At 45.4% G+C, this 106,883-nt stretch overlaps 14 protein-coding genes, 2 non-coding genes and 3 pseudogenes across 20 annotated transcripts in view; 10 read left to right on the top strand and 9 right to left on the bottom strand.

Annotated features, from left to right (window-relative positions):
• LOC112890741 (histone-lysine N-methyltransferase EZ1) overlaps positions 1 to 5,347 on the top strand; it is a 9,876-nt gene extending 4,529 nt beyond the window's left edge. The window contains exons 5-16 of the mRNA XM_025957591.1: positions 280 to 364; positions 481 to 630; positions 713 to 760; positions 834 to 902; positions 1,032 to 1,720; positions 1,972 to 2,107; positions 2,189 to 2,409; positions 3,182 to 3,313; positions 4,174 to 4,264; positions 4,638 to 4,685; positions 4,761 to 4,889; positions 5,066 to 5,347. Coding sequence (XP_025813376.1) covers positions 280 to 364; positions 481 to 630; positions 713 to 760; positions 834 to 902; positions 1,032 to 1,720; positions 1,972 to 2,107; positions 2,189 to 2,409; positions 3,182 to 3,313; positions 4,174 to 4,264; positions 4,638 to 4,685; positions 4,761 to 4,889; positions 5,066 to 5,347 — 2,080 coding nt within the window. The remainder of the gene's footprint in view (positions 1 to 279; positions 365 to 480; positions 631 to 712; positions 761 to 833; positions 903 to 1,031; positions 1,721 to 1,971; positions 2,108 to 2,188; positions 2,410 to 3,181; positions 3,314 to 4,173; positions 4,265 to 4,637; positions 4,686 to 4,760; positions 4,890 to 5,065) is intronic.
• A 1,604-nt stretch (positions 5,348 to 6,951) lies between these two features.
• On the top strand, positions 6,952 to 10,710 carry LOC112890744 (F-box protein At5g67140). Of its 2 annotated transcripts, none has more exons than XM_025957593.1 (5): positions 6,952 to 7,223; positions 7,342 to 7,488; positions 7,583 to 7,718; positions 8,457 to 8,555; positions 10,217 to 10,710. In XM_025957593.1, the coding sequence occupies exons 1-5, from the start codon at positions 7,105 to 7,107 to the stop codon at positions 10,415 to 10,417; spliced, it is 702 nt and encodes a 233-aa protein (XP_025813378.1). In that variant the 5' UTR covers positions 6,952 to 7,104; the 3' UTR covers positions 10,418 to 10,710. The 2 variants fall into 2 exon arrangements, with proteins under 2 accessions (XP_025813378.1, XP_025813379.1); XM_025957594.1 differs by having other exon boundaries at positions 7,592 to 7,718.
• A 1,047-nt stretch (positions 10,711 to 11,757) lies between these two features.
• On the bottom strand, positions 11,758 to 13,350 carry LOC112890743 (caffeoyl-CoA O-methyltransferase 1). The gene is made up of 5 exons (XM_025957592.1): positions 13,097 to 13,350; positions 12,912 to 12,991; positions 12,667 to 12,811; positions 12,433 to 12,564; positions 11,758 to 12,319 (listed from the first exon to the last, which is right to left on the bottom strand). Exons 1-5 carry the CDS (start codon positions 13,241 to 13,243, stop codon positions 12,026 to 12,028), a joined length of 798 nt encoding a protein of 265 aa, XP_025813377.1. The 5' UTR covers positions 13,244 to 13,350; the 3' UTR covers positions 11,758 to 12,025.
• A 2,588-nt stretch (positions 13,351 to 15,938) lies between these two features.
• On the top strand, positions 15,939 to 24,961 carry LOC112890619 (annotated as a pseudogene).
• Positions 24,962 to 27,152: 2,191 nt separating this feature from the next.
• LOC112889476 (glycine-rich protein 2-like) lies at positions 27,153 to 28,201 on the bottom strand. Its single transcript, XM_025956146.1, has one exon. It carries the CDS (start codon positions 28,090 to 28,092, stop codon positions 27,481 to 27,483), a length of 612 nt encoding a protein of 203 aa, XP_025811931.1. The 5' UTR covers positions 28,093 to 28,201; the 3' UTR covers positions 27,153 to 27,480.
• A 4,220-nt stretch (positions 28,202 to 32,421) lies between these two features.
• LOC112890620 lies at positions 32,422 to 34,071 on the top strand (annotated as a pseudogene).
• A 306-nt stretch (positions 34,072 to 34,377) lies between these two features.
• LOC112889232 (protein ANTAGONIST OF LIKE HETEROCHROMATIN PROTEIN 1-like) lies at positions 34,378 to 35,832 on the bottom strand. The gene has a single exon (XM_025955751.1). The coding sequence runs from the start codon at positions 35,676 to 35,678 to the stop codon at positions 34,524 to 34,526; it is 1,155 nt and encodes a 384-aa protein (XP_025811536.1). The 5' UTR covers positions 35,679 to 35,832; the 3' UTR covers positions 34,378 to 34,523.
• A 3,257-nt stretch (positions 35,833 to 39,089) lies between these two features.
• On the bottom strand, positions 39,090 to 42,653 carry LOC112889235 (transcription factor SPATULA-like). 2 transcript variants are annotated; one of them, XM_025955756.1, is made up of 8 exons: positions 42,072 to 42,653; positions 41,895 to 41,960; positions 41,688 to 41,753; positions 40,676 to 40,826; positions 40,512 to 40,579; positions 40,332 to 40,401; positions 40,117 to 40,240; positions 39,090 to 39,513 (listed from the first exon to the last, which is right to left on the bottom strand). In XM_025955756.1, the coding sequence occupies exons 1-7, from the start codon at positions 42,444 to 42,446 to the stop codon at positions 40,158 to 40,160; spliced, it is 879 nt and encodes a 292-aa protein (XP_025811541.1). In that variant the 5' UTR covers positions 42,447 to 42,653; the 3' UTR covers positions 39,090 to 39,513; positions 40,117 to 40,157. The 2 variants fall into 2 exon arrangements, with proteins under 2 accessions (XP_025811541.1, XP_025811540.1); XM_025955755.1 differs by having other exon boundaries at positions 40,512 to 40,826; positions 42,072 to 42,648.
• A 1,379-nt stretch (positions 42,654 to 44,032) lies between these two features.
• Positions 44,033 to 47,510, top strand: LOC112889234 (serine/threonine-protein phosphatase PP1). The gene is made up of 3 exons (XM_025955754.1): positions 44,033 to 44,422; positions 45,650 to 46,209; positions 46,955 to 47,510. The coding sequence occupies exons 1-3, from the start codon at positions 44,245 to 44,247 to the stop codon at positions 47,189 to 47,191; spliced, it is 975 nt and encodes a 324-aa protein (XP_025811539.1). The 5' UTR covers positions 44,033 to 44,244; the 3' UTR covers positions 47,192 to 47,510.
• Positions 47,511 to 49,596: 2,086 nt separating this feature from the next.
• LOC112889227 (E4 SUMO-protein ligase PIAL2) lies at positions 49,597 to 59,736 on the top strand. The gene is made up of 16 exons (XM_025955744.1): positions 49,597 to 49,900; positions 50,068 to 50,140; positions 51,043 to 51,108; positions 52,278 to 52,343; positions 52,473 to 52,555; positions 53,179 to 53,230; positions 53,415 to 53,480; positions 54,189 to 54,256; positions 54,343 to 54,391; positions 54,492 to 54,576; positions 54,683 to 54,781; positions 56,117 to 56,168; positions 56,685 to 56,736; positions 56,814 to 56,930; positions 57,011 to 57,871; positions 58,788 to 59,736. Exons 1-16 carry the CDS (start codon positions 49,689 to 49,691, stop codon positions 59,355 to 59,357), a joined length of 2,571 nt encoding a protein of 856 aa, XP_025811529.1. The 5' UTR covers positions 49,597 to 49,688; the 3' UTR covers positions 59,358 to 59,736.
• Positions 59,737 to 60,070: 334 nt separating this feature from the next.
• Positions 60,071 to 64,172, top strand: LOC112889230 (proline iminopeptidase). Its single transcript, XM_025955749.1, has 10 exons — positions 60,071 to 60,462; positions 60,962 to 61,098; positions 61,197 to 61,370; positions 61,756 to 61,992; positions 62,065 to 62,165; positions 62,257 to 62,329; positions 62,440 to 62,508; positions 62,587 to 62,694; positions 63,031 to 63,156; positions 63,735 to 64,172. Exons 1-10 carry the CDS (start codon positions 60,108 to 60,110, stop codon positions 63,927 to 63,929), a joined length of 1,575 nt encoding a protein of 524 aa, XP_025811534.1. The 5' UTR covers positions 60,071 to 60,107; the 3' UTR covers positions 63,930 to 64,172.
• A 542-nt stretch (positions 64,173 to 64,714) lies between these two features.
• Positions 64,715 to 72,835, bottom strand: LOC112889226 (subtilisin-like protease SBT6.1). Its single transcript, XM_025955743.1, has 10 exons — positions 72,208 to 72,835; positions 70,968 to 71,096; positions 70,395 to 70,547; positions 70,002 to 70,118; positions 69,500 to 69,684; positions 68,706 to 68,969; positions 67,332 to 68,415; positions 66,246 to 66,743; positions 65,415 to 65,475; positions 64,715 to 65,328 (listed from the first exon to the last, which is right to left on the bottom strand). The coding sequence occupies exons 1-10, from the start codon at positions 72,727 to 72,729 to the stop codon at positions 65,237 to 65,239; spliced, it is 3,105 nt and encodes a 1,034-aa protein (XP_025811528.1). The 5' UTR covers positions 72,730 to 72,835; the 3' UTR covers positions 64,715 to 65,236.
• Positions 72,836 to 73,214: 379 nt separating this feature from the next.
• LOC112891258 lies at positions 73,215 to 73,363 on the top strand. The gene has a single exon (XR_003228483.1). It is a non-coding gene; the product is annotated as a U4 spliceosomal RNA (small nuclear RNA).
• Positions 73,364 to 73,509: 146 nt separating this feature from the next.
• LOC112889229 (protein disulfide isomerase-like 1-5) lies at positions 73,510 to 77,967 on the bottom strand. The gene is made up of 12 exons (XM_025955748.1): positions 77,322 to 77,967; positions 77,093 to 77,222; positions 76,799 to 76,964; positions 76,357 to 76,475; positions 76,080 to 76,160; positions 75,894 to 75,983; positions 75,580 to 75,651; positions 75,427 to 75,495; positions 74,981 to 75,058; positions 74,724 to 74,858; positions 73,991 to 74,044; positions 73,510 to 73,895 (listed from the first exon to the last, which is right to left on the bottom strand). The coding sequence occupies exons 1-12, from the start codon at positions 77,810 to 77,812 to the stop codon at positions 73,761 to 73,763; spliced, it is 1,620 nt and encodes a 539-aa protein (XP_025811533.1). The 5' UTR covers positions 77,813 to 77,967; the 3' UTR covers positions 73,510 to 73,760.
• A 595-nt stretch (positions 77,968 to 78,562) lies between these two features.
• LOC112889233 lies at positions 78,563 to 81,574 on the bottom strand. 2 transcript variants are annotated; one of them, XM_025955753.1, is made up of 4 exons: positions 81,405 to 81,574; positions 80,776 to 81,298; positions 79,681 to 79,866; positions 78,563 to 79,122 (listed from the first exon to the last, which is right to left on the bottom strand). In XM_025955753.1, exons 2-4 carry the CDS (start codon positions 81,277 to 81,279, stop codon positions 78,838 to 78,840), a joined length of 975 nt encoding a protein of 324 aa, XP_025811538.1. In that variant the 5' UTR covers positions 81,280 to 81,298; positions 81,405 to 81,574; the 3' UTR covers positions 78,563 to 78,837. The 2 variants fall into 2 exon arrangements, with proteins under 2 accessions (XP_025811538.1, XP_025811537.1); XM_025955752.1 differs by having other exon boundaries at positions 80,776 to 81,302; positions 81,405 to 81,573.
• A 2,794-nt stretch (positions 81,575 to 84,368) lies between these two features.
• Positions 84,369 to 89,601, bottom strand: LOC112889231 (putative esterase YitV). Its single transcript, XM_025955750.1, has 13 exons — positions 89,191 to 89,601; positions 88,394 to 88,464; positions 88,225 to 88,311; positions 87,693 to 87,821; positions 87,511 to 87,597; positions 87,339 to 87,392; positions 86,600 to 86,690; positions 86,454 to 86,524; positions 86,292 to 86,361; positions 86,096 to 86,148; positions 85,921 to 86,014; positions 85,566 to 85,663; positions 84,369 to 84,703 (listed from the first exon to the last, which is right to left on the bottom strand). Exons 1-13 carry the CDS (start codon positions 89,534 to 89,536, stop codon positions 84,617 to 84,619), a joined length of 1,338 nt encoding a protein of 445 aa, XP_025811535.1. The 5' UTR covers positions 89,537 to 89,601; the 3' UTR covers positions 84,369 to 84,616.
• Positions 89,602 to 92,106: 2,505 nt separating this feature from the next.
• LOC112889228 (U-box domain-containing protein 70-like) lies at positions 92,107 to 96,852 on the top strand. 2 transcript variants are annotated; one of them, XM_025955746.1, is made up of 10 exons: positions 92,107 to 92,428; positions 92,515 to 92,803; positions 93,116 to 93,201; positions 93,439 to 93,662; positions 93,741 to 93,807; positions 93,877 to 93,918; positions 94,347 to 94,463; positions 94,809 to 95,243; positions 95,420 to 96,181; positions 96,384 to 96,852. In XM_025955746.1, the coding sequence occupies exons 1-10, from the start codon at positions 92,252 to 92,254 to the stop codon at positions 96,576 to 96,578; spliced, it is 2,394 nt and encodes a 797-aa protein (XP_025811531.1). In that variant the 5' UTR covers positions 92,107 to 92,251; the 3' UTR covers positions 96,579 to 96,852. The 2 variants fall into 2 exon arrangements, with proteins under 2 accessions (XP_025811531.1, XP_025811532.1); XM_025955747.1 differs by lacking the exon at positions 93,877 to 93,918 and having other exon boundaries at positions 92,108 to 92,428.
• Positions 96,853 to 97,308: 456 nt separating this feature from the next.
• Positions 97,309 to 102,136, top strand: LOC112890109 (annotated as a pseudogene).
• Positions 100,111 to 100,184, bottom strand: TRNAR-ACG. Its single transcript has one exon. It is a non-coding gene; the product is annotated as a tRNA-Arg (tRNA).
• Positions 102,137 to 106,883: the final 4,747 nt, after the last annotated feature.

Genomic DNA, 106,883 nt, shown 5'->3' on the forward strand with positions numbered 1-106,883 from the left:
CCGGGAGTCGTTGGAACTCCTGGATTCGAATACCTTCTTAGAACAAAGCCAGGCGGAAGTCTCAGCAGACTTCAAAGCGTGCGTATACCAAACAAGAATCAATTCATCAAGTTTGATTTTGTCATCAGACTTTGTTCTAGCATATTGTTCTGTTATACAAAATATGCTTTTTTATCTTCTTCAGAAGGATTGATCAACAATAGATTACAGATTCTGCTATAGGCTTCTTTTCCACATGCTTAATGATATCTAATAAACTGCTCTTTTGCTCTTTGTTAGGATGACTGTTCAAGAGTGTGGTATGTCAGATTCTGTTTGGCAAACGCTGGCACAATATCTTGAGAGGGCTACTGATGACATAAAGGCTAGTTTTATCTTCATATGACTATGAATCTCGTGTCTGCTTAAGGTTTATTTGGCCCTTCCTTTTCCATTTTCTCTATCATATCTGACATATAAAGCACATGCTCTATTTTACAGGCCAGGTATGAGATCCTGCATGGTGAGAAAACTCAGGATTCTTATAAGAAAGTGACTGAGCAAAATGCCAAAGTGGAAGATTTGTACGGTGACAAAGATTTGGACGCAGCATTGGATTCCTTTGACAATCTCTTCTGTCGACGATGTCTAGTATGCTCAACTATTATCTTTCACATCTTGTTTTCTTGAACCTGTACTGATGAACACTGCTGCTCTTTGGTGATGCTGACAGGTTTTTGATTGTAAGCTACACGGGTGTTCTCAAGATTTAGTATTTCCTGTAAGTTTCCTCAAATTGAAAGAGTTAATTTCCAAAATTTTATCTTTACCTGACCTCTATCTTCTTTATACAGACAGAAAAACAGCCAGCTTGGAATGGCATTGCTGATGGTGTACCCTGTGGTCGTCATTGCCATAAACAGGTTCGTATTGTATTGCGAGTGATTTTCAAAAAGTGGCTTGTGTCGTGTAACAATTCAGCCTTCTGAATCCTGAAGCATAAGTGAACGATTTTGCTTTGATATTTATTTTGCTAACCATAGTTTTTGCAGGCCTCTGAACCGGATTCTGTAACTGCAATTGATCACATGCTTATTGATGGTGAGGAACCAACTCACTCATCAGGCAATGCAACGAATCAGCCAGGCACAAATAGGAAAAAGAATGGCTCCAGCGGAAGGAAGACTAAATCTCAGCAAAGTGAAACCTCTTCAACTGCAAGGGCTGTCTCAGAAAGCAGTGACTCAGAAGTACATCCAATAAGCAATAAATCTCCACAGCCCTCCCCTAGTCCCTCAAAAGTTAAAATTGGCCCAAAAGGTGGAATCAGAAAGATTACCAATAGAAGAATCGCTGAGAGAATTCTTATGAGTGTGAAAAAAGGTCAAAGAGAAATGGCATCGTCGGATTCTAATTCTGTTAGTGAATCCCCTTTGGCAGCAAGGGACACAAGGGTTCTGCTTAGATCTGATGCACGAAATGGAAATAAAGAATCAATTGTATCCTCTCAATACACTCCAAGCACAAGAAGTACTAGAAAGAAGAGTACACCTCAAGTTGGGAATAGCTCAGCTTCAGCTGAAGCTCAGAATGATTCAATGGAAGAAGATGGTTACGATAGTTCAAGGAAAGAAGAATTCGTTGATGAGAATATATGCAAACAAGAGGATAACTTTAGATCCTGGAAGCCAATTGAGCAGGGACTTTTGGTCAAAGGATTAGAGATTTTTGGAAGGAACAGGTTTGCTCTTTCTCCTAACATCCAGCTCCAGATAGCTTATTGTTGTATCAGAGTTGTGTTCCATCTGCAAGGAACTAAGGAAATTTGATGCTCCCTTAATCTCCAAATTTTCATGAAACTCATCTTTTCCTTCACCTTGGGACACGAGTCACCATATAAACATCTCAGATATATTTCTTATGTAATTGTAAAAGACAAATTTAATCTTGGTTAACCTAATCTCAAGTACCCATGGTTTGTCTTTCACACAGTTGTTTAATTGCTCGGAACCTTCTTGGGGGAATGAAGACATGCAGAGATGTTTTTCAGTATATGAATTATGTTGAAAACAGCAGTGCATCTGGAACTCTTAGTGGTGTTGATTCTCTTGTTAAAGGATATATAAAGGTTTGATTCATTGTGTCCCTCATCTATTACATGCACTCCAGTTACTAACTTAATTTGGCGTTGCCCATGTTGATATCCCAGGGTAATGAGTTGCGCTCGAGATCGAGGTTTTTCAGAAGGAGAGGTAAAGTGCGTCGTTTGAAGTACACCTGGAAATCTGCAGGTTACCATTCTATAAGGAAAAGGATTACAGAAAGGAAAGATCAGCCCTGTCGACAATATAATCCTTGTGGTTGTCAATCTGCATGTGGGAAGCAGTGTCCATGTCTCACAAATGCGACATGCTGTGAGAAATACTGCGGGTAATTACCAATTTTTCTTTGCATCAACTTATATATTAACAAGCATTCTTAATATGTTTTGTATGGATTTTGCTTAGTTATACTGACGATGCAGCATTAACTACTAGTATGGTTTTACCCACCTTTTGCTGGTACTGGAAATATTTTATCCGTTCTGCCAGATACTTGCCCTTTGTTTAGAATTCAAACATTTCTATGCTAGTCTTATAGCAGGCAGACTCTAAATCAAGAATGGTTGCCCTTCTGGTTATTGATGGTGTTCTTACAAAAAAAGAATCTGCAGTATGTCACTAGAGTAAATGAATAAATAATTCTTTTCTGATGCTGCCCTTTGAGTTTATCTTGTTACCCTTTTACTCTAGGAACATTTGAGTTCAAAGGTATTGCCAGGGACATTTGGATTGTTGCCTGGAGCCACGTTGCTAAGTTTTTTATGTTGATCATGCGTCCATGCCCAAGTTTGTCTGTTTGGATTGACGCCAATGCTTGGCTCACCCGTGCTCTTGTTGGCTCCCACAGTCGATTCATACCAATGTGCAGGAGATGCGTGTGGTGCTGTTTGCAGGGCAGGCACAGGCACAGGCACATTCCAAACGAACCCTACTGTTTCTACTGCGCTGACTGTATTTTTGTTTAGGTTTTTCTTTATAGTTTTGATTGGAAAGGAAATTAGCATGCGGTTTAACATGTCACCACCATCCTGTGTCTTTTGTACTTTATTGATCCACCTTGCCCCTTTTGTGAAACTTATTGCCTCCCTTATGCATTCCAGGTGTTCCAAAATTTGCAAGAACCGTTTTCGAGGCTGTCATTGCGCAAAGAGTCAGTGTCGCAGCCGCCAATGCCCGTGCTTTGCTGCTGATAGGGAATGTGATCCTGATGTTTGCAGAAATTGCTGGGTTGGGTATGTATTTGAAAATCTGAGAAATCCTTGGGGGATCTTGTTTGCTAGTCATGATTATCATCTGTTGTGATACCTCCAAATTATTTGTTCTCCAATCACACTTTGGTCGTTTACCACCTGTACCATAATGAATTTATACATTCCTTGTATTTCACAATCTGAGGTCTTGGGACTAGTGGTGTCGTGCATCTCAATCATCTACAAAGAAGTGAAGCTGTAATTGTAGTGCAAAATTTCCTTGTGTGGGTTTCTATACCTTGGATTAGGGGTTGGGCATATGCAATTTCATCTTTTCTTAGGAATATTGATCACCAAGAATTGCACTAAGATTCTTGATTGTTTAGATTGTAGTATCTCAATATACTAAATTCTGCATTTTTGAGTGCCTTTGCAATTTTAATGGGGCTGAAATAAACCTTGTTTCCCATTTTAAAATATTGAACTCGGAGTCAAACGCTACACATGCTTGGTTGTAATGTAAATATTACACATGCTAGACCCAAATCATACAGATTTGCAAAGTGGTAAGTATCAGCCTTCTGTTGGCTTGTATAGTAGATCATCTTGTTTAATTTGAATTTGCTGTGTCGACCAGAAATTGAAGTTTTTTAGATTTTGACATGCAGTTGAGAAGAATGCAAAGAAAGACCATACTAACTTATTAACTTCAAAAGCCACATGCAGTCACTTCTTGTTTTGCTCAATCGTTTTGTCAGTAGAGCCTTGCCTAATTGACTTGCTAGTTTGATGAAACTAGAATATCATCTAACCTCGTTCAAATCCATAATTCTTTTCTAAAATAAATTGTCAGTACACTGAAACTGAACTACTCCATTGCACTTATATTTTTTAACTTACAGGTGTGGTGACGGTACGTTGGGAGTTCCAAACCAGAGGGGAGATAATTATGAATGCCGGAACATGAAACTGCTTCTCAAACAACAACAAAGGGTAAAGAGTTTTGCTTTGATAATATACCCATGCTATTGGCATTTTGTTTGTAATTCCATTGAGACGATAATTGATTTGTATTTTTCTTTTATGGCCATTTTTTGAGAAAAAAGAACCACAATCCTTCTACAGGAGACTCTTTAACGTAGCTATGTTCGAACTTTATGTGGTACATTGTAAATGTGATGTACATGGGACTTGAGGGCAAAGGCCTAAATCTATCTGAGTTTCTGAATGGACATATATTGTGAGACAACACGTCTCAGTAAAATATTGTTATATTGTGACATGTCTTGTTACATTTTACATTATAATGTGATCTTTTCATTTCGATAGATATTTCATCAAAGGCATACATGTGTTATCTTCTCAGGTCTTACTTGGAAGATCCGACGTTTCTGGCTGGGGAGCGTTCCTGAAGGTAAAACAATTCATCTGGTCTTTTCCATTCCTTCTCCCTTCATCCTATCTAATTTGACTTTTCTTAAATCTTCAGAATAGTGTCAGCAAACATGAATATCTTGGTGAGTATACCGGAGAACTAATCTCCCACAAGGAGGCAGATAAGCGTGGAAAGATATATGATCGTGAGAATTCATCGTTTCTTTTCAACCTGAACAATGAGGTAGGTCTGCAAAATTATCCTCTGCAAGCATTCAGTTATTAAATACTTTGCTGATCACCTTTATGGACCAGCTCGGTATTGTGGCTTTGCGTTTCCGAGTTTTTCAACTTCATACATCTGATTTGTCTAGCATCCTGCCTGTCTGCCACATGCTGACTTGTACCATTTGAATGCAGTTTGTTCTTGATGCATACAGAATGGGTGACAAGCTGAAATTTGCCAACCATTCCCCTGATCCGAATTGCTATGCCAAGGTTATCATGGTAGCTGGTGATCATAGAGTGGGCATATTTGCCAAAGAAAGAATCCTCGCAGGCGAAGAGTTGTTTTATGATTACCGCTACGAGCCTGACCGAGCCCCTGCTTGGGCCCGAAAGCCGGAGGATTCCCGAGGAAAGGATGACGGGCAACCATCCAATGGGCGCGCAAAGAAGCTCGCCCAAAATACCAGAGGCTGATTCTGATTCTTCATTGGAGGGCCTAAATTTGGCAGCCCTTCAAACCTGGCGGGAACCTGTCATTCATAGGCCCCTGATTTATTTGAACCCATTGTCATTGTAACTCGAATGTTTCATGGTTTAGTCTGAATTCTCCATTCTCCACGGCAGCTGGTCCTGCCATCCGTAGAATTAGGTGGTCGGCGACTCATCAGCTGATTCTTGTGGAGTATGATTTAGAGTGCTTTTGAAGCAACAGAGTTCTACCGCAGTTCCTGTTTACTGTATCCACCAAAGTAAAGGTAGAGACCGACTAATTCATATTACCATGACTAGGTTTAGCACAATTTTTTTGGTTCGTTGGAAGTGCATGACTTGTCAGCTAATTGTTGATCAAGTTGCATTGATCGGCCCTACATGGAATACAAAATATCAAATTTTATACCCCACATATTAGCAATACATAATCTATACTCAAACCCAACAGAGAGATGTGAGTTCATGTTTGACTTTATAAAAAAAAATCGATTATATTAGACTTGTTATGGTTGGTGGATGCCTACAAGACCTTATCTAACAGGCTTACATGCAATTTTCTGGACTAAATATCTAGCATGCAGCATCTTGTCTGCTAAAGTTTTAAGTGAGCAATGGATTGATAAGCTCGAACATGCCATTGTGATCACATCCTCATACGGGCAGAGCAGGTTCTGTTCCCAATTCAGTCATGATGACCATACAAAAGCGTGGCCACGACGACTTGGGCCTCGTAAACAAAACGTATTCCGAAATGCCACTAGCACGCTACATATCCTTGTCGTATTTACGAAGAATCATTTATTTAGTTTAACTGTGCAAAGCAACAGTTCACTTTTCCTTATGTAGACATGCGTATCTGCCTTGCACCACAATTTCAGTAGCAACTGCATCTCCTTATTCACGAACAACCATCATTTTTCGGATTGCGCAAACAACAAGATGAGATTAATAAGACTCTCACCTCATTTTTTTTCTAAATCTATGTAATTGTATGCAAGCTAAAATAACAGCGGTCGGATTCATCTTAACTATAATCAAATCATTTTCCAAAGAGCTGCTTATGTAAATAGACTATGGTACTTTGTAACATCATGTGCTTATTGTTATTGCACACAATTTGCAACTTTTTTCTATACTAGTACTCCCTCCGTTCCATAAAAAATACAATTCTAGTTTTTTCAAATAGATTAGTTGCAGCATAAAAAGATTCTGATACCCTCATTTCTTTGCCACATGCGCTTAGTTTTGACATGCAAATCAAATCTGATCACTTAATTAGATATGTAGTTGAGATCTAATTTTTAAAAGTGCATTTTTATGAGATATTTTTTAAATGTAGGATTGCATTTTTTTTATGGAACGGAGGCCGGAGGGAGTAATGTCAGCTGCAGTTGAGTTATTTACACCTTACGATCGTTTTTTTATCTTCCCCGTTAGCACATCTCAACCGCAGGTTTGATCCAGGCAGGGCGCTTTTCGTAACAGTTAGACGTAGCATCTCGAGGCGTCCGGTCGAAGCCATTTAAAACGTCGCGGGATGGCGCGAGGGTGTCCACATGATCGGCTCATCCCCTCCCCCCGCGCGCCCGGACGCGGCCGAGCCGAGAATTCCACGCCGCGCCCGCGTCCACTCGTGTCGCGTCGCGTCGCGCTGCACGCATCAGCGTCACGTGACGGTGGCGGCGACGTCTGGCGCTACAAGAAGCCCCGCCCGGCTTTCCCAGCGTCGAGCGAGAGAGATGGAGCAGCAGCAGCGCGACGGCGATGGCGGCGCGGCGGAGGCGGACATCGAGCGGCTCCCCGCCGACCTCCTCGCGCACGTCCTCTCCCTCCTTCCCACCTTCCGCGACCTGTCCATGTACGGGAAAGCCCACTCGCTGCCTCTGAGCCACGGATTCCGCTCGGCTTCTTGGCTGATGCGCCATGTCGATCGCGACGCGATTTGCTCATGCTCTGCTTTCACCTGTGGCCGTTAGGGCGGGGGGAGTGAGCCGGAGGTGGCGCCGGGCGGTGGAGCGGTCGCTGGCGTCGCGGCGGCGGCTGAGCTTCGCGGGGCAGCGCACCGGCGACGACACCGCCGCGCGCCTCGTCCGCGCCGCCGTCAACCTCCGCGACCTCGACATGTGAGTTCTACGGCTCTCGCCGACGCTTCAACCTCTCTCGATCGACCGACCGGCCGAGCAATCCTTTCCTAACGCTGCCTTCCCGTTCTTGGAGTTCACGAAGCTGCTGGGGCTGCCAAATCACCGACGAAGGCTTGATCAAGATTTCTTCCGCGGATTGCGTCGGGAACCTCACGTCCATATCGTTGTGGGGATTGGCTGGAATTACAGACAAGGGCGTTGTTCAGCTGGTGAGAACGAGAAGCTTCTGATTAGCTTGTAGATGCTGTCTTGTCAGTATTCAGATTGAAATCAATAGCATTTTTTTTTCCAACAAAAACCTTGAACGAGATCGTCTCTGAAATTTTAATTAGCCTGATTTTTTCTCAAGTGTACGTAAATCAATTTTGTTGGCCATTGAAATTATCTAGAGATTGATATGTTATTTGATAGGATGTTGACCTCATGAAAAAGTTGAGTCGCTTTACAATTGCTAACTTGTCTGGCTTTGCTTTCTCATCATCTGTGCATAATTTTATATTCATTGTTTTCTGGGTCATGTACCCATGTTTAGTATAGACTATTAGGTTGTTACTTTCAGAGTGATCCATGTTTGGGTTGAATTCACCTCTCTCTATCTGCAAAAAAAAAAAGACATTGTTGACAATTTGCTTAACTCGGGTAAGCATGTCTTTGAGGTTTTAATGTCCACTATAACAAATGCGCATTTATCAAACTTCCCTGCAGATTTCTTGAGGTTCGTCCATCATTGCTTTCATTTTTTTCATAGGCCATGTACCTGTGTATTAGACTTTGCGACATGTTGAAGAAATCAGAGTGATCCATGTTTTTAATAATATTTAAGTAAATACAACTCTTATCTGCAACGCAAAGGTTTTCTGGCAGTTTGGTGATCCAGATCACTAAGAACTTCCTTAAGGTGCTATTTGCCTTCATAACAACTGCGCTTTTCTCAAACTCTCCTGTAGGTTTCAAGGGCTTATTCTCTTCAGCACCTGAATATTGGTGGGACATTTATCACAGACGAATCACTGAATGCAGTCGCAAATAGCTGCACAAATCTGAAGGTGCGCTCTCTTTTCTGAACTTCAGTCTTGCAAACTATGAACCTCACGAAGTACCTCATGAAAAATGGGTCTATGAACATTCCAATCTGTAGTTTGAACATACTTCTAGTAGAAGATATTTGAATTATGGCATTATTTTGGTACTTTGGAATCAACTAGTAAATGTGGAAAAGAAAAACGTGGAACAAATCGATGAATGGTTGGAACAAATTAACGAACTTGGTTTGTTGGGCCTATCACAGAACAGTGGTTCATTCAATTTTGGTCCATGGTACATCTGCTAGGAGCAGATTAAGCATAGCTGTGACTTATTATGTGTAATTAGGTGATAAATTATGCTAGGTAACAACTGAGCATTCCTTGTCTCATTGTTTATGTGATCAGAATACGCATACAGGAATTGCAATATCAGATGTGACTCTGCTGTTCTTTTTTTATGTTTCTTTTAACATTGTTTTTTCTCTATGGTAGCTTTCATAATCATAATTCAGATCACACTGCTTTATTACAAACAGGGGGATTCAGTATCAGAGTACTTAGGCCTCGTCAGTATACATGAATATATCATTGCTAAACTAGTGTTACCTTTTTTAAATTAAGGTCAATCTCTTTCATGAAGATAGATTCACATGCATACATGGTAAATTCATTCATAGAGGCTTGGACTATTTCGTTCTTGCTTGTCCAAGTTTGCAGTATAGTAGAGAAAGTGAGTTTAAGTAGACTCTATTTAGTGGTGTTTCATTAGCTTTCAGTTTGGCAGTTAATTAGAAGTGACTTCTTTAATGCAATGAAACACAATTCTCCTCTGTCTTCAAGAGGAAAAGGTTGATCCTAACATCTACGAGTTCCACTATGACATTCTTGTACTGTGAAATGGGCCAGTTAGTGAGTACTGAGGAAGGAAAATCGTGGAACAAATCAATGGACTTGGTTCCGTGGTCCTGTCCATAGAACAGCAATTCTTTAAACTTGGGTCTGGGGGGCATCAGTGGGCAGATACCTGTCGTGCAGCTTCAGGCGACCAATGGAGCTAGATATTGAGATTTTTCTCAGGGTTCAGGTCAGGATCTGGACTACAATAGTTGACAACGATGTTGCTGTTCATTCTGATTGGGCCTTCCAGACCATCCCTGGCTGCTTGGCTGCTGTAGCACATAAATGTAGGCTGCTAACAGTTTTTTTCTCTGGCTCCGTGGGGGTTCAGTTAGCTTTCAGTCGAACAGGGTGTTGAGTGGAGTTGCTGTAGCAGCTATAAGCCTAATCGGATTGCTATATCCTTAATAGAGCACTCCATGGAAAGAAATGGGTTTGATGGTTTCAGAACGTTCCACCCTCTAGTGATTACAGACGGCCTGTGCAGTTTGAGCTCTGCAGCAAAAGAAGGCACCCAAAGGAGTTCGAAAGTACCCCTGGCATCAATCAGTTTTACTGTTCTGATTGCTCGGAAATTTTTTTACTGTTCTGCACAGCATAAAACTGGTTTTGTCAACATAAAATTGCATTGCTGCCATGAATATGATGTAAACTTGGTCAGAACATATAAATTGCCACGTGTTAACCATCTGCAAGTTCAGATCGCTTGGAATGGAAGTGCAAGTGCTTGAAAGATGCAGTTGACTTTTATGCTGACAGTGGGGTGGCTTCCATTCCATGTGCAGAGCATCATCCTGTGGAGCTGCCGCCACGTGACGGAGGCCGGGCTGGTGGCGCTGGTGAACAAGTGCCGGCGGCTGGAGTGCATCAACGTGGGCGGCATGCGGGTGCCGCCGGAGAGCTTCGTGGGCCTGCTCTCCATCAGCCCCGCCCTGCGGATCAGGTCCATCCCCCAGATCCTCAACGCCGGGCTGCAGGTCTCTTGATGCCTGTCTGTCCACGGACAAGCTAGGATCACCAAGCCAGCCATGAGCCCATCACTGGATCATGGCAAGAATTGTCAGAAGGGATACATGAAAGGATCAATTGTTTGTTCACTTGTTTGTGTTGTCTTGATTGTTACTCCAAAAAAAATTGATTGTATCTTAAAATTGTACCATCATGACAGGCACAAAGTAAATGGTACCATCAGAACCACAGATTGTGCTAGTAAGGGCATACATGTGCTATGAACCATATATCATACATATAAAGTTTAGTAAGTTACAGTGCATTTATATCTCAAAGTGCTGGTTGCTGAACCGTCATGCATGGACGATCTGATGCAGTATCATATAGTTAATGCTCAGTTTGATTGGCGATCTGATAAAAAAATGGTTAAATAAGACCTATATTCCACCAAGATCTTGTCTAGCTTGTGGATAGAAACCTTTAGTGCACTCTTTTAGGATCTTGTCTAATTTTTTTTACAAAAAGGAAAATTGTTGCAAATAGATCGTCTGGAGTCTATGCTTGGAGACCTATATTCCACCAAGATGAGGTTCAACTGTTCAAGACGGCAGCGTCTCACCAACCATGCGCTGATTCAACCACCCTTGAGACAGGGACGCGAACCCAACTGCGGCAACCTGCTTAACTGTCCTGGAACCCACTCTCTGATGGGTTGATTTCATCGCACGCCACTTCCGGCATGTGATGATCAAGCTGCCACAACTGCTACCCCTGACATGAATGTCTGACTCACAAACTGGTTAGTTTCTGTTTCTGCCGGTTTCTTTGCCAATCTACAGGAGTAGGTTTGCTCTAGGATTTTTTTCAATTCATGACATTGGATCTTTGTGACTGAGTTTTTTTATTTGAAAAAAAATCGTTTTCCGCTCCTACTATATAACGTTAGAATCGGCATGCCAACTGCATTCTGATAATCGTTCAAAAAAAAACTGCATTCTGATTGATTTTTCTTTTGTTCTGATACATCAGCACATGGCCACAGGCCACATGGGCACTCAACTTCAACTAGTAGTCCTCTGACAGAGAAGGTTCTGTTCACAGGTCATTCGGCAAGCTACAGCCTAATATCTGCACGCAGCTGTCGCTGTCGATGAACTCCTCTAGCAAACTGGGTGCCATCTGCCATCTCCGTCAAAAGACGGAAGCATCGAACAGATGGAGTAAAATTTCAAAGCAAAGCATACACCAAACAGGAATCGAAGTCTACACTTCTAGATGAATGCAAAATGCGCCGGATTTGGCAGCTTCGATCCGACCAAGTTACCGACTTTACCCATTGTCTGAATAGCTGAATTTTTACTGAATTTCGGTTGGAGAGTATCAACATCGACTAATTCATCAGCAATTCAATTGTTGCCAAGCTAGTGCGAAGCATAAACAAGGGATCTTCATGGTACTGTGAAATTTATATTACGGTCTCGACATTTACGCATGAAAATGGTGACAATTTCCAAGATTACAGGGCCAAGGAAGAGCCAAAAAAAAGACGGTGAATAATTAATGCTGCGCGTCGTCTATGATTGGGGTCGGGCGGCGGCGGCGGCCGTCGGTGCGGTGGGGGTGGAAGCCGGGCCGGGCCACGCTCACTTGACGCGGCGGCAGAGGGTGACGCCGTCGCCGACGGGGAGCTGGCAGATCTCTACGCGCTCGTCGGCGGCGAGCGCCTTGTTGAGCACGAGCACGAAGTCGCGGTAGTAGCGAATGTACTTGCGCATGGGCGCGTCGTCGGGGAGCACGACGGAGCCGTTCCACAGCGTGTTGTCGTAGCCGATGAGGCCGCCCAGCTTCACCAGCTTGAGCAGCCGCTCGTGGTAGTTGAGGTAGTTGTCCTTATCGGCGTCCACGAAGACGAAGTCGAAGGTGCCGTGGTTCTTCTCCTGCACGCGCGGAGGGAGGATTCAGAGATCACTCGAGGCTCGATTCCAGGAAACCGGCCGCCATTTCTGGACGGGCAAGGTCAGGGAGAAGGGAGTCGGGCAGCATTCCGTACGTCTGCGATGAGGTCGTCGAGGACGGGGAGCGCGGGGCCCTCGCGGAAGTCGATCTTGTGGGCGACGCCGGCCTTCTCGATGCAGGGCAGGCCGAGCTCGTAGTTCTCGCGGTTGATGTCCATGGCCAAGATCTGCGGACGGAGCCAACCAAAAAAAAAGTCAGTTGACTGCTGCTGATGCTCAGGAACAGGGAACGCAGATCTGGGAGGTAAGGAAGGGAGGGAGGAACTGACCGTGCCGTCCTCGGGGAGGGCGAGTGCGGTGGCGAGTAGGGAGTAGCCGGTGTAGACGCCGATCTCCATGGTCTTCTTGGCGCCGATGAGCTTGATGAGCATGTTGAGGAACTGCCCCTCGTCCGCCGACGTCGTCATCAGGTTCCTGCAAGCGCACCACCAAAGGCACCATCTTTCAGATCTGATCGATCATCGAAGTTCGATTCGCAACGAACAGAGGCCCAGGAAGATCGGCCGGCGCATACCATGGGTGCTTGGCGGTGACCTCGCGGAGCTCCTTCATGCTCTCGGGCTCCCGCGGGTACACGCTCGTGTCCAGGATGTACTGCGGAATTTCCCAATCCCGAATCAGTCAGTCTCAGACCCAGCAAACGAGAAGGAAGAAGACGATCCAGAGCGCGAGCTCGGGAGTGGGTGAGTATTCAGGCACCTGGTAGAGGTCGTCGCTCTTGAGCAGGCTCTTGTGTCCCACCTCGGAGTGGCGCGTCTTCTGCTCGCCGTTGCCGTTTGCCTGCTGCTCCTGCGCCGCCGCCGGCTGCTCCGCCGCCTTCGCCGCCTCGGCCGCCGTGCTGGCCATTGCCGACGCTACAGTAGGTGCTGAACGGGTCCGGGAGATCTGGGTACGAGCGGGGCTGTGGCTGGGTTGAGGGATTGACCGACCTCGGGTTGGCTGCCGGGACAAGGCCGGCGGGTGGCGGCTTTATATAACCCGCGGCCGCGTGAGCGGGGCGGTTGGGCGAGGGCGGGGCATGTGAGCGAGCCCGCGCGCTGCCAGGTAGGCGACGCGATGACCAGTACGGCTAGCAGCTAGCCACAGGTCGGTAGAGGGGAGGAGAACGTGAAGCGGTCGTGGCCGCTATGCGACCGACGGGGTGGTGGGCCCGGCGCGTCAGCGGGCGGACGCGGTCGGTGTGGGTTGGCGGACGGGGAGGGGTGGCCGCGACCGCGACATGGGGGCGGCTCCGGCGGGGACGGCTCGGCGCGCCGTGCGCGGGGGTGGGGGGGTGGTTGGCGGGCGCTGGAACCGCGCGTTTGGTCAGAGCGTGGGGTGGGTCTCGCGCTCGCTCCCCCCGCCCCCGTTCTCCCCGGGTGGCCGTGGCGGTCGGCGCGCTGGTGCCCGGTGGTGCGGCGTGGGCCGTGTCCATCACCATCGCTGGTGGAGAGGGTTGGTGGGAAAAGGACGCGGCTGACTCTGCCGTGCCGGCCTCTGGGTTGGGTTGGGACACTCGCGAATTGCTTCACTTGCTTGCTCTCTTCTCCTCCGGACCGGGACCGCCTGGTTGCTCCACCGTTGGTCGTCGCGGTGGGGAGAGGGAGGACCGGGAAGCCCCCGATTGGTGGCTGCCGCCGGGGACGATGGGCCCCACCCACCAACCCGCACCCTCCTCCTCCGTGCGTCCATCATGCGTCGGATGGCTGGAGCCGGGAGGAACTCCACTTTCTGGCTGGAAGGATGAGAGAAGGGATCAGCGTGGAGCATCGCGTTCGCGTCCTCCCGGCACAGCTTACACCGGCCAACAGATTGGGCTGCGGCTGCGTCCCCGCCGATTTTATTTTATTTTATTTTAAAATATTATTACCTCAGTTAGTCGCAGGTGCTGCACATAATATTTCCGCGGTAAACGTCCGCCGGGCTGGTTTGGGATGGATGCCTTGCCAAAGATGTTAGTACTCGTGTCCAACTGTTGCTTGATGTGCGTGTGTGCACGTGCGCGCCTTGTCACGCTAGTTGTATGTTTGTGCCTGGGGAGGAAATGGACAAACCAGCCAGTGGCCGGTTGCGCACGACAAAGGGCGCCGGGGCGTCGTAGGCTGACGTGCTGGAGGCCAGAGGGTGGAGGCCTTCTAGATAGACGACGCCACGTAGGGAAAGTTATATTTATTTTAAATTATTGAATCGATTCTAAAATTTGATAAAATAAATTAGTAAGACATCATGTATAATTAATTTAGAAGAATAAATAAATTAAGATGGCATGCCATTAAAATTATTTAGGTAATCTATAAAATATTATTGGATACCACTTACATTCTTAACGCCATAACATGACGGCGGACGGCGAATCTTTTTTATTCTTTATATATTCTTTTACGAACTTGCAGAAATGTCTTCAGGCGGCCCGCCACACGCGCGTGCCTGGGGCACGGTTGCGTGCGAGACAGCCCACGAGCGGTGCAAACATGGGCCGCGCAGGACATCTAAAATAAATCTGAGTTGCACAAGTATCTTTCTTATGACAAGATCATCAAAACAAAACTATACTTGTCTATGTTTGCACGATATTTTTTGAAAAAATTAATATTAAATAATTAATTTGTGATTCAAGGAACAAATAATTTAACAATAAAAATAATTAATTTTATAAAAAATTAAACATAACGAACAAAACATTAAACATCGCAAACTTTGATAGTTCAAAATAAATAATGAAAAATGAATACTGCGAACAAAAGAGTCAGCATCACCGAACAATTCAATCTATAAAACGAATAAATAATTTAATATTACGAACAAATTAGTAACCTGCAGACGAATAATTGTACATGAAGAATAATACATCTACATCAAAAAAAGTAATCTTATAAGTATGTATACACGTGCTAAACAAGTTAGTAGATAGAAAAAAATTATAAAAGAAGTCTACACGAAACGTCCACACCTTACATAAATTCTAGTTAACAAGTTAGTTAAAAAAAGGTAAAACTAAAGAAAAGAAATACTTAGCATCCGACTATATAAGAAATAGAGATAGAGATGAAAATTAATTAAGAAAGATAAACTTTAATTCATTAAAAGAATGTCTACATGAGATTTAGAAATAAAAATACGAACAAGGAGATGAATAATTGAATATAGAGAAAGAATTAGAAGGGAAAAGAAAAATAAAAAATAGAAGAAAGAAAGAAACAAGAAGAACACAAATCATAATAGCGAAACTAGCTTGGAGCCTGCCTCGGCCAAGAAAAAATGAGAACGAATCAAAACGAGAAAATAATAAAGATACGGAAAACCTCCAGTAGATCTCGTCTGCACAGTTGCAAAACTTGATTGCTGGTTGCTGCTTTCTTCATTGTTTGGATCTCACAAGAGGTCAAGATAACGGGCTCGTGCAGTTTTATGATTGGCTGCTACAAAGCTTGGCCTGATCCACTCAATATACATGGCCATTGGCCTATGGGCTGTTCTTGGCCCATCTAGCTATTGCGCTACACATATCTGGGATTATATTGGGCCGATCGACAAAATTGGCCTGCCGGTGCGTCTTCAGGCGATGGATCATGGAATTGTAGCACGAGTGATGTACAGCTGCTCTGAGTCCGGTGGCCCGGCCAGCTTCGTGATGGCCTGCCTGCTGACCGGCCGGCCGCGCGCGGAGAAACGCGGCGCCGTGTGCCACTCCCGCGAGAGCTGCAAGCCCTCCCGTACTGTGTGATCGGATAACAGATATGCTCATAACTGTGTGATCGCAGCTGCCGTCACGGTTGTAAAAAATGAGGGCGTTTCGTGACAGCCACAGGCGACGGGTCAAGATGAGTGCCACATCGATCCAGGCTGAGGAAGGCAGGCCGGCGGTGACTGCCAGGCTGTTGGTGTCCCCGCGGGGGGGGGGGGGGGGGGGGGGGGGGGTGTGGCAGAGGCCAATGCTATCTGAAGACCTTGCTTTTCAGTGGCAAAGAATTCCCAGAACCCAACAATAACATCTTTCTAAAAGTTCCCAAGGTGGCATTTGTCATTCCCAAATTTGCCTTCTAGGCAAAGCCTCGTTTGCAATTTTACTGAAAAAATGGCACCTCCTTTAGAAATTTCTCAGAAAAAGTTCAACTTCCTTACTTCGGCATTGACACTGCTTGCCGTTGAAGTCACATTAATCCTATTGGGTTGTGGGTTCTTCACAAATGGAAAAGAAGACCAGAGACTACAGATGTAGGGAGTATGATAATTTACGGCCAGTTCTGCAGGTTCAGCTGCAGGGAGTTACAGAAAGTGACCAATTATTTCCATCAAGAGTTGGATAGAGGCGGATCAGGAGTGGTTTGCAAGGGACTCCTTGGTGATGAAAGGAAGGTTGCAGCGAAGAAGCTAAGTGATATGATCCAAGGAGAGCAAGAGTTCAGATCTGAACTTAGCGTCATTGGAAGAATATATCATACGGATGTGGTGTGAGAATTTGGGGGTTTTGTGCTGAGAAGACTCATCTACTTCTGATTTCCGAGTTTGTCGAGAAAGGTTCTTTAGACAGAGTTCTGTTTGATAATCTGAACTTATCTCCTGTGCTGCAATGGAGCCAAAGGTACCACATTGCATTTGGGGTAGCAAAAGGACTGGCCTATCTCCACCATGACTGTCTTGAATGGATTGTGCATTGTGATATCAAACCAGAGAACATACTGTTAGATGAAGAATTCGAGCCCAAGATTGCAGATTTTGGGTTAGTGAAACTATTAGGTCGGGGAGTCGGAGCACAAATGCTGTCAAGAGTGCATGGGACTAGAGGGTACATCGCACCAGAGTGGGCTCTAAATCTTCCAATCACTGGCAAGGCAGATGTTTACAGGTACAGCTACGGAGTAGTGCTTCTTGAGTTGGTGATGGGTACTCGGGTTTCCAGTCAGGTGGTTCAGGGGGAGGGCGAGGTGGAGGTGGAAATGGCTGTTGGACACTACGCTAAAATTCTTAAAGAGAAATTGGCAAGCAAAGATCAGCCATGGCTCCTGGAGTTTGGCGATTGCAGATTGAGTGGAGAATTTGACTATTTACAAGCGGCAATGATGCTCCTGACTCAGCATTTCTCCAGATCACTCTCCAGTGTCCATGCAGATCAATCCTACCTAGTCGCCACTCGCCAGTACATGATGAAGCATCACGCACGTCCCAATGCACGCCACGGCGGCAAGGGGAGTAGGCGGCTTTGCTTTGCGCAGAGCCGCGTGACGGTTCCTCGACCATCACCCATCAAACTTCGAAGTCCGCCGCCGCCGCCCTCCGGCGAGACGGGCATCGTCGAGCCTGGGAACGGCACCTACTACTGCCTGGAATCAAACGGAAGCCTCAGCACCGCGCGGTCTGTGCGGCCGTCGAGAAAGCCGAGACGGGGGCTACGAGCAGGATGCTGGAGCGGGTATCCGCAGCGAGCCGCGCGGCTGCCGGCGGGAGGGCAGCGGAGAAGAGGGGGAGGTGCTGCTCGGCTAGGAGAGGAAGGCGAGCCAGAACCGGAAGTCGATGAGGCAGCCACGGCGAGGAAGATCCGGCAGGCAGCGGACGAGAAGGGGAGGTGGGTAAGAATAGCGCAAGTTCGTCGCCGTCGCCGGGCGAGGAGAGGAAGAGATTAAAAGAGCGAAGAGGGACAATTTTGAAAAACTAGATCCCGTATAAGGGGTTTATTGTAAAGTATCGGACCGCGATTAATAGCCACGATACGATTTAGGGGGCTTTATGTAAAATATTGGATCCAATCACGATCCATTTCAGGGAGCAATGTGATAAACGTTGAGGGTCTTTATGCAAAAACAAATTGGAGCTCAAGTCCGCCGCGGAAACGACCACTTCATCTTCGTGGCCATGGCGGCTCCGTACACCCAGAGCCCGCCTCGGTGCTCATATCTCGACATGCCCCATAGGCAAGAGCACACCCAGACGCTCTGGTGTCTGCTCCCACGCTCGAACGAGAAGAAGGGAGGAGACGAGGGAGACGGATCGACGATGGTCGGCAACCATGGGCTTCCACCATTCCTCCATTGCTGACTGCAGAGAAAATGAGGAGTGCTTGGCCGAGCTGGCGGGCGAGGCTCAGACGCTCAGAGTTAAATACCATGCCACGCCGGCCTGTCGCGCGGCCGATCGGCCCCTCCGCGCGCGCGAGCACCGGTAAGAAGCGACGGCGGCGGAGGGCTGCAAGCGCGACGGGCAGACAGTTGCTGAGGCCGTCGTGGGGCGAATCAGACAGCGAATCCCGCAGAATTCGTCCGAACCTGCCTGGCTGCCTCGCCGGCCATGACGCCACGCTAGCTGATTCGTCAAGCAGCCAGGTCGCCCACGCGGTGTCCGCCGGCCATCATGGAGATATCGGCATTGATCGAAGAGGATGCCGGCGGATTTGGAGAGGGACCACGCTGCCAAGCCACAGCGCAGAAGCTCATGACGACCACGACCAGGCCCGAATCGGATCTTCTCCGGTTCCGGCGCCGACCACGGCGCACAAGACAGGCAGGGCAGTGGAGGGCGCAACCGCAGGCCTTAGCTCCATTCCATTGTTTCGCTCTTCCCTCTGCTGGGTGCCCGATTCACGAGGTACAGGATAGGCATGGGACGCCGAAGCGGGTAAATCAAGCCTGCATATCCTCATCTCTTTGTGTTGCTCGCAGTCTGCAAGGGACTATGCTGCATTGGCCGGTAAATCAAGCCTGCATCTCCTTACCTCCGTGTTGCTCTTCCAAAAATGATACCTCTACCTGAATGTGCTTTTGTGGTTGCTAGTGTAAATTGCACCCATTGAACTGCACTGTTGGAGACTCGGATTGCTTGTGTTCTCTTCAGTAAAGTACATACTGATCTCCCAAATGGCCTATTGATTTTTTAATCTCATCGACTCTGGTAGGTTTTCAGGCGATCCGAATTTTGCGTATCTGTGTTGGAAGGTGGAAGGTTTGCTTACAATCATGGTCACATGATCGTTTTCAAAGACTCCCAAATGGTAGAAGTATAACAAGTACCTGCACTGGTAACTGTTTCTTGAGCAAGGACCAAGCATCTTCATCGAGCAATGGTTTGACATGGTCAGTTATTCACCTGACGAACTTAATTGACATAATCTTGCTATGAATTGGAAAAAGTGATGAATTGTAAATGAGCTTACCAGGATGCAGTGCAGGATCTGAAGCTTATTGAGGGCGTACAATAGGGGAGAAACTGGGCTTTCCACCGGCAGCTGCGAACAACCGAGGACGAGGCAGCGGTGAGCTGGTGACCGTAGGCGGTGAAGGTTGAGATGAGGATATGCAGGCTTGATTTACCCGCTTCGGCATCAAGGACCTTCATGTGCAAAATCGCTGTCTTCTTCAAAGATTCCTTTCTAGCTCTTCTCCCTGGCAGTCTTGGTTTCACGACAAATATGGGTGGAACGGCAGCAGGGATCTCGGGGACTCCCATAGAACTGAAACACCGGTTTGGTGTGCCATCCTTCAAGGTTTACAGAATTTCCGCGATATTACTGCTGTCCAAGTTGGTAATGGTCACCTCACGGCTTTCTGGCTAGATCTCTGGTGCGGTGACTACACCTTGGCCGAACGCTTTCCTGCTCTCTTCTCTCACTCCCAGCGCATTAACATCTGCTGAGCTTACCCTCTTCTGCTCGAAGTAGTGAACTCTGTAAATCTCACTCCTGCTGATACTGATTCGCGACATCTTCGCGGCTCTACCAGCACACGGTTTTCTACGGCCGCTAGCTACTCTTTTGCCTTCTCCCATCTCGAAGACGACGCTTTTGCACCCTGCATCTGGAACCCCCTTCTCGCTGCAGATCTTTCCTCTGGCAAGTTCATCACCATAAACTCAACACTAACTTCCGTCTGCACTCTCGGCGTGCTAACAACTCGGGCCGTTGTCACTTCTGTGGGGCTTTGGAGGATGTTCCTCACCTCCTTTTGCACTGTCCTAGAGCCCAAAGCTTCTGGTCCCTCTTAAACGTTTCTTCTCTCACCTTGTCCCAGATTGAAATCCTTTGGAATTTTCCTCTCCCGGGTCCTACCCTACCTAACCAAAAAGCGCGCTCGACCATTATCACCTGTCTCTTGTGGAATTTGTGGAAATGCAGGAACTCCAAGGTGTTCAACCAGGTGGGTGACTCGAATCGGGACATTGCAAGACGATGCTCTGCAGACCTCACCCTTTGGGCCAATAGAACTTCTTCCGCTGTAACGAAATTGTGTATTATTAACTGGAGCTCCTTCCTCCTTCTTATGTAATTTCCATGCCCTGTGTTGTTGCTGTTTCAGGTTTCTTTCCTCCCCTCTACCCCCTGCTGTTGTTGTATCCGTTCTGTAAACGCTTTCCCTTTGCTTACGAGAAATTTGGATATTTGACACTCTCTTCGTGTGGCTTCGTGAGTTCGACACTTTCAACATTGACTTCGCAAAATTGACACTCTCCTTATGAACATCTTGATTTCCTTGACATTTTCATTGTTTTATTGATTTTTACTTCCTTTTTCCATTAAAAGGCTAAGGAAGTGACTAATTTACCCCTAGAATATATTGTTGGAATTGAGCTCTCAGATCACTCTCTCACCACACCAGACGGAGGAGGAAGATGAACAATGCACGAGCACAGACTTGGCGACGAACGCCCCGGCCGCCACACGGCCTGTATGTTGGCTTGCTATCAGATCAAAGGACTCGACTCAACCTTGCACACAAGGATTACACGGCCCTTTATAACCCCTCTGACGACGCAGCGCCCACACAACCCACTGCAGCAAACTTGGCGCGCCGCACGCGCACTCCCCTGGCGACCCGGCCTTCGCCACGTCTGAGCCACGAACTCTTCTGTGAGAGCCGGTCTTCCGTTCTGCCCGCGAGCCATGTCGCGCTCTCCTCCGCTACTTACGCCATGGCCAACGGCTTCACCATCCTTGCGACTGCAACTCCTACTGAACCACCAGCACGCGCCGCACGTCATGCTGGACTCAACTCCGGACACGAACGCGAGCATACACACACGCACCATCCGGCTGAGCCTTCTACCATACCCAGAACGTGGACACACCAGCGTTCTAGCCTGACACAGACTCCCCCTAAACAAGCTAATTGACTCAAACGCGACACACACAGCACACCAAGTACCGACCATGGCGTGGTTTATTCCTAACATATATTGCCTTACCTGGTTGGCTTGATTAGGCAAATGAACCGTAGATTGAATCGGTGCCATCGTCACCAGCAGTTCCCCGCGCCGCCGGCAGTCCGGCAGCTCGTCGTCTGCGCCGTCGATCCCGTCCGGCAGCCCGCCGTCTGCATCGTTGATCTCGTCCGGCAGCCCGTCGTCTGCAACGCTGCCGTCCACCGCTGCCGCCGTCCGGCAACGACGTCTCCCTCATCAGCTGGCCGCGGCTCTCGCGCGCTGCCTGTGAGGCCGTTAGTGTTCTGCATAGGAGGCTGCCACCGCCGCCGCGCGCCGCTCACAGCTCGTCCTCTCGTGGAGTTCATGTGCAAGCTCAAGTTGGAGTTCATGTGCAAGCTAAATTTGGAGAGAGCGTGGAGGAGAGTAAGACATGCCTGCAGCTCGGGAACATCTGATGATGTTCAGTAGAATTCGATGGAATGATGAGTTCAAAGCTAAAAATACTAATGACGAGTTCACATTATGAGTCCATAGGCTCACTGAAATGAGTTTACAAAGCACAAAACAAATGAGTTCACAGCCTTATTGAAAAAGATTCAAAACTCACAGAAATTGAGTTCACACTGAGCAAAACTACTTGTGACCTCACATCTCACATAACTGTCACATTAATGTTTAATAGTCCAGATACTTCAGCTTCGATACATCACATAGATCTTCTTTGCTGGAGCTGCAGTCATCTTCTTTGCTGGAACTGTAGTGACCATCATGTCGGGAGTAGTTGTAGTGGTCTGAGAAGAAGTGCCGCCCTCTCCCAACAAGAAAGCAAGACGGCTGCACATCTCTGTTACTCATTTGTACACTGCTGAATATAGAGCTATTGTCATTGCTGCTTACCTTCTAGTGCCATACCCGGACTATGCAGTATTATTTGTTCTCTATTTAGGGTGCGTTCGTTTTCTAGGGTCTAAAGTTTAGACCCGTCAAGAGAATCTTGTCATTTAGAAGTATTAAATAAAGTCTAATTACAAAACTAATTGCAGAACCCCAGGGGTAATTCGTGAGACGAATCTAATGAGGTATATTAGTCCATAATTAGCGGATGATTGCTGTAGCATCACTGTGGCAAATTATGGATTAATTAGGCTTATTAAATTTATCTCGCGAATTAGCACCCATCTGTGCAAAAAGTTTTATAATTAGACTTTATTTAATACTTCTAAATGACAAGATTCTCTTTGAGGTGACGGGTCTAAAGTTTAGAGGGTAGAAAACGAACACACCCTTGGCGTGTTCGTTTCCTGGGGTCTAAAATTTAGAGGGGTTACATCAAAGAGAATCTTGTCATTTAGAAGTATTAAATAAAGTCTAATTACAAAACTAATTGCAGAACCCCAGGGCTAATTCGCGAGACGAATCTAATGAGGTATATTAGTCCATGATTAGCGGATGATTACTGTAGCATCACTGTGGCAAATTATGGATTAACTAGGCTCGTTAAATTTGTCTCGCGAATTAGCATCCATCTAAATTTTAGGCCCATCATATCAAAGAGAATCTTATTATTTAGAAGTATTAAATAAAGTCTAAATACAAAACTTTTTGCACAGATGGATGCTAATTCGCGAGACAAATTTAACGAGCCTAGTTAATCCATAATTTGCCACAGTGATGCTACAGTAATCATCCGCTAATCATGGACTAATATACCTCATTAGATTCGTCTCGCGAATTAGCTCTGGGGTTCTGCAATTAGTTTTGTAATTAGACTTTATTTAATACTTCTAAATGACAAGATTATCTTTGATGTGACCCCTCTAAACTTTAAATCCCAGAAAACGAACACACCCTTAGTCTTTGTGGGGTGCTAGGTTCACCTGGTCTACCTTTAGTATTGTTCTTCCTACGCTTTCTTTTCCTGCAGTTAATCAAAAAAGTTATTTTTTGTTGCTATGTGATAATTTAAGCTGATTTGCCTTTCTTTTAAAGGTTGGGGCACCAGTGGCAGTCTGGCAAAGGGGCCAGCGGCGGCGAGTCCATGGCCGCTGCCGCCATTTCCTTGTACCGATGGCTTCCGTGCTCTGCTTTGTTTGCGCTGTTTCAGATCTCGGATCTCGAGTGCAGGCCTGAGCAGACCTTCTCCTCTGGTTCCGGCGGTGACCTCGGCGCACACGACAGGCAGGTGGCAGGATCCGCAGGGTGGCGGAGGGCACAGCCGCGGGCCTTGGCGGTGGCACCATGGTCGTGGAGAAGATCGCTACAATGCCTCTGCAGAGCTCCACTATTCTCTCCTCGGCCGCCGGGCGCCAGTTTCGTGGGATGGGGAATGGCGGCGCTCCATCAGCGAGAGCATTCCCAGTCATAGCGGCGAAGGCATTGTGGAAAGGGAAGCAGGAGAGGAACACGGAGAGCGTACGGTGAGTCCGTCCGCGACCTAGAGGTGGTGGAGTTAGGCCGCCGCCGGCGGCTGGGCTGGCCGGGCGGGCGCAGGGGCCGCCGGGGTAACGGAGGACTAACCTGTAAAAGCGATATGAAATAGGGTCTTAAATGTAAAATATTGGATCCGATCCAGACCAGGGTTGTATTTGCAAATATCGGATTGCAAATTTACATATACACCCCCTTATTGGATCGCGATTAATAGTTACGATCCAAATTAGGGAGTAAACTGTAAATTTTGAATTGCGATTTTTAGAATTAGGCCCCTCCTCACTTTCCGCCACCAACGCGGCGGCGCTCCGGCGAGCCCCGCCCGCGACGGCCACGGGATTGGAGCGGGACACGCGCTTCCGCGTCGGGACAGCTTCATGACCCACTTCCAGTAGGCGGCGGCGCCCGTCGGGGAAACCATCCGCTGGAGCCTGGAGGCGCTCTTTCGGTCTCAGGGTTTGTTGGACGGTGGTGGTCCAACTCAAGCACAAGCACCCAACCCTCCGCTCCGCAGACGCCGGGATCCGAGGCCATGGTCGTGGCGTGCTCGCATGGCCGGCAGTTGCGGCGGACGAGCACGCCGCTCCGCGGCCGATACGGACGGCGAGCCGCGGACGCGGACGCCCCGCGCCGTCGTTTTTCAGCTCCATGTCCACTCCCTCCAACTTCAAGCTTTCATCAGATCATCCATTCCATCCATTTATCTGACGAAAATCTCAACATTGCATTCTGGCAATCCTGCGCAACGGAGGTCCACGCTTTCTGGCACGAGACTGTGTTCCTAAGCTAGGACTCCGTTGATGGCATGTCAGGCTGCACGCTGATTCGATTCGAAATCTCGGACGAAATTCATCGCTGATTCATGGTCATCTCTTGTTTTATTAGCTGATGTGGATTGTCGCCTGGCATTACCTGTTGTCTGAATTGCAGTTATGCTTCGTCACACGGTTGGAGCTTGGAGGAAGTTTTTCTGAAGATGATGCCGCGGAGCTGCGCTACCCGGTTCAGAGAGACCCGCGAGGAGATTGAAATGTATCAAGGGACAGTCAATTGCAGAAGCAGCCTGTTAATGAACTCTGGGCATGTTCGTCTCGTCAGCGTCCGAAAAGATCACCTTCCTCTTCGTTTGGTTCAAACAAGAAAAAAAACACCTTCCTGTTCGGCCAGAGTTTCTGAATTTTGATCAACTTTGGTTGTAGAGCGACCGATGTACTAATGTTTTTCGCCGCTTGAAGTTTCGTTTGCAGTGATCCCTGCTCCGTATATGGGACGCAAGCGGAAGCAACCAGATAACCAGATAAGCGTGATCCCTGCTCCGCAGATGGATGCTTTTTCTTTCAAGATGTCCTTGCGCTGCGCTCGCGTGCTGTGCGGCCGGGCTGCGCGCGCCGGTCGAGCCGAGCCACCGGTGCGTTGCGTTACGTGCGCACGTGCACCGGCCAACACGGCAACACCCGGCGGCGCGCGCACCCGTCCTCCGCCGCTCGCCGCCGGGAGGCGGCGGCGAGCACCGGCAAGGTCGATAATACCTGCAGCAACACAACGACCTGGCCGTGAACCAAAAGTTGGTTCAGGCGCGGCAGTCGGTAGACATCCACAGCCCACACAAGGCTTTTTTTTTTAAAAAAAAGAATAGCCTTGTGTCTGCAGCTCGAATTGACAGCAATGGATCCCTGGCATGTATTTTTACACTCTCAAGTTCTCATTTCTGAACCATGAAAACACAACTCGGTTGCCGTGAACCTGGCATATAATTTTTACAGTTACTAGCAGATTTCGTTTATGTGGATTCTTTCGAGTGACGTTTGGTGAGCCAGAATAAATGAGCTGCTCTCATGCTTGTAAATAATATTCTCCCAGTCCACAAATACAACGGATCTTGGGGTTCTACTTTTTTTTTTATCAACAATCTATGTAGGAGTACTATACAAGGATGACACACATTAACTCTTTTTTTTAGACGATGACACGCATTAACTCACCAGGGTGATTTCCTGCCAAATCTTATTTACTGTATGGGTAAGAGCATCTCCAACCATCTTTCTAAAATCTACTTTCTAAATTATTAGTTAGAGAGTTATTTGAGTAAATATCGTTTTCTATATCTTTACACTCCCCAACAGCTTTTCTATGAGTAACCATCGCTCTCTATCTTTGACTAGCAAGAAATCTGAAATAGAGGATGTCTATATTTAGATATCCAATTGAAGATACTGTTGAAGGATAACTTTTAACCAAAATCTCTATTCCTATGAAGATAAAAAGATAAAGATATAAAGAGTCTTTTGGAGATGCTCTAACCTGCCATCCATTCTCCTGATATGTGCATCAATAAAATATTATTTACATGTGCTTTAATATGGGATGCATGTTTCTTCCAATGTGAAACAAAACTGTCCTAAAAATCTTAAAATTGCTTATATTTTTGGAGGGAAAACCTAAACTGTCCTAAAAATCTTAAAATTGCTTATATTTTTTTGGAGGGAGGGAGGGAGTAGTTGCCAGCTTCCCAGCCGAGGAAGGGCCCCGCGGTCCCGCCCGGGTCGCTGACGTGTGGGCCCGACCCCATGCGTCAGTGAGGGGGAGGGGCAGCCAATACCGCAGGCGCGTGCCTTCCCCCGCCCCGGCCTCCCCCCAGCCGGGTCTCGTCTCTGCGTGGAGGAAACGCAGGCGTCAAGGCGAAGGACGGGGGAAACCCACGCGTCCACGCACTTCTCTGCCCGCTCGCTCTGTCTCATTAGCAACTGCCCCACGATGCGGACAAAACCGAGCCTGCCACTGCTGCAGGCCAGCCAGGCCCTCTCTGTCGCCAAAGCAGCCTGCGCCGCCTGATCCCTGCAAGACTTGCTTCTTTCAGCAGCTTTTCCCATCACCGTCCTCCTCTATCCGTCCCCATCCAGAAGACCAGAACTCTTTCCATCTCGCATGGGGATTGAAATCTCCCCCAATCTCTTGATCCTCTCTCTCACAACAACTTTCACCTCACATGGGGGATTTTTTTTAATTTCCGAACGAGCAATCTCATCACACGACACGGGCTGATTCAGTGAAGCAGAGAACGTCGTTGATCGCAGCACGATTCCACAACCACATCTTTCACAAAAAAAATTATTACACAAGTACATCACTCAGCAAATGCAACAATTAACGATGTTTGGATGCGATGATCAAACGAAGGATCCGACCAACCGAGCGCCACAAAACAAAGAACAAGGAAATCAACAACAAAGGGAAACAGGCATATAATCTGAGTTCCATAGATTACTACTCCATTCGATTCCATTGATAGATAGATAGATAGATCGGGCAGTGCCATCCATGATCATGGCTGCCTTACAGCTGACAAAAAACAGAAAAATTAACTGCTACTCCGAGACAGACGGATCCACATCATCACCACTTCTCCACACGCCTTGTTCTTCCTACTAGCGAACGACGACTCGACGGGAACGAAAGACTACTACTACTGATAGATAGATAAATGGCTATGACTTGATGCAAGAGCCAGGAGGTTGGAGCCGGACCGCTCCAACGTGGAGGCGCCGCGCCTAGCGCCTCTTGTTGGGGCACTCGCGGGAGATGTGGCCCTCCTCGCCGCAGTTGTAGCACCCGCCGCCGCGGCCTCCGCCGTAGCCGCCGCCACCGCCTCCACCGTAGCCGCCGCCGCCGCCATTGGAGCAGTCCCGTGCCATGTGGCCCTCCTCGCCGCACTTGTAGCAGCCGCGGCCGCCTCCCCCACCGCCGCCGTAGCCGCGGTCGCCCCCGCCGCCGTAGCCGCCGCCGTAGCCGCCGCCTCCCCCGTAGCCGCGGTCGCCGCCGCCTCCTCCGTAGCCGCGGTCACCTCCACCGCCGTAGCCGCGGTCGCCGCCTCCGCCGTAGCCGCCGCCGCCACGCCCGCCGTAGCCGCTGTCCGGGCGCTCCCCGCCGGCGAGCGCGCCGCCGCCGGGCGCGGAGACGTCGATGGCCTTGGCGCGGCCGTCGCTGTCGGCGCCGACGGTGAACTCGACGGCGTCGCCGTCCTTGAGGTTGGGGTAGCCGTCGGCCTTGACGGAGGAGTGGTGGACGAAGAGGTCCTGGCCGCCGTCGTTGGGGCTGATGAAGCCGAACCCCTTGGTCCCGTTGAACCACTTCACCGTCCCCTTCGCCCGCTCCGCCGCCATCTCCGCCCTCTCGCCGGACCGGAGCGCCCCCTCGCAAACCCCGGAAAACCCTAGCTAGCCTGCTGTGGAGGAGGAGGTGTGGGGAGAGCGATGCGAGGATGAGGGCGACCGGGCGGCCCTTTTAGAGGCGAATCCGGGGGGGCCGGGCCGGTGGCCTGGGTGCGGAGTGGAACCGGGAGGGTTGGTTCGCGAAGCTCTCTGACATGTGGGCCGTGTTTGCGGTGGGTCTACATGTCAGACACGGAAGATGATTACCCATGCATGCCACTCCCACCTACCACAACATCTCCAGCAATCAATGCGCCAGCTCGCTCCGTTTCGAACGCCACTTGAGCCGTCGCCGGGCTGTAAAACGAGAGCCGGGGAAAATATCTCGCGGCCTCGGCGCCCGCGGTGAAAGAATCGGAATGCAACTTTGGAACGCGACACCCCCCCCCCCCCCCCGCTATTTTTCTTTTTGTTTTTTTTCTGTTCGAGTACTAATGTTCTTGACGTAATTTGTTTTTGGAGGAATGTTCTTGACGTAATGACACGCTGATTTCTTTTGTGTGTTGTGCAACAAAAAAAATGAAAGAAAGAAATTCAGACCACGGAACAAAAAAAAAATGAGAGATGCTGTTACGCTCCAAATCAGACGTGGTGCTACCCCTGCCAACGTGACCGTCTCGTGCGTGACGAGCTCATGTGTGGCACGTGCCACGACATCAGGGCGATCAGAGAAGCGAATCAGTGATTGCATGCCGTTGGGAATGACAGTTTTGTTCGCGTTAAAACATTCGAGCAGGGTCCGAAACGAAAGGAGAACTTTTCTGCAACTGCCTCGTGACGGTGGTCTTGGCAGGTACCGCTGCCTGCATCGATTTAGATCCTGAAAGTAGATCTGAAAACCAAGGGTTTCCCGCGGAAATATGCGAATGGCAAAGACAAACCGCCCGTTAGTTTTAGCCCTGAGGCAAGGAGTATGGATTTTTTTTCGCAACTGTGCTTGAGCACATTTTCATTGAAAAAGGAGAGGAAAAAGCGTCTGTTCCATCATGAGCACCGGAGGAAAGGTCCAACCCTCAAGACACATAACAAAGCATCAAGGCTACGTTACACTAGTAACGGTTGGCTCCAGCTGCTTGAAGCCCGCAAGCACCCACTGACTCCACTTCCAGAGGAATTTGTCATGAACAGCAGGTTGGAGAGCAATGTTCCTCGTGGCGTCCCATATGAGCAGAGGAGTCTAAGATAACCTGAACAGTAAGCGCCCCCGTGATGTCTCTCACCCAACTATCATTTACCAGTCCTTGCGCCACCGGTCTCTTTGAAACAATTGGAGGCAGCTATCTCTCGCATTGCTACTCTCCTCCTCCTGAACCGACAGCGTGGCCGGGGCAGCAAGCTCACTCCAGCCCTGATGACAGGGTAGACAGAATCAAAGACCTCCGCTGGCAGAAACAGGACCGTCGCCTGGACAGCCAACCGTGGCGCCCCCGTTAAACGGCAAGGGCTCCCGGCTCAATTTCCAGAGGGACGGAGGCTTGGCCCATTTTGACTCCAACGGCACGGCTGTTTGGAGCACCAACGCTAGTTCCGCTCGCGCTTCTTGACACTGGCAATCCTGAATCCTGGCGCTTCTGGAAGAGCTTCGACTCGCCAAACGGCGCGCTCCTTCTGCATCTGCATCTGCATCTGCATCTGCATCTGCTAGGGGCTTGCTCTATTCAGGTTCGTACATCTTCTTCTTCAGCACTAAATATGCTAAAACTCATAGACAAGTTTGAAAAGCCATGCCGATCCATAACCATCAAACTGAGTTCAGATCACATAGGGGATTGGGGAGGGAGTCTCCAATCCAACAGAGTTCAGACACGAGGGGGTCGCAGGTCAGGCGAGCTTCGCGCGGTGGGCGAGCTTGGCAGCGCGGAGCTTCTGAGTAAGCTTCACGGGGGTGCTCCGCCGTCCGTGTGCGCTCGCCGGAGGCGGAGACGAAGCGGATGCTACGGCGAAGGTGAGACGAAGAGCGGTCGGAGATTGACGGGAGAGGTCACAGACCGGGCCTGGCTTTGCTACTACGGCCGAATTTCACGTGCTAGCTAAGCCAGGCCAGCGGGCCTTTTTTTGCATTACCAGAGACTGGCTAAGTGGTTGTACAGGTATCCAAACGGACCGAGGTTGTATCACTGGAGCCTGGCTAGGGCCTTATGCACCCAACCAAACAGGCCCATATTCATCTGGCCTCATCGTCCTCGGCAGCTTATTCACCAAGTCCCATCTTCCAAAGCCGCCAGGGATCCTACGGCTCTGATCTACACTTACGCTATGATTCTATAAAGTACTCCCACATATTGGCTTCCTTTGTGCATCCTTGCCAAGCAGCCATGGCATTTTCACCATACTCATCCCGTTTCTTCTCGTGTCATCCTCCATTGCTCTTGCAAACCACCGCGTCTCGCGGCAACCTTGCAGTGCTTCTCAGCAGCGGCAACCTAGTCATCACGGGTTCAGATGGGCACCTCTGGAGGAGCTTCGACTCACCGACTGATACACTTCTACCATGGCGACCAATGACTCGAAATAGTAAGCTGGTTTCTGCTTTCACTTTCAGCCTGATATTATGATCTTATTATCATGGAGTACCACTGTTTCCTTTCGTCTATCTGAAATTCGTCAAATGCCGTTTGCATTTTCGTTCTGATGAAAGAATGCCTGTTAGCGAAAGTCGTCAGTAATCATCACTCATTACTAATAAGTAGCATCAGCTGACAGTTTAACATTTTTTTTCCATGATTTATGGAGCAAGGGTACTAAACTAAAGAAATCAAATGAACAAACTATACATGACCCAAAAGAATCGACGATTGCAGGAATTGTAAGAAAAAGATCACCGTTGCTACTTGCGAGGCACTAATTGGTGCTTGCCTGTCCATCGATGCTGCTACCAAAGCACTCCACGGTGACGAACTGATGGTGCTCACCCATCCACCTCAAACCCTTCTTCTCTGCAGCTCTAGCACCATACCATCACCCCGGCTCTGCATCATCACCCAATCATGCTCTGCCTCCACACCAGGTGCTAATGCAGAGTAATCCCCAATGACTGCAACAGAGTACAAAACATTGCGCATGTCCAAGTGCCAGGGCACTGCCTCCACTGCGGGTGAGGAGGCTCTCCTCGCGGATCCGTGTGACGGCTCGCGAACCAATCAGACCGAGGCCGGGAGGCGGCAGCGGCAACCATCGATTTCCGCGGCGCTGAGAACTGAGAAGACGAAGCTTTAACCTGGCCACGCTGGACGGCGGCGGCGTGGAGTCACACGAGATGCCTCCGTCGCCTGCGGCCCGCAAGCCGCGCGGGCCAGTGCGGCGAGCAGCTGGCACCGCACCGACGAGAGCCGTGTCCGTGTCCGTGGCGAAACGCTTCGTTTCTTGCCCTGTTTGGACAAAGTATTTTTGTTTGTTTTGGAGAAATACTACCACGGTTACTTTTTTCTACGTACACTTGCACTGTACATTTGGAAATGCAGGGATCCTAGCAACTACCAGAAGATTGCATCCATGTAAATGCTGAAAAATACAGTAAAAGTATCCGCCATCCACACCAGTATCGTCCAGTGATAGTCTAGTTTCTTTCTACTTGATTCACTGTAGAGGCAACAGACTTTCGAACCCATCACATCAGAAATATCCAGCACCATATACAGACTCGCCATTCTTTACAGGTAGTTCGCTTCGAAAGAATCCTAAAGCTATCTCCAACGGGAGGCTCTGAACCATTCTCTACCCTATATATAGAGAAGATTTCGTTCTCTATATACTGTAACAGATCGGTGGCATTGGTCGAGTCCCAAATCCCGATCCTGGCCACAATAAGGTCACAGCTATAGACCTTGTCATTGTTTGTCCAACTCAACGTACATCGTTATTCCTAGGCGGTTAGCAATGGAAACAAAACTGCGGACTCTGTTGGCTACTTGATCGATGCAGAGAAGGTTATGCAACGAAGCAACGGTCTACGACACTGTATGCAGTGGCTTAGTTCAGTGCACTGTAACTCTTAGGTTGTGTGCACTATACAGCACCAGGAACTCTTTTGTTAGGAAAGGGGGTCTATAAGACGAGGTAGACTGAAGAACAAGATACACCAAAACTTTAAGAAAAGAAAACAGCCAGTACGCTATGGCGATGGTCACTGTACGAGAAGAATCGCAAAAGCAAATACTGCGTGGCGGCTACAGAATTATAGAAGGGACACAGAAGAAATTAAAGCTGTATACGAAAACAAGTCTGAAAGGCATGCCGATCCATCGCCATCGAACAGAGTTCAGATTACATTGTCATCTGGCGTCACCGTCCTCGGCAGCTTATTCACCAATCAGTCCCGTTCCCAGCTTGCAGTACTCACGTACATGCAGCAGAAAGTCACAGATAGAGGCCGTCTGAAGCCGCCAGGGAACCTTCGACTCTTGATCTACACAGATGCTATAAAGTACTCGCACTCCCACATTGGCTTCCTTTGTGCATCTTTGCCCAGTAGCCATGGCCATGAGAGAAACCTGCATTTTCACCATACTCGTCCAGTTTATTCTCGTGTCATCCTCCATTGCTCTTGCAAACGACCAGAGCTACCTTGCTAGAGGTTCCTCCATCTCCACCGGCGATGACACCACCACCATCCTAGTGTCACCCAACGGCGCCTTCACCTGTGGCTTCTACAAGGTGGCTACTAATGCATTCACCGTCTCCATCATGAGGCGCAAGACTAATACTATGCCCAATCAGGACTTCTCATTTAAGAAGCTTCCTGCCATGGATTTGTGGGGCTATGACCTCAACTACTCAGAAATGGTGCCATGGAGGATGTGCAGGGATATGTGCTTGAACAGTACTGATTGCCAAGCTTTTGGTTACCGAAGGGGAACAGGTGAATGTTACCCAAAGGTATTGCTTTTCAATGGCAAGAACTTCCCAGATCCTTACAATGATATTTATCTGAAAGTTCCAAAGGCAGCATTGTCTTCGCCAGAATTTGCTGCTGGACTAAGCCATGCTTGCCACATTACTGAAAAAGAAGCATACCCCTCAATCCCTCATTGCAAATGTTTGTAGAAGCAATTCCAGGTTCAATTTTGGGTACTTCATATCTTCTGCATTGACACTGCTCGTCATTGAAGTGACTTTAATTATAGTTGGGTGTTGGATTTTTTACAAATGGGAGAGAAGGCCAGAGATTAGGGACGAAGGATACATGATAATTTCTAGCCAGTTCCGAAAGTTCAGCTACGATGAGTTACAGAAGGCGACCAAGTGTTTCACGGAAGAGCTCGGAAGTCGTGCCTCGGGAAAGGTTTACAAGGGAGTCCTCGAGGATGAAAGGCAGGTCGCAGTGAAGAAGCTGCGGGATGTGATGCAAGGACAGCAAGAGTTCAGATCTAAGCTCCGCATCATTGGAAGAATTTATCACATGAATCTGGTGAGAATTTGGGGGTTTTGCGCCGAGCAGACTCACAAGCTCTTGGTTTCAGAGTTTGTTGAGAATGGTTCATCACTGGACAGATTTCTGTTTGATTCTCAGAACTTAATTTCTGTGCTGCAGTGGAGACAAAGGTACAATATTGCTCTTGGGGTAGCAAAAAGACTGGCCTACCTCCACCATGAATGGATTGAGTCATTGTGATGTCGAACCAGAGAACATATTGTTAGATGAAGAATTCGAGCCAAAAATGCAGATTTTGGATTGGTAAAATGACTAAATCGAGGAGTAGGAGCTCAGATGTTGTCAAGAGTGCAAGGGACTAGAGGGTATATTGCTCCAGAGTGGGCTCTAAATCTTCCAATCATCGGAAAGGCTGATGTTTACAGCTATGGCGTACTGCTCCTCGAGTTAGTGAAAGGGTTCAGGTTTCCAGTTGGGTGGTTGAAAGCAAGGAGGAGCTGGAAATTTCTATCCGATGCTTTGCTGATGTCCTTGAAACTCTGCTTTCATTAGTGGAATAATGACGAGTAATTGGCAGCTTTCTCATTCTAGTAACTGATGTTCCTACTGTGAGAGCGGATAAGTAAATAGTGGTGTTCTGTTGCATAGAATGGTCACTAGAAGACATGTCTTGCATAACTCTAAGAACAGTAATGAAGATCCAATTCAATATACATATTTGGATAATTTGTTCCACACAAAATTCAACCACCTGCACTGGTAAATGGTGAAGAAATTCTTGGAGTTGGATTCAACAACAAGATGAGCGCATACAGTCATAATGAAAGTGTAACATCTACTGCAAACATGTCAATGCTAATAAGAGATGCCAAGTGATAGTCTAATTTCTTTTATTGAGGAAGCAGCAAACTGAAGAGTGACGAACCCAATGGAATAAAATATTCACCACTATACAAACTATATGATTGAAAAGAATCGGCAATGACAGAAAATTGTAAAACAATCACCATTGCTAGTCAGGCGCTCGCAGGTCTCTCATCGTTGCTGCCAGTGCACTCCGCATCACCAATGCACGCCCATCAACCTGGAATCCTTCTGATCCAGCACCGGCGTCATCTCCCTGGCACAGCACTTCCCCCAAATCACTCTCCGCCTCCGCCTCATCCGGTGCCAATGCAGAGTAATCCTCCCTAGTCAGCAACACATTGTGAAGCATCGCGCACGTCCCGATGCACGCCACAGCTGCACGGGGGCTCTCCTCCTCGTGGAGCCGAGCAATAGCGCCCCACCCCATTAAGCTCCGGACAGCACGCCTCACCGGGCGCCGCATTGCCCTGTGCGCAGCGTTGAACGCCGCTTCTGGGGAGCCAGGCACCACCGGCCCCCGGAACGGCACCATGAGCCAAGGCAGCAGCGGGTACCCGCCCCCATCTCCAACCAGATACTGCGCGGGCTCAAGCACCCTCCCCTGCTCGACCTCCTGGAACAACGACGAGAGCCTGAGCACCTCGAGGTCCGTGCGGTCGCCACGGAAGCCGGCGGCGAGGGAGAGGACACGGGAGGAGGCGCCCGCCACGAGCTGCGCGGCGAGCGGGCCCGCCGGGCCGGCGAAGCGCGCGCAGCAGAGCGCGCCGCGGCAGGAAGGGAGCGGGGCGGAGTAGGCGCTGGTGGGGTCGGAGGGGAAGGCGAGCCAGAAGCGGAAGTTGGCGAGGAGCACGCGGCGGAGGCGGCGGGAGGCGGCGCGCGGGGCGGAGGGCGGGACGCGGAAGAGCGCCGCGAGCGCCGGGTAGGGCAGGCCCGACGCGAGGCGCGCGAGCGCGAGCGCGAGGAGCACCGGGGCCGGCGGGAGGGCGGGGTCGGAGAGGAGCGGGTCGAGCAGGCCCGAGAGGAAGTGGAAGGTGGGCGCCGAGACCCGGAACGCGAGCGGGTAGTGGTCCGGGCTCGTGGGCGGCAGCGGCAGGTGCAGGGGCGCCGGCGGTGGTGGAGGCTCCTGCTCCGGGGGCGCGGGTGCCGCCTGCTGCGGGGCAGGGGCGGGGTCGGGGTCGGCGTCCGGGTCGGGGCCGACCTCGCCGCGGCGCCTGCGCTTGCGCGCGCGGGCGTCGGGGCCGAGGAGGAGGAGGAGCGCGGCGGCGGAGTGGGCGGTGAGGAGGAGGGGCGGGGGCGTCATGGAGGGGAGAGGGGGCGCGGGCGCATGGTGGTGCTGCTGGTGCGGGTGGTGGTTGAGCCGTCGGTGTTTGCGAAATACGGGAGGGGAGGCGATCGCAGTGACGCGACGCGGACGCCGGTGAGGATGCCGCGGCCGTGCGCGGTCGCGCTCAGCCACCGTTTGCGCCGGCTCGACTCGATTTGACCAGAAACCGATCGATTCCTGTGCAAACATTTTGCGAATTTTCGTGCTCCAAAGATAGCCTCGAGTAGAATTTTCGAATATAGAGTTGAGATTCCCTGCCGCTTCATGAGAAGTTCGTGTAAAATTTGTAGCGAAAGTACTCTGAACAACTGAATTTATGGCTTGTTCTGACCCAGCTGAATGGGCAGCTCAAAGCAGAAACTTTTGTGCACAAAAGGCTGCATCCTGAATCCAAATCGTAAATATTTAACTCATGCCGTTCTTCCTAGAAAAAATATTGCGATATTCGACGGACGAAAGCATCCAGCCTTTCCAGCCTCGGGTTGCTTCCAATGGCCTTTAGATCTGAACAACGCTGACCCGACAGTGAGCTTGGCAGCTGGCCAAGAGGTGTTTGAATCTGCGAACTAATTTTTATAGTCCGGATCGCATTAGATATTTTAGTCCGGATCACATCGGATATTTAAATGCTAAATAGAGGGATTAAATATGCGCTAACTATAAAACTAATTGCATAAGCCGGTGCTAATTCACGAGATGATTCTATTAACCCTAATTAATCAATTATTAGCACATATTTACTATAGCACAATATGATCAAATTATGGATTAATTAGGTTTAATAGATTCATATTATGAATTACCCACCATTTATACAATTGGTTTGCAATTAGACTATATTTGATACTTCTAAATGATGACCAAACATTTGATACTATAGGAGTAAAGTTTAATCTGGAAACAAAACATGCCCAAAGTTGCCTTATGCCATAAAGCAAAGGGCACGGTTGCTTATGCGTTGCATTGCCTATTTGCTAGAGCCTTCAGCTTTGAGCTGCTAGTTATGATTGTGGAAGTGTTTGGTTCTTCGAAACTAAACTTTCATTATGTCGTATTGAATATTTGGATACTAATTAAAAATATTAAATATAGTCTAGTTGCAAAACCAATTACATAAATATAGGATAATTCGCGACACGAATCTATTAAGCCTAATTAGTTCATGATTTGATCATGTTGTGCAACAGTAAATATGTGCTAATGATGGATTAGTTGGGTTTAATAGTTTCATCTCGTAAATTAGCACCAGCTTATGCAATTAGTTTTACTATTTGCTCATATTTGATCTCTCTATTTGACATCCAAATATCTAATGTGATACGTACTAAAAGTTAGTCTCTGTCTCCGAAATTATCGTAGCTACGATACTACATGGCTCCAAATGGAGAAGCGGGTGACAGGTTCTCGACTATGGTTAGTGGCTATCATCTACCAAGTGATCCGGAGCATTTTTTAAAAAGAAAAGTTCACTTGGAGCATATGTTAAAGCTATTAAACCTAATTAATGAGATAAATATATTAAACCTAATTAATTTATCATTAATACATGTTTATTGTAGCACAACATGATTAAATTATGAAATAATTAGACTTAATGGATTCGTATCGTGAATTAGCCTCTATTCATACAATTAGTTTTGTAACGAGTCTATATCTAATACTCTGTCCAAACATCTTATATCCCCTCGTCCAAACAGGCGCTGGCTATGGCCTCGTTTGTTTCCCTGCGGCTAAACTTTAGCCCATCACATTAAAAAGAATCTTACTAATCTTACCTTTTAGGAGTATTAATTAAAATTTATCTAAATTTTTTCCTAGATGGGTGCTAATTCGCGAGATAAATTTAATGAGTCTAATTAATCCATTATTTGCAACAGTGATGCTATAGTAACTATCCGCTAATCATGAATTGATAACCTCATTATATTCGTTTCTCAAATTAGCCCAGAAGTTCTGCAAATAATTTTATAATTAAATTTTATTTAATAGTTTTAAATAATAAAATTTTCTGTACGTATTGATGTGATAGGATTAGAAATTTAGCCCCGTAAATCAAATACCGCCTATGGCATCCTTCCTGGCGACCTACCTGACTTCAGTTTCGTCAGTGTAGTCAGTCAGCTGTCAGTACTAGTATTTGTCAGGGTTTCTTTGGGAGCAGCAGAAAAAGAAAAAATAACGCACCAATTCAGGTCAGGATCGGGAAGCAAGTGGTTGCTTTGTCCTTTCTTATGCTTTTTTTTTTGCGGGTATCCTTTCTTATGTTTGACGGGAACAATAAAAATTTGGACAAATTTTCTATATATCATTAGCTAAAACTTTTATCCCTGAACTTGCCACCTAAAAAACTTATATCTCGTAAATCCCATTGTTCATAAATTTTAATCTCTTTCATGCCAATGTTGACCATATTCTAGTAGTTTTAGCTAACATACATGTTAAAATGATCCATTTGCCCTTGCCTTAGTTGGTCCCAACTCCCAATTTATTGGTTGGACACTTCTTCACCGGTTTCAGAGCAACTCCAAACACAACGCCACCATCATCCAATCTCGGAAGAGCAGCAGCGGGCTCCATTGGGTCGACGGCAGTGGGGTAGGGCAGCTGCCACAGCTTGACGCTCGTACTAGCTAGGACGCAGTATCTTGGCGGCGCAGACAACCAGGCTGCCATGCCATGGATGTTCTTCTTCACCACGCACGCTTATTCCTGTTATTAGGGGCTGTTTAGTTCATTTTGCATTTTTGCAAAATTTTACTGTAGCAATGGAATCTTACCAATTTGAAGTACTAAATGAAGTCTATTTGCAAAACTTTTTGCATGGATGGATTGTAAATCACGAGATGAATCTAATGATGCTAATTAATCCATGATTAAGCAATAATTAACGGATGGTTACTGTAGCATCACTGTTGCAAAACATGGATTAAGTAGGCTCATTAGATTCGTCTCGCGATTTACAACCCATCCATGCAAAAAGTTTTGCAAATAGACTTCATTTAGTACTTCAAATTGGTAAGATTCCTTTGCTACAGTAAAATTTTGCAAAAATACAAAATGAACTGCCCTTAGTATTTGGATGGAAGCAACGCCCGTGGCACCGGAAGGATTAGTTTAAAACCAATGGCAAATATAAGAACTATATTTTTTAGTGGCAAATCGAGGATTAGGTTTTATGCCAATGGCACATAAGGAATATTTCCTAAAATTTTTTGACGGGAAATAGCGATCGTGGCAGGCAGATCCATGGAAATAATATACTACTGTAGTTGGGAAGAATGCTTCAATACTCTACCTCGAGCACGTCGACGCCACCACCAGCGTCCAGCCGGTAGACGGGAGACGCCTAGTCCAGCCGCCCTTCTCAAAGTGTTTACAATTTGAACAAATGTAAGCGTGAAGCCTTTTCGGTCTCGGGCTGCTTTCAGCAGACTATGTTCAGAAACTCTGGTCTAGTAGCACAATTCTGAGGGTGCAGCTGGCCAACCAGCCTCACATCTCCGAGACTCTGATCTAGCTTACACGCAGCTTGGCTTGCGCTGCTGGTAGAGAAACACATTACAGTCTCAGTGGCCTGCTAGTTCCCCGTAGACCACGAAATGCGTAACGGTACATGGTTTTCTACTATCAAATACTGCCCTGCTAACTGCTAAGTGAAGCATTCGGGTTGCTTCAAAAAATAAAGTTACTGCTGAGGTAACGGAGGTAAATGACTTCGGAAGCCTGCGTGTCAGCTGGGTTACTGAACTATCTCACTCACTCATCCTGCCTTCGGCCCTCACCTCAGTTTCATCAGTCGCCATTTCCTAAGCTGTCCAAGATAGAAAACAAACGGAAATGTTAACAAATAGCAAATGAGAAGCAGAACCACTTAAAGAATGCAATTTTAGGTCAGGAAGCGAGTGAGCTACTGGTGTGCTTTGCTTTTCAATCTAACTTGCCATTGTGCCATTTAGATCCGAAGATACAATAGTACAGAATGCATGAAAACTTTAAGCTATGGAGCTACCATGGTTAGCTCACCTACCTGAAGGAATATTCCTTTTTATGATATGTTTGAAACCATAGAACAAATGAACTTCATAATTGCAGGGGCAAAGAACTCTTGTCAACCTACTTCATTCTAAACACTACATCAATTTTACTATTGAGCTGATTTTTCTATCCCGAGCTTGAAGTATCACCAATTTTTACATTTTTAACAAAAAAAACACCAATAGTCTAAACAAACATGAGACAATCTTTCAAAAACACAAACAAACATGAGACGACATGCAAAAGAATACGATAAGTCCAGATCAAACCAAAGTATGAACCAAACTCCAACTTCTTAAAGTTCAAAACGAGGTCAAGTTGTCAGATGATCATCTGTTTGCACCCACATGTCTCTTCAAGCATGAAATGAGAAGCTTACCTACACATGTCCTGCATTTTTTTTGGTACCATATCATGTAATCACTCTTTGTTACGTGAGCAACCATCGAATTGATCAGCGTTTACAATCGATGATTCTTGCCTAATGGGGTTCATATCATTTCCTATAAGGGGTCAAAGGAACATGTCAGCAAAAAGTCAAGGATGAGAAGAGAACCTGTGATGCGCAGCAAATGGAAATAAACGGTCACAAACCTGGCAGACTAACCCTTTCTTGAGCTGAAGATAACTGATGCTTTGCCATTATCTCCCCCCGGAGCATCATCTTGCAAAGAAAAATACAAGTTAGGAAAACACCAGGAAAATGAAAAGCAATATTTAAGAGAGTAAGGCTTTGGGTCAAGATTCTGATTTATTCCCAATAAAAAGAGTTACCTCAGAAGATTCAGGCATCCGAAATGTTCGAAGATGGGACTGTGATGATTCCAAGTGAAATCGACGTTCTGGAATGGTTTTGTCAGGAACACTTGGTAAGACAAAAGATATTGGTTGATTTTGTGGAGGATTTAATGGATCAAATGCCTGATGAGCTCCTGAACTTTGGTTTACAGGTGGCATCACTGCCCCAGAGCTTGATGCTGTGACGTTGGCCCCACCAAGTGCAGCAAACATTTGTGATGCTTGCGCAGGCTCAAGTGCACCAGATAGATATGGTGGGTTCAAGTAAACACCATTTCTCATAGACAGCATCTGTAACAAATTTATAGGGGAAAAAATTAAAATCTATAGTTGCAGTTCAGCAACTAACGCCGCATATTAAAGCCTAATTAGAATAGTATGTAAACTGACACATGTACTATAAAAGTGGACCCAGCTAACATAGTAAAATTTGGTTTAAAACTAGATGCTCACTGCCACAAACAGTCCAAGGTTTCTGTACACTACAGGAAATAGTCAGTATTCTTGGCTTAACACTAACTATGAACATTGCCACGCATTGTCAACCTATCACTGAAACTACGTGTCTTGATTATTTAGCAAACCATCTCTGGCACAATCTTTTCTCTACACGTATTGCAGCATATAAAGATTTGCACATGCCATGGCAGTTCTTCCAGTCCACTTGCCATATCATTTATCTTGGGTTCACACAACATAATGAGATAATGTGTTAAGAAAGTATATATCTTGAGAATAACCTAGCGCCCAAATTAACCATCCAACATAATAGTCTGGGAGGTGCTTTTATTAACAAAACAAGAAGCAAGTTTGGCATTGATCAATAATTTGACCGTGGTGGGGTAACAGGTCTAACACTTTAAAATTAAAGGAAACAAAGAAAAAGCAACACGTCAACCAAATCATGTGTGAACAAATGCAAGTGAAAGGTATCTGCAAATTGATAAGGCACCCATCACACATCATGCAAAGGCCACCTGCTGGGTATAATAAGGCGACTGGCATCAGAACCAGACTAGTCTATTGTCACATGTTGGAAGAAGGATCAATAAAGCCAGATACTCTGGTATACCCATTCTTTGTTAATCCTCCTAGTTTGAATCAGAGTGGACAGATGCGTTCGCATCATGGAGACATGTACAATTTGCTCACCTGCACTTGGAGCTGCAGCTGCTTCAGGTACTCAATGGCCTCGTCAAGCATGGACGCCTTGTCAGTCTGCACACCAAAAAAACACCACGGCACAAACACATTTAAGTTCATATCCAGCAGACCAGCACGAACACAACTCAACAACCTTCAATTCATGGCGAAAGAGAGAGGGAGGGAGGACTCTACTCGGTTTCCAGTTCTACTGACCTTGTTGGAGTTCGGTATCAGGCTCTGCAGCGCCTTCATCTTCTCGTTGATCTTGCTCCTCCTCCTCTGCGCCCAGAAGCAAACCAAACGAAAGCAACGTCTTTAGCACTCGCACTGAGAACTCAGCACACAGCAAGAGGAAAACTTGAGACTTTGAGAAACGGGCAGCGGCAGCACCTTCTCGGAGAGGTTGTGCACCTCGGCGGCGCGGCTCCGCTTGCTGCCGGACCCCCCGCGCTGCCGCGCCTGCGCCGGCTCCGGTTCCGACCCGCCCGCGTCGCTGTCCCCGAGCCCGCCCGCTTCCTCCCCGTAGTACGCCTGCTGGCCGTGGCCCAGCCCCAGCGCCGCCGCCGGGAACGCCGCCACCCCGGCGAACATCTGGCGCCGCGCCTCCTCCTCCTCCTCCTCCTCCTCCTCCTCCTCGACCTCCAGCTGCCGCCGCCGCTGGTGGTGGTGCTGATGCTGCAGGAGCGCCATCGCCTCCCGCCCCTGGTCCCGCACCGGCACCGCCCCGCGCCCCCCGCCGAAGCCGGCGAACCCCTGCTCGTCCATGCAGCCCGCACCACAGCCGCAGCGTCGCCGCGAGGAGGAGAGGGAGAGGGGGCGAGGAGAGAGAGGAGGAGGTGGTGGGTCTGGGGCTGGAGGCGCGGCCGCTTCCTTCTTTTTAGTGTTGCGCCCATGCCGTGCTGCTGCCGCTGAGCGGAGCCGAGCTCGGTGGGTGGCCGGTTGCTCGCTCGCCCGCCCGCGCGCGCGCCCCCGCCCGCTTTGGGCTTGTTTTTTCCCGGACTTTTTACGGGTGGTTTGGCCGCCTTTCCCCGGGCGCGGCCGTGCGGCAGCGAGCGGCGGTGCGGGAGGGGGGTTCCGTTCGGTGTCTGCTAGCCAGCCAGCGCGGGCCGGTCGCTGTCGTCCCTGCCTCTGGGTCCGTGCAGAGCGGGTGTGCATTTACGATGGCTTTCAGTTGTGTGTGGGTTTGGGTTTCCCAGTTCGGCGCCGGGGGTTTTCTGCGCCGGGGGGCTCCTGTGGTACATCGTGTTGTTGCTCTTCTTCGTTGGAGCCAGTATTTTCGTACCAGAGCTTCCTCACGACTAAATTTTAATTATATTTGAACACCAATTAAAAATATTAAATATAGTCTAATTATAAAGCAATTGTATAGACGGAGGCTAATTCGCGAGATGAATCCAGTAGGCCTAATTAGTTCATGATTTGATCACGTTGTGCTACAGTAAAAATATAATGAAATAGAAATAGATTCGTATCGTGAATTAGCATCAGTTTATGCAATTAGTTTTATAGTTAAATTATATTTAATTTCGATCCGAACTAAAAATTAGTCTCTGGATCTAAACATCCTCTGACAACCTTAGAGCAGCCCGGCGTGCTCACAACTTCATTTTTCTACTATTGGAGCACCGGTTTGCACGTTGCTGCAGCATACGATGTCAGAATGAAAAAAACAAGCACCGGCGACTCTACTTGCTTCCATGCTTAGTCGCTGGAATATAATTTCTGACGTTTGGCAAAGCTGCTGTTCACTTGCTTTGCATGTCAGCAGTGAGAAGAAAAGAAATCGTTTATGCCTCTTTAAAATTGTTAACGAACCCTACTTATCCATACGAACAATGCAGCAAGGAAAGGAAATCGCGCCAGTGATAATGTGATATTTTCGAATATCCATATTGTACGGCACGCTCTGGCTGCCCTTACAATGGTAGATTCGTTTGCGTCCCTTTCCCATTTTAACCATCAAATAAATATACTGATTGTTGCATTTATATTGATGTAACTGGATTTATCATAATTTTATCATAGTGTTATTGTAGTACTCAATCAAGATTTCACCTTGTAAAATCACGTCGATGTCTTGAGACTCTAATATCTGTCGGGGAAAATACTTTAAAGAACAATGCAAATTGCAAATTTAAAACCATCTTGAAGCTGAAACAAAAAAAAAACGCGAACATCCAACAACTTTAACTAGTCCTAGCAACCACCTGCCCCCCGCCTTCCCAAATTCAAATAGAGCAGGCTGGCGCCGGGGGCCCAACCCAACCCAACCCAACCGCGCCCTAGTCCACCAAGCCAGTCCAAATCACACGCCAGCTTCCTGCTGCGGGGGAGTCGGCGCGATAACCCCCTAGGCTGCCGACTCCGTAACTCATCCAGCAATCCCCTCCCCTCCACTCCTCGCTCCGTCCCACCCCACGCCCCCCTCCCTTTCCGTGTCGTCTTCCCGTCGATCGGCGAGCGCTAGGGTTTAGCGGTTGCCTTCCACTTTTGGCCGCGGGGGGTTTATCCGCGTGGCGGCGGCATCTCAGATAGGGTTTCCTTTTCCCGGCGAGGCGAGGCGATGGAGGCGGCGGCGGTCGACGACATGATCCGGCGGCTCCTCGAGGCCCGCGGCGGGCGCACGCCGCGCAACGCGCAGGTGACGGACGCGGAGATCCGGCGGCTCTGCGCCGCCGCCAAGGACGTGTTCCTCTCCCAGCCCAACCTCCTCGAGCTCGAGGCCCCCATCAAGATATGCGGTAAGGGCGCCCTCCCGACAACCCTGACAAAAGCGACCAAGCGTGCTAGCCTTATTAGGCTTCCGTCTTCCCTCGTCTTTCCCGGGGAAAGTTTCTTGCCAAGCGCTGCTCGTTTAGGTTCTGTTTCCATCGAGTAGTTGTTGCTACTGGGGTGGCCTCTCTGGATTAGCTATTCTTGAAATCCCGTAGCGTGTTGATTTTTTCGGGCAGCTCCGCTAGTAGTTAGAGGGATGCTTGGTGTGCGAAATTAAAATGGTCTTGGATGTATGACTGCCTGCAGAACCAAGCTGCTAATTTGAAACCCCCCAAACAATATATTTTGTGGCATTTACACCCCAGAAGAGGCTCCTACCCCCACTGTAGCTCATTTCTATCAAGTACATGATAGCATAAGTCAGTTGAGTAATAGTGGTTAACATGTGTAGCTTGTCTAACATGCCTATGCTACCATACCATGTTGGGTTGCTTGAGATTGCAGATGAGAGAAAGTGAGACTAACTTGCGTGCTAGTATGTCAACAACTATTTCTTTTCTTTTTGTGGTTTCCCAGTGAAAGTACAATAGCGGAGAAAATAAATATCAAGGAAACAAGGACTCAAGAGAAAAAATCATGGTTGTGTGAATGGTTCAATAAGTTCCAGAGATGTCTTCAAGTTGTAGGTTTTGCAGCTTGGCATCCTGGCAAGCCAGAATTGATATCTATTGCTTATCAAGTCAACGAGTATTCATAGATTCTCATATTTCCTGTTAATGATTGTTTTGAATGTTTGGTTCAAGGTGTGATTGTGTGAATTCTGTTATATTGACCCAGTACACTTTAGATTGATACAAACTTTACCAATGTGCTAGACAGAAATGTGTAAAAATGGCCAGACTGCAAATTCATATTTGGTTTCTTTGTTGGGAACAGATCTGCTGTCTAAAGAACATTTTCTCATCGAGATTTTAGTTTTGTCTAATATATGGTGGTATTGGTACTATCATACATAGCTTACTTTACACTGAAATTAGTAGAAAAAACAAAGATAATTTCCCGCATTGTGTGTCATGAGTGTGCTAAGTGCATTAACAGATATTTCCGTGTCTCATAATTAGCTGCACTGCCCTGTTCTTCTCTTGTGAATATGTTCATATTTTCGCCCTAAGGTCAATGTATTGTAAATTCATCCTTAATCAACTGATAACGGTTGATGCTAATCATTTATCTTCTTCTTTACTATTTGCCAGGGGATATCCATGGGCAGTATTCTGATCTTCTTCGATTATTCGAGTACGGTGGCTACCCACCAGAGGCGAACTATCTCTTTCTTGGGGACTATGTTGATCGGGGGAAACAGAGTATAGAAACGATATGCCTTCTCCTGGCGTACAAGATAAAGTACCCAGAGAACTTCTTTCTCCTCAGGGGAAACCATGAGTGTGCCTCCATCAACAGAATATATGGGTTCTTTGATGAGTGTAAGAGAAGATTCAATGTACGGATCTGGAAAATTTTCACCGAATGCTTTAACTGCCTCCCAGTGGCTGCACTTATCGATGACAAGATCTTATGCATGCACGGGGGTTTGTCTCCTGAATTGAAGAATATGGATCAGATACGCAACATTGCCCGTCCTGTGGATGTGCCCGACCATGGTCTCCTCTGTGATCTGCTATGGTCAGACCCTGATAAAGAGATTGAAGGTTGGGGAGAGAATGACAGGGGTGTGTCCTACACTTTCGGAGCTGACAAGGTAGCTGAGTTTCTTCAGAAACACGATCTTGACCTTGTCTGCAGGGCTCACCAGGTATTCATACTGATCTTGTGATACAGCTTTCTTGCAAGTAAGAACAGATGTGTATGTTTTATGTGATAATTCAGTTAATATTATTTCAAGAACTAACTATCATGCTGAATTTTTTTCAACCCTATATTTGATTTAGAGACCTTTATATTGGAATTTTGTGCAGTTTTGTGTCTTTTTTTTTCTGAATGAAAGTGCTATTACTTCTGGTCTATATTGGACGTGTATTTTTTTAAGAAAGGAAATTACTTCAATATATTATTCTGGGAGTAGCATGTTTGCACTGTTACTTCTTGTTTCTGTAAAACAATGCTTAACCCTCCTGTTGGGTAAAAGAAACTTCACATATTTTGCAGGTAGAGTGTGTTATTTGAATGTTGATATATTTGTGTCAGCACTCTTGCCATGTGACTGAATCTTTGCTCATTCCTACTTGAGGCCTACCTTAAACTTGGTCAAGACTTGCTGTTAGGTGAAATGCTTGAGTTCAGTCAAATTACATGGTTTTTGAAGGTCTCAGTTTGAATAATTAGGCTCAACCTTAAACTATTTACATATTTCTCCTTTTTATGGAATTTGAGGATTGGATTTCCTTAGTTTATTCACATTAGGGAAATAATTGAAACATCTGGAGTGCATTTCTCAGTTGATATCACTGTTGCGAATTCGTTTATTATTAGTATTATCATTATTGTGTGTACTTCCTTTGTTACGATGGACTTTGTTTTAACTGAAACTCTATGCACAGGTCGTGGAGGATGGGTATGAATTCTTCGCCAAGCGCCAGCTCGTTACTATATTCTCTGCACCCAACTACTGCGGCGAGTTTGACAATGCTGGTGCCATGATGAGCATAGATGATTCCCTAACATGTTCGTTCCAGATACTTAAACCTTCAGATAAGAAAGGAAAAGCTGGAACTGGAAACATGTCAAAACCTGGAACACCACCTAGGAAGATAAAAATAAGCGTCGCTCGTATCTAGCTGGATTCTCTTTATTAAACTGAATTTGAGAAGTTGTGATGAAGTGCCCCCTAGACTTGTTATGCTAAAGGGTTTTGGTGCGCCTAACACAATGTTGAAACATGGACCAGCTTGCCTCTTGTCTTGTGATGATCTGAAGTCTGATGCAAATGTATCCTAGCATTTTGCCAACCAAAAGGAAGATCACGCTAACATAAACTTATGTTTTTTATTGTTGACTTCTATCCTTGTTCCTTGAAAAATGCAACATGTTTATGGATAGGTAGCCTTGGTTGCTGTGGAGATTGTGTTCTACATATACGTGATGTTTTGTTCTTTACATGTAACTGTAAAGCTTGTCTTCGAAAACGACTGGATAGCAGCAAATGTCTTTTACTGATGTTGATGGCAGAAAACGACTGAACATGAGTTCCGTCAATGTCTGTTTTGCTTGTTGTAGGATGATGTCTTTGTCATGATGATTTTGAACGTACGGTTAAGTATTTGTTTCTTTTTGGTCACTATTTTGAACATGCATAGCCGAGACCATGTCGATGATCCTTTTCGAGCCATGTTCTTTTAATCATCTGGCCATACGGAGCTAGTTGTCTTAGTGGTATGGTTTCTGCTGTTCGGCAGATCTGGGACACTCGTGCTACATACGCTGTCCCTGTAGCAAATACTCCGTTCCATTCCAAAGCCATCACCCCTTTAAAAACCTTAATACTGGTTCGGGTGAATCGGGTTACGGGCGCGATCTTTCTACGTCTATACGCACACCAATTCTTCATCACCGGAATTGAAAGCAAATGTGAAAAAGATCGCTAATCAGTACGTCTGGACGTCTGGTGGTTATGCAATGACAAAAAAGTTACATGCGTGCTACCTATGTCCGTCCATGGTTTACATGCTACGAGCTCTGATTGTGTACGCTTCATATGCGTTGCTCCTTGATACCATCACTTGTTAATGGTATAGATCTATGCTTACAATAATGTTGAATCAGTGGTAAAGATCCGCGATTTACATGGTGCTTTTTATCGTTTGCGGACTGCTGATTCTTTTGCATTGAGCTTGTATACTCAATGCCGTATATATAATTGTTTAAAAATTTAAAATAATAATTAGTGTGAGATGGTAAAATACATGTGACTGTAGATAGAAACCCCGCATGCTATTTTTCGCACATAGGTGCGGATGAGTAGTTTGTATTTGAATTCAATAGGTAGAGTGCCGTGGGTAGAAACGTCATCTGCTTCCATATGCATACCTATTTTAATCCTGACATGTGGACCTCATCTATCGGTATATAAAGGATCCATGGGCGTTTTGGTTTCCCCTCTCGTTCCCCCCCTCCGCAGCCGCCACTTCAATCTTGAGGTACCAAGCGGCCAAGCATCGTCTTGCTAAATCCCCACCACGGCGGTAGCGCCATATCTCGTGGATCCACCGTTCTCACTACGCCGAATCCATCTGAGCTCGCGTGGGCACCCGTGCTTGACTACTCGACCTCACATCCTTGTCATGCCGAAGCCACACCACTTCTTCGCCGGAACCCTCACCGAATTGGAGACTGACCACTATACCGGAACCTCACCAAATCGGAGCCGTACCAAGTTGGTGCAAGCGCCTATCTCGCTGAAGGGCTCACCTTGTTGCAATCCTATGTCGCCAAATCATGGGTCAGAATTGAGGTATTGCTTCACCTATATCAATATTTACTCAACAGTTAGTGCTAGTTCCACATAGCTACATCTTATTTAGTTAAAGATTTGGCTTGTTCAACTATATTTATTTAGGTAATACCCTTGTTTAAAATGATGAAGATATATTATGTGAATAATATATCATATGAGTTTATTTCTTAAATCGATGGCATTATCATTACACATATAATTCTAATAGGCTGACACACAAGTGCATTTAACCAGTGCAGTACATCTATAAAGTTTAGGTGCATTCATCCATATATAATATGTTCAACCGGTTGTTGCCATCTTTATAGCTATTTTTAAGAAAAAAGAGAGGTTGAGCTGCGAAGCTCTATCTTTCCATCAAATGTCTCATTAATTAAAATTGAAAGGAAATTTTCTTAATAAAAGAAAAAAATTATTACAACAGACAAGATGGTTTTTGTTTTCCCTCCACTTCTTTAACGCGGTCTTTTCCCAGTTCTCACCGATCACCACACCTAATGTTAATCACTATCCGAGAAGTTCTTTAGCTTTTTTTCTCTATGGTAAAAGATTAAAGGTGTGTTCGTTTCTCCTTAGAGGCCTCTAAAAAAACTTTAGAGTGCTCGCTCCCTCTAAAATATCGCGGCCTCTAAACGAAGGACACTCGCACGATTAGAGGCCGGTTTGGTGCCGAGCCTCTGTAAACTTTATGTTTCGGGCTCTGACCCCGGAAACGAACGGACCTCAGTTTCTCCTTGTATCAGGCTGCCACTAGCGCTAGCGGAAAAACAACCTCCGGGCTCTCCGCCGCTTGCGCTCCGCGGCCGCGCAACTGCGCAACGATGGCGAGCGCCGCCTCTCCGGCGCCTCACCCGACGCCGCCGCTGCAGGCGCAACAGCCGCCGCCGCCGCAGCCACCCACTGACCCGCAGAGGGCGCTCACCATGAACGCGGTCCGCCTGAAGGCGATCAGCGACCGCTTCAGGGGCCACCTGAGCGGCACGGCCGTCCTCCCCATCGCCGAGTTCGCCCACCTCATCTACGCCTTTGCCAGGTGCGCCCCGCCTCCCCACCGCCTCTTGCGATTCCGAGCTCCGTAGGGTTTCCCGCCGTCCCCGCGCGCCCCGCCTGGCCGCCCCTTCGAGTCCCCTTGTGGGTTAGGGTTTATCCGGCCGCGCTGTTCGTCGGCGGCGTACTGACGCTTCGTGTTTCCGCTTGCAGAGGGATCGACTTCGCGGTCTCGGCTGGTGATATTCCTGTGATGGCCAGTGACATACCCGGCATTTTGAGAAAGGTAATTCTTTTTGCTCTCACCCTGTATCAGTCAATTGTTTCTTGTTCTTTTGGGAATTATACTTGATTGGTGATGTCTACTCAGTTAAAGTAGTGGGCTAACGCGGTAACGCCTAACGGATATGGTAATTATGCACCGAAGCTAATTGTATGACCCAATTTTTTTTTCTAGGATGAGTGTCTGTTTGAATTAATTATTAAAGCATTACAGAAGAGGAATGTTTCACTGCTCTTTGTAAGAGCTTCTAACTTTCAGTAGAAGCTAGCTATTCTTTTCTTTTCCTTTCTTCTAAAAGCCGATTGTATTAATATAACATTAGTGTCTTAATTAATTGCATGGTAGTTTTGTAGCATTTTATCAGAAGTACAATGAGACATACTGTGACATATCATTTGAAGTGCCACAGCACCTCAATGTGGTTTTAGTAGTTCGAATTAGGGAATGCAAAGCAGCATAACAATAGCATATTTTACCAACAAATCAATTTAATGAGTATAGAGAGTCTGTAACATGCAGAATCAACAAAGCCTTTAGTCCCAAGCTAATTGGGGTAGGCTAACATGGTAAGTGAAAATTACAACTTCTGAGCATACTCTTCACATTCTATCATTATGCTTTAACAATCTTTGATTGATCTACCTCATGCTTTACTCTGGCAGTCGCCAAACTATTCATTACCTTTTCCCTCTCAAGGTGCCATCTATCCCATCCTTGATGCTAGTGCCATCTTCCAACTTTGGTAGCATGTTGTTACGTGAGCTGTTGCACAAACGGCCAGTAGGATTACCAGACTGAACTCTGTTTCTGTCTCACATTATGGGGGATCATATAATTTGCTGACAAATTAATGTATGACCACAAATTGCTGTGTCATTGATCTGAAATCTATCATTTTTGGCCAGATATATGAGCTGAGGAAAGAAACATTTATGCAATCTTCGCTTATGGTACTAGTGATATCATGCAAGGTAAATTTTTGTTCCTTTTCGGTTATATATAAAATTTCAGGTAGCTCCTTTTGTTTTCAATTGTAACCAAATAATTTATTGGAAAAGAAATACTGCTTCAGTTTTGCTTTGCCCAAAGTCGTTTTATTTCCTAATCTGAATTCCAAACATATATATACTTGTAGTGTTTAAAAGGAATAGTCTGTTGCATAACTGTAAATTTTCAGTTCTAATCAATGTTGAATATGCTAGGACCTTACGCTATAGGAAAGATCACCGAGTTCCCTGTCTATTTTCTGACTGCTTAAGTGCACATAGTTTTAGGCATATTTTGGTGATTTAATTTACTCTTAGCAACCAAGTTCCCATGTCGATGGGGTCGAGGAATGGGAACATAGGACGCGGGAGGTCACCTGAAAAATACATGGTATGAAGGTGTATACCCTCTGGGCTATTTGCTCGAGAGATGGAATGCGAACCATGGATTTTTGGGTTGATAAGCTGGAATGATGTTCCTGGGAAGAGTTTACGCGCAGTCATTTACTATCGTGTGCCACATTATGGGATGATACATAAGTGCTGATCCATACAGCTGCATTCATGCATCACAGGTTTAAAACAAGAAAAAAAGGGAAATATAAGAAGGAAAAACAGTAAAGGAGAGACATGCTATTGGCCTGTGCTTTCCGGGCCCACTCAGCCCAACTAGATAACTTGCTGCAACTCTCCAAGCCCTGACTCCACTGCAGAAAACAGCATGTGCAAACCAACTGCCGCTGCCTCTCTTGTCCCCTTGTCTCTCTCTCCTCCTATAATGCAAAGCTGCTGCCACCTGAAATCACTTGCCACTGGTCATCAGCTCCTGCATCAGGGACTTGCAAGGTCGCCCCCTGTCCTCATTATCTATCTGGTACTCACACTTTCTCTGGAGACCTCCCATGCTGATGTGGTTGCCCCTGCGGATGATGCCACGGTTGTGGTTGTCTTTGTCTCCGTCGTTGTCCTGGTGGCTGCCGAGTTCCTGGAACATTCCATTCCTGGTTTCAGGACGAACTTCCTGGAACAGGGAACAGGGAACAGGGAGTCGTTCCGCATTAGAGGCTGCTTAGCATATAATTATATTCAAGCTATATAATTTTCTTTTGAGACCAATAATATTAAGGTAGTAACTTACACAGGGTGTTTTGCAGAATGCTTGTTCCAAGAAATGGTTTCAACCTGCAGATTCTAGTGACATTACCAGAATTGCTAATGAGGTGCGCATGTCATATTTTTATATTCATGTTTATTGTTACATGAGCAGTTTTTCATCATTTGGATTCTTGTGGTGGGATAGCCTTCAAACATTACATTAACCAGTTATAATTTCCCCCCTTGGTATTCAGCTCTCTGGTAACTTCTGCACGTCCTCTGGCCAGGCAGCTAGTGACAGCACCGTGCTTGAAGTTATATCACAAATAATGCCAAGGTAGAGAGTCCCCCCCCCCTCCCTCCTCCTCATGTACGCATAAAAACATGTTTTTATTACTATGAAATGTCTAAATATTTAAAAAATTATATTCACGTTTTTCTGACAGGGGAAAGTATTTTAGTCTAAGTAGCATGTAAACATCCCAATATCTGATTTTAAAATTCGGAATGTGTGTGCTGAAAAATTAACTGAAAACTTTACAGCAGCATTGCATATTTTTCATAATACACAATTTAGAATACAGACAAGATATAAAGCCCAGCTAGAGACAAAAGACATTAATAGTGACAATAGTAAAGATGATTTACTAGGTCATGGTTTGAGCACCTGGATTTCTAATATCCTCATTTCAATCCAAAGATGTTCATGATTTATAACACGGTGTTTCAATTTAAATAAAATAGACTACTAATTCATATTACCTAGAGCTGGAGATTATTTTTTTTCTCAAACTGCTGAATTTGAATTTGCATTAATCTCAACGATTTTGAATGTGCGCCAAATTTGAATAACTCATGGCAACATATTCAAATCCTGATCATACTGTCATATGTTAAAGCTACAGTACAAGTTATCTGTTCAAACTTTTCTCATATATTATTTATGCTTGTATTTTATAGGTATTATCCTCGGTTGAAGTTTGAGCGTCTAATCACTTCTATTGAAGCAAAGGTAGTTACTCTGTTCAACTTAGACTCGAATTTTACAAGTATACCTGGTAAAAGTTGATCATATTCACTATGTCAGCTTTTATCTAATTTTGAAATCATCATAGGTCGAGACATTCTTGATGAATGGTAAAGGCTTGTTTTACCTCTGAATACATGATTTTGATGCTTTTGTCTACCCTATGTAGGTTGGCTATGATGTATTAATGTCTGACTTCTTTATTGAGAGGAGCCTACCTCGAGATGAAAAGATTGTAAGTATAGTGGGGAACTCGGGGAACAAATTTTATGGCATGCATATTCCGTAGGCAAAATAGTTTTTGTAGCCAATGGGTGTTCTCAACAAGCTGTTGCTATTATTTAAGTTATTTGTGTACTGATGTTAGTCTTTCAGCTGTTGAACTATTTACTTCATTGACTATTCTGTTTCTTGATCAAACATGTGAATTAAACAAACCACAACTCTCATAAGTCTTCTTTTTTGAATATTTAAGTTGCATATAGACGGTATTGATCCTGTAATTGATACTATTTTCACAGTGCACTCTGCACTGATCTCTTGTAATGCTCATTGCATATTGAAGATTGGAATCTTTGGTACATCTGATGTTTCCTTTTGCTATCCACTCTTTCCCTTGTATTATGAGTTTTAGAATTGAAATTCGTTTGGGTATCTATGATGATATCTCTTTGAAACTATAGAGGCCAGAAGACTGTTGACTACCTGTCACTAGTTTAAAATTACCGGTTGCATATAGTTTGCTTGCACGCTAAATAATGCAAGGACTTTCTATGAGCTCACACTTGTCTTGGCCATGCTCATATTTTTTTGAATCTGTACTGATTGCAGTTGACCAGTTAGGACATATTTGTGACTTGGGCTTCAGGACTATTTATTTTAGTTTCTTTTTTGCATGTAGATTTTTTATAAGTAACTTCACTGACTGTCCCTCCTTTTTCAGAGTCTAATTGTCGTACAAAAGGAAAATTTAGATGCCTCAACATGTGTCACAAGCCCACCACATGTGAGGTTTGTTTCTCTCTCAGCTTCGATGCTCTTGTCACATCATGCCAATGTTAAACCAAGAAACATGAGTGGTCCTTTTTTCTGTTCAGCTTTTTGGTCAATGGAAAGGGTGTGGACAAGAGGACTAATGTTTCAATGGTTAGTGTCCTTTTGCATTATTTTGGCTTCCATGCCTTCTGAACCTCTGGTTAAGCTTCGTTTTTTTAATTGGAAAACTGAGCTCGTGCATTTCAAACAGGACCTAGGACCCCAGTTCCCTTCTGATATCACCAAAATGCTCAAATATGGGGCAAACATTATCCAAGCTGTTGGATATTTTAATGGTATACTTGGTTACTGTGCTATGCTTTCTTAATTGTACTTTAGAAGTATACACCAGTCAGCCCCAATTCTTTATTTATGACTGTTGATTTTAACTTTACATTGCAGCTAATTATATCATAGCTGTAGCATTTGTAAACAATTTGGCATCCTTCAATGCTCCAAAACTGGATGACTATACGCAGCCTATCACTGTTTATCCTGCAGGTAGGTGAAATTCATTTTAGTTCTTTTATGCATCCAGTGTCTTGACTCAAACTGAAATAACAATATATTTCCTTGTAATGGCAGTTTATATTCTCTTGAGTGAAATATATATGTAGATGCATTTACACTTCTGTTTGATACCCCATACCAACTGACACATTTTTTTATTGATATATATTTTTATTGGAAATGGGCTTGGCATCTTTATTCCTATAATTGCAAATCTATTTGTATTCCATGATTGCCACTCCTTTGTTTTTTCACCATCCTCTATCAGCTCCTTTCTTTTTTGTTTGACCTCATGTGAAGAAAAGAACAACTGACTAGCCTAGCTTTGGGTGATGTTGTGCATGTTCATGGAGCATTTTAAAAGGAACCTGGTGCCTGGTACTGGATTCAATTTCCCCGTACAGTGACAGGGGGTGGGTCCTGGTTTATTGGTGGATGACAGTTACTTGTAGTTTGCCTGTTTAAACTGACTATAAGTTTGTTTTTTCGCTATAAATTGCTGAATTTCAGTCTATTTGTGATTCCTTCCAGCTTTTTAGAGATTTGGTATTTTCCCCTACTCGAGACAGTTCTTCTCTTCCCGTGGCACATGAAACCTGTCAAGTTTAGTTTTCTTGATCCATAAAGCTGAAAACACTCTAGCTTGTATTGAACAATTATTTTATCTTGGAAGAGACCATGCCTGTAAGCAGTTGAACCTACAAACAGCATAGAAAGATGCTACAAAAAGCTGGATCATCTGCCAGTAACCCATAAAATGAGGGGCTTATTTGCATAGTCGTTGAAACTGGATGGGTAACTGAGCAGTCTCAGTTGGTTCATGCAAAATCAGGTGGCTCAGTGATTTTTGCGGGTTCGATATGGCTCAAGTGCGAGATCTACCCGATGACATGAACCCTGCTGAAACAGGCTTCAGTTCTGCTACCAGTCTGTCTAGTTTAACTATTCATTTGTCGATAGCATTTTCATACCTTTTTTGTATCATGCCTTGCTTTCCGGTCCAAAGAAATATGTTTAGTCTGCATGAAGCTTATGTAGCGACAGTAAAAGTTAAACCGTGTAGTTCTTTCACTGTAGTTTCAATGTCCACATCGAGCGATAGTAAAGTTGAAGCTTTGAGTTTGAAACATTTTGCTGTTCGATTCCTCTACACACATCTGTTGTCTTTATGTAGCGTGGCCAAAATTTGAATTGTAAGGAAGATATTTGCCATGATCATGTGTATTCATTGACAGTAATTTAAGCCATGCATGCATTTTCACATTGACAGCTTAGTTTTGATATTTTTTTTCATTATAGTTATGATGTCTCCTGATCTCTATGTAGATTCTGATGTACTTGAGGGACCATCAAGAGTTTCCCTAAGTTGTCCTATAAGGTACTGTGTTGCACTTTTCATGGAATATGATTTGCTGAACATTGTATGTTGTGAAATCTTATGCATCTAAACGTTTATGTAGAGGAACTATATTTACGATCGACTAGGTTCCAATGGTTTTTTTGCTAGAAAGGACAGGGTATCTTGAGAACTAATCTTTTCCCTTTTGAGATGAGCAACTAATCTTTCTTAGGATCTACTTAGTTGGGAATAAAAAATTTCTGTGTATGGCTGGTGATGAAAAAAGTGCAGAAGAAATAATCATGTCTTGAATTCACATGAACGTGATGACTATGACTGCCCTCAGCCCTCAATTGGTGATTGGACTATACATTCACAATGTAACAACTTTCTGATTGTGTCTGTCACTCTGTAGGTTTTAGATAGTTGGGTTAACATTTTGCAACTTTAATATCTGCTCGACATATACTAATGGAGTTAACATATTTGATTATATTACTAGTGATCTGCCTTTGGACGATGAACTTAATTTTTGTTTGCCTTCTCTTGTTGCAGTTTAAGCCGCATAAAAACTCCCATTAAAGGGCGCCTTTGCAAACACTACCAGGTATTTACTTAATCTTGCCTTGTTTATATTTATTCAGTGTTTTTTTAGAAAAATGTTAACATAATGGTATTGTTTAGTGTTTTGATTATGATAATTACATGGAGATGAACTCAAGGAAACCAAACTGGCGCTGTCCATATTGTAATACCCCTTCAAACTTCACTGATCTACGCATTGACCAAAAGATGGCAAAGGCAAGTTGCATTTTGTGCATATTTGTCATCCCATTCTTTCTCCTTTTCTCTCTCTGACCTTCCTTTTCCTTTTAATGCAGATACTAGAAGAGACTGGAGATGATGTCCTTGATGTACTTGTATTTGCTGATGGATCTTGGAAAGCTGCACCAGCTCATGATGAGAAATCTGATAGACATAGAGGTGATGGCATTCATCAGACTGGAGATGCTGTAGAAACTGATTCGTCATCTTCTGATGTCATAGATCTGATAAATGGTGATGGTGATCTGCCAATGATGGATTGGGCATCGGCTTTAGAAGATACAAAACCTTTGCTGAATAGTCAAGATATATCTGTGTCAGACTATCTTCCAGATGTCCCTATGGCATCCCATACAGAAGATCTGTATGTAGGGGATGGAAATAATGGGGGTAGCAACATGGCTTTCACTTCTGGTCAGAATTTGTTACTGCCATCTACTAGTGGGCTGGGCTCAAGTTCTTTTGGGACCTTGGAATCTATTCTACCCCAAAATGTTCTGCGCCCTGTTATTACAGATGCTGTCTCTCCTTCTCTTGAAACCTCCACTGCAACATCTGGCATGCAACCCGTTTCACAGGAAACACATTGTGAAACTGTACAGTTGCAACCACAAATAGGTCCAGTACATAGATCAGAAGTGAGAAGTCTTCCTATACCTAGAAATCCCAGGAGAGAGCCAGTAAGAGTCCAGGCATTGCCAGTGCCACCGCAGAATCCTGGGTCATCAACGAGGTTGCAACCAAATATCCTCAATTGTCCACCTCCTATCCCACTATCTACTCCAGCTTCTTCAACTTACCAAGCACATCAAGTGATGAATCCGGACTGTGTCATTGCTCCAATGAGTAACAGTGGTGGGCCGTTACCAAGGACTCCCGGTCCTGCTACATCATTGCATCTACAGTCAACAACACGGGTAAACATCTTTTCTAGCCACTATATTATCATCTGTACTAGCATCTAACATACAAACTTTTAACTTCATCATCCAGTAGTCACCTTGACAGTAGGTCAATAGCAAAGTTGCAACCAGATATTCTGTGATGAGTTTAAAGTGATCCTGTGCATCAGAGCTAGGATGCTAAAGCTATTTAAAGGTCAAAGATGTGTCATTTCATCAACATTAGTCAATGTTAGCCTAAGGTTTAAACAGACTAAACGGTCACCTACTGTTTAGCTATTTATTCGGACTAAATGGTGATTAAACGGGATAAACGGCTGATTAAACGGACACGGTAAGCTACTGTGTAGCGTGTACACGGGCTAAACAACCGTGTACGTGAATAGAGACATTAGTTGTTACATAGTTGTATCACGTAAACTATATGCAACTCACCTTGAAGCTAGCTTGAACTGCTTGAATTGTCTTTTCTTTTCTCTTTTAGAAAATCTGCAGGGCACCTGAGATATTAACATAACAATTTACACACAGTATCTACTGAAGTTTTAGAGGAAGCAAATAACAACCCTAAAGTGCCTAATTCAATTGTAAAATAATGATACCTAACAAACACAAACTACTTAGTAATTGGTCAAAGGAACTGTTGCAGTAGTTGGTGGTGTGTTTTGTATCTCTACAAACCTACCAGCTAACAAGATCACATACTAGTTTGCTATGTATTTCTGTAGCATGTACTGGCGACTGTCTGTTTGCTGTACTAGCAAGGATGTTAGTGGCCCTAGGACCTGAAACTTGATATGTGAAGTACTTCTGTCTGTTGATTGAGCCCAGCACCAGCAGCCAGCTACAATCTATGACATGAGGAAAGAGTTTGCTTTATTTTATATATATCACGACAATCATGTATTGACATAATCATAATTGTTGGCAGGACATACGCCACACATCGAGCCATCTGCCCAGTCGGGTTGTTGGTCTGCCTGCGCCACACCTTATGGGTGCACGGCTGCCGCCAGGAATCTCAGGACAGGCTGGAGGAGCGAACACATACAGACCTATGCCTATGCAGCAGAATACAACTCACGATCAGATCAGGCTCACACGAATGACCATGAACCAAACGGCTCTGGCTGCCGTGGGCCAAACCACTGCAGCTGCACTTGTCCGACCAACCCAATCTGAGATCCGAAGCCATATCCTTCCCACCGTGCAAAGCCAGGCGCCAAGATCGCAATCAGTGCCTCGGGCAGCAACTCTTCCGTCTCTACAGCGAGCAGCACCACATCTGCAGCCTCCCAGTGTACCACCTGCTGCTCCTAGCACACCTCAGGCTGGATCCTCAGATAGGCTTCCACCAGACCTCCCAGTGGATGAGAACTGGTGCCCCACAGGTCAGATGAGAGGGAGTCTGACAGGCAATGCCTACAGTTCTGCTATCCTGCGCTATCAGCCAGTTCAGGCTCGTCCTTCCAGTGGTTCGGGTGTGCGAAGGCCTCACTAACCGCTGGGCATTGTGGTATTGTGATAGACTGATGGTCATCAAGCAGGGATTTTGGCAGCGAGCTAGATATTAGTTGATTCTTTTGGCTGGTGTTTGGGATGATCTGGAGTTGATGTAGGGAGAGGCTAGTGAATAGTGAGTGGAGACAGTGCTCTGCTGACCTGCCGCATTTGTCTCAGTTGTTTGTACTTTGTTGCAGTTTCCGTAGTTGGCTGTGTAGCTTAGGATCAGTGCTGTAAAAAGTGTTATGATGTTAAGCATTAGCAGTAGTACCTGGTAATCTATCGTGCTAGCTCTCGCACGTGTAAATCATGTAGTATGTATGATCATTTCTGTGCTGTGGTATGATGAAGTAGATGAAGTAATTACTCGAGCAGTATCTGATCATGCTTCTCTTACAAAAGTATCTGAAAGACAAATCCAGTAATGTGGTTTCCATATAGCCTTATTATCTTAGAAATTTGCCCTTTGCATCTTAAGATTTGCCGGACTTCCATTCAAATTTGTCGTACAGTTTCGCCCGCCTGAGTTGTCTTGAATTTGCATTCAGACTTCTCGTACAAAAAATTAAGATTTTGCATGAAAGCATTTTACAATCCAAAATCGAACAGATCTTGACACCGAAAATGCAAACAAAACCGATGCGGAATAAGGCAAACAGATTCGTAGTCGTAGGTTGCCGTTCTGTTCCCTGCCCGCGTGACGTCAGTCAAATCAGCTTCGGCATCCGCCCAATCCCACCCGCTATATATGTCCAATCGACGGCCGCCCGGCATGGCCGTAGCGAGACTCCGTTGCGCGGCCGCCATCGGCGTCGCCACAGCCGCCCCGGCCGCCGCAGCGCGCCCGCTTCGCCGCGAACCGGCCTTCCTCCCCGTCCACGTCCCCGGCGCCGCCCGCCTCCGCCTCTCGCCCTGCCGGATCCCGCCGCCGAGGGCAGCGGCCGCGGCCATGTCGTCGCCCGCGAGGGCGGAGCACGAGGCCGGCGCGTGGTACGCGGTGCCGGGCCTCAGCCTCCGCGACCACCGGTTCGCCGTCCCGCTCGACCACTCCAGCCCTGACAGCGGGGCCGCCATCACCGTCTTCGCGCGCGAGGTCGTCGCCGGTAGGTCGCGCTTGCTCGGGCCTGCAGTTTTTGCTGGGTTTGCGCGCGATTTTAGAAGTGGGAACATGACTCACTAGATTTGGACATGAATCATGGCAATGGCAATACGACTGATAGCTGCTAATCGGTGCTACGGCACCAGGCCAGGCCGGCCTGCTTAACTGAATCCAGTGTATATATCTCTGAGACCGACGAACTAGGAGCAACTTTTAGAGAACTGATTCTTATACTGACGAACTAGGAGCAATTTTTAGAGAACTGATTCTTAGTTATCTAGTGTCATCAGTGCAAGTAGAAGGGAGAAGAAACTTTGGTGAAGCCAATTCATGAAACAATTTAAATAGAGCTGACACGTTATATCTGCTGGTTTAGGCTTGTATCTATGTGAATTAATCTTATGTTGTGAGAACAGGAGTCACTACTTGATTAGTGCCTTAGTGCGTGGTTATTAACAATCCTGACCGAAATCTTGATGGCCCTCATGTTTGAACGGTTCCAGCTGGGAAAGAAGACGCAGCTCTGCCTTATTTGTTGTACCTACAAGGTGGGCCTGGATTTGAGAGTCCCCGTCCCATGGAAGCAGGCGGATGGTTAAAGAAAGCATGTGAAGACCACCGTGTTGTGCTGCTAGATCAGGTAAGAATGCACGGTCAAATTTCCTGGGTAGATCTTGAGTTCTCTTTGTCTTTGTTCTCCCCTTGGATTGCCTTGTTTTGACATCCTTCTTGTTCCAGCGGGGAACAGGGTTATCCACACCATTAACACCATCATCTCTTTCGCAAATTACATCTCCGGCAAAGCAGGTTGAGTACTTGAAGCATTTCAGGGCGGATAATATAGTTAAGGATGCAGAATTTATTCGTCTACGGCTTGTACCAGATGCCAAGCCTTGGACAGTCCTAGGACAGGTATGCTATCTGAAGAGCACTTAATAGATCAATGATATCAATATCATCATAGGCCTTTAGACAAATATATATCTCTAGTTCCATCAATTCTAAAATTCTAATAGTGAAAAAAAGTTTGTTGATTTCTGTTGGTTGTTAACATCACAGAAGCATGTGAAAAGACATGGGGGCATGAAAACTAACTCTGTAAATAACAGAAAGCTAATTGATTGATACTTAGCTCTCTGGAGACAAAGGCTTAAAAAGGATTTTGTTTCACGCAAACATCCCCTGCGACTTTTGATTATTGATATGGACATTGCATGACTTAGGGCAGAGTAATATATTCTTTTAGTGATGTAGCTCTATTCTTATGCTACCATTTACCCTTTTTTTTTAATTGCAGAGTTATGGTGGATTTTGTGCTGTTACATATCTGAGTTTTGCTCCAGAAGGCCTGAAATCTGTTCTTTTGACTGGAGGGCTTCCACCACTAGGAGAGCCTTGCACTGCACAAACTGTATACAGAGCCTGCTTTAAACAGGTTCAACTGCAAAACGAGAAGTACTATAAGAGGTATCCTCAAGATATACAAGTTGTTCATGATGTTATAAGATGCTTGAGTGAATCTGAAGGCGGAGGGGTAAGTCAATTTTTACAGTGAAAATTTCTCTTGACTTTGGTAATTTGTTCTTATGCATCATTTCTTTTACAGGTTGTTCTTCCATCTGGTGGCAGGTTAACCCCTAAGATGCTGCAGTGTCTTGGACTGTCAGGTTTGGGTTCTGGTGGTGGATTTGAAAGGCTTCATTATCTGTAAGAAATGCATCATCTTCTCATACACAATTTGAGGGAAGAACACAATCTATCTGATCCGCACTGTTCCTTGCTATTTTGTCCAGTACAGGCTCGAGAGGGTGTGGGATCCTGTACTAGTTCCTGGAGCTAAAAAGAGCATAAGCTATTACTTTTTGAAAGAGGTAAAATCTCCACTAGTATTCTTAATGTTCTTCTAAATCTACTGAAGCAATGTTCTAGTGTTTACATTCTAATAGTTAAAGTGCTGATAATCTAACATTATGTTCTCTAGTTTGAAATGTGGTTAGGTTTTGATCAAAATCCTCTTTATGCCCTATTGCACGAGTCTATCTACTGTCAGGTAACTTCCAAACCTTATACTAATAATTAGGCGGTGGCACAACAGCACTTTTAAGTATTCTTTTGTTTATGATCACAGGGCTCTTCATCAAAATGGTCTGCTGAAAAGGTTCGCAGTGAATATGGAAGTTTGTTTGATCCTATCAAGGCTACAGAAGAAGGCCGTCCTGTGTATTTTACTGGAGAGGTAACTCTCATATCCTTGAGGGAATTAAATTATCATTCTTTTGGGCATATATTCTGGGTCCCCATCGTCTTTTGTAGCAGGGATTTATTCAGGATTATAAGTTCCTCACCAGTCCTCTTTCTACTGGTTTGGAAATCTTGCTCAACTCTTGGGCAAAAAAAATGTTAAATGGAACTTGTGCAATGTGAATTACATGCTATGAGTTTATTCTTTCAATTTTGAGTCAAACTCTAAGCAGAAGCTGTCAACTAGCTCCTGCTGCCGTTTTACTTGACATGTCATCAAGTCCCTAAGATTTGCTACAATTCCTGACATGTAGTCATTCCTCATACACAGATGGTATTTCCATGTATGTTTGACGAGATTCATGCTCTACGAGACCTAAAGGAGGCTGCCCATTTATTAGCTGAGAAGGAAGACTGGCCTCAACTCTATGATGTTAGCAAGCTGAATAACAATAAGGTTCGTACTTCACAAAAATCATACCATAATTCATGTTATATGTTATACCACACTGTAAAAGGAAGTCATGTGTTTATAGGTACTCGATACATCGTATTGTTACTTAAAAGCTCGACTTAAGTTTGAATCTTGGCATTTCAAGTTGACTCCATTAGGTTTACTAGCTTCATAGTTCCATTCTTGGTGCCTATAGTGCAGTGCTACAATATTTAACTAGAATTCTTACCAAAGAGCGATGGACTTAATTAATTCCCATGAAGGTTTAGCGGACTACTAGGAATTTCATATTCATATGCTATTACATGTGACTTAATAAATTCCCATGAAGGTCTAGTGGACTACTAGGAATTCCATATTCATATGCTATTATATGTTACTTTAAGACAGCATCAAGGACGGGGATGGTAATGTGTGCATCTTTCATCATCTCCAGAAACTTAGCAAACTGCTTGTCTTGACTTCTCAAACCGTTCTGGAAATGGCAGCTTCGGCTTGGCGTTAGTGCAGGACCTAGATGTTCTAGAAAGTTTGCAGCATCAGGACTTGCTAAACATGCGTGTGGCCATGGCATCCTGCAGGTTCCTGTCGCTGCTGCGGTCTACTATGAGGACATGTACGTGAATTTCAACATCGCCAAGGAGACGGCCTCCCAGATCGCCGGGATCCGGCTCTGGGTGACCAACGAGTACATGCACTCTGGCATCCGAGACGGTGGCCCGCATGTCTTCGAGCATCTCATGGGTCTTCTGAACGGCAAGAAGCCGTTGTTTTAGCTGTTTTGAAAGCTTACCGTGTAGGCTTGAGTGACAGTTGAACTGAGCCTGCTATGAGTTAAAATAAGCAAATAATACGGCGTGTCATTAGCTTGTTATATCGTGTCTGCATCATATGGTTGTATGGAATGTGGAAGAATATGGAAAAGGGGAGAGACATACAAAATATTATACGTAAACTACATCATTTGTGTGTTGGGAATGAGAGACAGAACAAATAAATGGTACCTTATAATTTGTAGATGATACGTCCATATAAAAGTAGTATTCAGCTACTGACTGACCGCTAGGAATGACAAACGTGGACACAATGACTGACCGCCCATGTACTGTTATGAGTAAATTAGTCCAGTGCCAATGAATTTCAGCAAGAATATGCAGCCAGTTTCTCTAGAGGGTAATCTTAATTGCAAATAAATCTAGAAGGTAAGCGAGGAAGGAGAGAGGGACAAACTGAGCGCATATGTGTGTCTCATCGATTTCTTCACGAGACATGGACGTTGCAAAAGTTAACGCCCAACGCTGCGTAGAGGTTATGCAGGCACATACGTGGCAACGTCCCGATACGGAACAGTGCAACGACCAGCGAGCGGTGCCCACACGGTAAATATGCCACGCGCCGTAATTTTATTCGATAACAGTCACTCGATGCGTCCTCTGCCCGGCGGATCCTTCGGGCATAAGAGCTTACATATTTTGGGCAATATGGAACAAATATTTAGGCGAATTGTTGAGCATCCAAACAGATCCTCAAATATTTGCTATTGACATTGTGCCAAGAGAACGTTGTTTCAAACAGATTTGCTTCTTTTTAAGAACAATACAAAATTTTCTTTACAAACTTGCCAATAAGCCTATCTGCGAGCTCATGCTACGTTTGCCCCTGAGGGCTTATGGACCTACAGAGACGCTCAAATCCCCACATCCCAAGGTGATGGAAAAAATTAGCTCTAGCTTTTCACCTAAAGAATTAGCTCTCGGCATTTCTTGTGACTATAGCTGTGTCGCAAAGAACAAAATTGTGAATGACTACAGGGGACTACATGCCGATGCCACATGCCTGAATCCTGACAGGCAGCTTTCCATGTGGTGGCAGAAGCGACAAATCAGCTCTCTTAAGCTCAGAAGTTAGCTGAGCAGCTCTCTTAAGCTCAGAAGTTAGCTGAGCAGCTCGTCACCGGGTCAAAATGTGTCTTGATGGACTCCTTGTGCAAGGTGACGATGGAGCACTCCCTGTTTTCCCATCATTGCTCGAGGCCTGTAATATAGCTGCTAAAACCCCTATCCTTCCCCTCAAGAACGTCACCTTACACCATACTTGTTAGCCGGCTAGCCACCGACCCTTTTCTTCGTCGGCGACGTTTTTGTTGCACTCTATAACTAAGATACAACATAAGGCCTGCATGTTGGAGAGAGGAATGAGGAAAGGAATAGCACATCATGGTCGTATATTTAAAACTTAGTCAATAAGTGTTTGCTACTTACAAGCTGTGGCAGCTAAGCAAGGTATCATCCATTGGCTTGCCATTAACATTCCTATGTCAACCTGCAAAATAATATAAGAAACATTCCAGTAATCTTTGGCAGTGCATCCATTGTAAGAAAAGCTACTTTATCTAATTGTGTTCACTGGAAACATCATACTATGAACTAATACCTTCTAAATAAAAAAATAACCATTGAATGCATAAACTTCCACACAATCCTGTGACCAACACTCCAAAGAAACAACACTTGAACTTCTTTCTATATTCTATCATAAGCATCAAATTCATACATAAAGGAAAATATTATACATGTCAACATGGCAGGCTTTTCTATTTGCTACAACCTTTTGCTTTTCTACACCGCAAATACACCGCAAATCATTTACTTTTTTTAGGGTTCTTCCTAGTACAAAATATTTGAAACATCTTTTTGCCTTTGAATATTAAAACTTCATCCGCACAAATACCAAATTACCAATACGGATTTCAGGAAGAGAAACTGAAGACGCCATAAAAAAACACTATGGCAAATCATATTTAGTCGCTCTAGGTTATCATTTGGACCTAAATGCATGATTTGTAGAATTTGTACTCCGAATATATCTGTAGGAAGGCATAAGTCTAGTTCTATCAATAAAAACCAAGATTTGTGCATATAACAATGCAAACTCTGATTTACTCAGTGTTACATGAATTGTACAGCTCAAACTGGTCCCTGAAGCTACAATTATTCTTTCAGTAATATAGCTAGTTAATCATTTCCATGTATTGTCCTCCAGTTGAAGACTATAAAAGTCAAAAGTTCATTAAGGGAAAGGGAGATGTATACCTCTTCATGACCAATAAAGCCAAAATAATCTCTTTTATCATCAAATTTAGCAGCATCTGGTGTCGAAAGATTTATTTGAAGTCTTTCGACTTCATCTTGTATTGTTACATTGGGAGAACTCGAACTTTCATCCGTCTGGTATTCTGGGAGCTTTCTGGTTGTGCCTGTTGGTTGGACACCATAACCTTTTGTACCCCAAACCTCAAACCGGGAATCTTGGTGACAGATCAATTCCTTGCCAACGACTGTTGAGTACGTTGAAAAGTTTACATCTGATCTACGTGATGGCTGATGGATATTCTCAAAAACTGGAAACTTTAACTGCGCTGCCTCTGAGAAAAGGACAGGATCTTTCACTCTATTGCCAGTGAACTCCAATATTTTTCTCAAAAGCCAATAGCAGTTTGTTACCATGTGACTACTGTCAAGACAATTTGAATCACCATAGACTGCAATCCTCCCTTCTCCTACTTCCATCATTCCAAGAATTGAGGACAGCTGCGAGTGAGAAACCAATAAGCCTTAATTATAATACATACAAATATCTTTATAATATGATAAAACACTATCATCAGACATGATTATTTTGTAGCACAGTGTGATAAAAATGCTTTATTCACCAGAGCAACTGAACACTGAATGGCTAACTGTGCTCCTTAGCATTCATCTTGTTTAAAAGGGATATATATTTCATTGGGTAACTATGATCCTGAGCATTCGTTTTATCTAAAAGAGATATATATTTATTATCTGTTTTTCATCACTAAAAATTACCTTTTATGGGTACTCCATTTCTATCCTTATCAAATCAGATTGTACAGACTAACTGAAAGTACTTCCATTGGACAAAAGCTTATGTTACAATATTATTTTTGGAATTCTGGAATAATGAGTAAAATGATACATGGAGTAATATAAACAAACAGACTTTATTAATCAGCATAGTGCCGTATGAGAGTTTAAGATGCTATATTGCTATCAATGCCAGGTTAATGCAGGTCTTCATCAGTTAGCTTAGAACCTTGCACTCACAGGTATAGAGATGATATCAGAAGTACTGAACTAAAAATGGCCATATCCCCTAACCTTGCTTTTTTCCTGGGAGTTCTCTGTATCTATTGTTCCTATGTGATCCTGTGTGGACTTTGAGTTTTCCTGGAGCTGGAAGCTATGCAAGAAACCGCCCGCTGGAAATTGCACTATATCAGTTCCAGAAGCATAGTGGGTCTGCTCACCATTGATCGAGAAGTCACCAGTAAGTATTTTGTCCCCCAAAGCAATGCCAAAAGGTGCCAGAAGTTCATTAAGTGCAGGTATATTTGCACCCCCAGTAATTGGAGTCCACCAACTGCGGGTATTCTCATCAAAGAATGTCATCTTAATCATTGTATCAACATGGTACCACTCAGCAAAAACAGCAATGCCGAGTCCCTTGTGTATAACATCATCCCTAAGTTTCTGAATCTCTTCATCAAAGTATTCATCCTCAAGATCAACCATAAGCAATGTCCCATAATTGCTAGCATCAAAGCAAGTAAGTGGTGATCCAAGTGTCTCAATATAGTACCCTGCATCTCTTAGCATGTTGAACAGAATGTGAAAGTTCGTGTGCAAGTGATCACCATGCCAGTCAAGGATATCATTATGAACATTAAGGGAATCCCTTGGAATGTATCCTGACGGGTACTTGATATTATGATATTGGTCCCACAATATTCTTTTTGACCTAACAGGTGTTGGAACTACCTTGATCTTCAAGTAAAGAACACATGTACTAATCCGTGGGCTGCTTTCTCCATGAGCTGCCGGGGTATAAATAGTCAGAGTAACATTGCCACTAATTATGCCTGAAAACTGAGAACCCTCATCTTTAACTTGCAGATGTAGAGCAAGATACCCTGTCCAAGGCCAGATAACATCTGAGTAGGTGAAGTGAACACTAAGAAGATTGCCGATATCTTCAGAAGGTTGCCATAATGGTTGATCTTTTACATAACCAATCACCCCCATCCCATTCAGAATTGTAGCATTAAAGATTACTGGCATAGCTCCAGCATAAATGGGCTGGCGACAAAAAGGCCAGAAATATGGACAGTCGGTGAAGTCAAGCATTGTAGGAAATATGCTCGCACGTGGTTGGTAATTTTTCAAGATTTCATATGACTGCCAACTGGAACAAATAGTGCAATAAATGAGTATGATATTGAGCAATGCAAGAAATATGCTCGCACGTGGTTGGTAATTTTTCAAGATTTCATATGACTGCCAACTGGAACAAATAGTGCAATAAATGAGTATGATATTGAGCAATGCAAGGGAAAGCAAAGATCAATATGATCCTGTCCCTGGATTCTAAATGGATGCACCCTTGATGTCGTAAAACAATGGAGACATGGAATAAGATATAACTGAAATATGAAATTTATGAAAAGCTGTCCAAAAAGTGGACAAGAGACTTACAGATCAAGCTTGCCAGCACCTTGCTCATACATGTTTGGCCCTGGAAGCTTAGAAGCGCCCTCAACAAGGGCCTGTTTCATAGCAGCAGGGTTAAGGATTGATTTCCGCTTGTCTTCGGATATAACACTAAAAAGCAAGCATACTACACCAGCGACCACCGGGCTTGCTACACTGGTGCCTGAAAGGGTCTTACAGCCTGTACTGATCTTCGAACCAATTATATCTCGACTATATGCAACAACATCAGGTTTCACACGACCATAACTGCAAAATAGAATACATACTTCTGATAATGCTGTTTCTTGAACAAGTGACATGAAGCGGGTGCAAAAGACAATGGCTACATAAAGTTAATTACTCCAATTTTTCCAACAACAATTATAAGCTTGGTAAGGCTATGTGCCTATGTCTACGTTGGAAGCACAGAAACAGTTCCTCATCATACACCAGCAAAACTATCAAAATTAGACATTTAGTAAATGAACAAGCAAAATTATAATAAAAAATCATGCGCAGCAAAAAGTAACAGCTGAATCAGGCTTCATCACTTCCCGTGAAGTGTCATAAGTTTAAATGCAATGGAGCATACCCGCAAAAGACAGTATTAAGATGCCATAAGATACTTAAAGCAAGATAACTAGTACATGACCATCTTATGTGCAGATTGTGGATAACCAAGTTTGGTAAGATAGACCTGGAAAGTACCCAGCACCCTTTCATTTATGTGAGAAGATACCATCAAACATAAACCAGTGGTATACTGAGAAATTGTACCAGCAAGATAAAGAATGTACCCATGAGGAAGCTCCCAGGTAGTCATGCCTCGAGAGGAAAATGAAGCTATATGGTTATTGTAATCAATACCGCCAACGCCAATGACATCGCTTTGATCAGCAGGGTTATTTAATGTGCCATAAAGAGGCCCATCATTTCCAATAGCTGATACCATAATAATGTTGTTTGCTGTGAGCTCCCAAACCTACAGAACCAGTCCATAAAAATTTCAAGTTTCTGTAGAGAACTTGTTTAAAATGCTCTAATATAAGGGTTTATCCACTCATTACGTAGCAGAGGTAATAGCAGTTTTTATGTTGGTTTTACAGGGCCCACTGTTTTCAGTCGATAGCAGAAAATACAGAGAGGAAAATTCGGAAAAAAAAACCTACAAACACAAGAGCAAAAGAAACCTTCCTTCATATTTTATGAAGAGAGACTAAAAGAATGATCAGGTAGCTAGAAAACAATTGAGATGTGAAAATATGAGGGAAAAATATTGAAATCATCACCAAACTGTACCTTCTCAACAAAGGGGAGATCCAGGTAATCAGGTCCACCAATGCTCAAGTTCAAAACATCCATACCGGTCGCTATCGCGTAGTTAAATGCATCCAAGAACCATGATGTGTAGGATATCTGCACTGAGAACAAGACGAAATTCTCAAAATCTTACCAGCATGCACTCCAATTAGAATGGAACTATGTAGATTTGACCAAATAAATGGTATGTTAATGGTACTATAAGTTAACTATGATTCATAAAAACATGTTCGTTGGAAATTTTTTTCTTTTGTGTGGAAGTTGGAAAGTTCTGTTTTGGAGAAATTATAGGTATCCAAAAATGTCACTTTATGATTGGACAGACTAGTTTTTGATAATACTAAAACTTGCATATTCAGCCAAATCCAGTACCTGAGCATCTGTGAACACTCGAAAGGCATATATCTCAGTATCAGGTGCAAATCCAGGGCATTCTGCATCTTGGCCAGCAATAACTCCTGCTACAAATGTTCCATGCCCAAGGTTATCATTTAATGTGTCTTCATTTGTCCAATTTGTGCGCTCCTACAAAATTAGTCTCTTAAGTAATGTTTTCACCGTGTTGGAACAAAATAAAGAATCCTGGGAGATGTGGTATTCAAGATAACAATGTAAGTTTAAGTTTGTCTTGCAAAGCATCCAATGTGGCAGAAAGCGAACTATTTTGCCATGAGAGAACTATATATGGCAGGTAATTCCAATTAAATACTCCCACAGCTCCAACACCCAATACATGGCTATTTGACATGAACCAATGCAACAGATAAAGCACTACAATGGTAAGAAAAATAGTGGTATGGTATTGTGTATGTTATTCAAGACCAGCGGCATGCACTTATTTCAAGGTCTGTTTATTGCATTTCAAATTTCTTCTTTTTTGAACATCTGATGCATATTTGATATTATTATCACTGGTACAAAATTTGCTAAATATAGTAGTAATACCTTAATATTGCGAAAGTGAGGATGGTCAGCCCGAATACCGGTGTCAAAAATGGCCATTTTGACATTCTTGCCAGTGAAGCCTCTTCCCCATAATCTTTCAGCTCCAAAAAGAGAAGTAACTTGTGATCTCTGTCAAATGACACTTGTAATGTAAAAACATGACAACATGGGACCATAAGAACTGACAAATTATGGACAGTACTGTTGACGTGGAGATATATAAGATCTATCTGACACTGTAAATGAAAGAGTCCATAGGCATAAATCATATAATGAAAAATAGGGTTTGACAATTAAAATTACTATAACTAATGTATATACCTTGATAATATCCATAAAAAATTTACAAAGATAGGCCAAATGAATATTCTCAACTGCTGATTACTACAAACCACCATTAAATCACAACAGAAAACAGTAACTGAACTTCACCTCAGCAAGCTAGTATCAGAAAAGTTGCAACCTCAAAATAGACTGAGTAATAAAAGCTAGCACTCATTGTGTCTGCCAATGATGAATTGTCCTAGTTTTCAGTTTGCAATAGATGCTTGAAAGAACATTGCAGTGATTACAATGATATTTGACATGAAGATAATATATCTTCAACATGAACCTGACAATCTGATGAATACCTTTTTTTTTTACCTTCAAAGATAATGCCAAAACATAGGTGAAATAGTAATCCTCTATGTACAATGCATTCCACAATCTAAACTAAACTTTACATGATAGTAGCTAGTTATGTCAAGAATGTATAGAACTGTAACTTTATACCTAGACATATGGTTCTGGATCAGTTTGCTATGCATCGCAATCATGTACTTATAACATTGAACAGGGTTGCATCTCAGTGCCATAGAACTATGCTATTTCAGAAATGTCCTAATTTCTAGCCAAGTATACAGTACACTCATTTCTGATTCCAGATTATATCTGATAACTAACACTATGGCTTTAAAACCATAAACCCTAAACAGTAGCAAATGGCTACACATAGTAGCTTCATTCCAATACCAAAGTTCTTCAGTTGCCGACAAGTTGAGATCACAGCATGCAAAAATATAATCACCATTTGAACTAGCATGTCCTATCCCTCGCGGCAACAGATAAAGCGGAAACGACTTTTATGCATTTTGGTATCCAGAGCAATAATATAATGACATGCTCAACACAAAGAAACAATCTCTTACACGGATCGTTGATGTTTGTACTTCGTACAATGAGCACAAAAGTTGTGTACCTGCAGCAGAAGCCTCCGTCCCCAAGTAACAGAAGACGAATTTACCATCTCTCCTCCCTCCTCTCCCCCCTCGAACGACATGGCGGTGAACAGCTTCCCCCGCCGCGGCGGCGGCCGATCTGGCGCGGACAGGACGGACCGCGAGTAGGTGGCGTCCGCGTGCACGTCCCGCACGCGTCCGAGCGCCCGGACCGCTGCCACGACGGCCTCGCGGTACGCGTCGCGGATCTCCAGCACCGCGAAGTCGGTGGGGAATGCGGCCGCGGGGTTCCGCCGCTCCACCCACCGCCACGACGCCGCGAGCGCGGCGCCCCGGAGCCCTCCATCCAGGTACTCCCGGTGCTCCTCCGAGCGGCGATACTCCAGGAACCGCACCACGTACCTGGAAGCCGGCGGGGCCAGGGTTCCCCCCTCGCCGCCCACGCCGCCGCTGCCGTTGGGGGAGCCGGAGGGCAGGGGCAGGATGCGGAGCGCGAGGAGGAGCACGGGGAGCAAGGCTGCGTACGCTAGCCGCTTCTCCATCGCGGGCGGCGGCGGCGGCGGCGGCGAAGGGGCCGCCGGAGATCGGCGGCTGCTCGCCGTCAGCGCGTGGGTGGACGGAAGAGACGAGACACGAGGGGCGAGGTTAATTAACCGCGGAGGTCACTCATCACTAGCGGGCGTTTTGACCGCATCTTCTCACTGCATAGCCTTGCCAATTAATGCTGCGCTTACGGGAATTTACCGGTGGTAAAACGTCATTATTTACAAGTAATATCAGTGGGCTGCTGCATTCAACCTGATTTGATCACTGGGAAAGCCCGGCCAAAGCCCATGATGAACGAGACCCAGGGAAGAAGAAGAAGAGCGCGGAAGCCGACAGGGCCCATGAAGAGAGCGCGTAACAAGCCCAACACCAACTCGTGAGGCGGTGCGGGTTGTTTCGTTTAGTCCCACCTCGGAAGAGGAGAAACGCGGAGGCAGGCGAGGCGGGTATAAGAGTAGGGGGTGGGCGACCTTAGCAAACCATCTTTGCGCTTGGGGCAATGACGCAGCTAGTGAGGTTATACCGAGGCGCGTCAATTGCTGGTTGAAAACTATTTCCAAACCCCCTCTTTGGCCTTCGGGCCACTGAGAATTTCTGGAAGGGCTCCTTCTCTTCGGAGAGGGGAAAGCCCTACAAATCAATTCAAATTATTTGTTATAATTAAATTAATTATTATTTGTACGAAGGAGGATAAGCCAATCCCTGGAAGTTGCTTGTAGCGTTTCCGGTGTACCTGGCCGCTGTGCGCACAGCGGCAATTGCCCCGTGACCCGGCCTGTGATCCAGACCTTGCAACTTTGCAAGTAAATCTGGGATCTTCATTTATGGAAGCCGTTCAAATTGATTTACATCATTACATGTCCGTTTGACCTTTACCTATTCTATTTCACCTGAATAAGTTGCAACACGCGAACAAAGCAAGTTCTGTTATCACGTTGGCGGGACACGCAAAGATCCTGCAATTTTTCCTTCACTGGATCCTAGTCCCTTGCATGCTCAGAGGCTGTGGGAGCAAACGTACTAGCGGCTATAGCTCATCCTTGACATTTTCGGCGGGCGGGACATTCTCGGTAGCCGCTACTGTCTCCATGTCTGAGATTTGCAGCTTCTCCTTGATGAGTTTGGCCATGTCCTTGACACTTGATTTCTTTGAGACCTTGATCTGCATTGCAAAATATAGAGCAGCAGCAGATCAGTAACATGTGGTGGAAAGAATTAACTTAACAGCAATGTTTGCATTTGTTTCTGTAGACACACCGGGTTGCTTTTGTCTCCAGCAGGATAAATGAAGAGCGTTGGGTAATTGTTCACCTGCATGGAAGTTTTTAAGGGGAAGTTTAGAAGTTAAAATTGACATATATATGTTGATTCAGATCAATCCATTTGGAGACACAGCGATGCACCAAACTGCACTTCCAGTAACCAAGCAAAGTACCTCTAAATAAGAGCTAACATATATTCTCATGATATTTGCTAGCTTTGAAGGAACGTGGTCAATTCAGCTATCTCCTACCGTGTTTAAGCTGTTTCCAACAGTATTTAGAAAACTTCCAGAAAAAAAAAGCTAGCCAATATGGGAAGTGGATCATCCAGAATCTCATCTTCTATGCACGGGAACTCATGAAAATTGTATTTTCCAAGTTGTTTCACAAGTCCATGGATCAGAACATCTGTCGTGAACAATGGGTGAACACTTGTGTGTGTGGGTGGTGTGCCTGCGTGTTGAGTGTGGGCATGGACAGGGGTCAGTCTGCATGTGTGCATGCACACGTTCATGACCCTACAGGCTACAGATATCTAATTTTACACCTCAGAAAGTATTGCCAAACAAAATAAATGTCTTCAATAAGCAACTTCTAGCACAGAATATAACAGTAGATAGAAAATTGCAATGTAGGTCAGCAACAAGCAATGCATGAACATGATAGAAAAGTTACCATTATTATATTTCTATGTGTTTTCCCTATGATGGAAGAGCAAAGATACTCACCTTCAATTTAGGATGTTCATTCACAGAAGCATCTATGCGTGAAAATTTAAGATTGTACAAACCACTGAAATGTTTGGCTAGCTTCTCGACATTTTTACTTATCGCTTCACAGTCAACACACCAAGGTGTATAAACCTTTTGTTTAGAAGGCAAAGGAAAAAAAAGGAGTGTAAGATCATTTAGAAAGAAAAATTATTGTACATTTAAAGTGAAAAGAGATAACTTTGATGACAAAAGAGAGAAAGTAGGTCATATACCTCAAGGAAGACGTTTTGAGGACTTTCCAGCACAGAAGAATCAAATGTACGACCAACAACTTTTTCAACAAGTCCCTTCTGCACAATGTAGGGTCAAAAATACTTGTTAGAGGTTAAACAAATTTCACAAGGGATAAATACCCAAAAAAAATTCAAAACAAAGAGCTCATAACACAAGTTGGTATCCACACACACCACACTCGTGAACCCCTCATTGGATATCATCTTCCAATTATAAACATCCTTGAAGCTTTATTACGCTAATTTTCTCAAATGCCAAGAGTAGATTGTTACGGCGAAATGTTGAACTAAATATTTCAGAAATAATAAGTTACAATGCCGCACATTATAACTTGTGATTATTTCGAGGTTAGAATGCTTAGGGAATTCTTTCCAGGTACATGCGCTTAAAGAATTCAAAATCTAAGCAAATAAATAAAGCTTACCTCTTGCGGTACTGGTTCTGATTTGTGGTATGGAGGGAGTGTGCCATCCAGAAGACTTAAGCAGAACTCCTGTTGCCCAGTACATAATACAATTAAGTAAGTGCCTCAAGTGGTCAAGTAATGTAACACAATATCAAAAAAAAATCTCAATACCCTTAGGTTCTTTGCATTGATATCTGCCTCCATCAGATATTTGGCTCCATTGCTTGTATCAAATGCTGTAACCTGTTAAACTTTATAACTTTAGCAAAAAAAATTATATGTAATTATTAAACAATATAGAAAAGATTGACGGTTGTCAGATCAAGTGCCCAGACTAGTAACTGTAATGATTTCTGATTCCAGCATCATAAAGGATTACATGGTCTCAGCCAATAACTAAACTGACTCCTTCCTACTTGAGGCACACGTGCATTTACTGCAAAAGGGGCATACAGGATTAATTGTGAGTCCAATGTGAAACTTACAGTAGGCTTTTTTTCCGATTCAAGACCATAAAGAGTGAGGAATGGCTTTGCAAGGTTTTCTTCAGCTGTGTCCACATATATAAACATTATCTGCAACACCATGGAGTAAACATGTTTAACCAGAACAGCCATTCAGGTGATGTGATCATAGTCAGAAACAAAAATAAAAGCATCATATGTTGGCACCTTTGTCTTGAATGCTCTGGCGACTTCTTCAACCATAGATTCAAGATCCTCAAAGTCATAAGCCTCTGAGAAGGTGAACACCTAGAACAAATTTGCAAGAGAGTAAATCAAACTGTTCTTTCATAAGGATCACAAATCTATTATAATTTTCCGTTGGTCATTATAAGTCATTATTGCAGTTGAACGAAACGTATTTGCTGGCACCCTTTTAGTAAATTTACGCATGCCTGGGATCTAAAATGTGCAAAGTATGTGAGAAAAGGCAGTGTGTGCCAACCTGCAGCTTAATAGGGCTTGAATATACTTTCCCCGAATTAAGCTCAGTAAATACAGTAATTAGGGGGAACTTGTTTAGCTCCACAAACAGCAAAATTGACTTTTCTTCAAATTCCCCATCTGCAAAATTCCACTGTATGAGTTGCTGCATAGAACAAGACTGGAGCTTAACCCAACATAATTATTTCAGTATTCAGTGCTTCCAGTAAACTTTGTTTATTGAAAAAGATGAGAATATTTGGAAAATCCATAATTCTTTAGCAAGTGCTTCGGTGCCTTAGGCTAACAGTTAGCAAGAGAAAGTGTTACTATTGAGATGATGGAAGGCATACTGCATACATGGTTATAACATGTTGAAAATCTTAATCAAGAGTTCATGATTCACAGCATCAGGATGCTAAAAGAACATAAAATGCATCCAAATATAGGTAGAAGATACTTACCAAACTTTTCAAACTTCTCAGGTTCGCTTTTAACAAGGCCCACAAATTGCTCTTCAGATGTAATACCTGGAAATAGAATTTTGGCAACACTCCTGTCACTGGTTTCTACAAACTGTACTTCATCATCTGTGGTTGCTGCCTTCACAAATTCTTCATATTCTGGTCCCTGTCAAAAGATGGATATGGATAAGCGAAATTGAACAAATCTATAAACTTTATTCCAAAAGTTTTAAGATTTGGAGCAAAGCAAAACCTGAAAATGACACATGTATTTACATCCATCAGTTCACATACCTCAAAATTTTTGAATAGACCAATAACAAAAGTCTGATCCTTTTTAAGGAACTCCTCAGCTGAATCCTTAGACTGAAGCCTAATGACCGGTGCACCAGTCTTCTTTCTTACCCAAGTAACTATCGCGTCCCTATCAACAAGAGAGAGAAATAATTCCAGTCAATTCGTCGAGCTCATGAAAGGCAATTCCTATATTGGTAACGAAACAAGTGAGTAACCAGCGCCTCACTTGGTGTGGAGACCATGGTAGGCATGCTCTGTGCCGTTGACGAAGAGGAGCACGGTGGGGAACCCCTTGACCCCGACGGCGGCTGCCGCCTTGGGGTACCGCTCCCCGTCTAGCTTGGCGAACGCGACGGCGCTGCCCATGGCGCGCAGCGCCGCGGCGGCCTCGGCGAACCGCGGCATGAGCTGCGCGCTGCGCTCGCACCAGGGCGCGTACCCGAGGAGCAGCAGCTCCGCGTGGTCCTCCACAGCGCGGCGCGCGTTGTCGTTGTCGAGCGCCAGCACCATCGACTGCGCCCGCCGCACCGCCTCCGCCGCGCCCCCGCCGTCGCCGCCCCCCGCGTCCAGTCCGCCCCGCTCCGCCTCCTCGTCGATGGCCAGCAGCTCGTCCAGCACGTCCGAGTCGTCGTCGTCATCGAGGTCCAGCCGCGCCGCCGACACGGCGAGCGCGAGGACCACGACCAGCAGAACCGCCCAGACCCGCCGCGCCCTCATCGTGCTCGAGCTCGACGAAATGCGCGCGGAGCCTCCGGCCCCCTCTCCTCCGAGATCTAGCAGCAGGAGAGCTCGCCCTCACGACGCGCCACCGCCCACGAGGAGATCGAAGAAATCGGGAGTACGAGTGCGCGATGCGACGCCGTAAATGGCTCGCCGAGCTCGAGTGTTCAAACGGCAAGGCGGACGGAGGCGTGCGCCGCGACTCCGCCGAGCACGAGGTGGGGAGGATGACGTGTGGGACCCAACCTACGTGGGACCAGATGCCAGTGGGATCATGCCCTGGGCTTGGTGCGGACGACGTGACGGCCGCGTCGAGGGGGAGGGGGGGAGCACATGGGCTGGGCCGCTGGGGATTGCGACCGCGGAATCAGGGGGTTTAAGGGGAGTGACTAGGCTGCATCTGCATGTGATTAGAGCGCGCAGGTCAGCACTTCATCTTCAGACGCAAGTCAAATAGGATTCAGATCCAGATCGAGTTGTTTCTGTTCATCCCATTTTCTAGGGCTCCAATCGCAACCCAAGAATTCAGCAATGACTCTATCAAAATCTCAGAAATTCTTTGCAATGAAGAAAAATCACCGAATTCCTACTTCCAGAATGTGCATAACAACCATTTTCTTCCTTGAATCTTGACAGTAACATGGTCCGCTGGCCCACTGTCAGATCCCTCAATTCTTTTGGCATTTTCTTTGTGCAGTTTTTTCTCTTGCTCAAAAAGTGAAAATGATGTCACGCTTCTGCTTGATCTTCTCTCAAAAACCAGCCCGTGGTTCCTCCAAATCTGAAACTGCAGATATAGGACCATTTTACAGCCATCTCTCCCTAAGATCACACCCTAAAAAGATAGATAAGTAAAAAGAGAATACCGCCTTACAGCGCGATTTACCGACAAAACCAAAAGGCTCAAACAAACCATATGCGTGTGCTTATTGTTCTTCATCATTAACACAATAGCTAAATACAGGCATCTTTGCAAGAACACACACTTGTCCGTCGATCACGACTCGCGAAAAAGCTCAACCTCAGGCCTTGTACACGGCGCAGGCCTTCTTGGAGAACCTGATGGGCTTGGTCTTCTTGGCGTCGACGACGACGGGGCACGTCACGTGCACCTTGTGCGTGACCCGGACGAGCTTGCCGATCACGTAGCCCCGGGAGGTCAGGTCAAAGTCCAGCGTCAGGGGCACAGCCCCGCCTGTGCTCGACAGCATCAGGCTGCCGCCGGCGCCGTAGAGGGGTACCTTCTCGCCGTGGATGACCGCCGTCACCATACGGTGGCTCTTCCTCGGTTGGTAGTACCTGCGAAGCTGCGTGACCACAGGTAGAGATATCAGTATCAGCTTCAGTGGTTATTCTGTAAGTTGCAGCAATTCTGATTTTCACCAACCATTAACGTGGAGAAATTTGGATGCAGGCAAATGATGAGAAATGAAAAATAACCATGGATTCAAGTAAAAAATATGCATGCTGATTTGCTGGACCATTTACATTGTCTTATTCTGAGTACTCCAGCTCTGGTACTATTTATTGTCTTAACCTGAATTATCATCACCATAATCACTAATCCTCCCTTAATCATGCATTTTGTACGACTGACTCAACAAAGAATTCTGCATCGTTTCGTCAAACATTTTAGAGACCTTTGATACAATGGTTTGGGAAAAGATGGATAGAAGGGACACACATGGCAAAATGTTTCTCTAATGCAATCTTCTCTAAATCGAGAAGTGAAATAGGAATGAAAACATGAGATTTAGTTACTGATGCAGGAAACTTGTCAGTATGAGTGGCGTAGTATTGTCAGACAATACGTGGACAGCACTTAAAAGCCGTTATAAATAGGCAAGGACGGATGATGGATATACCTGGCCGACCGCGATTGAGATCTCTGAATAGATCAGATGAATGGGGCCAGAGGTGACATGAATTCCAAACATTGTAGCAGGGTTGTACACAGATATATGCAGAGAACAGTTCGTCGTGACTAATTTGGTTGGAACCCCACTGTGGTCTGTGCCTTCACCGGCGTAGAAGTCGTCCATCACCAAGCTCTGCCAAAATCAGAAGTGAAAGAAGTTTATGGTTTAGGACAGATTTGAGACAAGCAGCTGATTCGGATCTACGTAAAAGTAAGTTTTACTTTTACGGTGACAAAATAGTGCAGACCATAAATGCATATACTAATAATTACTGAAATGATTTTGTTTTCTCGATAAAGTACATGATGATTAGGAAATGTAGTCCAAAAAAGTCAGCATGCTAAATGCAGTGCCAGCCAGCAACATCCCCATCGGAACTCATTATCAATGTGCAACGAAACGAATATATTACTGCTGCTTTGACTTTTCTTAAGTCTTCACTGCAGTCCTTTGTTTAAGACCAGTATAAGGTTCTTAGATAAATAAAGCAAATATTGGTATCTTTTTCAGAAGAACTGGAAATGGTAAGCACAAATTTAACTTAGGTTTTCATTCAATCAAACAAGCATCAATTAAGCCTTCTGTAACTTGAAGTCTTCAGCCAATCTACTCCAACCAAAGCTTAATACTGGCTACCGTAAAATTAGGGCCCCAATTCACCCATTTACAGTTATAACCACATGCTCAAGTTACGGTGTTACGACATTTCAGCAATGAACCAACTTGCAACTGTTAAATCCCAATCTGCATTCCTCACTCATTCCTCATTAAGTTCCAACACATCACTGTCTAACTGAACCACCAACCAAATTGATGATGTAACCCTTCTCGCCTACCGCAGGAAATGTGAGACATGAGTCAATTTTAGTAATTGGCAGTCAATTACTCGATTTAGGGGTAAAACTACCTACCTTACCAATCGAAAAAATATGGATTGAATCAGAAACAAGCGAAGAGGAACAAGTATTCCATTCCAAATGCTCAAGAAGTGAACTAAGCTCAGGCTCGGATGCTTCAAGGATGGATGGTGGATGTGTATACCTTGACGATGACCTCGGGCTCGTACGGCCGCGCGGCGCCCCAGATGATGAGGCAGAAGACGGTGAAGAGCAGGACGAAGGTGAGGAAGCCCAGGATGATCTGGCAGCGGCGGGAGAGGCCGCTGTCGCCGGCGAGGTCCTCGTAGGGCCCCTCCTCCTCGATGACGTTGCACTCGGGCCACCCCTTGTCGTTGAGCGCCTTCCGCTCCCCGCCAGCGCCGGCGCCGCCCTTGCGGAGGTTCCCCGAGAAGCGGCTGACGGAGGAGGAGCGCGAGTGGCGGCCGTAGGAGGGGTGCGACGGCGACTCGTTGGGGCTGTTGTAGACCGGCGTGGCCTGCATCGACGAGGACTTGTACCCGCCGTCGTGCGACTCCCGCGACGGGCTCTGCACGTAGTAGTTGTTGCCCCCGCCACCGCCGCCGACCCCGCCGCCCCGCTTTGGCGACCGCGGCGGCGACGACGCCGCCAGGCTCGTCACGTCCGACTCCGACTTCGCGTGCATCATCTCCGCCCCCGATTCCTTCCTTCCTAACCAATCCAATTCAACAACGCGCGATCAGAGCCAGAACAGCAACGCCGCCGCGCGGTTTTTGCAGGGTTTTCGATCCAAGCGCGCGCGCGCGCACCAACCTGCTCGGAAATGGAAGCTCCGCGGCGATCTACCGGACCCGCCCGCACCTGCTCGAAGCGGCCGGACGAGCAGCGGGAGTGGTGGCAGTGGTGGCGCAGGAGCAGAGCACCCGCCTCCTCCTCTCCTCTGGCTGGGCACCGCACCGCAGCACTAAAAGGGGCGGAGGGGGAGGGCGAGAGCGAGCAGTAACGCACAGAAAGGCCAGGGGCAACCTCCCGCGCGATCCGCTGCGGCCGCTGCCCCAGTGGCCGGTACGTGCGGCCCCGTAGAAAGCCGACGCGTGGCGTAGCAGCGTGGTGCCTGGCGCCGGGGGAGGGAGCAGGGGATCCGACCAGTTGTTAGGGGAGCACGGCAGCGGGGGTGCGTGGGCTACTGGAGTGTCGGCAGCGACGGGGGAGGGAATGTGTTCGTGTGGTTGCGCAGGAATGCTTCCTGTATTCCACAATCCACACGACCATGCCCTCACTTCACCGATCACCGCAGCACACTCGCCTCACCTGGGCTCAGCTGAGCCTGCCTGAGATTCTGTTACTCTTTTGAGCTTTAAAACGGATAAATTTTGTGGAGAATTTGTACAGTACAAACCTCTAGATTTTTTCTTCTTTTCTTCATGTTCTTGGTGATGTGCTGTCACATTGGATGATTTTTGGGTACTTGCAGTCAGCTGCTGCCGGTGTACCGGGTAGGGTACCGGCGCCGAGCACGGCTGTCCTTGGTTTGCATCTCTGTAGGAGGTCTGGTACTCTAGTGCATGTGCATGCAAAGCCCACCCAAACATAAATGTCATCCCATTCAATTCAGAGACTATTTCAAATGCTGGTTACAAAATTTGGGAAATTTTCTACCGGATCAGGATCAGGACTGCTGCCACTAAAAGTATCTATAGCTGTTTTTACCCCTTTTTTCCAGCGGTAATAATCACCACAAGAGTTTGGTTCCGCGGTAGCACGTTTGTTCTTGTTTCCTTAAATGTGAAGTTGACGTGTTGCCATGTCGGACAATCTCCGATGAAAAGGAGGTTTGGGTGAGCGAGTATTACCGCTCACGTTACTTGCGTGGATTAGCAAAGGAACCAATGCAGATCGGAGGTTGTTTCCAAGAATAATCCACCTCTAATTTCTTGGCCACAAGTTCATCTCATTTTCCAGCTTGAAGTTCAATTACAAAACATTTCTTTTCTTCTTTAGAAGGAACAAGAAACTGTCATTAATAACTGATTAAAAAGTAGTAATAATCCATGAACAATTGTGTTCCAATCCTGGCGTTTCTGGCAAGTAACGAACTTTTTTTTTTACACGAGCCAAAGGGAAGCCTATTGGGAGGGGTAGCGAGGTCCAGTCAGCCGAGCAATCATGTAGGACTCTACTCCACCCGATGGGATTCCTTCCGGTAAAGCTAGCCCATCGGCGTGTGTCGGTCGTGTCAGCTTGTGCCTTTGCCGATGCCCTATCCTTGGTCCTCTTTTTTTTCCCCTCACATTTTCTATGTCTGCACCAGTCAAATGGCATGGAGCGCTGAGGAAAAGGAGAGCAGCAAAGACAAAGCCACAAAGGGTAAGATGAGAATTGAGAAGTGCAAAAGATGGAGATTATTTTGGCCATGTCTGTGATGCCATGTACTTGTGCAGTTGTGCCTACTAAAAGAAGCGCTTGGCACCTAGTATAGCGCAGTTCATTACTTCACTAACCAATTCAGTACAGAACGTAGTAAAGCTGATGTGCTCAAGATTGGTGTTGGAATTGGGGGGCAGCTGGATAAAGTGGGTGCTTGCTCGGTTGGTAGAGGGTTCCTTGAATGTTAGAAATGCTGGGGTTATTAAAAAAGAATAAGGGGCTAAGCGCAGCCAGCCATTCATCTGCAGGATCTGAAGGCAGGTTGCAACAATTGGCTGGCAGCAGCAGAGTTGCAGCTGCTGCCTAGCCGGTAGCTGATAGGTATTTGTGGCGGTGAGTCTGTGTTCTTCCAACTTACAAACCATACTACCGACTTGGGATGCCTACCTCATTCGTGAGTGGTTATTAGAGTCCTTGACTAATTTTTGAGGACGAAACGTCAACAGTTGATCATATAAATACTTACAATTCTATAAACATCTGTAACTCCTATCTTAGCAGCTTCAAAAAAAGGTTCAAAAAACTCCAAATGAATGCACAACTCCTGGATCAAGAATTGTACTTTGTGCGTTGAGGTTAGTTGAAGCGAGATGAGACAAGGCAGCACACTTTGGCCATAAATCATCGGCAGCACGGAGGATTTCAAAATCTTTCACGCCGGGATAGTTAAACGTAGCCCGAAAATGACCTAGCAACTAACCTTGCGTTTGAAACCGGCCGTTGCCCGGAGACGTTCAGGCTTCAAATTGACACGCCGCCTACTGCAGGGGAGAAGGAAGTCGGTGAAGCTGACGTCCCAACTCCTTCCTCAACCGTTTGGTTTTTTCTTTCCTTCTTGTGCTTCCTCAGATTCAGAACGTGTGGCGGGAAGCCGTTTGGAGTTCGGAGCACCATGGAGCTTGAAGAAGGTTGAGCTATCGCTATGATACTGTCGTAATGACAGTAATACTTGTAACGGACTGGCAAATTCTGCAAGTTGTAATCTGTAAATGGCTGCACGGCCAGTGCGGCAGGAGGTGGCCCTACTGGTCCACGTCACCAAATCAGTGGACCATCATCTAAAAAAAGTAATTAAAAAATAAAAATCTGAGGATCATCTGGTCATGCTTGGCGTGGTTGATATGTCCGAAAAAAAATATGGAAGAATTCCATAAGAGACACAAATTTGCATATGGAGTGAGCGAGAGTGGTAGAACATCTCTACCAGCAGGATTTCTGTAGCTGTTGCCCGTTGGTTTGCTCTAGTGGCAACTCAGCGGCTCAGCGCCATTGAGGCGTGACAGCTTTCCCGTCCACAATAGACATGGCGCGTCTTCCCTGAAAACCTTGACAGATTGGTACTACCTCTCATTCTCTGTCCAATGAGTTAATGATAATGTGTTGGCACCCTTTTTTCATATTTATCCGGCTGGCAATAACCAAGGTATACTAGTACAAACGGAGTGACATTATTGAACTTGTATTAATGCCAGTCACATTCAGCAAAATGTGATCGAGAAAGAAAAATTATTAAGGGGGTAGTGTTGTGATACTGTGTTGCCAAGTATTGTAGAGGATGAGGTGACAAATGACAATTGCTTGCAGCATTCATGCGGGACTCACTTGAGGAAGCGATCAAACCAATCACTCGCTTTCTTCACCATGTTTACTGTCATTTGATGGCCAATTCTAGGCTCTGCAATGAACTGAAAAGTAGAGAGAAAATGTTAGTATGTTTTAAGTAGGAAACTAGAGCTGAGTCTGTTCAAAATTCCAGGCAACAACATCGAATATGCATATCAGAGAAGAGGAAGCAAAATTTCTGAAATAACACAATGAAGGAAGAGTCGCAAGGGTAATATGCGCCAGCATGAGAGAAGGTGCCGCATTAATAATCATCATCAGGGACAATGATTGCTACACTCTTCAGGTACTCAACCTTGAACCTCCCATCCTCCTAGTACGCGGATGCCTAAACACCATAGTCCCCCACCACTCAGCATTCAAACAGATGCTGACTCTCCTTTAAGATGGAAATCATATACAGCCATACAAGAGTCAAGACCTCAAGCAGGGGTTCCTAAAACTGCTAGTGGACCAGGCATAGCTGGCGGTCAGTGCTACTTCTCTGTCAGTCACCACAAAAAATCAGTTCTGCATCAGGCCAAGGCATTATTTCAAAGAATATTCTGACTTGCACTCATAAAATACATGAAGATATAAAAAAGGCTTGATTTTTTTGGTGGAACAAGCACCAACATCCCTCCTTGTAATGCAGCCAATTAAATTTGCATGCATCAGACCTTTACTGGGAGAACTTTCCCAAAGTCTATTATCTTCTCTCAGATAGCTCTTAGCTGGGCCCAGATTAAGTATGTTACGAGTATTGCTTCCACCCCCTCCCCCGCCCCCCGCACCCACCTCCTCAAGTTAGCAGGACTGCCCGTCATTTGTTAAGATTATAATAGTGTTAAATGATTATTTGAAACCAAATAGTAAAATCTTTATGTGTCCAAATTAAAAAGAGTGATCTCAAAAGAAGGTAGGAAGAGACAGCATGCACACTACCATGAACTTCTCTGCAGAACCAGATTCTTCATAAGCCTTAGCAGCTCTTGAACTAGTTTCTTCTAAACCAGCAATGGGGCATCGAGGATCTTCAGCACCTGCAAGGCAAATGAAGTACATGCATCGGAAAATATACTATGTACTGAACTAAGTTATGCTACTTTTGGGGACCAGGTGCTAAAAGTAGTTATTTGGCCCAACCACAAAATCCAAACATAATGCAGATAAGACATTCCAACTTTCAACTCTCACACAAACAGGTGCTGATACATGAAAGAAAAGGTGATGACTGTCTTATTACTTATGGAACACGTATTGACCAATCGGAAAAATTGAGCAAATATGTTTGACTTACCGTTTAGAAGGAGTAATGGCCGTGGTGCAATTAAAGGAAGTGAATAGGGGGCATCAAATTGAGAGTCCAGACCCGGTGCTATCTTTTCCCAAACCTGGTAAAATATGTCAATACACAATTGTAAAAGGTCCATAGGATTCATCAGAAACAGGGAGTCAAATAAATCAAATGTCACCTTTTCAACAACTTCTGTATCTATTTCGCTCTTTCCTAGATCAATTCTTGCTTCTAGAAGAGAAAACGACAGTCAAACAAAACAAATATTCACATGCAAATGTTCTGAAGCAGTATAACATTTTTCTTATGATTCCAGTGACACAAGCATCGGCTCTCAAATAGGTGATACAAAGAGATGATGCATGGAGTCTCACCTTCAAATAAAGGTTTGATGCTATTCACTCTAGCTTGCCACATGTTATTATCAATGGCCCATCGGAATCCCTAGAGTCATAAAAAGGATACAACTTTACACAGCACATCATAAAATTATGTGCAGTATCCATATCTATAAATTTTATGCAGAACAACAGTACCTGAACACCAATTATAGGAACAGTGACACTATACCGTGTGTCCACAAAAGCAGCGAACCATGCATGCATTCCTGTTTGCTGTCAAAATTAGTTAAAGAAGTTCATAATCTAATTCGATATAATGTTGCATATATGATCTGCAATACCTCCAAGTGATTCACCAGTAATCCCAATCCTACAGGGATCAACATCCTCCCTCTCGCTAAGGTGGTCTCCAAGCTTTATCAAGTCCCACACCTACATATGTCCAAATCTGGCTAAGATCCCTCATTGACATAAAATATATATTAAAGCAAAACGACTATCACATTTCGAAGTATGATATATCAGTTCATCCATCATGAGGGATCTCAAGGATGAACATAACCTTTGGTGCCTGGCCGGCGCTAAAAATCTGCAAGGCCTGGGCTTAATTGATGTAATCTAGTCAGCTAGGTCAAGGTTTGGGTCATGCTCTTATTTGATTCATAGGCTAGTATTGATCTGTTGAACCTATCTCTCATATTTGGTCCCCGTATGTGAGATGGGAGTTGTATGGGGACTATTATTCTCTCTCTAATGCAATGAAGCGCAGCTCTCCTGCGTTTTAGAAAAATATATCAGTTCATAAGGCATGGTAAAGTCATGTTACGAGAAAAGAACAGAAGATTTCTTTTTCTTGAATACGTAGGAGAGCTGTGTATCATTGCATTAAGAATAGATGAAAGACTAAAATAGCCATACACCACACACCCCCTTATCACTTTAGATTACATACACGCCCGTTCTTAACAAGAAAAGAACAGAAGATCAAATCCAGAACCAAACTTAAGGGTCAATCCAGCTAGGGTAGGGAGCTATACATCACATGACTTAACTTTATTAACTGGCAATAAAATATAGTACCGTGTCGAAAATAAAAGGCATTGTATCCCCATTCCGCCAAGCTGATTTCAGTGCCTGAGTTTAAAAGTGAAAGTAGCAAAAAGGATCAAGCCAAACGAAATAAATGGATACAACTATCAAATTTAATGGACACAAATATGATGTAAGATGGGCCCATGATTAAGTAGGTTACATCTATGTAAGTGGTCTCATTGCTGGCCCGTTCACCATGATAGCGAGAGTCAATAGCAACACAAATGTAGCCCCTGGAGGCATATGCCTGCAAAAGCAAAGTCACCAAATAAATAATAAATTAGTGCATTACATAGGGGTGTGCACTTCTTAACACAGAGTTCAAATAAGAGGTTATTTTACCTCAAGCAGTGGACGCAGCCATTCTTTGCATTTGTAAGAGCTGTGCAAGAATACAATAATTGGTTTTCTTTTAGGGACAGGGTCATTAAGTTTCAGCAGCAGCACAGGTACACGTCCTTGTTCACCTAGCTGTTTGGAAAAGGTAATAACAAGTTCTTCTGTTTAGGGAAAGAGAGGCAATTTTTTTATATAAAAAACATGTTTCATTAAAAATAAAAATTAAAACCAAGCAAGCGTGCATTGATTCCCGAGTAGTGTGGGGATGCATGTGAGTCTGGATCTCAGAACCCCACAAAAAGGTACCAACAATGATGAGTGGACCCCGCGCCCTGCCCCGCGACTAGAGTAAGTGACCCACATGTGCAGTAAGTAAACGAAGACTAATATTGCTCATATACTGCCTCTTGAGACTGCTTAGATGTGATTGGCTCCTATAGGCTACAGGCCACAAGTTACAGCTGAAGCTACCAAACTGAATTGTGATACTCACTTGCAGAGAAATTATGTCCGACGCACTAATCTAGCCACGTACCTCAGTAACTAAGTAGAAATTTTCTTCAACTAGCTTTTCCTTGAAGTTCTCTACCTCTTTCCTCGGGCACGATTCCATTGGCACCGCCTGAAATATTCCAAATACAACAAGCAATCAACAAAGATCATGTTGCCCATGAAAGATTTTCATTCAAATCAAGGATCCTGACCTCCATGGGCCCGGGAGGTTTTTGGTATATCGGGTTCCTCACTGGACTCCCTTTCTCCACAGAGAGAGGCACTGATGCAAACCCACAGAATGAAAATCCAGCCATTCATCAGAACAATTATAACGGCATTTTTTTCATGTATGACATATCCTTTGAAGAATTCAGTTTGTAGCATGCACTATAATTAGTGAGCTTATACTTTGCAGCATCTCAACAAATCAAAAACTGCTAATAAGATCCAACATAAACTGTAATTTGACCCGAATTGCCTACAGCATACTACGGAAGTAACAAGCTTGACTCTGAACATTCAAACTCCCTGAGATAATCCCAAGTACAACAGCAATCAACATCAATCACATCACACTCACGAAGACCGACCTTCCAATCTAGGATCCTGACGTCCCTGGACCCCAGAGATCCTTGGTACATCAGGTCCTTCATTGGACTCCCTGGCTCCACCGAAAGTCAGAGAGGAACTGATGCAATCATGCAAACCAATCCAATCCAAAGCCAGCCAGCCACGTATTAGCAAACTTGGACCCCCAGTAGTTTCAAATAAGACATACTACCTCTGAACAATTTAGTTTCTATCATGAACTGCGATTACTTGGCTTATACCTGCTACATCTGAAAAGGTCAAATCCATGCTAACAGCTAATAAAATCCTAGCTAAATTTGTATTTGACCCGAGTTGCCTAAAGCATACAGCAAGCTTGAGTCTGAACACTCAAATCCCATCCCGAATTCTCCGTGCAGCAGACGCGTGCACTCGCGTGAGAGGGAGAGGGGCTGACCTTGGAGGTCACGGCGGCGGCTGAGCAGGACCTGGAGGAACTCCGACCTGAGCCCCGCGCCGGCGTCGGCGTCGGCGGAGGCGGCCATTTCTCTCCCTGGAAGCGCAGCGCCCGGGGCTCCGATGGTGGCGTCGCGGCGGCTGGTACTGAGATTGTCTTTGGAGCGGAGCCGCTGCAGCCGCTGCTCTGTCATCAGGTACCCGCCCCGCACCCTCCTCGAGACGGGCACGTGCGCGAGGTCAGCGGCGGAGCACGCGAGGAGGGCGCCACGTGAGCGCCACATGGCCGCGAGAGCCAGCGCGGCCGCGAGCGTGTGCGCCATGATGACGGCCCTCCTCGGCAGCATCGGCGACGATCCCCCGCGCGCCCGCGCCGCGGGGTGGGAGATAGCGGATAAGGAGCGGGCGGCGCTCACGGCCCGCCGGGCCGGCGGCGATGCGCGCGCCGCGTCGCCATCAAAGCCGCACCGCGGCGCGTGCGGAGGGGGCGCCGTGCGAGTGCGGAGTACCTGAGTAATCAGTAATCTCAGGTCGCTTTCGACGGTGGCGTTGGAGGTTTGAATGAAATTTTGGTGCGAGGCGAGAGAAGAGAAGCCAAAGCCATTGGCCGTGACGCGGAAAGAAATTGCGGATCTCTCGTTCTGTGCCGTGCTGTCTGCTCCGGGAGGTTTCCACGAGGAATTGGGCCCGTTTCGCTGCCCACACCTCCACCATCGATCCGTGACCGTGAGATCACAAGGTCATCTTTTTGCCTTTTCCTAAAAATCCATGCCATTTGTTTTTTTAGAGGAAAAATTTGCAGCATACCTACAGACTGGCTAATTGGGCCTCATAAGGTTTTATTGGGCCACGTATTCAAAAGAATCCTTCGCCCTTTATATAGAAAAAAATCCTTGTTACCTCTTTTAACTTTAGGACCAATGTGTGTTTACTCGCTAGATAATAAAATTATCCGTCTCAACTTTTTAAACTTGCAATACCGGACACATGATCTCCCTGTCTGGTTTCTCTTGGTGGTTTACTCCTTTTCTATATTTATTTTGATTGAATCTTTAAAAATTATAGTAAATAAAAAAATTATAAAATAGAAAATCCAATTTTGTTGGACTCCACATGAGTAGAGAACATATATATGATATAATTTAGTAAAAAATTTATTGTACTTTTATATATATACTTTTCTGTAATTAATTCATAGCTACACTTTACATGGTCCAATTATGGTGAAATTTTTATGGTGGGCTAATAATTATATGCTTGAGCTATAGTAAAAAATTCATATTCATTGGATCATATATATGCTTGAGAAACCAAATAATCTCTGATATAGCTTGGAATTTAGTTGCTCAAGCATAAATGATCAAATGAGCATAAAATTTTTACTACAGCTCAAGCATATAATGATTAGACTACGAAAAAATTTCACCATAATTGAACCACAAAAACTATAGCTATGAATTAATTACATAAAAATATATATCTAAAAGTAGAATAATTTTTTTACTAAATTATATCATATCATATGTTCACTGCATATGTGTACTCATGTGGATTCCAAAAAAAATTGAATTTTCCATTTTATAATTTTCTATAATTTTTTAAAGATTCAGCCAAAATTAATATAAAATAAAAGGAGCAAAACCACTGAGAGAAACCAGTTAGGGAGGTTATGTGTTCCGTATCGCGAATCCAAGGAATTCAAGCGGACCGTTTTATTATCTAGGAAGGAAACGCGGACTCATCTCAAAGTTCAAAGAGGTAAAAAGAACTTTTTTCCTTTATATATAAAAAAATTCCCACCATTCTAGATCTAAGAAGCCTAATAATAGAGTAAAGTACTTGACCTTGTTTGGTTGCCGTCGCAATACGTGTAGCCATAGCTCTCGACCATACTTCCGCCATATTGCGGCGCAAAAATAAATTACTCCATCCGTCCTATAAGATAAGATATTCTAGCAATTCTAAGACATATTAAGTGAGAGAATAAAAGATGCATGTACCCTCTAAAAGCTCTTTGTTTAAAGTTGTTCCTAAAATTAAGCAGTGAGAAAGCAGTAGAAAAAGTAGAAAAGGTAAGTATGTAGCTAAGAGCTAAGAACAATTAAACGATTTCTTTTAATACTTATCTAAAAGTTTTAGAATACCTTATATTTGGGTATAATTTTTGAATTTTCTAATACCTTAATACCTTATACTTCAGGACGGAGGGAGTAAGTTGCTATTTGTTTTGTCTGACGTGCCTAAGCTTTGACATCAAGCAAACGGAAAAGATTTGACATCAAGCAAACGGATATGAGGCGTGACGCGGCTAGAGCGCGGTGGCCTGCGGCCAAGTGGCACCAAGAATTAGTTTGACATCTTGGCTGTAAATCCATCATTAGTCTATTTTAACGATTTATAGGTTTATTATTGTACTTGCGCGACCCTTTCTCCCCTCACCCTTCACACTGACCATAAAGAATAGCCGAACCTTTTCATCAAAAAAGCATAGCTGAACCTTGCCTTGCTAGCAGATCCAAACTCACCAAACCATCTCCATTACATAGTGCATGCATGATGCACACAGCACACCGGAGGAGGCCACTAAACTTCAGGATCTACTTTGAAAGTCAATGACCAATTGACCATTCGCTCGGGACTTCAACAAGTTCAACAAATGGTGCCTTCAAAGAGAAAACAAACAAGAACAGGTTCATCTGTATTGGTGAGAGCTAAGCAGAGAGGACCTTCAGAAAAAGCTTCCGAATGGGCTTCGTGGATATTTTTGTGAAAAAAAAGGGGGCAGATTCTTCACGAACTGCAGCAAACCCAAACGAGCTCGTGGGCGTGGCAGCGTACTAGACGGCGGGCCCACCACCTATCCGGGTGTCCTACTTGACAGTGACAGAGACCAAACCGCTGCACAGGGAGATGCTTCCCCAGACTCCGGCCGAGGTCTCGTCAAGTCGTCCCCTCGTAGTCGCCGCCGCACCACCACCACCAGCCGCCGGGGAGGCCCAAATGCGCCTGCAGTCGCCGTAGCGCCAGCCCGTCGCCCATCCGGAGGGAGGCACAGGCACGCGATGGAGACGGACGAGCGGGCGGAGGCGGCGCGGCGCGCCAAGGAGGCCGGCAACGACGCCTACCGCAAGTCGTTCCTCGAGACGGCCGTCGAGCACTACACCCGCGGCGCGCTCCTCGACCCCAGCGACATCTCCTTCCTCACCAACCGCGCCGCAGCCTACCTCAAATTGTGCAAGGTCTCTCTCTCTCCCCCCCCCCCTTCCGTTCCGATTCCCAGAGAATCCCCGGCGACACGGCCGCCCACGCTCTGGGTCCTTTTCAGTACAAGGAGTGCGTAAGGGACTGCGACGACGCGGTGAGGCGCGGCAGGGAGCTCGGCGCGGAGAACAAGCTGATCGCGAAGGCGCTGTCGCGGAAGGCGTCGGCGCTGCTCGAGCTCGCGGACTGCGCCGGGGACTACACGCCGGCGATCAGGGCCCTGGAGCAGTCGCTGGCCGAGCACTACTGCGACGAGACGCTCGACAAGCTTGGCGAGGCGGAGAGGAAGAGGAAGGAGGTGGAGGAGCAGGAGCGACTGGATCAGGAGGCCGCCGACCACGACCGCGAGAAAGGTTTGGATGGTGCTCGATCACGGCATTGTTGGGTATAAAAATGTGAAATTAGACAATGCTAGTGGATTGCATTCGTTTACCAATCACAAATGCAGCACACATTTTGGGGCGACAATAAAATAAAAAATACTCTCAGACAGTTTCAATTACTCTGTGTGGATTAGACTTAGAACTTTGCAAGGTATATTCTGCAGGTAGGTACATCTCCTAGTAATCTGTGTTTTTTAAGCATCGTATACCAAATTCCTACGTAGTACATAGTTATATGCAATTGGGGTATGAAAGTGCTGCTTTGGGTGTAAAATGCTGCAGGTAATGAATTCTTTAAGCAGAAGAAGTACCATGAAGCAGCAATGCATTACACTCGAGCTATGAAAATGAGCCCAAAGGATCCAAGGGTAAGCAAACTGGGTATTCGACTAACTTTTTTCTTCTCAAATAAAGCCAACTCCAGATCCTCTTCTGAAATTAGCGAATTTTTTATAAATTAAATTTGCAATGGTAAAACAACATCTATGAACAGTCATATCTGGCATGCTTTGTTCTCAGTAAAGACATGTCCTGGAGCTGCCCCCATTTTTCTTTGGCTCTCGTGGTCGAGCAATTCATTTTATGATTTGTAACTGATCTTTCAGGCGTTTAGCAACAGAGCTCAATGCCACATCTATCTGGGAGATTTCTCTCAAGGTCTTGAGGATGCAGAGAAATGTGTCGAACTGGATCCGACTTTTCTAAAAGGCTATCTGCGTAAAGCTAAAGTTCAGTTCCTGATGGAAAGATATGAAAATGCTCTGGCAACTTACCTAGAGGGTTTGAGGTGTGACCCAAATAATCTGGAGGTTGTTGATGGCTTAAGAAGGTAGCTTACCAGTTCCATTCTAGCCTTCTTGACTCATGATCTGATGATTTGAACTAGCATTGCATTTATTTGAACTAGATGTGCAGCATGCATTAAGAGGGCTAATGGGAGTGATTTTGAGCTTAAGGAATTGAAAGAGATGTCAGTAAGTCTGGTTCCTTTCTTAGAAAGAATTTCCATGATTGCTTTTTTTTCCTGACCCCTGCTTGTGTAGTTTACTGTGGCTGGTAATCCTTGGCGAGCCTTGATGAGCAAGGTGCGCATTAAGAGTAGCACTCCAAAACCGTAAACATGCTCTATTAGGATCATAAAACATACGTAAAAGCCTGCTAACTAATTATTAGATTGAACAATAAATAAATAAAACACCCGCTATAATGTCACTTGCCTTTTTCATGCTTAATGCCCCACCCCCATACTTTTCTGTTTTTTCTCTGTTTCTGATCTGCTCTAGCTCAAGTCTTGTGCAGTAGCTAGCTGCATATCTAATTGACGCACAAGTGGCGGTTGCATGTTAATGTTTATTTTGAGGCACAGTTTTTGGTTTCACTCCCTTGCCTTGACTCCGCCGTGCCTAAGCTCAACATAGAGTAACTACGGAGTTGTTAACAAATGGAAGCAAAAGGATGCATTTTCCAAATAAATTGCATTTCCTAAATGACCCTCTTTTAATGGCCCTTTCAGGGAAATTTCCAATCCGAAAATGATTTCCGTAAATTTGAAAAAGCGATGGAACAAGCTGCAATATTCAAGAAAGAAGCTTCTGATGAGCGTCTGATGCGCATAGAATCTGAACGAATGGTAATCTTTAGTACTATGATTCACTCGAAACTATTATCATCTTGATTGTTTTTGTGGCGAAAAGTTGAATTATCTGGATTGGAGATCAAATATCACCATCAATTCATTTTTTTTCCAATAGAATTATCATGTAGAGTAAAGAACAAAGATATTTACTGTTGAATAGCCATGTCAGTCTTATCTTATGAACACGTTTTTATTTTTCATGGTAGGTTTTTATAGTTTTACCCAAAAAAATCCAGGACATTAGCAAGTTATCCTTTAACAAAGTTTCCAGGATGCTGTTGTTACTGAACCATAAGATATCTATCTCAATATTGGATGAGAATGGCTTTTTCCCTGCAGGCTAGAACAATGGAGGAACATCTTTCAGGGGTACACCAAGAGTTGGAACGACTTAAAAAACAACACGCTGAGGTCATGGAGAAACTTGAGAAGGCCAATGAGCATATACAAGGTCAGCTCTCTGAATCCAGAGGACAATACGAACGGCTTCTATCAGAGCATGATCACTTGCTACACGAGAGGAATCATGCTGTCCGGGAGGTTCAAGAGTTACGTCAGAAAAGAGGCCAGATGCTTTCAGTATTGATTACATCAATGCACTGTGAATTTTCATCATCTGAACTGGAGTGTGCTACTGAAAATTTTAGTAGTTCGCTTAAAATTGGAGAAGGTGGGTTTGGATGCGTGTACAGAGGTACCCTCCGGAACATGGCAGTTGCAATAAAGGTGTTGAAACCTGATAATTTACAGGGACAATCACAGTTCGAGCAAGAGGTAGTCCAATTCGATCCATTCTGAAAATTGAATTGTCTTTATCAAAGTTAAAAAAGGGCTTGATCTCTAGCTCCTTTTAAGCTTACAAATGAAACTGAAATAGAAAATGTAATTTGAAAGCACACTTTACCCATGAAAAGAATGCTGAATGGCACGTTTTGGTTTTCCTGCTGCAGGTTGCTATCTTGAGTAGAGTGAGGCACCCTCACCTTGTAACTCTGTTAGGAGCCTGCTTGGAGTCATCTACACTTGTATATGAGTTCTTACCAAACGGAAGCCTAGAAGATTTTCTTGTTTGTGCAGAAAAGAGGCGCAGTCTACCCTGGCAGACTCGCATCCGAATTATTGCCGAGATATGTTCAGCATTGACCTTTCTGCACAAGAATAAACCACATCCAGTTGTTCATGGAGATCTGAAACCTGCCAACATCCTTCTTGATGTTAATTTAGTCAGTAAACTTAGTGACTTTGGTATCTCTCGCCACCTGTTGCAGTCAAGCACCAACAACACTATCATGTGTCTCACCATGCATCCTATGGGAACCCTTCAGTACATGGACCCAGAATATTTTGCCACTGGAGAGCTGACATGTCAATCTGATGTTTATTCTTTTGGGATAGTGGTCTTGCGCCTTTTGACAGGAAAGCCCCCTGATGGTATAAAGAAGATTGTGGAGGATGCCGTGTTGAAAGGCGACCTGAACTCAATAGTTGATACCTCAGCAGGAGAGTGGCCTGACGTGTACGCCCAGCAGTTAGCACACCTTGCTCTCAGTTGCACGGAGCCAAGTCGGAAGTGCCGTCCTGATCTTTCAGTCGTGGTGTGGGGAGTGGTTGAGGCGATGAGGGATGCTGCAACCATACCTTCAGCCTCATCTTCTAGATCAGTGTCTGATGAAAACTGCACGCCGTCATATTTCATCTGCCCTATATTTCAGGTGAGTATAACGTTGAATTTTTGCGCCTTCATCTGGCTTTCCCCAGCTCGTGAACAAATGTATGAATTGTTGCACTGAAGAACCGAATATTAAGCTGAATGTGTCTTCTGCCTTTGTTCTTTTGTGAAAATGCGCGCAACACATGAACATCCTCCTTTTCTTCTGATGACTAACCATTAGTGCTTTTCCGATCTTATTTCAGGATGTCATGAACGATCCACACATCGCAGCGGATGGGTTCACCTACGAAGCCGAGGCCATCAGGAGCTGGCTCGATGGAGGCCATGACACGTCACCGATGACTAATATGCGACTGGAACACGAAGAGCTCATTCCCAATCGCGCGCTCCGTTCCGCCATCCAGGAATGGCTCCAGCAGCAGAACATGGCCTTGTAGTTTGTTGGGTTGCTGCGTGCTTCTCTGCCACCAGATATCAGTTCGTTGCCTCTCTACCAATGTCTTGGTCCTGACGAGTTGAATTGCTGCTCCCGTAGATCTAACCTTTTTTTTTTTGAACTGAAGAGCTAACATTCAGCTAGCTGTAACAGTGTACCATGTAGCATTGTAGACAGTGTTGATTAACTTACAGTGATGCCAGTGTTGATTAACTTAGACAGTGATGCCTGCCAAAACCTGCATGCACTGTATATATTTGCCTTCAATTATCCTACTACCTCATTACCCCCTCGTTTGTCTGGCTGATTTTGAAATCTCGATTTGTTTGTTTCAGCTTCTGGCTGATTTTAAAAGCTCAGGCTGATTTTGAAAGCTTAATTCTGAGAAATCCAAAAATTAGATGACTTCTAGAATCGGAAATTCTGAATTTTTCAAAATCAAACCCTCAAAAACAAATATTTCATAGCTCGCGTCCTGTCAAGATCTAGATATTGACATGGGCCTCGCTTCGTGGTGTGCTTCCATTTGGACCTGCCAAAACGTACATGCCACGGGGACGGAGGACGGAGCTCCTTCCCAGAAGTCGAGCCCAAGCGGATAGTTGTACGCAAAAGATTCTTTCTGAACTGCAGTAAAGCCGCAGGACCTGCTACCTACAGTGGGCTCGTGGCTGCGCAAAGGAGGTGGCCCCACTCCCACTCCCCGGGTCCCACTTGGCAGTAGATGAAGACAAACCGCCGCGCAGAGCGGATGCTCGTTGCTCCCCAAACTCCGGCAAAACTCTCGTCCAGCCGGCGCCGCTCCCTCCCTAGTCGCCGCCGCACCACCAACCGCCGGCACCCGCCAAATGCACTGACGGTCGCCGTAGCGTCGACCCGTCGATCACCCGGAGGGAGGTGGGCGTGCCATGGAGGCAGCGGCGGAGGAGGCGCGTCGCGCGAAGGAGGCTGGCAATGAAGCCTACAGCAAGTCCTTCCTCGAGACGGCCGTCGAGCACTACACTCGCGGCGCGCTCCTCGACCCCAGGGACATTTCCTTCCTCACCAACCGCGCCGCCGCCTACTTCCACATGGGCAAAGGGCAAGGTATCTCTCTCGCCAGCTTCCCCGCCCCCCTCCATTCCGTACCCTCGCTGGCGGCGCCGCCGCTGACGACGCTTTGAGACATTTTTCAGTACCAGGAGTGCGTGAGGGACTGCGACGAGGCCGTGAAGCTCGGCAGGGAGCTCGGCGCCGACAACAAGCTGATCGCGAAGGCGCTGTCGCGGAAGGCGTCGGCGCTGCTCGAGCTCGCGGGCTGCGCCGGTGACTACGCGCCGGCAGTCAGGGCCCTGCAGCAGTCGCTGGCCGAACACTACAGCGAGGAGACGCTCGACAAGCTCGGCAAGGCGGAGAGGAAGAGGAAGGAGCTGGAGGAGAAGGAGCGACTGGGTCAGGCCGCCGACCACCACCGTGAGAGAGGTTTGGGTGCTGCTAGATCACGGCTCTGTTGAATATGGAAATGGGGAATGGAATATATGCTCTGAGGGTTCCCGTGTGACCGAACGACAGAGAGCACAAAAGAAAGGGACAAGTAGATACTAGATACGGTTCCTACTCCTAGTAATCTGTGTTTTTTAAGCATCATATATCTGATTGTTCAAGCAGAAGAAATACCATGAAGCAGCAGTGCACTACACTAAAGCTATGAAAATGAACCCAAAGGATCCTAAAGTAAGCATTTTGGCTACTCCTCTGTTTTCCCTTCTCAAATAAATATAGGACTATAGATCCTTGGTAAAATCTCACCTCTTTTTAAATTAGAGCGACTCTTTCTTCCAAACTAAATTTACATTGGTAAATTAAATATGCCCTCTATGATCAGGCAGATTTGGCATGCATTGTTCATTTTATTGCCATGTCCTCGGGCTTCCCCTTTTCTCCTTGACATCTCAGCTATAGTAATTTGTTTTGATGTCTTCAATATTTGATCTTTCAGATTTTTAGCAACAGAGCTCAATGCTACATCTATCTGGGAGCTTTACCTCAAGCTCTTGAGGATGCAGAAAAATGCATTGAACTGGATCCTACTTTTCTGAAGGGCTATGTGCGCAAAGCTAAAGTTCAGTTCCTGATGGAAGATTATGAAAATGCTATGGCAACTTACCAAGAGGGTTTGAGGTGTGACCCAAACAATCTGGAAGTACTTGATGGCTTAAGGAGGTGGCTTTCGAGTTCTCTTTTGGCCTTCTTGACATGATTTGTTAAGTGACATTTTGTTTGTTGTTCCAGATGTGAAGCACGCATTAAGAGGGGTCATGGAGGTGCTGATCTTCAGTACTTGAAAAAGATGTTTGTAAGTCTAATTCCTTTGAAAGATTGTCAATCATTACCTTTTTCTGCAAGTCTGATTCAATAAGCACCCTACCTCAGTCCCTTACTATTTCAAGGGGTAGATATACTGTGATCCTTTCAGGGAGGTTTTCATTCAGAAGATGATTTGCATGGAATCCAAAAGGCCATGGCTACAATGATCACAAAGGAATTTGGTGAAGAACCCTTGTGGCATACTGAGTCTGAACGAGTGGTAAATCTGTAACACGAGTTACTGAACTCTTGTCATCTAAACACTTTCTTGAAGCAACAAGTTAAATTATCTTCGATTAGATGCCCAACATTAGTATTCAACCATTACTTTTCCAAATAGTTTGATCTCGTTAAACACAAACAAACTTCTCTTACCATTCCTAGTCCAAGAAATGTGCAAGTTTGCATCAGAACACTGTTTATATTCCTATGGTAGATTGGCAGTCATATGAAAATGTTTTCCGTTTTCAAGATGGCATCAAATTTTCCAACTGATAAACTATCCAAAATGAATACTTTTTAATGGTCCTTCCAGGGAGAATTTCGAACAGAAGATGATTTGCATAAATTTCAAAAAGCAACGGAACAAGCTGCAATATTCAAGAAGGAAGCTTCTGAAGAGCGTTTGAGGCGTATCGAATCTGAACGAATGGTAAATCTGTAACAGGATTTGCTGATAATTTGTTGTGGCCAAAGATAAATTATCTCGGTCAGAGGCCGATATCTCATTCAATCATTTCTTTCCCAATAGTTTGATCACGTTAATTACAGAACAAACTTCTCTTATATTGTTGCTACTGCTGCTCCAAGAGATGGGCAAGCTTGCAACAAACCACTGCCACTGAGTTTAGTAATGACTTGCCAAGGCCATGGCAGCCATATGAAAAGTGTACTCTTATTGATGATACTTTTTCTTTAAAAAATCTAGGATGCTAGCAGCTAACTCTTTTAACAAAATTAGTAGGCTATCATGTTATATGCAGTCAAACGTCATCTATCTGAATGTTATGAATGCCTATCCTTGTTTCTGTTGCATTCTATCTCATCGTATCACATTCTGTTCTACGATTCCACTTCGACAAAAGGAAAGAGCACACCCAAGTTCAATAGCTTTACGTCCGCTATTCCGATCATGATTTTCCTACCCTCAGGGAGAAAGTAAAGGTCCTTCCCCCTTTGGAAGGCTGTGGGCGAGGAGGGATTCGAACCCCCGACACCGTGGTTCGTAGCCACGTGCTCTAATCCTCTGAGCTACAGGCCCACCCCGTCTCCACTGGATCTCTTCCCGGGGGTACCCCCAAAAGGAACCTTCTTCTCCTCAGCCATTTCATTTTGGGTTAAGAAGATGGGAAAGCACCTTTGTCTCTATAAGAACAGTGCGTTCTGATGCGAATGGTCACATTTTTAATTTTTCAGGCTAGAACAATGGAGGACTTGTATTTAAGCCAGGTCCAACAAAGGAAAGAAACTGAGGAGTTTCTTTCAAGGGCACAACAAGAGTTGGAACGCTTTAAAATACAACACGATGATGTCGCTGAAAGGCTTCAGAAGGCCAATGAGCATAATGAGCGTCTTCTAGGCCAGCTCTCTGAATCCAGGGGACAATATGACTGGCTTCTATCAGAGCATGATCACTTGCTACACGATAGGGATCGTGCAGTTCGTGAGGTTGAAGAGTTACGTCAGAGAAGAGGGCAAATGCATTCGGCTTTGGTTACATCAACGTATTCTGTGTTTTCATCATCTGAACTGGAGTCTGCAACTGAAAATTTCAGTAGTTTACTATTGAAGAAGGTGGGTTTGCATGTGTATACAGAGGTATCCTCCGGAACATGTCAGTTGCAATAAAGGTGTTGAAACCTGATTGTTTACAGGGAAGGTCACAGTTCGAGCAAGAGGTAATTTACACATCTCATCCTGAAATCTTACTTTGCCCATGTCACACTGGAAAAAGGAGTTGATATCTAGCACCTTTCCTGTTCAAAACTGGAACTAGAATAGAACATTTTGAAAGGATGTCTCACTCTATGAATGATGAATAGTTTATTTCGGATTTATGTTGCAGGTTACTATCCTGAGTAGGGTGAGGCACCGTCACCTTGTAACTCTATTGGGAGCATGCTCAGAATCATCTGCACTTGTCTATGAGTTCTTGCCAAATGGAAGTCTAGAAGATTTTCTGGTGTGTGCAGATAAAAGGCAAACATTGCTATGGCAGATTCGTACCCGAATTTTTGCAGAGATATGTTCAGCACTGATCTTTCTGCACAAGAATAAACCACACCCAGTTGTTCATGGTGATCTGAAGCCAGCCAACATCCTTCTTGATGTTAACTTAGTCAGTAAGCTTAGCGACTTCGGTATCTCTCGCCTCCTGATCCAGTTCAGCACCAATAACACTACCCTTTATCACACAATGCATCCAGTGGGAACCCCCTTGTACATGGACCCAGAATTTCTCGCCACTGGAGAGCTGACACCTCACTCTGATGTCTATTCTTTTGGGATCGTGGTCTTGCGCCTTCTGACAGGAAAGCCTCCTGTTGGTATTAAGAAGATTGTGGAGGATGCGATGATGAAAGATGACCTGCGCTCAGTAGTTGATCCCACAGCAGGAGAGTGGCCTGATGTGCACGTGCAGCAGTTAGCACACCTTGCTCTCAGTTGCACGGAGCTGAGCCGGAGGTGCCGTCCTGATCTTTCAGGCGAGGTGTGGAGAGTGGTTGAGGCGATGCGGGATGCTGCGACGACTACACCTTCAGCCTCATCTTCTAGATCAGTGCCGGATGAAAACTGCACATCTTCGTATTTCATCTGCCCTATATCTCAGGTGTTATAACATGGATTTATTGCGCCTTCATCTCGCATTCCCCAGTTCTTGAGCTAAATGTGCCGCCTTTGCTAAAAGAAATTTTATCTGGTGGCTAACCATTGCTTGTGTGGTTCTTATTTCAGGATATCATGAACGATCCACATATCGCAGCTGATGGATTCACCTACGAAGCCGAGGGCATCAGAAGCTGGCTCTAAGCGGCCACGACACTTCTCCGATGACCAACATGCGACTCGAACACGACGAGCTCATTCCCAATCGCGCTCTTCGTTCCGCCATCCAGGAATGGCTCCAGCAGCAGAATTCGGCCTAACCTGTTGGGTTGCTGCGTGCTTCCCCGCCACTAATATTAATATCAGTACGGTGCCTCCGCCACTCTACCGAAGTCCTGACGAGTTGAATAACTCCTCTGTAGTTTCGTTGCTCATCAACTTCTGGAACCCGTGTGGCTTTAAGATTCAGCTAGAACTAGCTGTAACAGTGTACCATACTACCATGGCGCCGTTTAGATCGCTTCCAAATCTTATAATTTTTACACTCTCTCTCCATCACATCAATTTTGGGACACATGCATGAAGCAGTAAATGTATGTAAAAAAAATAATTAATTGCACAGTTTAATTGTACATCACGGGACGAATCTTTTAAGCCTAGTTAGACCATGATTAGATAAAATTTGTCAAATACAAACGAAAACGCTACCGTAGCAAAAAGTTCCAAATGTTATACAAATTTGCAATCTAAACGTGGCCCATGTAATCGTTGTAAGTTTGCATTGTAGCCTTAGACAGTGATGCCTGCCATGCATGCCCTGTTTAGGTCCAGAATTTAGGGTGTCCGCCATACGTTATCTTAGCAGGTTGTAGTCTGCTCGGGCCAAACATCCAGTTGTTCATGGAGATCTGAAGCCTACCAACATCCTCCCTGATGTAGTGATGTGCAAGTCCAGCACTTAGCACCCCTGGTTCATTCAGGAGCTGGTTCAGCAGCGGCCACGACACGCCTCCGCTCCGCCATCCAGGAATGGCTCCAGCGGCAGAGAACGGCCCCGTATTCAGAGTCCGTTCCATGCTCGGTTGCCTCTACAACCAAAAGTCCCAGTCCTGGCTTCTGACAGGTTGAATTGCGCCTGGCGTATCTTATAGCCCCGTCCCTCACCAGCTGCAGCAATCGCCGGGTACAGCTTCAGGCCATCAGCATCCAGCGAGCTGGAAGCCTGGAACAGTGGAACGGTGTCCTGCGCTGCGCCCATGGCATGTACTAGTTCAGTAGCTGTTGCTGCTAGGGTTCAGGCCCAGCGTTTAGCTAGGGAGTGTAGCCCACATGCTATTCCGGCAGGTTTTTAGCTGCCAGTTCGGCCAAAGATCCAGCTCTGCACGCCGCTGCCGAGTGCTGATGCAGCGATGCTACGAACTCTAGGCGTGCAGCAGGCAGCAATAGAGCACTACTGGCCCCGTGGCTCGGCGCTGACCGGTGACCAGCACCGAGGCAGCACGTGCCTGCGTTGGAGCAGCTTTCTGACGAACCGTGTTTGGGCTTTGGCATTGATCATTGGTGCCCCCGGACAGGCGGTCGTCCTCTTCTCTGCCTGTGGTAATGGCTGCCGGTCGGAGTCGTCAGTCGCCGACGCGCGCTGTAGCCACAGGAGAGCGGGGGTGTCGTTTGCTCGGCAGGCAGGCTCGATGGCAAAGCGGATGCTGTGATGATGATCCGGTTTACCACGCGCGCCATTATTGGAGCGGAGGAAGCTGCGAGAGAGGCCGGCCGACAGCGGCAGGGAAGAGAAGTGATATTATTAGCAGATGGGTGAGTGGTGAACCTGATTACCAGAACCGAGCGGCGAGCGGGCCTGCTGCCTGCGCCCCGGGGTGGGAGGGAGGGAGTGGGAGCCCAGGCGCAGGGCAGGGCGGTGCGCGCGCCAGGTTTTTTTTGTAGCCCCTGGTAGCCAGGCAGCGGTCGACACGTGCTCCTCGGGGTTCCGGCCGCGGCCGGTGGCTTGGCCTGCTCCCGCGCGGCGGGCGAATCCACGGCAGCGCGCGCTCTGCTGCCGCCGCTGGCCCGCTGCCCCGGCCGCGTACGTATGCACGGCGTGGCCAGCAGGGGTGTCCGTCCGTGATCCGTCCTGGCTTCCGTCCGTCGCCTCGCGTTTCCCGCCCCACCCCGCCCCCGTCGGCCCGTCCAGAGCAGTTAGCTACAGTGCCCTGCCGCGCCGCGCCACGCCGGGCGGCCAGCGGGCAGCGGCGCCTGTGCTTCCCTCGCATGCTGCCGACGAGCCGGGTTGGTTGGCAGTGTGAGAATACCAAAAGCTGCCGTACCTCTTAAGGAGCGGCTATCATGGTTATCATGGTTATATAGATCACGAAGGACTGATTTGTTACAAGACCGTATAGGAGTTGAAGACGCAGTTCCTGAGAACTAGGAAGATCGGTTACCATACTATTACAACCAGAAAGTACAACTTGAAAATAGATTATATCTTTAATAGGCAGGCCGCTGGCTGCGGAAGGTGAGACGTGTATGGTAGACTACGGAGACAAGTTCGGCCGGCAGAAACCTACGCGTACTCCCTTGGTCCGAAAAGAAAATATAGGGCGTATTTCTTTGAACTATTGTCTTTTAAGATAAGATTTTGATCTTTAGTTTCTTTTAATATTTAATCTATAGCTTCATTTCAATACCATTTTAAAATTCCTTTGGATACGAATGTAACTCGTGTGCGCTAAATATACATATAATTTAATTAATCGTTCATCAAAACTTACGAAGTTTGACGCTCAGAATCAAACTACATCTTGAATTTGTTTGTGGGCGAAGGGGGTATGTGACCAGTGGGCGCACATAATACATGGACACATGGTGAAGCAATGCGGTATGGATTTGCACGATCTTACTCGGTCGCCAATGTCAAGCAAAATTGTTTACGTCATACTTTGAGTTTCTATGGAATAATTCCCTTAATACCATTGCATTTTCACTATATCTGTATTCGCCATTGTCAGCAACACATGTGGGCCCATATCTCAGTGGGGCATCGATGGCAAATAAGACATTACGAAAAAAAGATGGGAAACCAATAACTAATTGTCCTGAGTGTTCTATCTTCTTATGGCTATGGCGGCGCCATGCAGTGGGGAACAATGCAAGCTCGGGCTGGCAGAGTGGCTCGCCTTTATTTTGACTCTCCAGCGCCCACCTCTAAACATGCATACCATGAATCTAGCTAGGCTACATGAGTAGACAAAATCTTGAGGTTGGGGAAAGCAGCATAGTCTACGTTGGATGGATGATAAGGCATCTAGCTTGGCCTGGATAGGATACCTCTTTTTTTGTTCCTGCTTTTCTACGCCAAGAGCTTTGGAACACAGCTAGAAAAATGATCTTTCTTCGTATAAAAGTTAGTATGGGTCACTCTTTACCCGGTACTAAACGTACCATGGAGCTATTTTATACCGGGTCTAAATTTAAAAGCCTCGGAACCATTTTAGTACTGGCCAAAACACCACACAGGTACTAAATATCACCTTTTAGTACTGGGTGGTGTTTTAGCCTAATACCAAAATGGCGCGGCCATTTGGTATCGGGCCAAGACACCACCCGGTACTAAAGGGTGATTTAGTACTGGGTGATGTCTAGGCCCGGTACTAAATGGTCATCCATGGGTTACGTCAAAAGGAAAACATCTCTCATCTAATCACATGTGATGCATATGTGGTATGATAAGAAAGTTATGCGCGAGGTCGGAGGTCATGGGTTGGAATCCTCGTGGCGTGAAAAATTTGTGTGACTTGTGACTTGAGATGATGCGTGTGTGCGGGCCTTCCGGGTGTTCGTAATATATTTTTTTCTGGGCGGTGCGTTTAGTACCGGTCGCTGCAACCGGTACTAAACTGTCCTCCATTTAGTACCAGGAGCGTGGTACCGGTCAACTAAATGCGCCATATTTGCCCGCCATTTTTTCTAGCAGTGGAATTTTCCTCACAAATAGCAAATAATCTTTTTACTCAGCCTGCGTGGTTTTGATAATTGTGTCGCGAGGAAATAGCTATACCTCATCAAGCAGTGGGACGAATTTTATGCAGAGATTGGTTTGAGCCCTACCCTCACGGCCGGATCAAAGTACTTTTAGCGGCCCGTGGATCTCATTAATGTGGCTATGACTATGAACCCGTCGATAGCACGCCGATGGTGGTGGCTCTGAACATCAACGAGCCTAGTTTCACATATAGATCGAGTGTGCGGCGTGCGTGCATTCATGGTCATAAGTTGAGTAGTGCGCCTACATGTGCACGTTTGCGTGTACGTACATGGTGGTGCCACTTTGTACCCTCAAATTAGGCCAGCACAGATCTCACAACACACGCATGGACAACAACAGTACACGTAGCTGCTGAATAGTAGACTCGCGAGTCATGGGCCTATATATGTATAGGTAGAATCGCGTCCTTTGCTAATAGTACAAGTTCCGTGTCACTATTTCTAAGACTAGTCACGAGCATATTCTCGCGCACGATAAAAATACTATGAGTTTTGTGTCATCACTGTTTCTAAGATTATTCACGAGCATATTCATTGTGCTATCGTCATGTTATTCTCCTAAGACCTAAAATTAATCATGATAAACATTGATACCGATCTCTGAGTATTATTTGTGGAGTTGAGGGGCATAAAATCATGGTGCATTGTTTACAAGTTGCCGTAATATTTTTCTAAGCATTATGCTTGTGATAAAAGGTGCACTGATAAATGCACAAGTTTGATGTGCTGATGTCCAAATTGTGGGCATGTCATATCACTAGGAGAAAAAACATATTCAACTTAGAGCACCCGTGGGGTTTCACAAGGAAGCCTTAAGCCAAAAAGGTAGTCTTAGGACCGAAGAACATATACTTAGGAGGGGGCCATAAGGTCCAAAAAGAGATAGACAGGGGCCTTAAGCTTAAGGTTATGTGTGAAGCATTAAAAATACAATCTCTTCTTTGTTTTCTGCTCTTCTCCTCCACCACCTGCCATCTGCCAAACCACAAGAGATTATTTTGTTTTCAAGTGGGATCCACCTTAAATCCTGGCCCATAGTTTTAAACACATTGGGGGCAAACCCCATTACATGTCAGGGCCACTTAAGGTCGAT

The sequence above is a fragment of the Panicum hallii genome, chromosome 4 (assembly GCF_002211085.1).
Source record: "Panicum hallii strain FIL2 chromosome 4, PHallii_v3.1, whole genome shotgun sequence".
Lineage (NCBI taxonomy): Eukaryota > Viridiplantae > Streptophyta > Magnoliopsida > Poales > Poaceae > Panicum > Panicum hallii.

What these genes read in the sequence shown, in the direction of transcription:
- LOC112890744 (XM_025957593.1), top strand. Translation starts at nt 7,105, where the DNA reads ATGGAGCAGCAGCAGCGCGACGGCGATGGCGGCGCGGCGGAGGCGGAC. An exon ending in ACCTTCCGCGACCTGTCCAT is followed by an intron (nt 7,224 to 7,341) that starts GTACGGGAAAGC and finishes TGTGGCCGTTAG; the next exon opens with GGCGGGGGGAGTGAGCCGGA. An exon ending in ACAAGGGCGTTGTTCAGCTG is followed by an intron (nt 7,719 to 8,456) that starts GTGAGAACGAGA and finishes ACTCTCCTGTAG; the next exon opens with GTTTCAAGGGCTTATTCTCT.
- LOC112890743 (XM_025957592.1), bottom strand. Translation starts at nt 13,243, where the DNA reads ATGGCCAGCACGGCGGCCGAGGCGGCGAAGGCGGCGGAGCAGCCGGCG. An exon ending in GTCACCGCCAAGCACCCATG is followed by an intron (nt 12,812 to 12,911) that starts GTATGCGCCGGC and finishes GTGCGCTTGCAG; the next exon opens with GAACCTGATGACGACGTCGG. An exon ending in TCGACGACCTCATCGCAGAC is followed by an intron (nt 12,320 to 12,432) that starts GTACGGAATGCT and finishes CCGCGCGTGCAG; the next exon opens with GAGAAGAACCACGGCACCTT.
- LOC112889476 (XM_025956146.1), bottom strand. Translation starts at nt 28,092, where the DNA reads ATGGCGGCGGAGCGGGCGAAGGGGACGGTGAAGTGGTTCAACGGGACC.
- LOC112889232 (XM_025955751.1), bottom strand. Translation starts at nt 35,678, where the DNA reads ATGACGCCCCCGCCCCTCCTCCTCACCGCCCACTCCGCCGCCGCGCTC.
- LOC112889235 (XM_025955755.1), bottom strand. Translation starts at nt 42,446, where the DNA reads ATGGACGAGCAGGGGTTCGCCGGCTTCGGCGGGGGGCGCGGGGCGGTG. An exon ending in TGATACCGAACTCCAACAAG is followed by an intron (nt 41,754 to 41,894) that starts GTCAGTAGAACT and finishes TTTGGTGTGCAG; the next exon opens with ACTGACAAGGCGTCCATGCT. An exon ending in AGAAAGGGTTAGTCTGCCAG is followed by an intron (nt 40,241 to 40,331) that starts GTTTGTGACCGT and finishes GACCCCTTATAG; the next exon opens with GAAATGATATGAACCCCATT.
- LOC112889234 (XM_025955754.1), top strand. Translation starts at nt 44,245, where the DNA reads ATGGAGGCGGCGGCGGTCGACGACATGATCCGGCGGCTCCTCGAGGCC. An exon ending in GGCCCCCATCAAGATATGCG is followed by an intron (nt 44,423 to 45,649) that starts GTAAGGGCGCCC and finishes ACTATTTGCCAG; the next exon opens with GGGATATCCATGGGCAGTAT. An exon ending in TTGTCTGCAGGGCTCACCAG is followed by an intron (nt 46,210 to 46,954) that starts GTATTCATACTG and finishes CTCTATGCACAG; the next exon opens with GTCGTGGAGGATGGGTATGA.
- LOC112889227 (XM_025955744.1), top strand. Translation starts at nt 49,689, where the DNA reads ATGGCGAGCGCCGCCTCTCCGGCGCCTCACCCGACGCCGCCGCTGCAG. An exon ending in ATATCACAAATAATGCCAAG is followed by an intron (nt 52,556 to 53,178) that starts GTAGAGAGTCCC and finishes TGTATTTTATAG; the next exon opens with GTATTATCCTCGGTTGAAGT. An exon ending in TCCCTAAGTTGTCCTATAAG is followed by an intron (nt 56,169 to 56,684) that starts GTACTGTGTTGC and finishes CTCTTGTTGCAG; the next exon opens with TTTAAGCCGCATAAAAACTC.
- LOC112889230 (XM_025955749.1), top strand. Translation starts at nt 60,108, where the DNA reads ATGTCCAATCGACGGCCGCCCGGCATGGCCGTAGCGAGACTCCGTTGC. An exon ending in GTGTTGTGCTGCTAGATCAG is followed by an intron (nt 61,099 to 61,196) that starts GTAAGAATGCAC and finishes TTCTTGTTCCAG; the next exon opens with CGGGGAACAGGGTTATCCAC. An exon ending in ACGAGTCTATCTACTGTCAG is followed by an intron (nt 62,509 to 62,586) that starts GTAACTTCCAAA and finishes TTATGATCACAG; the next exon opens with GGCTCTTCATCAAAATGGTC.
- LOC112889226 (XM_025955743.1), bottom strand. Translation starts at nt 72,729, where the DNA reads ATGGAGAAGCGGCTAGCGTACGCAGCCTTGCTCCCCGTGCTCCTCCTC. An exon ending in ACCTGGGAGCTTCCTCATGG is followed by an intron (nt 68,970 to 69,499) that starts GTACATTCTTTA and finishes TCTATTTTGCAG; the next exon opens with TTATGGTCGTGTGAAACCTG. An exon ending in TTGCTTAGCTGCCACAGCTT is followed by an intron (nt 65,329 to 65,414) that starts GTAAGTAGCAAA and finishes TCCAACATGCAG; the next exon opens with GCCTTATGTTGTATCTTAGT.
- LOC112889229 (XM_025955748.1), bottom strand. Translation starts at nt 77,812, where the DNA reads ATGAGGGCGCGGCGGGTCTGGGCGGTTCTGCTGGTCGTGGTCCTCGCG. An exon ending in TCAATGCAAAGAACCTAAGG is followed by an intron (nt 75,496 to 75,579) that starts GTATTGAGATTT and finishes ACTGGGCAACAG; the next exon opens with GAGTTCTGCTTAAGTCTTCT. An exon ending in CTGGAGACAAAAGCAACCCG is followed by an intron (nt 73,896 to 73,990) that starts GTGTGTCTACAG and finishes TTTGCAATGCAG; the next exon opens with ATCAAGGTCTCAAAGAAATC.
- LOC112889233 (XM_025955753.1), bottom strand. Translation starts at nt 81,279, where the DNA reads ATGATGCACGCGAAGTCGGAGTCGGACGTGACGAGCCTGGCGGCGTCG. An exon ending in AGCCCGAGGTCATCGTCAAG is followed by an intron (nt 79,867 to 80,775) that starts GTATACACATCC and finishes TGATTTTGGCAG; the next exon opens with AGCTTGGTGATGGACGACTT. An exon ending in TCTCAATCGCGGTCGGCCAG is followed by an intron (nt 79,123 to 79,680) that starts GTATATCCATCA and finishes GTGGTCACGCAG; the next exon opens with CTTCGCAGGTACTACCAACC.
- LOC112889231 (XM_025955750.1), bottom strand. Translation starts at nt 89,536, where the DNA reads ATGCTGCCGAGGAGGGCCGTCATCATGGCGCACACGCTCGCGGCCGCG. An exon ending in AACCTCCCGGGCCCATGGAG is followed by an intron (nt 88,312 to 88,393) that starts GTCAGGATCCTT and finishes GGAATATTTCAG; the next exon opens with GCGGTGCCAATGGAATCGTG. An exon ending in GGCTGCGTCCACTGCTTGAG is followed by an intron (nt 87,598 to 87,692) that starts GTAAAATAACCT and finishes TTGCTTTTGCAG; the next exon opens with GCATATGCCTCCAGGGGCTA.
- LOC112889228 (XM_025955746.1), top strand. Translation starts at nt 92,252, where the DNA reads ATGGAGACGGACGAGCGGGCGGAGGCGGCGCGGCGCGCCAAGGAGGCC. An exon ending in GTTGTTGATGGCTTAAGAAG is followed by an intron (nt 93,663 to 93,740) that starts GTAGCTTACCAG and finishes TATTTGAACTAG; the next exon opens with ATGTGCAGCATGCATTAAGA. An exon ending in AGGAATTGAAAGAGATGTCA is followed by an intron (nt 93,808 to 93,876) that starts GTAAGTCTGGTT and finishes CTGCTTGTGTAG; the next exon opens with TTTACTGTGGCTGGTAATCC.